The sequence below is a fragment of the Anarhichas minor genome, unplaced genomic scaffold (genome assembly GCF_050575085.1).
Source record: "Anarhichas minor isolate MPS153535 unplaced genomic scaffold, ASM5057508v1 ptg000136l, whole genome shotgun sequence".
NCBI lineage: Eukaryota > Metazoa > Chordata > Actinopteri > Perciformes > Anarhichadidae > Anarhichas > Anarhichas minor.
This window is the reverse complement of record NW_027466582.1, coordinates 1317897-1451864: the sequence shown is the minus strand read 5'-3', so window position 1 is coordinate 1451864 and position 133968 is coordinate 1317897. Positions and strand designations below refer to the sequence as shown.

Sequence of the window (133968 nt, the reverse complement as noted above, 5' to 3'; positions counted from 1 at the left end):
TCACAGGTTACTGAAATACGTATCTGTGAAACTGCTCTCCTTGCTTGCAACGCAATAAATTGACTTTACACACTTTGATCATTCATCAAGAATCTGTTCATTTGATATTGACTAAAAAACCTTTATACTCTTCTCCCGACTAGTCATAGAAATATTCCACAACAACTTGGTGTCAGAAGTGGGATACGCTGACTGTCCGTCAGGCTCCGGGGGACCGTCCGGAGAAAAAGGCCTTTTCCAGGATCCACAACTGATGATCTTGTCTCATACCTCCTTAGACGAGAGAGAGAGAGCCGGCGAAACCAAGGAGTCCTGATTGACGTCACGCGTATCCAACGATAAAGAATTAATTTCTACAAATCGGTGAGAAGTTGAAATTCCAATTACTATTGATATCGTAAAAATAAGATATAACGGACACAGATGAATGATCAAGTAGTCGTCATTATTTGGGGAATACAATTGTTTTTAACATTTGTATATTTGTTTTTTGAATTCTTTATGTAAAATCCATTTAGAATTTCTGGAGCATCATTTTACGTGTTTACGTAGAAGACAGGATTGTGTTATAAGGTGAAGATTTAACTCAGAATAAAAACATTTTGAGATCGTAACACAGATCCTTGACTACACAAATAGGTTTGAAATAAGACCGTTGTTATTAACTTAACGTGAATTTCAAACTGTTTGAAATAAGACCGTTGTTATTAACTTAACGTGAATTTCAAACTGTTTGAAATAAGACCGTTGTTATTAACTTAACGTGAATTTCAAACAAATTCTGTCTGAAATAAGACCGTTGTTATTAACCTACATACGTGAATTCCAAACTACTTGGAATAAGACCGTTGGTAGTAACGTAACGTGAATTTCAAACAAGGTTTTTGCAAAGTTTTACTAAAGAAACTACGCCTTACAGCGACGGCTGTATTGTATTAAGATAAACGTTAACGTGTTCCACGCCTGAAAGATGGGTGGAAAGCAGACTAAACACACAGAGCCTTCGGGTCCGATTGTAGAAATGATGCGACAGAAATATGGAAATGCATGTACGGAATTACTCCCGTACTGGTCAAAAGAGTTTGGGTTTCCAGAGAACGGCTCATTAAGTGCCGCTAAACTTAAAATGTTACAAGGGGATTTAGAAGCAAGGTTGAAAGAAATGAAGAGTGGTAAAAAGGTTAGAGTTAAAGACTTGGAAATGATAGAGAAAAACCAGAACTGTCTGGCTCAATGGCAAACAGAATGTGATTGTAGGGAGAGAAAACAAATGATTAAACAAATGACGTGTTTAAAAGAAGAAAAACTGATTCCAGACACACAGAATAATCCATCCGTGTCCCATTCTCCTATGTATCCGAGTCTTACAGGAGCAGGCGGTCCTCTCCTAAACACATGCTGTCAGGCTTCCCCACAGCGTGTCGTCCAGCAACCTGACAACCCACCACCACCCCCTCCGCCATATACTGGCCCTGGTCCAACGGCTGACAGACCAGAGACTCGCCTCCACGCAGGGCAGAGAAACATGGCTCAACAGAGCAATGCTGACTACAGAGCATCTCCAGCCTCACCAGCCTCACCATCCAACCCCTTCATCACCCATCCTCTGCCCTCCACGCCCCAACCCCAGAATTCATCATGGCTTGACCCATCCTCATGGAGCGGAACAGCAGGCAGATTTGCTAATTTCCTCAGCCCCAACACCTCCATGAACTCCAGTGCTGACGAAGCTGTTTTCACAGCCCCGATGATCCAAGTACCAGGGGTCGATGGTGCTCCAGGTCTCGTGTTCAGAGCCTGGACACAAACTGACATTCTACAAGCTGCATCACACCTGCCTGACATCAACAACGGTACTAAATTCGCAAAAGACTTCCTGATATTCTGTAAAGAATTCATGCCCACGGGTCCAGAAGTCCACCGGTTGCTGGTCAAACATGTTGGCCCAACTGACTTCAGCAAAATCAGAACCATTGTCACAGGACCAGGCGCCAACTCCCGCCAAGCTCACATTGGGTGGGACAATGCTGCAAACGCCGATTACAGAACGTACGTGGAAGCTGTCTGTGCAGCTGTAGTGACAGCTTTTCCATCAAAAGTCAACATGGCACTCATCAACAGCACCAAACAAGGTCAAACTGAAGATGTGACATCATATCACCAAAGACTCATGTCTGCATTCCAAACACACAGCGGTATTGAAGAACCGGCTGATAAAACAGTAATGTCAGTGTGGGAAACACATCTCAAGAATGCTTTTGTCAACGGGCTGCTGCCAGACATCAAAGCCGCAACCGAACGCTCCGTGATTGGCCTGGAGGACGCAAGACTTGATGAAGTGGTAAAACACGCACGACACAACTGCAAAATCCATAATGACACTCAGACCAGGCAAGAGAAACGCAGTAAGCAAACTGGAGAGAAAGCTCAACTTGCAATGCTTCAAGCTGTCCAGCAGATGACCCTAGGTGCTGAGGGAGGCCAACCCCCCTATCAATCACGCAGCAGCAACAGGAGGGGCCAACAGGGGGGGCGTGGAAGAGGAATGCACCGTGGTGCAGGCCGCGGACGTTTCCAAGACGACCGACAAGGAGGAGCCACACAGGAGACTCAACCCAACGTGTGCTTCTGCTGTGGTGAAACAGGACACTGGTTTAGACAGTGCCCTCATCGCTCCGCACACAGCGGATCACGACAGCCACGTGGACGACAAGGAGGAGACGGAGGTGGTGACTTTCATCAACAATTTGGCACTTCTGACTGACGCGATGTGGGGGAGGGAGACGATGCGTTTGGAGAGAGTACGGCTACCTGCCCCATGACTCTGCAACAGGGAAGTGAAAAGCACACACACACAAGCTCAGCTCGCTGCTCAGCTCACACACAGACACACTCAATCCTTTGCAGCAATGAAGACACGCTTTCTCGCACGCACACTGCAGAACAACAGGCTGCTCTCCTCAGTATCATCTCACACTTAGAGCAGCAGCAACTGAATGCATCTACACCACGACCACACACTTATTCAATGTTTTCCTCAGATTCATATAAAGAAATGCCGACTACACAGGTGAATGTAGAAGGGAAAGTTTTAACCTTTTTGGTAGATTCGGGAGCTACTCACTCTGTGATTCAACAGAAACATTTTCCAAATCAGAAAATGAGTGGACGTTTTGTATATTCTCAAGGGGCTTCGGGGTTAACAGTAACTGAAAAATTTACGGTTCCTATGACGAGTGTACACACTGACCAGACTGACCTAGAATCTGACATTAAAGTGAAACATTCGTTTTTGCTTTCTTCTTTTTGTCCTATTAATTTATTGGGCAGAGACTTAATGTGCTCATACGGCATCTGTTTGACGTCATCTCCTGATGGACTGAAAGTGGTTAGGCGTAGAGTCGCACACCAAATGATGCAACTGACTCCCTCTGACCCTCTTTTTGTTTATCAGTGGTGGCTTCCTGTTGATGATGCACGGAAACTTTGTCATGAGGCAGATGCGCGTGTCTCCCCTCATGCTGATCGTATGAACCCTGAACATCTTCATTGCACTTCACATGTCTCTGAGGGTCCAGACGACTCTTATGAGGACAAATTTTTTGAAGGCATTAATGATGCAATTGTTTGTTCTACTCTGTTTTGGTCAACTTACAAATCTGCTGTGTCTGTCTCTCTTTCTCCAACACAGAAAGAATTGTTTCAAGTTGACGACTCATTCCCACATATCTCGCTGTCCAAGGGACGCACTGATCAATGGAGAGATTTGGGACCGTTCGTAGCACAATGCGAGGCGTTAACTGACTGGGAAACAACATGTGATCCCCATGTCCTGCGCTCGACATCCACTGGATTTTTCAGAACTTTTTGTGTGCTCTTAACACCTGCCTGCAGATTTGTTTATGTGTTTTATGAGCACAACAATAAGATCAAGACGTTTCTAACTAATCCTACATCAATTTATCCTGCCCTTGCCTCTGTTCCACAGACACTCTGGGCGGTGCACAAATATGACGTGGGTTTGATCAACAACTGCCAACCGGTCGTCATCACTCCACGCTCTGACTTCCGCCCCCACAAACACCAGTACCCTCTGCGACAAGAGGCCATTGACGGTATTACACCAGTGTTTGACTCACTCCTGAAAGCAGGCGTGATTATTCCCTGTCCAGACTCACCGGTCAGGACACCGATATTTCCTGTTAAAAAGATCAGAGATGCAGGCAAACCTACTGAATGGCGTTTCGTGCAAGATCTTAAAGCAGTAAATGCTGCAGTTCATGCACGTGCACCAAATGTGCCTAATCCTTACACTATTCTAGCTCAGATTCCTCCTGAAGCTAAATGGTTCTCTGTGGTTGACCTGTCAAATGCTTTTTTCAGCGTCCCAGTCGACAAAGACAGCCAATTTTGGTTTGCTTTCAACTTCAATGGTAAGCCATACACCTTCACTCGACTGTGTCAAGGCTACACCGAGTCTCCAACCATCTACAATGATGCACTCAGAGAAAGCTTAGAAAGTCTAACTCTCTCGCCAGGCTCTGCACTTCTGCAGTATGTTGACGATTGCCTTATCGCAGCTCCTACTCAGGCACAGTGTCAGAAAGACACAATTAAATTGCTACAACACCTAGCACAAGAAGGCCACAAGGCCAGCCTATCTAAATTACAGTTTGTAACGCAAAATGTACATTTTTTAGGTCATGACATTTCCGGAGAAGGGAAAACCCTCTCCCCTAAGAGAATCGCTTCAATCGTGTCGATACCAAAACCTAACACTAAAAAACAAATGATGTCGTTTTTAGGTATGTGTTCATACTGTCGGTCGTTCATACCTAACTACTCACAAATGGAGCAGCCATTATCAAGTTTGATTCACGGTAAAAATCTCACCGCACATGACAAAATAATTTGGACAAAGGAAGGTTTCGCTGCCTTCACACAAATGAAATGTGTTTTGCAAACACCTCCAACTCTTGGGTTGCCAGATCCGAACAAACCGTTCACTCAGACTGTAGATGAGAGACAGGGCTGTATGACCTCTGTGTTGCTACAATCACATGGTGATAAACTACGACCTGTTGCGTATTTCTCCGCAAAACTCGATCCTGTCGCTTCAGGCTTGCCACAATGTTTGCGTGCAGTGGCCGCGGCTGAAAAGGAACTTGCTGCCTCACGTGACATAGTGGGGTACGCGCCACTAACTCTGCTCGTTCCTCATTCGGTGTCTTTGATTCTCCTCGAACAGAAATCATCTCACCTCTCTGCAGCGCGATATTTGCGTTATCACACATGTCTCTTAGACATGCCGAACGTAACTGTCAAACGCTGTACTAATCTTAACCCTGCATCATTACTTCCCATTCCTGGTGATGGAGAGGAGCATAACTGCCTGGCTGAGCTCCAAGCTCAGTGCACTCCTCGTCCTGATCTGATGGACACTCCGCTGCCCAACAGCGACATGGTAATGTATGTGGATGGATCTGCCTCTCGCGATCCTCAGACCGGTACTAATCTTGTGGGTTTTGCTGTTGTTTCTGACTCTGATGTGCTGTGTTCAGGTCCTCTACCATGTCACCTCTCTGCCCAGGCAGCTGAGCTCATCGCGCTCACTAAAGCATGCAAACTTGCTGAAGGTAATACAGTCACAGTTCACACTGACTCTCGTTATGCATTCGGCGTCGTACACGATTTTGGAACTCTGTGGAAACATAGGAAGTTCCTTAAATCTGACGGTAAACCTGTCCTGCATCACACTCTCATTGCTGAACTGTTAGAATCGATTCTTCTGCCCACAGCCATCGCAGTATGTAAGTGTGCAGCTCACACTAATCACACTGACGACGTTTCCAGAGGAAATGCTCGTGCTGACGTAGCCGCTAAAGCTGCTGCACGGCTTCCTCTCCCTGCTTCCTCAGCTCTCATGTTTTCATGCGTCTCCATTCCTTCTTCTCTTACAGCGATGCAGTCACTCTCCACTCCGGAAGAGCGTCGGCTGTGGTCAACTTCAGGTTGCACATACACTGATGGACTGTGGTCAGGGCCTGATGCTAAACCATGTCTGCCTAAGCATTATTTCAGCCATTATGCTAAGTTGACACATGGGTTAGACCACGTGTCAAAAGGGGGAATGTTGAGTGCATTAAATGAAACATGGTTCACTAAAGGGTTCACAGCATATGCACAAAAATTTTGTTCTGCATGTGTAACCTGCTCTACTCACAATGTAGGCAGGCCCGTGGCAGTGTCCAGCCAGGCTGCACATCCACCTCCAACACGCCCTTTTGAGCATATCATGATGGATTTTGTTGAACTATCTCCATCTGAAGGTAAGAAACACTGTCTAGTGATGGTAGACATGTGGTCCAAGTGGGTCGAAGTATTTCCATCCAGTAAGCAAACTGCTGCAACGGTAGCAAAGGCTCTGATTTCTGAAATCATTCCCCGTTGGGGCATTCCTACTAAAATATCAAGTGACAATGGTTCTCATTTTGTCAATCAGGCCATTACAGAATTAAGTGCATACTTGGGTATCGACTTAAGAACACACTGTGCTTATCATCCAGCCAGTGGTGGCGCTGTTGAACGAGAAAATGGAACACTTAAGACTAAGTTAGCAAAATGTTGTGCTGACACAGGTCTGCCTTGGACAAAAGCCCTGCCTCTAGTGCTGATGTACATGAGAATGAGAAAACGAACACGAAGCAATCTGAGTCCTTTTGAGATACTGTTTGGTTTTCCTCCTCATGTAGGCACAGAAGCTCCGAAGGCACCACTTCCTTCAACCGCCTTATGCGAACATGAAATGTTAACATATTGTGCACAACTTTCCTCTGCTTTATCTAATATAAGACAACAGGTGACTGCCGCTCTCCCAAGGCCAGCTGAAGGACCTCTCCACAAGCTGAAACCTGGTGATTTCGTGGTGGTGAAAGACTTCAGAAGGAAGCACTGGAACGCACGACGCTGGCAGGGACCATTCCAGATCCTCCTCGTCACTCAGACGGCTGTCAAAGTAGCTGAGAGGGCAACTTGGGTCCACGCGTCCCACTGCAAGAAGGTTCCAGAACCAGGAGACGCACCAACTGAAGCTACAGGTGAGCTCGCACCTACAACAAGTGTCAGCCAACAGGCACCACCGAGGGAGGAAGGACAGACGGAGCCACCAACAGAGGAGATGCAGTGATCACGGACGGAATCACAACGGGCAGTTGACCGACAGACGCTTGCGTGATCTGTGTTAACTGTCTACTTCCCAACGCTGATGCCACGCAAGAAAGACGGCTGGCAGAGCCCGTGTCAACATGTGTTTCATCCTATAAACACAAGAAAAGGAACGCGACCAGGTCCTCTCTAGAGGGACACGAAAATCGTTTGTTTCATTGTAACCATATTCATATGATTGATTGTTTTCTTTTTCAATTTATTCATGTACTACTTACCTGCTCTAACCAAAAGAGTGGCTAGATAACAGTGTCTCTGACAGTTTTGTGGAAACCTCACGGTGTCAACACAAACAGAACTGCTCACACAAACCAGTTGCTCGGGTGAACTCCATACAAACTTGGTTGGCTGTTGTACTTTTGCCATGGAGCGACAGCGCCCATGGAGCCCTCTTAGGAGGGTAGGTGGCACTCGTTTCACATATTGTATTTTTGTAATCATGGGTTTATGTGTACTATTGCCTATCCTCTTATATCACCATAAACATGTTGAAGACCTCCGCAACCGACATAATAACAAAACTACTGACACACTGACTTCCAACTCAACGACTCACGGTGACAGCACACGGACAAACACAACTGTAAAGCGGGTAAAACGGACTTCCATAGTACACCTAGAACATAGTTGGATGAACGTAGGGGTGTCACCAAAGAACCCCTATTCTATGAACATGTGGTGGCGCTATGCAGAGTATGTTGCAAAGGCGACAAATAGGTCAAACTGCTATGTATGTTCCCGAATGCCTGCCTCTTCACAACAACATCGTTAAGAAGGTGTTATGGGGTTTATTCCCCTGGGCAGGAGTGGGCAAAAATACTTTGCGTATTGAAACAGTTGACTACCGTTTTAAAAGCTTTGTGAACATGACTTTAGCTGCAGTAAAAGGTATTCGCGAAGAGCTGACCTCCATGCGTTTGATGATTATGCAGAACCGTATGGTGTTAGACCAACTGACAGCAGCTCAAGGAGGCGTTTGTGCTATCGTAGGTGAAAATTGCTGTACTTTCATTCCAGAAAATGATGTTGATGGTGGAGTTATTCATCAGGCAATATTGAACATGACTAAATTACAGGACGCCATGGCTAAGGATGCCACACCGGAACCTGATTTCCTCTCACGTCTATGGTACACATGGAAGAGCACGATCATCTCCATTAGTTTCATCTTACTGGCTTTCTTGATTTTCGTTTCTTGTTTCATACCAATATCCCGCCGTCTGATTTCGAGTGCGTTGACGAAACAAATGGTTCAATATCAAGTGATCATTGAAGGAGACCAAAAGGAGATTGACCATGACCGATTTCCGACATTTGACTATGCAGACAACGTCGACAACGACACTGACTCTTTAGATGGTTTCGATATTCAGGTCTAAGGACAGTTTTGATTTTTATCTTTTTATTTTTGTGTTTATTGAACTGTATTGCTTGCTTAAAACAACCAGAGACTTGATCTCACAAAAACATATTTTTGCAATATTGATGTGATTATAATGTAATCAAAAGAGTGGAATGTAACGGTAAAATATGTTTTAACATGTTCTCTGCATAGACTCTGTAAGAGGAAAGTGCCCGCTGTGACATAAAACATTCCATATAGGGCAATAGCATAAGACGAGAAACATGCAAGCCATATAGGGCAGCGACAGAGAATGAGGCACCTTCCTGTAATGAAGAGGACATGTACCAGACACTGATGCACACGTATGACTTGTCCCCCCCTTCTTCTCACTGTCTCCTTTGTTTGTAAAGGTATAAATAAGAATGTACGGAGATGATTCTTGGGGGCACTCTCACAGGTTACTGAAATACGTATCTGTGAAACTGCTCTCCTTGCTTGCAACGCAATAAATTGACTTTACACACTTTGATCATTCATCAAGAATCTGTTCATTTGATATTGACTAAAAAACCTTTATACTCTTCTCCCGACTAGTCATAGAAATATTCCACAACAGTATGGGAAATAAACGACGGGCTTAGGCACGCAAGAGTATCGTCTTCCTGACGGAACTTACGTTAGAGCTTCATTTGTTTTATGTTTACGGTTGTTATGTTGTTGCGTTACATTGTTGTATTAAGTTGTTGCACTACGTTGCTAAGTTATGTTGCTACGTGAAGTTTTTGCGTTTCATTGTTGCATTAAGTTGTTAAGTTGGTCCTGATGAATTCATGTGATTTTTGGTTCAGAAATCTTAACATTGAATGAATCCCGTGGTTTGCAGAAACGTACATTGCCAACATTTTTCTGGCGACTAATACATGAAGGAATCTCAAAACACAATGTAGAATCAAACATGTATTTATTTGCAGATTATATAGTTATCAGATAAAGAGAAGACAATTACAGAGTCAATTAGGCTGAAAACCTGTTCAATCACAAACACATCCCAAAATGTTAAGCTGAAAGGTAAATATTATTCAGGAGAATACATTTTATTAATCTTGTTATTTTTAACTGTATTGGAGTTTTTTGTCTTATGATTCGATGTTGATGTGGAAGCTGTTGATCGGTGGAGTCTGACAGAAACAGAAGGAACTCCAAAGTTTCCACCGTCCACCACACCTTCATTTTCTTCCTTATTCACCTGCGACACACAACACAAACACACCCTCAGTACCTGAACGCACCATAAGTTACTGTTTGTGATATACATTTTTAATAAATCCACTTCAGTTCATTGCCAACTCAAAGTGTTGTGATCGGGTGTTCTCTGGTTCCCTGGAGAATAAACAACAGAGGAACAAATCACAAATAAAGTCATAAATTTACGTGTGCAAAAACATGTTAATGCTTCATAATGAAAGTGTGATTGTGTGTGTTCACTCTGCAAAGTTGTATCAAGCTCATCATATCACAAAAAAAGGACATAAATCACCATAAACCGTGTTTCAACACAAGCAACCGCATTGTGTTCGTCTTTCACTGCAGCTGGATTCTCGCGATATCACGACAGAATCACGGGATTACACATCACACGTAAATCCATCTTTCCAGGCCTCAAAGTAATGCGTTTGTGTCCTGCAAGACAGAGCGAGGACCAATCGGCATCCTAGGAGGAGCTACTGGCAGCTAGGGGCGGGGCTTGCTCGACTTTTGTCGGAAAACGCACGAAAAATGAAGAGTAACATTTCCATAAGTGTCATACAAACCTTTGTATGAGGATACGTTCAGAATGAAAGATCAACATAAACACATTAAATATATGAGTTTGCCAACAACACCAAAACAACCAAGAACGCCACCGTAAATACGAATCTACATTTTTAAATCTACAGTATTTGTGAATAAATTACAATCACAGTTTCTGGATTTGTTTTAAGTTGTGAGTAGCTACTTTGTTTCTCACCTTCTGGTTTTGTTGTTGCTGCTTTTGATATTTATCTTGTTGTTGTTGCTTCTTCACCTGGTTTATAAATGAGACAGAATGATGTCGTCTTACAACTTAAAATGCATCGAATAATCAATCGTAGTCGTTACATCAGGGTGAAGTGATGTTAACAGCTCATTATAATCTCACCTGAGGACTGGCTGAAGGAAAACAGCGTCACTTCTCCAGTGAAATCGTACATCACTCGACATTGGAGAAACTCAGACTTCTTTGGAATAAAATGAAGAGTTGAAAAGGAAACAGTGGCCGAGCAGAGAGACTGTGATCTTGTCATGTTTCTGTTAACTAGACCATGAAGCAGCAAATTCACTCTGTGTTCACATGGTCCAAATGTTGACACAGAACATCTTAACGTCACCTCATCATCGTCCTCGTGTTCAGTCACTGGAGAAGATGGAGACATTGTGAGAGAAAGAAGAGTAACTTCATCACTATAATCATGATTATTATAATGTTTCAGTTTATTGTTCTGACAAGACAGTTTGAAAACATCATGATGTAAATACTCACTGGTGACCACATGCAGAAAAACATGAGCTGATCTTCCTGATCTGATCTGTCTGCAGTCATAACGACCAACATCTTGATCTGTGACATTCTTTATAACCAGAGAACATTTCTCTGAAACACTCAGTCTGTCTGATTTAGCTTCGGCTTCTTCAACAATCTGTCCATCTCTAACCAGCAACACTGCTGGTCTGCTTGAATCAGTGAAGATCCACGTAGTAGAGTCACAGCTCTCATGATCATCTATCACACTGTTACAAGGCAAAGTGACTTCATCTCCATCTCTCACAGTGACGGAGGGATAAAGTTGTCCTGTTGCTGCTGCTGAGAAGATGAGAGAGAAATAAAAAGAATAAAGAGAAATAAAAACATGACTTTTAATGTCAGTGTGAAGATAGTTTTAGATTCAACAACAGTTTACAAATGTGCCTCATCGTTGGTTTCTAAGAGTTCATTAAACAAACACACTACTTGTCTGTCTTCTTTAAATGAAGGTTAGGTAATAAAATAACATTAATTATTAAGCACGAGGGAAGAAGAAGAGCTTGGAAGTAAGTGGAGATGTTACGACATACATTTCTTGTGCTAATAGGAACGTTTTTTCTTCGGCCGTGTGTATAATTTAACTTCAGATCGTTGTCAGACTGCATTCGAAACCTGCCACAAAATGTGTCCTCTGTCTCTACACTTCAGATCATCATTCTTCTTTCCTAGCAAAGCACCTCATCCAACGGTTCGAATGCTATTCTGAAAAAAGTTGTATTATTTTTCACGTGTTTTCCTTCAAATTTCCAGCAACACGAGCGATCGCTGCACCTGTGCAAGCCCCTGAAGTGCAGAACCTGTTTAAGCAACAAGACCACTTGAATACGTTGAGGAGAAGACGGTTGTTTTAGCTAAAATCACTATGCGGCGTTACTTCAGCTGAAAGTTGGGCGAAAGTTCTATGCTTTTGGACCCGTCCCCACCTCCTACTTACATGGATTTAGTCGCTCTTTATCATACATCACCTCTCTTGGCTCATGTTTGTGTCGGTTATTTTAGATTTAGAGTGCATTACTTGTAGGAGAACAACCTGCTTCAGATCATGCTTCATGGCCCTGGTGAATACAGAGACGTTTCCTCTTGTCAAGCAAACGGACAAATACTACTTCTTTCAGACGGCATTTTCAACTGCCCACAAAACGTACCCCCCCCCCCCCCCCTCCCCCCCTCTATAACGCACAGTGTCTGTCCTACCACCAAGTGTTTTACTTTGTATATGTTTCGGACAACATTATCTTTACACAACGGATCTTACGTAAAAGTTATTTTGCTGTTTTTTTTAGAAATCATTTGATGTGTTGCTGGACTTTTGTCGGAAAAAGCACGAAAAATGAAGAGTAACATTTTCACAACATGTCATAAGAACCTTTGTATGAGGATACGTTCAGAATGAAAGATCAACATAAACACATTAAATATATGAGTTTGCCAACAACACCAAAACAACCAAGAACGCCACCGTAAATATGAATCTACATTTTTAAATCTACAGTATTTGTGAATAAATTACAATCACAGTTTCTAGATTTGTTTTAAGTTGTGAGTAGCTACTTTGTTTCTCACCTTCTGGTTTTGTTGTTGCTGGTTTTGGTATTGATCTTGTTGTTGTTGCTTCTTCACCTGGTTTATAAATGAAACAGAATGATGTCATCTTACAACTTAAAATGCATCAAATAATCAATCGTAGTCGTTACATCAGGGTGAAGTGATGTTAACAGCTCATTATAATCTCACCTGAGGACTGGCTGAAGGAAAACAGCGTCACTTCTCCAGTGAAATCGTACATCACTCGACATTTGAGAAACTCAGACTTCTTTGGAATAAAATGAAGAGTTGAAAAGGAAACAGTGGCCGAGCAGAGAGACTGTGATCTTGTCATGTTTCTGTTATCTGGACCCTGAAGCAGCAAATTCACTCTGTGTTCACATCGTCCGAATGTCGACAGAGAACATCTTAACGTCACCTCATCATCGTCCTCGTGTTCAGTCACTGGAGAAGATGGAGACATTGTGAGAGAAAGAAGAGTAACTTCATCACTATAATCATGATTATTATAATGTTTCAGTTTATTGTTCTGACAAGACAGTTTGAAAACATCATGATGTAAATACTCACTGGTGACAACATGCAGAAAAACATGAGCTGATCTTCCTGATCTGAACTGTCTGCATTCATAACGAGCAACATCTTGATCTGTGACATTCTTTATAACCAGAGAACATTTCTCTGAAACACTCAGTCTGTCTGATTTAGCTTCGGCTTCTTCAACAATCTGTCCATCTCTAACCAGCAACACTGCTGGTCTGCTTGAATCAGTGAAGATCCACGTAGTAGAGTCACAGCTCTCATGATCATCTATCACACTGTTACAAGGCAAAGTGACTTCATCTCCATCTCTCACAGTGACGGAGGGATAAAGTTGTCCTGTTGCTGCTGCTGAGAAGATGAGAGAGAAATAAAAAGAACAAAGAGAAATAAAAACATGACTTTTAATGTCAGTGTGAAGATAGTTTTGGATTCAACAACAGTTTACAAATGTGCCTCATCGTTGGTTTGTAAGAGTTCATTAAACTCACTATTCACCTCGATGGAAAACAAACACACTACTTGTCTGTCTTCTTTAAATGAAGGTTAGGTTATAAAATAACATAATTGATGTTAATAAATAAGCTTTTTTTAATGTTTCTGTAGTCATATACACATTATATGTATTCTTACCTGTAAACTGAAGCACCAGAATCAGAGATAAAGAGGTTTTAATCCATCTGAATTCAGACATGGTTCCTCTCCGTCTCTTGTCTCTCTGCTTCTTCTACTCGTCTCTCAACTTGTTCCGTCTTAAAGACAAACTTTGAAACCACTTCCTGTAATTAGTAAATTCAGTTCTGCTGGGTCTGCGAGACCTTCGTGGAAAGGTAGCAGACAGGGTGAAAAATGCCTGCTGAGCGTTTAAGCTTGAACAGAGCAGCAAAGTTGGGGGCAGCAAGAACTGGAGAGTTGCACAAGACAGCTTTCACAACTTGTACTTGGAAATCCAGCAACTACCGAGCAGAGCAGGCGAGGTCTGCAAGGCGAGAATCAACAAACAAAAGTTGTGACGAAAGCCCTATAGTAACTTGCTAGTCCTGGGTAACGCCGCAGCTGAGGTTTAGTGGCGGGAGCTTGGCTGCAATGGGGCGAACCTGTCCCTGACCTACTTCCTTGCCAAGATAAGTGATGGTGGTTTTTGCAAATTCACAAAGGTTCAGGGTCAGGGGGGCCTTTGCAAACCGCTGGAAAACAGTCAGGAGAGTGTTGATGTGACTCTCCCAGTCAGGTACAACGTAATCTATGCATGCCTCACAGTTAGCCACACCAGATAACCACATGAGTCTCTGAAAGGTGGCAGGGGCATTACACATGCAAAATGCCATCACAGTGTACTGAAGGAAATTGTCAGGGGTGACAAAGGCAGAGATGACAGATGGTCACAAAACAAGCTGCTCCCACCCTATCAATGCCGGAAGAGGAAAATAGTTGGGCTTAGTTCCATTGTTAACTCTCCGATAGTCTGTGCAGAACCTCGGAGTCAAGTCAACTTATGGAACCAGTGAACAGGGTGAACTCCAAGAGCTGGTGCTGGGAACTGCAAGACCATCGGTTATCAAGTACTCAACCTCTTTTTGCATTAATTCTCGCTTGACAGGGTTCACACACTAAGGGCGCTGCTTAATAAGAGCATTATCACCTACATCAGTGTTGTTGGGACTTCACCATGTGGTTGGAACAAAGGGAGTTGGGCCTGCATGGGCCGATGGTAGTCAACAGCCTGATTTGGGTTAAAGTCACACCAAGCCCTGTGAGGCGTTAAGTCTCACCTACGTGTGATTTTTGATCCAAACTCAACACTGGGGTCTCATTGGATGAGAGCCACAGGCCCCAGCGTGGGGTCACTGAGACTATAAATATCAGCGTCACCTCCAGCTCCGTGCCATCCCGTCCGACTCGAGTTGGTGAAAGGAGGTGCACAAACAACGTTGTTGCTTTTAAAGAACCTAGGTGATAGTCTTAACTTCGCTGGAAGAACAATAGACTGTCTGTATTTTTTTTTGGGATCCTGAAGAAGAGAATGGATGACTTCTATGCCACGTTCTCTCCCCCGTTAACGTCGACATTTTGCCGGTCGTAAGGACGAGAACTCCCTTAACTTCCGAGGAATCCCCCCCCCCCGTTTATCGCCTCACAGCTTGAAGCTCCAGACCCGAGTTTAACCAAGAAACTCGAAGAACCACGTCGACCGCCACAAAGTCGTCTCAGAGTAAGAGGCTTGTGTCTTGTGTATGTTTGCAGACCGCAGAGTTCCGTTATTGCTGTGAAGAAACTGCTGTTGTATTACATACTGTTGTAATAGTGTTGTGTTAGATCAGTCACCGCAAGTGAGGTTGGTTCTGTTACTTTATCAGTTAAAAGACCAGAACTGCGGCTGGCCGAATCTAAGTTCGCCAGTCGGGTGAAACAGTTTCCGTATTTTACTGCATCGGTGAGGATCTGCCTTGCTTTTGAGGGTTCTTTTGTTTTTCTCTTTGTTACTTTGCCTTTTTGTTTGACTAATCCACACACTCACACAAACTTACAGGTTTTGCAGTTTTTTGTAGTCTTGCGTGGCCACGTACCAGACGACATCCGCCATTGTTTGGGTAGTTTCTTGCTTCCCCAAAAGGAAGGTGATTCCCCAGAATGCGACTGTGTAAACAGATTAATGTCCCCACAACGTTAATAAAACACACATACACAAACACACACATCCATGTTCTTCTATCTCTGTGAGGACCCTCATTGCATTCCCTTGCCCCTTAACCTGATCTTAACAAACTTAAGCCTCAGTCTGATCTCAACCTTAAAATTAAGTCTGAACCCTCAAGCAGGCCTTTGAAGAAGTGAGGACTGGCTAAAATGTCCTCACTTTCCAAATATGTCCTCACGCTTATAGTAAAAAACGTTTCACGGTCCTCACTGTGTAGCAAGTACAAGAACACACAAACACACACACACACACACACTCATTCACACAAATACTGGCTCTGCTCTTCTAACTGTCGTCAGATTTTGGCATGTCATTTTTATAGTTCACAATACAAGCAAAGAACAAGGTAGTTCTGTTTTTCAGCGCCCCCTGGCTGCCTGGAGGAATCCACGCAGAAAATAAACGTCCTTCAAACACCATTTACGTCACGGTCACGTCAAATGACGGTGCTGGATGGAGGAATAATAACAGATTTTGCAGCGTTTAACTCAGCATTTTTTAGTCAATGTAGCACACACTGAGGAACCTATTGATTAAATCAAATACATTAACAATCAACACTGATTTTACATCTGCATAAAAGATACAGAATTTCTTCCTTTTTTAAACATCTCATAGTTTTACCTGTTTTCTCACCTGAGGACTGAGGTGGGCTGAAGTCAAACAGTTGCGGTTCTCCAGGCTCATCATCAGTCACTTTACACTTGAGCAACTTATGGTTGTTCAAAGTGTTAACAAAATGAGAAGTCGAAAATGTCACATCAGTGGAGCAATTACACTGTGATGTCTTCATCCCTACGTTGTCTTTGCCAACATCTTGACCCTGATTCAGCCACGTCACTGTGTCTACATCCTTCATATGTCAAATCAGAGCAGTTTAACATCACTTCATCATTGTCCTCGTGTTGAGTCACTGGAGAAAATGGATTATTAAGATTAAGATGGAATATTTTGTGATTTGTACTCTCTGAACTTGTTCCGTCTTAAAGACGAATGTTGAATCTACTTCCTGTAATTAGTAAAGTGTAACTTCCTCATCCCTCTTTTTTTTCTTTCCTCAAAGTTACAGTTGTAACAATTTTAGACCTGTAATTTCCCTTCTGCAGAAAGACAGATGCCACTTCTCCTTTATATTTTTTAGAGCCTCAGCCTTAGAGAGCCTGTCTCAAATTCCTGTTAGAAAGTGTAATTTAACGTTGACTCAACTAACTTAACTTCAAATCAAATATAAAGTTACTGTGTCTGTCAGACAAAAATCCCATTAATGAATCCACAATGTGTCAGTTTCAACCAAATCTATTCTGTTTGTCTTGAACTATAAACATGATGTACTTTCATTTGGTTCGTCGGCTCATTACTTTGGTCCGGACTGAAGTATCTCAACTATCTGATGAAACTTAGTGATCCTCAGCTTTTCATCATGTTAACATTTTTATTTGTCCTATATTTTGGTTATTGACCAAATACCTGCAAACCCAATGATGTCGTCATCGGCCTCAGATGTACTTTGTGTTTAGTTTTGTGCTGGAGGGTCTAAGAGAGATAGATAGATAGATAGATAGATAGATAGATAGATAGATAGATAGATAGGATACTTTATTCATCCCCATGCGGAAATTTGTTAAGTACAATTTTGTAAGTAAAACACGTTGACAGGGAGACAAGTGAGAAGTCACAGAGAAAAGGACAGGCAGTGATTACAGAGGTTGAGAGAGAAAAGAGGGGGACATTTGCTGTTAGTTGACCACTTAAATTAAACACTGTGAGCTTTCATTTGCAGATGTTTTGTGATCTGTTTTAACCTCTTCTGCATTTTCAGAGTGTAGTGTGGAACATTCATTGCAATATGTACCGTGACTCTCACCGTTTGGTGAGATGGAAATCTGACGATTATGACAGTTTCTACAGCTTCAGGCTACGGCAAACGGTGTAGTTTTAGCGTTCGTTTAATGAAAATATTCTTTTCTATCCTGCTGGATACAACTCACCTCACTACACTGTAGCGCAATACAAGGAGAGGAATGTGAACAACTGAACAAAGAAGAACCTCCTTGGCTTTCATTTACATTCTCAGGTCACTTTGGGAGCATTTCTGCACATTTGAGTGCTCAGTGAGAACAGAGCTGTTCAACCAAACAGAGGGAAGGTTCACTACTAGAAGTGGACCAGAGGAGGGAGGTTGTATCCTAGTAGAGGCAGGACATTCAATCACCATTATGAAACTGTTGCTACATGGAGGAAGCACAGAACACAGTGTAGAATAAAACTACCTTTATTTGCAGATTATATTGTGATCAGATATTATAAAGAGAAGAGAGTTACTGACTCCATTAAGACTGAAAACCCATTGAAACACAAACACATCCCAACAAATATGTTAACGTTAAATGAAAGTGGATTAAAATGAGTTCTTCTGTACACAGACACATGAAACTGAGCTCAACCTGCTGTAGCTTCAGAAATAAAACAGTGAATGTTAAGATCAGCTCTGAAATGTTCAGCTGGGAGACAAATAAAGGAAGCTAACAAAAGTTAAATGTTGTTTCCTGTTAAATGAAGTTAAAATCCAGCTGCTGTGTTCTGAACGGGCTGCAGATGAGAAACATTTTTACAGCTGATGCAGGAAAAGACACCGGACTAAAACAAAACAATAAAAGATGTTTCACACCAAGCACGAATTTTCATCTGAAAAATATTAACAGAAATGTACAAAAACAGATGTTTTGGGTTCTTATGAATGCTTCACCACTGTGGAACATATTCTGACGGACCTCGATTTCAGATGATTTCCACTTGTTGAAATATGTTTGACCAATGAAAACCTTTGTTCCTAGAGATGCCATACCACCAGCTCCATGTAGCTTGCTGCCATAATAGGGAATGTTTTATCAACTTGGTTTCTCAACACCCAATATTGTACCAGAAACACAGCGACGACCTCAACAGCCCAATAAAGGACAATATATGGCTCCAGATCAGCAGCAGCTGGGACACGATGAAGACGGTAATGAAGCTGATCTGCACTTGAAACATTATATGTTGGTCACACAACGTGGCTAACCACAACAGCTAGCGTTAGCATCACATTTGGGGTCTGATTAGCTCATGTATTGTGTAGTTATCGTTAACGTTTGTTGTGACAATTTTCTTTTTCTTATTTCCAATCTATAACCACTCATGTGAATCATGACGAGTAGATCAGTGGAGTCTGATGGAGGCAGACGTGTTGGTCAATCTCCATCAGGAGGTCTGATGTTTTCATAGGTCACTGAATCATCTTCTCCATCATAACGCACCTGTGAGGAACAACACAATCAAACCCACACTTTCCAATCCCACTTCTGTGATCTGTAGGCGTCCACTGCTCCACACTTATCACAAGGAAAGAAGAACTAAAGTAAAGACACACAGTTCATTAAAGTACACTTTGGTTTTAGCTCCCGAAAGTTCACAGTTGAGTCAGCAGACCCTGAACGCACCATCAGCTTCTGTCTAATCTGATTTTAATGCTGGACAGTTTGCATTGGAACTAGATTTCATTCTGTACGTTATCAAGAGTAACATGGACGTTAATTCTTGAGATAAAACCAAACTGTCTGCATTGTTTAAAGGTTCTCTATTTAATATTCAGAGCATTAATATAGCAGCAAACAACTATTATCTCTGTAAAGATTTAGAGGAGTGATGTCGACCTGAGCAGAGAATGAAGTCACTCTCCCTCTGTGTGTGTTGTAATCTGAGGGGGACCTCATGTAAACACTGAAAGCTTTGTCAGCATCTTTAGCTCTGTTAGCATTTGTAGGGCTGTTAGCATGTTAGCTGCTAGCCACCGGCTCAGCTGTCTCCCTCATTGAGAGCCATGTGGAGGCAATAGAAATGCTCTCTAGACAGTAAAGAACCTTTAAAGCCACGAGTGTTTCAGTGAGAAAATACTGTATAAAAGAATGTAATGAAGAGTAACAACTGTAAAAACAAAACATTTCATTATTAGGTTGTAAAAAACTCACAGCGATCTGATCCATCTGTGTTTTCTTCTCTGAAGAGACAAAAGAAAGAGTCGACTTTAGTTTCAACAGTAAAAATCCTCTTTTATAATATTTAATATGTGGATGTTCTTCACCTTTAATTCTTGCCCGTATGTTGACGGCCACAACTATTATGATGAGTGCTGCTAATCCAACAGACACAGAGATGAACCTCCACCAGCCTGGAACCAGAATGAAAACATACACAAGTATTTAGTTACAGCTTTTAGACTAAAAATAAACTTTATTCACATTTAATTACATAGCAATTCTGAAATATTCCTTTAAATCAGTATAAAAATGTTCTCTCAAAAACAGATTTATTTCATCAACATTAGAGAAAAGTTAGTTTAAAGCCGTCCATGTCTTTAACTACAGAGAAAAAAACGTTTCTCTTTTTTATGTCAAAAATATAAAACAAACTGAACAGTAACAAATAAATCACTGAAAAAAATTTGTTAAATGCGAGCAGAGACAAAGATGTGGTGTTAGCTGCTTTTGTGTCGTCTTCAGTTTCTGTTATTGTGTCGTCACCTGAACAAATAAAAACAGCTCAACAAACTAACAAAGTGAACATGAGTGACTTTAAAATGTTCTCACCTGTTTTATCACCCGAGGGAGAATTTCTGAAAGAAAACTGCTGCACTTTGTCACGATCGGTCACTTTACACTTAAATGAATTAAACCTCGATGTGTAAATGAAATGAGAAGTCAGAAACGTCAGAGAGGTGGAGCACTCAGCCTGTGATGTCTTAAAGTCTTTGTTGTCTTTATCCACATCTTGACCCTGAAGCAGCCACTTCACTGTGTGTACACATCGTCCAAATGTTGACACAGAGCATCTTAACGTCACCTCATCATTGTCCTCGTCTTCAGTCACTGGAGAAGATGGAGACATTGTGAGAGAAAGAAGAGTAACTTCATCACTATAATCATGATTATTATAATGTTTCAGTTTATTGTTCTGACAAGACAGTTTGAAAACATCATGATGTAAATACTCACTGGTGACAACAGACAGAAAAACATCAGCATCTCGACCTAGAAGTTGTCCTGATCTTAGCTGTCTGCATTCATAACGAGCAACATCTTCCTCTTTGACATTCTTTATAACCAGAGAACATTTCTCTGAAACACTCAGTCTGTCTGATTTAGCTTTGGCTTCTTCAACAATCTGTCCATCTTTAACCAGCTCTACTACTGTTCTGCTGCTTGAATCACTGAAGGTCCACTCAGTAGAGTCACAGCTCTCATGATCATCTATCACACTGTTACAAGGCAAAGTGACTTCATCTCCATCTCTCACAGTGACGAAGAGCAAAAGTTGTCCTGTTGCTGCTGCTGAGAAGATGAGAGAGAAATAAAAAGAACAAAGAGAAATAAAAACATGACTTTTAATGTCAGTGTGAAGATAGTTTTAGATTCAACAACAGTTTACAAATGTGCCTCATCGTTGGTTTCTAAGAGTTCATTAAACTCACTATTCACCTCGATGGAAAACAAACACACTACTTGTCTGTCTTCTTTAAATGAAGGTTAGGTCATAAAATAACATTATTGATGTTAATAAATAAGCTTTTTTAATGTTTCTGTCGTCATATACACATTATATGTATTCTTACCTGTAAACTGAAGCACCAGAATCAGAAATAAAGAGGTTTTAATCCATCTGAATTCAGACATGGTTCTTCTTCTATCTCTGCTGTTCTGATGCTCTAAACTGTCCAAGTCTCTAAACTGGTGCTTCCTACAGAGGAAAGCAGTTTATATTGGCTGTGGTTAAGAGGGAGTCACTTCCTCATAGTCTGCCTCATTTCTTCTAATGTAGGTGGAGCATATAAACTCTTTTGTCTGTGAATTTCTAAACAACAGTGGTGTACATTGAATGCATCTGTAGCTAAATGATCTGCATACACAACACGGATATGAGGATGTTGTAGAGGTGTGAGACCTGTTGGTTTGGTTTAAAGCCTTAAAAGGATGAAATGTTGGCATGTCAGTGGTTAGTGTGAGCCGTCAGTCCCTTATGGTGAAAGTTGCACAGAAAGTTGCAACAATTTTAGACCTGTAATTTCCTTTCTGCAGAAAGACAGATGCAACTTCTCCTTTGTATTTTTTAGAGCTATGTCTCAAATTCCCGTCTTAGAAAGTGAGATTTAACGTTGACTCAACGGACTTAACTTCAAATCAAATATAAAGTTACTGTGTCTGTCAGACAAAAATCCCATTAATGAATCCAAAATGTGTCACTTTCAACCAAATCTATTCTGTTTGTCTTGAACTATAAACTAATATACTTTCAGTTGGTTCATCGGCTCAACACTTTTTTTTCCAGACTGAAGTATCTCAACTATCTGATGAAACTTAGTGATTATCTTTTCCTCCGTCTTTAACCACACCTCTCAGACGCTCGTCATTCACATGAGCGGAGGAAAGAAAATAACTCTGGCTTCATCAGTTAATGCACTTTACAACTTTTAGGACCCGATGATTTAAATAAGGGATATTCAAGTGTTCGTACTGGGAAGCTGGTTGAAAACAAAAAGATCCGCTGATTTACAAACATCTCTTTCCCCAATGTAAGTCTGAGGGAGAAAGGTTTTATTGAGGCCCTCTGACATCACGTGACCGACCCAGAAGCTGTAATCATACGTGTCGGCCACTAGGACAATATGCTTCCTGGTATTGCTGCTTGCAGCATTGTTGGGGGGGTATTGTTGGGAGCGGCTTGTTCGGCCCCCAGAAGTGCTGCTTTCAGCGTCTTTGAGGAATGCTCATCACTCCTGGACTCCAGGGAAGTGAAGAAGATTTTGGTTGTAGTGGTCGTATGTCCAGCATCCAGCAGCAGAAGTGAACTGCAGTCAAAGAGCGGCGGCCTAAGAAAGCCTGCTGTGGACCACATCTGTCTGCAGAGGCCTGAAGCTCCGCCCCTGCTGCTGCACAGAGCGCTGTCGCTTGTTTATTCAATAATGAACGTGTTCAATTCCACACGGCACTCCTCAGCAACACACCCAGCAAGTGTGAAGTAGATCGGATGCTTCTCGAGACATGCAAAGGCCACACACACACACACACACACACACACACACACACACACACACGTATGTGTTATGTCAATTGAGGTATTCACGTCTGCATGTAAACAATGTTATTAGTGGAATATTCATTTTAATCAGCCATGTAAACAGATAAATAGGATTGCTGTCTTTTCGGGAAATTGGCAAAAAGCAGAGTATTTAGTGCTCGTAAACAAAGTCACTGAGGTGTTTGACCTCCTGAAAAGAAGAAGACGACGACTGAGGAAGTCGAGGTGTGAAGATTGTTGCTCAAGATAAATGTTTGCAGCAAAAGCAGCTTGTTCTCTTCAGATGATGTTTATCAGACAACAGTCCCCACAACCACTTCAGTGTTTGTGAAGCACTTTGTAACGGTAGTTTTTAAAGATGCTACATTAATAAAGTTATTCATTCATTCAATTGATTCATGCGATGCACACTGAAGAGCTCGTTGGTCCTTTAACGATGTGTGAGAATAACATGGAGTCATCTAACAGCTACAGTAAAGAGGTCATGAGCATCCAGTGAACCTCTGAACGCAGCCTGAGCTCACATCACTTTAGATGCATTCAAATGTTATTTAGAGTAAAGTCAGAGCCGTGTGCAAACGGAGGTGTTCACCTGAACAGAGGGACTTTTTACTGCGAGAGCTGAGCAGAAGCAAGTCTGTAGTGAGGTCTGTGACATCAGATCCATCAGTGGAGGTGGTTCATTGCATGTTTTCTTGATTTTCTGGTTGTTTTAAATGTGAATATTTGAGTTCATCAGGAATCGAGACAACAGAGAAAAGTGCAACACCTGTTCAATCAGAGAGCTCATCACCTCGTTAGCAGCGACTGCTTGTTGACCCTCTAAGTATCTGGTGACTCACCTGCAGGGAGACGGTCCGATACCTTTTATGATACTTTAACTTACAGTCAGTTGTTAGGGCTGGCTCCACATCGAACATAATAATGGACACAAGGAAAGTTCTACTGCATGTTAGTTTATTAAAATAAACACATGAATCAATGAAAACTAAATACCAAGAACCACAGAGGTGCTGCTGCAGCAGAGTAGAGAGAGAGAGAGAGAGAGAGAGAGAGAGAGAGAGAGAGAGAGAGAGAGAGAGAGACCTCAACAACCTCAACCTAGAGGGCTCAACAGGAAACACCAATTTGAAACAGGATGTAACAAAGTGCAGTATTAAAGATTCTACACATGCATACATGAATACACAGAAAATTAAACATGCACATCAAATATACAAGCACATGGTCTGCAAACACACACATATATGCATGTACATGCACACATGCAGCTACTATCAGAGCCTGTTTAGTCTGCAGGAGTGAGGTGTCACCAACCAGCAGGCCGAGAGGAAGTGATGTAAGACTGATTCTGACATCATCGTCTTTTTATATTCTCTCTTACACGTCAACAGGAGTCACATTACTCAGTTCAGTTCTTCAGAAACTAATCAGATGATGACTTCAGCTGCAAGTTAAAGCTAATTTGGGTGATAATGAATAGTCAGTGTTTTTTTTAGGAAAATGGAACATGGCAACACGGAACATTATGATCAGTGGAGTCTGATGGAGGCAGACGTGTTGGTCAAACTCCATCAGGAGGTCTGATGTTTTCATATGTCACTGAATCATCTTCTCCATCATAACGCACCTGTGAGGAACAACACAACACAATCAAACCCACACTTTCCAATCCCACTTCTGTGATCTGTAGGCGTCCACTGCTCCACACTTATCACAAGGAAAGAAGAACTAAAGTAAAGACACACAGTTCATTAAAGTACACTTTGGTTTTAGCTCCCAAAAGTCTCCCTAACCCCCCACATGTTCAACTATAGTGATAAAATACTGTATAAAAGAATGTAATGAAGAGTAACAACTGTAAAAACAAAACATTTCATTATTAGGTTGTAAAAAACTCACAGCAAGAACAGACAGAAGAACCACAGCATTTTCACCTAGAAGTTGTCCTGATCTGAACTGTCTGCAGTCATAACGAGCACCATCTTCATCTGTGACATTCTTTATAACCAGAGAACATTTCTCTGAAACACTCAGTCTGTCTGATTTAGCTTTGGCTTCTTCAACAATCTGTCCATCTCTAACCAGAACTACTACTGTTGCTCTGATTCTTAAATTAGTGAAGATCCACGCAGTAGAGTCACAGCTCTCATGATCATCTATCACACTGTTACAAGGCAAAGTGACTTCATCTCCATCTCTCACAGTGACGAAGAGCAAAAGTTGTCCTGTTGCTGCTGCTGAGAAGATGAGAGAGAAATAAAAAGAACAAAGAGAAATAAAAACATGACTTTTAATGTCAGTGTGAAGATAGTTTTAGATTCAACAACAGTTTACAAATGTGCCTCATCGTTGGTTTCTAAGAGTTCATTAAACTCACTATTCACCTCGATGGAAAACAAACACACTACTTGTCTGTCTTCTTTAAATGAAGGTTAGGTTATAAAATAACATTAATGATGTTAATAAATAAGCTTTTTAATGTTTCTGTCGTCATATACACATTATATATATTCTTACCTGTAAACTGAAGCATCAGAATCAGAGATAAAGAGGTTTTAATCCGTCTGAATTCAGACATGGTTCCTCTCCGTCTCTTGTCGCTCTGCTTCTTCTACTCGTCTCTCAACTTGTTCCGTCTTAAAGACGAACGTTGAATCTACTTCCTCTAATTATTAAAGTGTCACTTCCTCCTCCCTCTGTTCTCTCATACGTCACTTGTTGCTTTTTTAATCACTTTTCTCTCATTCAGTTCTGTTTAACTCAACTCTTATAACTCAAAGTTACACGTTTCTGCATCAATGATCCAATCTGATGCAGCATTAAACAAACAGTATTAAGACTCGCTGAGTTGGTCGCTGAGTTGCAACAAGGATCAGGATGAACTCTTCATCATCCGGAGCTCAGCTCAGTTTGGTCCAGCTAAAGGTGGAGCACAGACCCCTCTTCAGTAAATCTGAACCGCATGAAATTCACCGCTTAAAAGAAGCTCGACAATGAGATGCTACTGATGAGATGATCCGTCAGTATTAAGGAGTACTTTTACTGATAGTACTTCTAGTACTTTATATTGAATGTATGACTTTTACTTGTAATGGAGTATTTTTACATGAAGGTGTTGACATTAAAGTTTGGCTGGGATAAAGGGAAGAATAAGAGGCTTTTAGTACAGAGAGGTCACACAAGGTCGTCATTTTGGAACCAGCTGTTGCAGCTCTTACATTGTACTTTTATATACGATATAACTATATATTTCACTTTTTTTATCACTCATATTATTCAATACATCCAAATACAGCCGTTTGGCATCATTTTGAGAGCCAGGGTCCTCTCGGAGCCTGTTTCTGGCTCTCATCCATGAGATTTTCTCGTCTGAATTCCAGTTGCTGTGTGTGTATGGAGGTCTAGCTCAGCCTATCAGCGGTCGATTTCAGTCAATGAGCCCGCCTTCGACGCGTCAGAGTCTCAGGAATGCGGTCGTCGAAGCCGGGTGTTGATTGACAGAACTTTCAGCGAGTAAAAATGCAAAAAGTGACGCGCATCCCCGAACGTAAAATTCCATTCGCCAAAAGTCTGACCATCCACCCCCGGGTCCAGATTGACCCCCCTTTTACAGGAAACAGATGAGAAACAGACAGGATGTACTTGCCAACAATGTTTCTAGCTTTGAACCGGATAATTATCGCCGTTCTTTTCGTGATTCTTCATAAAGGTGAGCAGATGGCTATGATTTTTTCCGGTGAAGTGATCTGTTGTGCTGCCGTTGTTGGCTCACAGCTTTGTACTGGTTTCACGGAGAGAAAAAACGAAGGTATTTATGGGTTCTGCGTCGAATTCTCATCCTCGGCGATGTATGGATTAGCCGTTTAGCCATTAGCTTGTTGTTGGAATATCGAAGCGCAGTAAATAAAACGCAGATTCGTGGCCAGAAATACGTGGTATTATGGTACATTTTCTAGTTGCTTATATTAGTAGTGTATAGTTGTGTTTGGAGTGTGTAAAAAGTGACTTATATGATAGTGTTGCCCATATGTTGCTGTTTAATCTGGTATATAAAATGTACACATGCACAATATTCGCTATCAATATGAGCATTTTTTGGACGATATTTGCTACCCCCCCCCCCCCTAAGCCCGAGAGCCCCCAAATTTGGGGGCGTCGTGTGCAAGAGGAAGACAAACTACAGTGTGTGTGTTCATGGTGATGAAGGAACATGTCCCCCAGTGCAACAGTGTGGCTCATTGACAGCAACGCAGAGGAATAAGATGCATCCGGCTTTGGATACAGTTTGTCTGGGTGTGAAAAAGCACAATCTTTTATGCAGATATGAGACAGAAGCAGTTTGGGTTAGACCTCCTACACCCCAGACATCCAGTCACTGTGGACGTCTGGGCCCAAACTAAATAGAGACACAATCTGGATGTGTTTATTTTAAGATTAGTGCATTCCCAGGCCCCAGATGGCTCAAGCCCAAGGGCACTATGTGGAAAGAGAATCGGCACTGTTTCCATCTTTGCTGAATCTGTTTATGTGTGTTGATCTCGTTTAAAAATACAGCGTGCAGTCGTCGGACCAGGAGACGTAAAAGAAAGGCAAGTCTTACTGGCACAAATCCACTGCTCAACACCCGCATCTCAGTGTCTTGTTTGTACCGTCCATCTTATTTTTTTTGCGGGTGAACTTGGAGGGAATAGACCCTTTTACGGTGTGTAAACAATGATGCCGTATGTTTGGCAACGGAACGAAGGCGGGGTGTAGTAGCTTGTCAAGATTTAACCACCAAAGATGGCGAAAGCGACCTCAACAATTGACTTTCCAGATCTGTGTGACTTTCCAGAATATTTAGTTGCCAGATTTAAAACCTAGCGAGAAATTACAAGCATACAAGTCAGTGATAGAACTCTGTTATTTGTATTTATGTACAGAATGTCCAACATCATGACAGATGCACTCAGAGGTTTGACGGACGCATTCGGTTGAAAGTCACCAGTTAACACGGTCTCTTGTTGAACTGAAGCGCCTGTAGCTCTGAATTATGTTCAGCTGAAGCAGAATTCAGTCCGCTGTTGGAATATCGATTCTGACAACCGAACATATTCGCTTACGCATGCACACAGGAGTATTCGTTGAACGTAAATGTTCATTAGCCATGTAAACAGATTATAGTAGGAGGAGAGATGAATGACGAAAATGCAAAATACTCTCCTGCGAATATTATATGTCATGGGCTTTTATTGTGAAAGGTAAAAATGGAAGGAGTGGATCTGGTCTTCGTGGCGTTTGCTACAGTTGAAAGAAATGTTGCTGCTTTTTCAAAAACTACAGTTTGAAAAATCACATTGACGTGCAAACAAATGAAGGCCTTGTTAGTAAAAAACAATGTTTAGTTGAGTTGAATATTTAGGGGGAAATATAGTGATATGTAGCATTTCTTTGCTCATTTGGTCCAAAAACTGGAGGAATAATGAGACAAAATTGCAATTTCTGTTTCTTTTTTGCCCTCAGAAAGAAAAGAAAAAACAATATTTCAATTGTAATGTATTGTTTTTTCTTAACTCCACACAAAAGGCCTTCTTGTATCTCGGTTCCAAGAATGTGCAGAGCAGCTCTCCTGGGAGCTGCGGAGCATCACTTAACATTCCCTGTGGAGAGCTGTGCTGTCCGGCAGCGTAACCTAACAACCACAGGGAGGACACAAACAGAGCTGATGACGCTGATGAATGCACGGGAGCAAACATTGCTACGATTTATTAATCACATTTACAGAAATAGAGACACCTGCGACGGACGACGCACATCTGCAGAGAAATCTTCACTCAAGTGGGCCGTCTGACATCCAGGAAGTCCATATTAGGATAAATGACCTCATGAAAGTAAATTCTTGGATGTGTTGTTGGTCGATTTCATTCTAATCTATATGCACCAGATTTTTCCTTTTCATTTCATTTTTTTGGGACAGTTAAAAGGAAAGTGAGTATTTGACTTACATTCATTATGAGGTCTCAAACACCAGAATGTAATTCTGTAAAATGCCTTTATTCTCATACACATTTCATATTAATAAATGATTATGCAATTAACATGTAAGCAGTATTTTAATGTCTATTTTACTTCCATAACATGTCTTATTTCAGACTAGTAGAAAGAAAACATCCAGAATACACATCTAGGTTTTAATTTGACTACTTTGTCGACTTACATATTTAAATTTAAGATTATGGAAAACTAATTGTCTTCTTGTAAGTAAGTAACTGGGAAAGTTTCAAGGTGATATATATTAATACTTTTTTTTTACCCGATATTTAACATTATGTTTTGCATTTTTATTTTGTAACAATTTAATCAAATGCTCACATATTTTACATGAAAACAACTCATTACAGCTGTCAGATAAATAAAGGGGATTATATAACAAGTTAGCAGTTCATGTGAGTGAAGTAAAGATTATTTTCAAGTTAAATACAAGTACCTTTATTTATTATAGTACGAGTAAATCCTCTGATAGGACACAAGAAGTACAATGATCTCATTATGAACCAAGTATACTGGAAGTGTTACAGGAAAATAAAGTTAATATTGATATGAACAGGTACATGTTTTCCTTTTATATTTAATATCTACTTTTTTACATTTTTATTTATTATATAATCTACCTCAAGAGACGGCCCCTGATTTCTGTCTCTAAAGACAACGTAGAAGTACATAACATGCACAAAAGGGAACACGTGATGGAGGAAACAACCACTAAACATCTGTTTGGAACTCTAAAGTTTAAATTGAATGCAAAATTCTTCACACAGCACAAGCTGTTCGTGTTTTAATTTGTGTTTCTGAGTGTTGAATGGAAAGAATGTATTGTTTGCATGCTAAAGGCAATAAAGCAAAGTTTATAATTTATATTCATGGCTAATGAATCCATAATTATATTAATAATAACTGGTTTTGCCAGAAAATCTTCAACATAGAGCAACGCCAAAATAAACACTGTTTAATTAATAATAAACATATTTTATATCTACTGTATGAGAAAGGCATGATGTCATCCTGGGGGCGGGGTTTATGCAAATGAGGCCGACGAGCCAAAGGGAGGATGTGAGCGTCGGTACTCTGCCATCACCACCACCACCATCCTCTGAGGAGACAGACAGAGAGACAGACAGACACGGAGACCGACAGGGCGCCGGTGCACCGACAGAAAACGACTCGTTCTCTTTGTTCACACGGAACATGGCGTCAAAATGTCCAAAATGCGACAAGACGGTGTATTTCGGTGAGTGCATGTTTTCTGTGTCACTGCTCGACGTCGAGGTTCCGATGAGAGGCGAAGGCTCTGCGTGCTGCTGGGATGTTACCTTCCTCTGTTCTTTAAATCTGCGTATGTATTTAACGCACAACATTTGATTTTAGGGAGATTTATTATAAACACGCAGCTACAGAGCTCACAGATGATCCGAGGCGACCTGCACCCTCTGACAAAAATATATATTTTATTGTATTATTTTATTAATATAACATAATCACATCTAAGAATTTTTTAAGAAGCATCCATGAATATTGAATAAAATAAATATCCCCTGTGACTTAATGCATATCTTATAAATCAACATGTAAAAGCAGATGTGCAGACTTTTCCATTACAGGTGGGGCTTTGTGGTATGAGCACATGAATATGGTGAAAACACACCGATGGTGCATACTGAGGCATTCAAAGTGACCGGGTGAAAAGTTAAATTCGATTTCTAATGTATTTCAGATCTCAGTGTCTCAAATGTAAATGTAATTATCGTGTGGCAGTGGTGCAATTTGGATAAAAGCTCCTACGTGTATTTACTATGTAGACTGTTTAGACATCATGTCATAGCAAATAGATTGTTCATGAGCATGCAGGATTTTGAGAACAGGATTAATAACTATTTCAAAGATGTACTTGTCTTGCTACTGAGCGACACTGCTAATTTAACTTTTATGCTGCCATCTTGGCCAGGACCGCGTTCACAACCTCAATCGGACTATCCAGGATAGATGAAGGTTTATTAAAAAATAAAATAAAATATAGAACATTTTTAAAGGAACAAAATCCAGCCTCCGCTGCTGTATCCAGTTCTTTACATACAACCATGCTGAAACTAAGAGAACGTTGAGTTATTTTACCTTTTTACGAAACTTCTAGAACTTCCTCTCGCCAGTTACATAAAAAGCTTAGTTATTTTACGTAATAAATGCATTTATTTGAACCCAAACCTTTTTCTAAACCCAACTAAGTGTATTTGTTGGGTAAGTAAACCTAAAAACTAAACATAACATATGTTGGAAGTTTAACTGTACGCAGACTGTTTGAAGCTTTAGGCCACCGACCAAACGTCGGTATTTGACGAGTTGGGAGTGAGAACGTGTCGGCTGCGTTCACGGAGCCCTCTGAAAACTACGGGAGTTACGGTACAGATGATAACGTTATTATCATCAACGCGTTCAGCAGCATAAAGAGCGCTGCAGGGACGACGCCTTCCTGTAAACCAAACAGGAAGCTAGCGTCGCTCTGGTTCCCCTCGACAAAAAGCCAAAAATATTTTTCTTTTGGGTCATTGCAGAAAATAAGCTCTGTGGCAAAAACTTGTTTATTAAACTTAAAGGTTTTGTTCAGCGAGATAATCGTCACAAAATAAACTTGTATGCTTCTTGAAGCACGAACGCCATCAGCAGAAGTAAAACGCTAACGTTAGGCTACAAACGTTGGCTCGTATCGTAGACGGTAAAATATCTTAAGCTTGTGTTAACGACAGATCTCATTCCAGAAACACTTTGACTTTGTGACGAGGAAGCAGAAAGTGTAAAATGCTGACTCATTTCTTGGTTTTAGGATTCCTGCAGGAACTCTATAGTAAAACCATCCCGGCACGCCTTCACCCTACGATACAAGTACATTTACTCAAGTGCGCTTACGTATAATGTTGAGGTAATTGTACTGATTTACATGTTATATTTCCTATTCCACTTCATTTTTGGGCTGCTGTACTTTTTACTCCACGTCTGTTTCATAGTTACTATTTATTTGTTATTATTAATGAATCAACGTATCACTTATGATGTGTTATTATAAGTTAAGCTTCCCAGCAGCATATCAAGTCTTTAAAAAAAAGAGTATTTTTACTCTGTGGTATTGCTGCTTTCACTCCACTAACAGCGATACGAGGATGGATTCCCACCAGGGACCAAACATCCTGATCCAGTAGCCCTCGTATTGTAATTATCTGAAGTCTGCGCTGCCTCAAGCTGCCTCGGGGTTTATTTAGCTTTTTACCAGTTTTGATGTGAAACTACTTTGTCAGTTCCTCTCAGCTGGTGAGTCCCAGACTCAAACTGGTAGCCGCTCTGCTGTGACACAGTGCAGACTGGGCTATAATTGGTTCACTATCTTTAGATACGAGCCATTAACCGTCCTGTTTGTTTATGGCCGTCAGATCTGAACTGTGTTATCTGACAGCTTGTGACATATTACCATCTTTACATGTAAGTCCAGCCTTTAAGTCACCTTTTTGTTCCCCAGACAGTAATATCCTCTCACTCAGGAGGGAGTTTAGAGCCCATATATCAGGGTTCAGCTGCTGATCATGTTGAAGCTACACACACCACATGGCGTTGTAAATAATTTATCGATCGCTCATGCGTCGCATGGATCGATTTTCTCGTTGTTCTTTCCTCTTCGTGTCCCTGGAGAAGGAAGAACCACGCCCTGCAGCTCCAACCAGACATGCTGTTCTCTCTCCTACTCGCAGTACATTGCAGAAATATGTTTCCTCCGGCAGTGAGAGTTGTTGTTGTGTTGCTGCACATGGAATATATTGCGGTGGAGATGCATTTTATACATTTTTAAGCTCAGACATTTGGTCTATTTTGGGATTTTGAGCTTCAAAGTTGTCATTATCAATCATGTTTTTGTGTGACGTATAATTTGTATTAATTTATGAAACAAATTTATTTAGAAAATGGGAAAAACAAAAGAGAAATTACAAGAAAACAAACACAAACCTGCACAGAAAAGCGAAACAGGGCCGGAAAAGGAAAAAATTAGATCAATTAAAACTCAATTTACATTACAGTCATTTAGAGTCTATCACATTTCTACACCGTAGGCACAGCTACGGGAGCAATTTTTGGGGTTAAGTGTCTTGCTCAAGGACACATCGACATGCGACTAGCAGAGCCGGGGATTGAACCGCCGCCCCTCTGATTGAAAGACGGCCCTGCTATCCACTTAACCGCAGTCGCCTACAATTAAGCAACTTTAATCTTAATAATACGAGATTGAAGTGTTTCTGTTGCCTCGCAACGGCTACGCACACACACACACACACACACACACACACACACACACACACACACACACACACACACACACACACACACACACACACACACACGTCCTCCACCATCAATGCAAAGTGCTCGCTGTGTGTCAATGTGACTTACTGTCACATATCAGTGACAGGCTGTAAGTGAGTCTGAACAGGAAGTGTGTCGCTCTATCAGGACCTCAGGGTCTCTGCTGGGGTATTCTGGGAGTCTCTCTCTCTCTCTCTCGCTCTCTCTCTCTCTCTCTCTCTCTCTCTACCTCCATCCGTCCATCCTGCTGTCCTTTCTAAAAGACCAAACGTATTAGCATCAAACTCATGCATTCAAAGTCTTACCTAAGTAAGTAGCATCAAAGCATTAAGTACCAACGATAGAAGTACTCTTCATGCAGAACTGGTTTGTACTAATCAGTATTTTGCCTTGAAAGACATTGAGGTTTTTATTTTACTACTTTGTCTATTTGTGTTTGTAGATTTCTACTAAATTCACCAAAAGTAAGTAAGTATGAAGTGGTGAAGTTTCATGGTGATATGAGGTCATGTTGTGACCCTGTTCACCTGTAGAGTCTGTAATGTAACTAAACGTCTCTTTAAGCTTGAAAATAGGTTTGGGAAGGGAAGGAAGTGTCTGTGATAGTTCAGTTTATCGTTATAACAAATGTTAGAGTCAGGAATGAAGGAATGTACAGTAGCTGTACAGAACGTCTGAGTTACTGTGACCCAGACAACAAGATGTGAATCTCTCGGTGTCGCTCTCTAAACGCAGAGGAGAGAATGTGCTCTAGGTTGACGTGAACTCAAGAGCCTGTCAAGTGTCTTTATCACTTCAACTGTAGTCTCATGGAACAAACCGCTCGGCTATAATTCACATTATATTTTTATCTCTGCATTCGTAAACTGTGGAGATCATGTGTTCGTTCTTGTGAGTGTGTCTGTCTGTCCACGTCTGATCTCTCATACGACTGGACCCATCATCCTAATATTTGTTTGTGCTCATTCATAACTGTATGCTCAAGGACCTTTCATGGTTGCTTTTAAAAACAACAACTTTTTAATAGACATGCATTTAAAAAATGTTTTCAAGCCAGACATTTGATCTATTTTTGGGATTTTGAGATTCAAAGCTGTCAGAATCAATCAAGATGTTTTGTGATCATTTTTTACAACAAATTGATATAAAAAGGGGGAAAAGTAAAGAACTAAATAACAAGAAACTAAAGGTCTTCTCTGTTTGGGAGGAGAGAGGGAGACACTTCTCTAGTTACTGTATCCAGACTGTTGTACTGTACACATGTCATTCACATGTCATTCACATGTCATTCACATGTCATACACGTGATTCTGAATATCAGTGCATGTCCGTTCCTCTGGAGATGTTACTGTTAGTTTCTGTCTGCTGTTTCTGAATTGAAAGCGTATTTGTGTGTGAAGAAAAACCTGAATCTCATCACAAATAACAGGAAAGACCTTTTTCCCTTCTCTGTCTGATATTCTTTAGCAGTGACGTTCACAATCTTAACTCTGATTTGATTGTGTTTTCTGGAACATTTCTGTTTATGCCTCTCTGACCCTCAGGATGTGACCTGGATGATTGGATCTTCATTTTTTTTGTCTTTGGTGAATTCATTCTCTCTTCTGTCTTATTATCATCTGGTTTCCCAGGACTGAGTAGTCTGGTCCATTCATCTTAGCTGGATCTTTATTCTGGTTCTGAAGGACTCCATGTCCCATGAACACCATACACATGACCCTGTAACTCAGTAGTTTTACCACACAGGTTGATATAAAGCCCTCGTTTGTGTCTCTTCTTCTTCTTCTGCAGCGGAGAAGGTGTCGTCTTTAGGGAAAGACTGGCACAAGTTCTGTCTGAAATGTGAGCGCTGCAACAAGACGTTGAATCCCGGAGGCCACGCTGAGGTAAGAGGAAATGAACAGAAGGCAATGGAATGAGTTCTATTCCCACTTTTATGTGTTATCATTAATATTTAGTGGCACAAGATTGCCATTTTTTAAAGGCTAACTTTGACCTCATAGAGAAATTAAACATTTTTCTTGATCCTGTCTGTTTTGCGCCGATCCAAGTCTCGCTCAAGCAGAAGTCTCCTTCTGAAATCTGGCAAGAGGTGACGGTGGAAACACGAGTGAGAGTTTATAAAGAGGAGCGTGTTTTAATTGACTTTAGAATTTAACCTTCAGCGTTTGACTGATCAGGACAGACAGAGAGGTGTAGAAGCAGTGATTCATACAACTGTCTGCATGAGTGTTGTGATTATTCATCTTAATAGTAAAACTGTTTGCAGTCACAGGCTGCAGCGGTTTCAGACACACTTGTTATGAATGTACACTAAAACCACAGCAGATGGAGAACTGAGTCGGGCCTTTGAATGAAGAGACGATAACATCAGCAGGAGGTTTGAGGTTTCCTTGTGGTCAAACTTGAACAGTTACTCTAGTAACTTTCTAACCACCCGGGAAGTCTGCAGAGAAGTCGGTATATGACTGTACGAGTCTGACAACAACGACACCGCCTACTTCCTGCTGAGGTTGTTCTCTGTGGTCAAAAGTAAAAGTGTCTGCCACACCGAGCCGAACAGCTTCTTCCTCTTTGGAGCATTTCTTTCTTTGGTGCAGTTTGTCCACATAAAAAGCATTGTCATTTTAAATCAGCTCTGATTCTGACTGTTCAGTAATACCTTCAGTCCATTTGTGGTCCGAGGTGTTACGCTCACTTCAGCACCGACACAAGCGCTGAGCTTAAGCCTGTTATTTACAACTATGATAGTTTCTGTGGCTTTCTTGGTCTTAAAATAAGCTTTTAATGAGGAAGTACTGTTTATAAGAAGTAGTCACCGCTGTCACGCTTTGGTTTGTGAATTGACGTTTTGAAGTTTTTTTAATACAACCGAACTCTGAATAAGACATTTTCTGGTGACCAGAAAACCCTGTGAAAGGGTTAAAGTTGTAAGAGCAAAACACAGACAACTCCCAGACCGGACAACGCTGCTGTAGCGACCTGTCAATCACCGTGTAGCCCCGCCCTAAAGCATACTCTGCTATTTGACTCTAAATGGACCATAATGTACTAAATGAACATCATGCTGTATTGAAGAAGACTTGAAACTAGAGATTGAGACCATAAACTCATGTTTACAATGTTTACTGAGGTAATAAATCAAGAGAGAAGTAGAGTCATTTTCTCATAGACTTCTATACAACCAGAGGAGTCGCCCCCTGGTGGTCACTAGAGAGAATGCAGCTTTAACACATGAAGCATCGGTTTCACTTTTCAGACCCCGGGGTAGGAACCTACGGCGCTGTAGCCTTAAAGCGGGCGGCCGGTTCTTGTGTTTACTATGGAATAGAATCCTGCAGGTGCCACTGCAGACACGTTCAGATAAAGCCAGCAATAACAGGAACACATGTTATGTCTGAAAAGAGTGAAACACGGAGAGACAAGCTGAGGAAAAGACACAGTAGTCTCTATTTACTTTAAACAACACGTAGTTATCAAAAGGATCATGGCGTGTCACCTCCCAGGGAACAGGCTTTCACAGAGAATAAAGAAATGAAATGAGAGTAAACAGACCGCGGATCGGACTGATGCTCATATTTAGTTCTGTCGTGCGTTATGAATTCCTGTGAACAGAGAAAATAACAGAGCAGACATGTCTTGTAAACGTCTGGGAATAAGTCCTGGTTCATTTATTATCTGGCATTACGTGAATCCAAACAGACTAAATACAAAAAAAAGTTGACAAGCTAAACTTTTCCCCTCCAGTTCAGAACGGTGAGAAACCGGAGGCGGACGCGTCTCCTTACTTTCTCTCCTCTTGTGTTTTGCAGCACGACGGGACGCCGTACTGCCACAAGCCCTGCTACGCCGCCCTCTTCGGACCAAAAGGTGCTTCTTCTTCTTCTTCTTCTTCTTCTTTTCAGTTAAAAAAAGACAACATTTGCAGCAACTCTGTGTTGGTCATTTTCATGTTTGTGAACGCAACGTTTTTCGCCTGCGCCGCAGGCGTGAACATCGGCGGAGCCGGTTCCTACGTGTACGAGGCCCCCGTCAACGAAGCCCCTGCTGCCATTTCTATGGAAACAGATGGCAAGCCACAGGAGCAGAAAAAAGCCCCCCCACGGGGGCCGGTGAAGGGTGAGAAACATGTGCAGCAGAAATAGAAACACTGCCAATGTTTGGGAGAGAGTGCTAGAGAAGGCTCTCTGGAGGGATTAAGATGTTTGGTTCAAGTCTCTTTAGTTTATGGGGGGGGGGGCAGATTTTAGAGAATAAAAAAACTAAATATACCAACTGTGAGTAAAAACTGCATAGTGCTGATGTAGCTACAGATGTTTCAGTCAAATAAATAATACATTACATTATTCAATGTGTCTTTATCAGCTGCAAGCTTCTCCTCGTTCTCCGGAGGACCCAACATCTGCCCCAGATGCAACAAGACCGTGTATTTCGGTAAGCAGATTGGTGTCTTTGTATCTCACGGTGCTGGAATGTGTCTAACTGACTAAAGCAACCGGTTTCTATGGTGACAATCTCCATGGTGTGTGTGTGTGTGTGTGTGTGTGTGTGTGCAGCTGAGAAGGTGTCGTCTCTGGGGAAGAACTGGCACCGGCCCTGTCTGCGCTGTGAGAGATGCAGTAAGACTCTGGCTGCCGGCAGCCACGCAGAGGTGAGAGACACAAGGGCGACATCACAACGCCGGATGTTTCCTTAATATTTATGATGTTTTTAGTATAGAGTGAGGGATTTAAGAGGGTTCTCCTTTTTGTTTCCCGTTGCAGCACGATGGACAGCCCTACTGCCACAAGCCGTGCTACGCTGTGCTGTTTGGGCCCAAAGGTATGAAGTCAGGAACACTTTGAGAGCGCTGCAGGGCAGCAGCTGGGTGGGCGGGAGCTGAGAGAGACCGTCCAAAAAACCTCCATGTCCCCAAACAACAGTCTGCAGAACGCCATTTTAGATCTACAAGTATTCATCACAGGCAGAGGCAGTCGAGCCAAATAAATCAGCTAAATATCTTGTAAACGAGCTTAGTAACGTCAATTCAAACCAGATCTATTTTTAGTTTGGAGGGCATGATTTAGATTCATATTTATTCTCATCATAATCTTCCTCAGATCTTCCTCCTTGCCAGTGTTTTGGTATATTTTGTAATAATAAAAATAAATAGGTTTATCGAAATCTTAAGTGAAGAGGTCAAAATGAAACACCAGAGTGTGGTTCACATCTTGTACTAACTTGCCTTCATCATTTCAAGTGTTGATTGTAAAAAGAAATGTTATTTTTTGGGGCCTTAGAAGTGTCAGAATGAAGCTCAGTAACATGAAGAGAGGAGGAAACTATGATAATGACATTAGTGCTCCACTTTAGTTGATACCATAGTTGAATCTGCCTCGGTGACCCTGGTTAACTTTTTGTTTCCATTAAGACTTTTAATTTGCCGCTTTTCACTCCATAAAACCGTGGCTCAAGGATTAATATATACGGATTGCGTAATCTGTGCACTCTCTTTAATATCTTTTTTGGCCCGGGACACACGCTGTCAGGCTCTGTCTCTCTCAGCGGCCAAACACGGCCAAGGACAACGTCTGAACATCAGCGTTTATTTGTTTCCATATCTTCAGACATCACTCGTGGGCTTTAGTTGGCTTCGGCGTGCACACACACACACACACACACACACACACACACACACACACAGACCTTTTAGTTGAGGCTCACCATCTTCACACAGCCTGAAATCTTATTTATTATGTTCACATGTCACTGAACCGTTTGTTATTAAGTATAAATGATGACAACATGTGAAAAGACTGAAGTGTATCGTGCTGAATTGTGGTGTTGGACTGTTCAAAAGGTTTCTCCCTCTCTGTGTTCCTGTCATCCAGGGTGCACACGGAGCTCCGTTTATACTCGCCGTAGATAAGTCCTGCCACACCTCTGAATTATTGTAACTTGGCGCCCGCTGCTGCCAACAAATAGCTCACTAATAAAAGCACCATTTACATGTTTGAGGACTTTAGGCCAATTCAGTTTTTAAATGCTTGAGAAACCGGAGGTCTCGTTAACATTCTGTAAAAGTAGCGTGCAGCAGTGAGAGTGTTCTGTAAATGTGCATAATCAACCCTCAGAACAGAGAATACTGATTATTGTTTTCACAAACTTTAAACCTGATTTTACATACTTAGCGATTATGTTTTAAAGGCAGATGCTATCATTCAAATTTGGCTAAAAAGTTAACTACACATATTTATGTGGTTTGACAAACTCAGAATGCACATTTATTTTTGCGTTACATCACACAGCAGCAGTATCTTGTCTTGTGATTATTAGTATTTATTAACAGCAAAAACTCTCCTGAAATCAAAGACAGTCGATATTTGGGTGAGCTGACCCTTTAGAGGTAATGTCTGTGCTCTGGCCCTCTCTCAGGCGTGAACACCGGAGGTGTGGGCAGCTACATCTACGACGAGCCTGCTGAAGCGGAGGCCCAGCCCTGAGCCCCGACGCCGCCTCCAACACCTCCAGGACCCTCCGCGTCTCCGTGTCTCTTTGCCTTCTGCAGTCATGGTGACACGTGATATGTACCGCGATCACAGGGATGGATATTTAGATGTTCTGTTGTATTTGTATATTGTTTATATATCAATTTTTTGTACTGATACAAACCTTTGACACGTCCTCCCATGTGAGTTTCAAATCTGCCTTTAAGTTTCTTGGTTCTCTTTGCCAAACGATTATGGATAAAAGCACCAGTGTCTCTCACGATTAATATAGTTTATCAGACTTTTGTGCACAAGATGTACTGTGCGAAATGTACCGGCCCACCAATGTACTGTCAGTGTTTGTCGGAACGGGTTCTTCCTGCTTCTAAACGAGGGATGAGGTGTAGACGTAGCCGTACGCACAGAGACGTGCTTTTTCCTGAATGTTATGAAGGTGAGTTTCATCAGTGCATCACATTTTCTACAGTAAAACTATGTGATACCAAACCTGTGTTCAGTGTCTTTGTTCATTTTATTACAAATAAGCAACAATACCCACAAGTTATAATGAGGCAATGCTAGGTTAAGTAAAATAGAAGATTTCATATACAAGGAAAATTATTGATTCAGCTGTGGATTCTTTAACTTAATTATTAACCAATTAAAATAGTCTAAATTGCGAATTTACCAGAGACTGAAAGTCTTCAAATTACTTGTTTTGTTCAACCAACAATCCAAGACGCAAAACTATTCAATTTACAACAATTTTAACAAAAAAAAGCAGCAATTCTCTTCAAGGAAGAAGCTGGAACCAACACACGTTTGGTGTTTTTGCTTGATAAATTAAAAGGTAAGACGTCACTGACAGGATGAAGTCAGAAACGCCCCTTACCGGAAACAGATCCCCGGAAGTGGAGATTCGTTGACGTAACCAGAATGCTATCGGAAGTAGGGAGTTTGTCTTCAAAATAAAGGTATAGAAAGTGACAATTTACTGTGTGAAAATACTGCAGTAACCAGTGATGGAAAGTATAGCAGTTAATCACAAATTCAAAGTACTTGTACTTTATGCGTCCACTACACATTTATACTTCGTGTTTTTTAATCCGCTGCATTAATCTGACAACTTTGCAAATTCACATTTACATAAAAAATATTCAATAAGCAAATTAAACATGACACATTGTCACAGATCCAAATACTTCCCAGTACAACAGCATTGAGATGTTGCTTGTGCACCTATTAATATTAAATTATCTATTTTATACTATATTATGAAATAACACTGACAAACCATTGCCACTGAGGGCGGATATTCTGTGTGAGTTTTAGCAACCTGAAAGAAGTTTCCACAATTCAAAACTTAAAAATTAAGTATTTTATTTGCTGGTTACAATATTTATTCTCCAATATTACAGTTAATATATATACATTTGACTATGTAAAACAAAAAAAAAAACTGTATTCCCTGGTATACTGGTCATACTTTTTATACTTTTACTTGCGGCAAGGTATTTTTTACATTTTGGTACTTTTACATAAGTTATTGCTCTAAATACTCTTGAGAGCAAACATACTGAAAAGGGTCCACGGGGATTTCTGCTGGAGGGTCTCACTAACACTGAACATTGTTATTGTTTTATATATATATATACATACACTACTAATAAAGTATTATCTTATTTTATCTTAAATATCTCTATTTGGCAATTGAACGTTTTATTTTGAAAACACATCCCCGGAAGTTGTATGTTATGATCAGGCTAGCTTGACATCTGTGCTAACAAGCTACTTCCGCTTAAAAACTCACTGGCACCGACGCCATCTCGGGATTAAAGAACGTCCGTCGTTTTTAGCATGAAAAAAATATTTGAAATAATTTAATATTCCATAAATTGACCATCAGGAACTTCTGAGACGACAATATAACATCATTATTCTTTAAGTAAGAAAGTGTTTAAATCCGCCCGCGAAGAAGAAGCAGCGTAGCTAAGCTAATAAAGCTAACCAATAGCTTTCACAGCGTGTTTATGTTTGTAGTGTTTTATGTTTTCGCCAGCGCGAAGAAATGTTGGCCGGATCTCCGGCTCACGGCGATGAAGCCAACGTTGAAAACAACAACCCGATATCGATGATCTCTCGCAGCGGCGATGGGGTGAACGCGTGCAACAAGACGAAGAAGAAGAGAGGAGGCCGGAAGCTGCACATCCGGCTATCCGACCACAACAACAACAACAACACTCTGGCAGCTCTGTCTGCTAACAAACCCGCAGCTCAGTCCGGTACCGAGCTCAGCCTCCATGATCTCAAACACGGAGCTAAAAAAGAGGTAACGTTCACTTCCTCGTGTGTTGTTGTTGTTGTCTTTACTGCAGTTCGGGGTTTTATTTTTTTGCCAACCAGTTAGTCTTGAATATATGAATAACATTGAATATGTGAGTTTGGAACTATTTAAAAAACAAGACATTAGAAGACCTGAACTTGGTCTCTGTCATATTGAACCTCCACTACTTCTTTAACTATTTCCCGAAGTGTTGTAGACCAAATGATTACTCTACTGTCCTACAAATAATCCTGTGTTGAAGCCAGTTGTAATCCTATTTACATTCCTAGATTCATCTTTCTTTTTACAAGTTGTGTGCTTATTAAGCTGCATAAAAAGATGGAGAACTCCACCAAAAAATCCAAATGTTGATGTCCTGTAATACAGTGGATTTAATCGTGATAGGCTCCCTTATAGCAGAGGCAGTTGGACATGACGCAGTTACTAATCCTTGTGCAAGAATCGAAAGTGTGATGAACAAGCTGTCTTCCGCTTTCTGCTGGCAGCTGCACGGGTATTGAAGCCCCGGGCTGCAGCCTGCAGGCAGCAGGGTCCAGCCTGCAGGCATGTCTGTCAAATTCAAAAGGGAGAGGAAAGTCATGTGAACAGTGCCAAGTTCATAACACTCAAAAATATGTTCTATGATGTAGAAATCAATTTTTTTGTCTTTGTTTTTTTACTCAAAAGTGTTAATTTAACAGTTGTGTTCTGACTTTCCCGCTATGATAAATGTTCGGTACTTATTGAGTAATAAATAAGAGTTTTTCTTAATATAATCCCGTATGTTGAAAGCGAGAATACAGGAGGTTAAAGTGGAGGACATGTGGTTTGATAGTGTGTGGTTAAGGTCTGAGGTTGAAGCTTCCAGACAGCGAGCGTCCTCTGTCCTCCTTTCACTTATAATCCTAAAAACAAGCTGCTATACTATATAGCTCCTACACACAGTTTAGGTATTTACAAAATGTTTTCTGATCCATTCTCCTTCACCGCTGTTTGTCGTGGATGTCATGAAGTCCTTTTTGTCTAGAAGTGTTTTTAAAGAACAGAAAGTCTTCCTGACACTAAGTGGATCAATTTACAAATAGACTTCAACAGTAACGATGGGGTTAATCGACTAAAGATATTCTTAGTCTGTTTACAGTCAACTAACTCAGTTTCTCCACAAAGAATCACAAAAAAATACCACCTTAAATATTGTGTTTACCAGAGATGTGCTCATAGGTTCACGAATAATCGACTAAAGAAATATTCACCCTCACTTTAAATTCATTTATTGTGAACGACACAAATGTAAAGATCATGATTACGGTATTTCTGTTATTGTTGGTGTTTTCTTTCTGTTTGTTTTCATGTTTTTGATGCAAAGTTCTTAACTTAAGGTCGACCAACAAGTGATGATTAATGAGTTTGTTTCGGTTTCCTAGCTGCTGAAATCCAAAGGCGGCAGATCGGAGCGAGGAGCCGCGCAGCCGGGCGGCCAACCTGCTCGCAACGTTCCCCGACACGACCCAATCACCCAGAACATGATCACACGGAGCCACAAGCCCAAGCAGGGCCAAAGCCCCGGAGCGGCTCTCTCCACGAAGAAGAAAGACAAGCCCCTCCCCCTCCACCGTGAGCAGAAAACACCTCTCCGCGCCTCCGACAACGCGAAGACCGTGGACGCACCGCCTGTTGAAGCTGCGCCCGAACACCTCAAAGATGGCGAGAAGGTCTACGCCGGAGCCAAGTTCAGCGAGCCGCCGTCACCGAGCGTCTTACCTAAACCGCCGAGCCACTGGGTCGGCGAAGACGAGCCTCAACAGAGCGACCAGAGCCGAGAGCAGATGACCGTTCATCTAAAGTCGCTGCTGAAGGTTCAACAGGAGTCATGACCGCATCTCACACCGGACTCACGCTGAATGACAACAATTGGAAAATAGGCGTTACGGTAAAGTTTGGCCTTTAACACACTGCAATACAATGTCGGGAGTTTTTATTAACTGTAGTACAATTAACCGTAAATCAACATGCTGCCTGCGCTTCAGGACGTTCGGGGACACATCGTGTTGACCGACACGCTGCGTGCGTCACTTCTGTTCAACACTTCTCCTTCTCTGTCGGCAGAGCAAAGAAAATATGCTTTTTGTAACGAGGATGACGTCGTCTCCGGAGAACCGCGTTCACGCGGGACGAAAGTGACGACGCCACTTTCTTTGTGAACACTTTTGAAAAGGCCGCCGTGTGTGTGTGTGTGTGTGTGTGTGTGTGTGTGTGTGTGTGTGTGTGTGTGTGTGTGTGTGTGTGTGTGTGTGTGTGTGTGTGTGTGTGTGTGTGTGTGTGTGGTTTTTTTTAAAGAGCTCATGTTAATGTACAAAATATATTGTAAACATATATTTGTGTATATTTCTCCTTGTTGTTTTAACAGAGATTCTAGTTTTGTTACTGAGGTTTTTCCACAAAAAAAAAAAAAAAAAAAAAATGAGCCCAGCCAACTGAGGCGCTTGTTATCGCTCTTTTAGCGCGACGCTCAGTGGACGTGAGAAAGACTTTTCTAACTGATTTGCACTGAAACGCAGGAAGGGCAGGAAACGTGGTTATGATGCTCCGAAGCTTGATCAGCCACCAGCCGGCTCTGACCACAGGAGAGGACGTCCGCGGCCCGGCTGGTTACCCCTCAAAGGGGCTCAGATAGCGGACGATTCAAAGCGCCAGATGTTTACCATCTGGCGCAGAAGTTCTTTCCCTTCCCCGTGAAGCCAAGAGTCCAATCAGGGACTGTGAGGCTGCTGAAGACGACAATGAGAAGCGTCTCACAACCAGCATCCGGACAGAGTGCTATTTTAGTTCTTTATTGCACTGACGTAGAGTACGTCCACATGAAGCCGGCTGAGTTTAAAATATATTTTTCTGAGCCGGTGTCTTCTGGCTTCTGTTGCTTCCAGCTTTCTCCGTGATCAGTACTTTTAAATGTCCCAATAGACGATCCCCAAAACGACGAGAATAAGTGGAATGCCTGAAGAATTCTCTGCAACTATTTTGACAGAAATAGTTTGAGTCAATTGCTGCTTCCAGACAGAACAAGACATTTCCGTGTGTCACTGAAGGCTTTTTAAACAATATGACATAATGAGAAATCAATAATATAATCATAGCCTTAGTCATAATCATAAAAATACGGACTTTGACTTTGAAACATATTCAGTAAGGGAGGACAACTAAATGGTGAGTTTCAGCTGTTAAAAGAGAATAAATGTGATCGCAGCGAGCAGGAGAGGACGTTTGTGTTTGACTCACGTTCTACCAGACGTTCAGTCGTTTCCTGAATGAAAAGAAGAAGAAGAAGAGATTCAGCTGTTTTCATATTGTAAACTGCTTTAACAGCTTGTACGGCTTCATGTGGACGTAGTCTCACTTTTGTCTTGTGTCTTTTAAAGGGGGCTTTGTTTTCACACACTTCATTACGCATACCTCTTCTTTACCGTTTCATTTCTTTAAGATACTTCAAAGCACAAATATTGTTTACCAAGAGTGCAGTACGCGGTGAATTTGGCACCGTTGATCTTGTGATTGTGTACCGGGTTTTTATTTTTGTAATGGTTTCTGTGGAAGCAGACACCTGCTGGATCTCGGTTCTTGACCTCTGTGACGTCACGTTAATGGAAAATTGTATTACTGAAGCAAAAACTACCCGTTTTATTACAGTGTTTTCAAATTCTTTCATTGCAGTTATAAGAATGTGGTTAACAACACGCCTCCATGCCACAATCTGGGTGGGTGAAAAAAGTGTTTTATGAAGAATTTTTCATATCTAAATTAAAAATGATATTAAAATATTGGTTACCCCTGTTAAATGTTGCTTTTGTGTTTATTACTAGCAAGGAAACGTGTCACTTTTTTGTCTTTTTAATGACAGAAAACAAGATATTATCAAACGCTTCATCCAGAGGTACATTATTCAAGTTAATGGTGAGAAAAATATAGAAAATTCACCAAATAAACCCAACGTTCCTGACACTACATTTCCATTTCGCTGTATGTAGTTTGGAAAGATATTGAATGCGTTAGGCGTTCATCTGATACTTCAGCCACTGCTATGGAAGCTAATGATGATCAGAATGATTTGAATCTTATGAGAATATTTGTGAAATTTAAACAGCACTTCATATTGAATTGCCACTGAATTTATAGCTCTGAAATATTTACTTTAAAAATGATCTGAATTATTATTCAGTAGTTTATCTTTCAATTGTCAATTTCAAGTGCCTGGATTTGAAAAAGCACCCAGATTCTTTGACTCGACTTGAATTTTTAGATAATTAATAATAATGAACTTGAAAGTTTGAACATAGTTTTTGACATTAAACGTTGAATGTCGATGTTTTTGCATTCGGTCATAGCCAGTGTAGTACATTGAGCAACCACTGTTGCGAGTTATGTGGTATAATAACGCTATTGAGAGTTACGTGGTACAGTAACGAGTATAACAAGCAAGAAAGTCAAGGGTCAAACAAGCACAGGACTTTCACCCCGGAGGCCACTGTCCATGTCCTGTGTGAAACCACAAGTGTTGACTTTACGTTTGTAACGTTTTATTATGCTTGTTTATAAAGTGTGCAAAGGACGGTCGTTATTCATTCACTCTGCGGTAAGTTGTTACGTGTATCTTTGCATATCTCCAACGTGAGGCGGTACATATACGCATACTGTTGATCTGAGCTAGGCCTAAACGCTAACATCAGCATGCTAACATGAGCCCCCTCCTGTTTACTTACTTAACTTAAGAAAGCTATATTCCCGTGCTAAGTTATTGTTAACTTTTACAGAGAAGCAATACAAAGCATCCTGACTGCAAACATTACAAACTGACATGGGATGTGCACGGCTCAGGACAGAAGGGCTCTACAGTAGGTGATTAAAACCGCCCAGAACAATATTGGTCTACTGAGCATCAGTGATATTGGTGACAAGAGGTGCCTGCGCAGAGCCAAAGGATAAAGACAAAACCCACCCAGCCACAGCTTCTTCACCCTGCTGCCGTCTGTCACAGACGACAAAGAGCAGAAGAAAGAAAGAAGACAAAAACAAACTGTAGAAGACTGAAAAATCTGGCAAGAGATACAGAAGTATTAACTTGCGAAATATGACTACACAACTGCTTTTTGTTGTGCAACCCTGTGTTGTACAAAGACAATAAGTGAAACCTTGATAGTGAAACCTTGATAGTGCCAAAATGCTAAAGTTAAGCAAATAGTTACCATGTTCACCATCTTAGTTGTGTGTGTTAGCATGCTCACACTTGCTAATTAGCACTAAACACAAAGTACATCTGATTTGGTTTTGCAGGTATTTGGTCAATAACCAAAATATCGGAAAAATATAAATGTTGACACGATGGTGGTCGACAGAGGAAAAGCTAATCACTAAGTTCCATCAGATAGTTGAGATACTTCAGTCCGGACCAAAGTAATGAGCCGACGAACCAACTGAAAGTACATCATGTTTATAGTTCAAGACAAACAGAATAGATTTGGTTGAAACTGACACATTGTGGATTCATTAATGGGATTTTTGTCTGACAGACACAGTAACTTTATATTTGATTTGAAGTGCAGTTAGTTGAGTCAACGTTAAATTACACTTTCTAAGACGGGAATTTGAGACATAGCTCTAAAAAATATAAACGAGAAGTGTCATCTGTCTTTCTGCAGAAGGGAAATTACAGGTCTAAAATTGTTGCAACTGTACCTTTGAGGAAAGAAAAAAAGGGATGAGGAAGTTACATTTTACTAATTACAGGAAGTAGATTCAACATTTGTCTTTAAGATGGAACAAGTTCAGAGAGTACAATTCACAAAATATTCCATCTTAATCTTAATAATCCATTTTCTCCAGTGACTCATCACGAGGACAATGATAAAGTGACGTTCAACTGCTCTGATTTGACATATGAAGGATGTAGACACAGTGACGTGGCTGAATCAGGGTCAAGATGTGGGCAAAGACAACGTAGGGATGAAGACATCACAGTGTAATTGCTCCACTGATGTGACATTTTCGACTTCTTATTTTGTTAACACTTTGAACAACCATAAGTTGCTCAAGTGTAAAGTGACTGATAATGACCCTGGAGAACCGCAACTGTTTTACTTCAGCCCACCTCAGTCATCAGGTGAGAAAACAGGTAAAACTATGATGAGAAGTTTAAAAAAGGAAGAAATTCTGCACCATTTATGCAGATGTAAAATCAGCGTTGATGGTTAATGTATTTGATTTAATCAATAGGTTCCTCAGTGTGTGCTACATTGACTAAAAAATGCTGAGTTAAACGCTGCAAAATCTGTTATTATTCCTCCATCCAGCACCGTCATTTGACGTGACCGTGACGTAAATGGTGTTTGGAAGGACGTTTATTTTCTGCGTGGATTCCTCCAGGCAGCCAGGGGGCGCTGAAAAACAGAACTACCTTGTTCTCTTTGCTTGTATTGCGAACTATGAAAATGACATGCCAAAATCTGACTACAGTGTGAAGAGCAGAGCCAGTATTTGTGTGAGGTGAGTGCGTGTGTGTGCTTTCTTGTACTTGCTACACAGTGAGGACCGTGAAACGTTTTTACTATCAGCGTGAGGACATGTTTGGAAAGTGAGGACATGTTGGCCAGTCCTCACTTCTTCAAAGGCCTGCTTGAGGGTTCAGACTTAATTTTAATGTTGAGGTCAGACTGAGGCTTAAGTTTGTTAAGATCATGTTAAGGGGCAAGGGAATGCAATGAGGGTCCTCACAGAGATAGAAGTACATGGATGTGTGTGTGTGTGTGCGTTTTGTTAACGTTGTGGGGACCTTAATCTGTTTACACAGTCACATTGTGGGGAATCACCTTCCTTTTGGGGAGAGAATGTAAGTCCCCATAACATTAATCATCACAATAACATCCAGGTATTTAATGACAGTCAATGTAATGTCCTCTAAAGTGATAGAAACATGACTATGTATGTGTATATATGGAACATAAACACTGAATGGACAGCCACATGAAAGGTGCCGAATGCCCTTCACAACCACTTCATCCTGATGTATGTAAATACACATGAGATCATTTATTTTTTATTATTCGTCAGCTGAAGATACAACAACAGGATCAATGTCAACAGCAGCAACACCGACAAAAACACATGATGGTGAGAAACAAAGTTGCTACTGACAACAACAGAAAACAAACAAATCGAATAGCTTTGCGTGGAACTTACACACAAATACTGTAGATTTGGTTACAATAAAAATGTTCTTTTCATCCTACAGCAGAATATGTAGCCCCTCAGCTTCTTAGCATGATACTGTATGAAATACTCTATGAAAACATCAGGGCCCCGTTCCTCATACGTGGTTCAACTAAGTCGATCAAATGTCCTATTAGCCAGCCTAAATTAACCCGATGATTGATGTCAGGCTATCTCGGTTTCTCCAAGGCTGATCCGCACTCAAACACTCTCGTTAATTCGAACCAGACTATCAGGATCAGGATAATTGCGCGTGCCCGTCCTACTTCAAAAGGGGGAAGCGTCGATCACCGAAACCATGATTTTCTAACAGTACAATGGCAAATAAACTCAAAGAAAGAGCCTCTTTTTTCTCCGCTGACGAGCGGGAGATGATCATGAACGCATATGAGGAATTCAAGACCATAATCACGGCAAAATCTAACACCGCCACCGCTGCGAGGCCTAGACAAGAACCACGGCAAAATATCGCAGACAAGTTAAATGCGTAAGTGTTGGGAAAATGTATCGGCTCATTTTAATGCCTCATCACCCCAATCAATCAGATTATATTAATCTTAATCATTTTCTACAACAATGATATGCTGGTGTACTAATAACACTGTCATATAATTATGAGTGCTTTAACCCTCATGTATGCAACGCAGCCATCAAGAGGACATGGGAGCAAGTAAACACTAACACACACACATTATTCAGAATGGTGAGTCAATATGTGCCATCGTAATGTAATGAACACATCCATAAGTTTATTAAGCGCCAAATAAACTTTACGAACAGCACGGCATGCAGCGGCTTTCCCGATGTTCTCCGCATCGCCGGCACTGTACAAAAATGTACCACTCGCAAAACAGCTCAAGGCTGCATCCAGTGTGTGAGACAGTCAATGCTCGGCTGGCGTGTGGTGTTCAATGTATGGCTCCAGAAGGTCTTGTAAATAAATGATTCCTTGTGGGCAGAATGGATAGCGCTCGTATAGGAAGTCATCATGATGTGATAACGGATCTTGGCGATGTGGAAGAACTCTCTCCCTATAAAACACTAATCTAACTAATATCGCTCCTTCATCAATGGGATCTCTGAGGAAGGGAGCTGTACATTAATGCAATAGAGGCTTCTTAGTTTGCTCAGCTGGTTTTAATGGATCACCGCGTGTCTCACTTTACATGCATTTCCGGAACTCCCGTATAACCCCCAGTATATGCGCAAGCGCATTAGACTACCGTATATGACAGGAGCTGCCATTTTTTCCGGGGGAGTGGCAGCTTATCCAGCTACCTTCAGTTAGCGCTGGAGCAGGTTCAAGCTTATGGATGTGTTGCCATGGTGATTTTGCCAAACTTGCTTCGTGGAACCGAAAAGCCTCACTTATGTAATCTTATCCTGAAAATTATCCGGCTAACTCAGTTAGCCACGTACGAGGAACAGGGCCCACACCTCCTGATGGAGTTTGACCAACACGTCTGCCTCCATCAGACTCACTGATCATAATGTTCCGTGGTCATTCATTCATGTGTTTATTTTAATAAACTAACGTGCAGTAGAACTTTCCTTGTGTCCATTATTATGTTCGGTGTGGAGCCAGCCCTAATGTATTGTATTGTATTGTAAAACGTATCGGACCGTCTCCCTGCAGGTGAGTCACCAGATACTTAGAGGGTCAACAAGCAGTCATTGCTAACGAGGTGATGAGCTCTCTGATTGAACAGCGCTCTGTGCAGCAGCAGGGGCGGAGCTTCAGGCCTCTGCGGACAGATGTGGTCCACAGCAGGCTTTCTTAGGCCGCCGCTCTTTGACTGCAGTTCACTTCTGCTGCTGGATGCTGGACATACGACCACTACAACCAAAATCTTCTTCACTTCCCTGGAGTCCAGGAGTGATGAGCATTCCTCAAAGACGCTGAAAGCAGCACTTCTGGGGGCCGAACAAGCCGCTCCCAACAATACCCCCCCAACAATGCTGCAAGCAGCAATACCAGGAAGCATATTGTCCTAGTGGCCGACACGTGTGATTACAGCTTCTGGGTCGGTCACGTGATGTCAGAGGGCCCCAAATAAAACCTTTCTCCCTCAGACTTACATTGGGGAAAGAGATGTTTGTAAATCAGCGGATCTTTTTGTTTTCAACCAGCTTCCCAGTACGAACACTTGAATATCCCTTATTTAAATCATCAGGTCCTAAAAGTTGTAAAGTGCATTAACTGCCGAAGCCAGAGTTATTTTCTTTCCTCCATGTGAATGACGAGCGGCTGAGAGGTGTGGTTAAAGGAGATGCTAGAGCGCTTGCTATTGGCTCCATGGATGCAGATGATGCCGGCAATCTTCATCACTTGGCAGTCGAGCCATTTTGTCTCCATGAGCCACTGAGCAACTTTCAATGCAACGAGTGGTCCGAACACACACTGTTAACGTTTGATATGCAGTCATTTTAACATCAAGATCATATTTTTCCTTTTTATTTTAATAGAGATTCTAGTTTTGTTACTGAGGTTTTTCCATTAAAAAAAAAGAACCAAAAAAAAATGAGCCCAGCCAACTGAGGCGCTTGTTACCGCTCTTTTAGCGCGACGCGCAGTGGACGTGAGAAAGACTTTTCTAACTGATTTGCACTGAAACGCAGGAAGGGCAGGAAACGTGGTTATGATGCTCTGAAGCTTGATCAGCCACCAGCCGGCTCTGACCACAGGAGAGGACGTCCGCGGCCCGGCTGGTTACCCCTCAAAGGGGCTCAGATAGCGGACGATTCAAAGCTATCACATATTTGATTTGAAGTTAAGTCCGTTGAGTCAACGTTAAATCTCACTTTCTAAGACGGGAATTTGAGACATAGCTCTAAAAAATACAAACGAGAAGTGGCATCTGTCTTTCTGCAGAAGGGAAATTACAGATCTAAAATTGCTGCAACTTTCTGTGCAACTTTCACCATAAGGGACTGACGGCTCACACTAACCTGACATGCCAACATTTCATCCTTTTAAGGCTTTAAACCAAACCAACAGGTCTCACACCTCTACAACATCCTCATATCCGTGTTGTGTATGCACATCATTTAGCTACAGATGCATTCAATGTACGCCACTGTTGTTTAGAAATTCACAGACAAAAGAGTTTATATGCTCCACCTACATTAGAAGAAATGAGGCAGACTATGAGGAAGTGACTCCCTCTTAACCACAGCCAATATAAACTGCTTTCCTCTGTAGGAAGCACCAGTTTAGAGACTTGGACAGTTTAGAGCATCAGAACAGCAGAGATAGAAGAAGAACCATGTCTGAATTCAGATGGATTAAAACCTCTTTATTTCTGATTCTGGTGCTTCAGTTTACAGGTAAGAATACATATAATGTGTACATAATGTAATGTAACATATAATGTGTATATGAAGACATTAAAGACATGGACGGGTATAAACTGCCTTTTCTCTAATGTTGATGAATGAAATCTGTTTTTGAGAGAACATTCTTATACTGATTTAAAGGAACATTTCAGAATTTCTATATAATTAAATGTGAATAAAGTCCATTTTAATTCTAAAACATTAAAAAAAGCTAATTAATTTATATAATTAGTCTTGTTTTATAACCTAAAATGAATTTAAAGAAGACAGACCAGTAGCATGTTTTGTTAGTTCTCTCCGCAAGACGACAAGCAAATAACTTTTAAAATACTTGTTTTCTCAACGGAGCTTGGATCGATCGGTGCTAGGCTAAGCTAACATTGTAGCAGCTCCATCAACACTCATCATGACGTCATCTCGGTGTAAATATGGCAGCGTCTATTCACTGTTTGTACCATCTGGTTTACATACACACATTTATACACATAGTTTGGTCCGGTCTCTATTGATATGAGGTATCATAGAGCTCTGGGTGAACACAGACGATACAGTATCTGTTTCCTGATTCAACAACGTCATGACGTCACTAATGACAGGAGGTGTATCTCAACGCTGATAGGCTATCGCGTCGCAGCGTCACACAATTTTTTTGCCCTCGCGTCACTCCAGTCTCATCGTGTCTGTGCATTGGCTTTGTATGTAATCTACTCGCGCGAATGATTCGCGCCGCGTTTGGTGTGAACGCTGCATCAGAAACCAACGATGAGGCACATTTGTAAACTGTTGTTGAATCTAAAACGATCTTCACACTGACATTAAAAGTCATGTTTTTATTTCTCTTTGTTCTTTTTATTTCTCTCTCATCTTCTCAGCAGCAGCAACAGGACAACTTTATCTCTTCATCACTGTGAGAGATGGAGATGAAGTCACTTTGCCTTGTAACAGTGTGATAGATGATCATGAGAACTGTGACTCTAATGAGTGGCTCTTCACTAATTCAAGAAGAAGACCAGCAGTGTTGCTGGTTAGAGATGGACAGATTGTTAAAGATAAATCAGACAGACTGAGTGTTTCAAAGAAATGTTCTCTGGTTATAAAGAATGTCACAGATGAAGATGTTGCTCGTTATGAATGCAGACAGTTAAGATCAGGACAACTTCTAGGTGCAGATGCTGAGGTTCGTCTGTCTGTTGTCACCAGTGAGTATTTACATCATGATGTTTTCAAACTGTCTTGTCAGAACAATATACTGAAACATTATAATAATCATGATTATAGTGATGAAGTTACTCTTCTTTCTCTCACAACGTCTCCATCTTCTCCAGTGACTGAACACGAGGTCAATGATGAGGTGACGTTAAGATGCTCTGTGTCAACATTTTTAGGACGATGTGTACACAGAGTGAAGTGGCTGCTTCAGGGTCAAGATGTTGAAGAAGACAACAAAGACTTTAAGACATCACAGGCTGAGTGCTCCACCTCTCTGACGTTTCTGACTTCTCATTTAATTTACACATCGAGGTTTAATTCATTTAAGTGTGAAGTGACCGATTACGACAAAGTGCAGCAGTTTTCTTTCAGAAATTCTCTCTCAGGTGAGAAAACAGGTGAGAACATTTTGAAGTCACTCATGTTCACTTTGTTTCACGTATTGTAAGTTCTTTAGTTTGTTGAGTTGTTTTTATTTGTTCAGGTGACGACAAAATAACAGAAATAACAGACACAGAAACTGAAGACGACACAACAGCAGGTAACACCACGTCGTTGTCTCTCTTCGCATTTAACAAATTCATTACATTCTTTTTCAGTGATTTATTTGTTACTGTTCAGTTTGTTTTATATTTTTGACATAAAAAAGAGAAACGTTTTTTTCTCTGTAGTTAAAGACATGGACGGCTTTAAACTAACTTTTCTCTAATGTTGATGAAATAAATCTGTTTTTGAGAGAACATTTTTATATTGATTTAAAGGAACATTTCAGAATTGTTATGTAATTAAATGTGAATAAAGTTTATTTTAAGTCTAAAAGCTGTAACTAAATACTTGTGTATGTTTTCATTCTGGTTCCAGGCTGGTGGAGGTTCATCTCTGTGTCTGTTGGATTAGCAGCACTCATCATAATAGTTGTGGCCGTCAACATACGGGCAAGAATTAAAGGTGAAGAACATCCACATATTAAATATTATAAAAGAGGATTTTTACTGTTGAAACTAAAGTCGACTCTTTCTTTTGTCTCTTCAGAGAAGAAAACACAGATGGATCAGATCGCTGTGAGTTTTTTACAACCTAATAATGAAATGTTTTGTTTTTACAGTTGTTACTCTTCATTACATTCTTTTATACAGTATTTTATCACTATAGTTGAACATGTGGGGGGTTAGGGAGACTTTTGGGAGCTAAAACCAAAGTGTACTTTAATGAACTGTGTGTCTTTACTTTAGTTCTTCTTTCCTTGTGATAAGTGTGGAGCAGTGGACGCCTACAGATCACAGAAGTGGGATTGGAAAGTGTGGGTTTGATTGTGTTGTGTTGTTCCTCACAGGTGCGTTATGATGGAGAAGATGATTCAGTGACCTATGAAAACATCAGACCTCCTGATGGAGATTGACCAACACGTCTGCCTCCATCAGACTCCACTGATCTACTCGTCATGATTCACATGAGTGGTTATAGATTGGAAATAAGAAAAAGAAAATTGTCACAACAAACGTTAACGATAACTACACAATACATGAGCTAATCAGACCCCAAATGTGATGCTAACACTAGCTGTTGTGGTTAGCCACGTTGTGTGACCAACATATAATGTTTCAAGTGCAGATCAGCTTCATTACCGTCTTCATCGTGTCCCAGCTGCTGCTGATCTGGAGCCATATATTGTCCTTTATTGGGCTGTTGAGGTCGTCGCTGTGTTTCTGGTACAATATTGGGTGTTGAGAAACCAAGTTGATAAAACATTCCCTATTATGGCAGCAAGCTACATGGAGCTGGTGGTATGGCATCTCTAGGAACAAAGGTTTTCATTGGTCAAACATATTTCAACAGGTGGAAATCATCTGAAATCGAGGTCCGTCAGAATATGTTCCACAGCGGTGAAGCATTCATAAGAACCCAAAACATCTGTTTTTGTACATTTCTGTTAATATTTTTCAGATGAAAATTCGTGCTTGGTGTGAAACGTCTTTTATTGTTTTGTTTTAGTCCGGTGTCTTTTCCTGCATCAGCTGTAAAAATGTTTCTCATCTGCAGCCCGTTCAGAACACAGCAGCTGGATTTTAACTTCATTTAACAGGAAACAACATTTAACTTTTGTTAGCTTCCTTTATTTGTCTCCCAGCTGAACATTTCAGAGCTGATCTTAACATTCACTGTTTTATTTCTGAAGCTACAGCAGCTTGAGCTCAGTTTCATGTGTCTGTGTACAGAAGAACTCATTTTAATCCACTTTCATTTAACGTTAACATATTTGTTGGGATGTGTTTGTGTTTCGATGGGTTTTCAGTCTTAATGGAGTCAGTAACTCTCTTCTCTTTATAATATCTGATCACAATATAATCTGCAAATAAAGGTAGTTTTATTCTACACTGTGTTCTGTGCTTCCTCCATGTAGCAACAGTTTCATAATGGTGATTGAATGTCCTGCCTCTACTAGTATACAAGCTCCCTCCTCTGGCCCACTTCTAGTAGTGAACCTTCCCTCTGTTTGGTTGAACGGCTCTGTTCTCACTGAGCACTCAAATGTGTCTGAATACAGATAGAGATGCTCCCAAAGTGACCTGAGAATGTACAGAAATATGATATTAACACCCTTTTACAAAGAATCCAACACCTTCATGTAAAAATACACCATTACAATAATTAGGGGAAGGGAAGACCATCACAGGGGTAAGACACAGAAAAAGGCAGGAAATAAAGTGCAAGAGAAATGGAACATCTCAATAAAACAATAAATATCTAAATCAAAACATGAATCGTGACAGAACCCCCCTCTCAAGGGATGGATTCTAGACGTTCCAACAGATACAAAAGTTCAATAGGGTGGGTTGAGGGGGTCCGGAGGAGGGGTGTCTGGAAGGGCTCCGGGGAACGGGTAGGGGGACGGCCGGACGGGCAGAAGGGCTCCGGGGGCGGCCGGACGGCAGGAGTTTCTCAGGATACGGGATCTCAGGGGAGCCAGACTGGGGGCACGGAATCTCAGACTGGGGCCGCTCAAACGAGCTGGACTGGAGAGACTGGGGCTCGGACTGGGGCTCTGACGAGCTGTACTGGGGAGGCTGGGGCTCGGACTGGGGATCAGGGGAACAGGATTGGGGCTCGGACTGGGGCTCAGGGGAGCCGGACTGGGAAGACTGGGGCTCCGACTGGGGTTCGCAACAGGACTGGGGAGACTCTTGGAGATGGGGCTCCGGGGAACAGCAATCGGATGGTGGCCCAGCAGGGTCAGGAACTGGTGATCGCTGGCATTCGGCAGCGGAGTCAGGAACCGGGGCTGAAGTCGGCCGGACCGGCGACAGGACCCGGGGGAATTGAGTCGGACGAAGGATGCAGCCGCTAGATTGAGACACAGCTAGTGTGAACTTCACATCTGCTCATGTCGGCCATAAGTAGGTAAAACCAGCAACAAGTGACGTATGAGAGAACAGAGGGAGGAGGAAGTGACACTTTACTAACTAGAGGAAGTAGATTCAACGTTCGTCTTTAAAACAGAACAAGTTGAGAGACGAGTAGAAGAAGCAGAGAGACGAGAGACGGAGAGGAACCATGTCTGAATTCAGATGGATTAAAACCTCTTTATCTCTGATTCTGGTGCTTCAGTTTACAGGTAAGAATATATATAATGTGTATATGACGACAGAAACATTAAAAAAGCTTATTTATTAACATTAATGTTATTTTATAACCTAACCTTCATTTAAAGAAGACAGACAAGTAGTGTGTTTGTTTTCCATCGAGGTGAATAGTGAGTTTAATGAACTCTTAGAAACCAACGATGAGGCACATTTGTAAACTGTTGTTGAATCTAAAACTATCTTCACACTGACATTAAAAGTCATGTTTTTATTTCTCTTTGTTCTTTTTATTTCTCTCTCATCTTCTCAGCAGCAGCAACAGGACAACGTTTGCTCTTCGTCAATGTCAGAGATGGAGATGAAGTCACTTTGCCTTGTAACAGTGTGATAGATGATCATGAGAGCTGTGACTCTACTGAGTGGATCTTCACTAATTTAAGAATCAGATCAACAGCAGTAGATCTGGTTAGAGATGGACAGATTGTTGAAGAAGCCAAAGCTAAATCAGACAGACTGAGTGTTTCAGAGAAATGTTCTCTGGTTATAAAGAATGTCACAGATGAAGATGTTGCTCGTTATGACTGCAGACAGATCAGATCAGGACAACTTCTAGGTCCAGATGCTGAGGTTCGTCTGTCTGTTGTCACCAGTGAGTATTTACATCATGATGTTTTCAAACTGTCTTGTCAGAACAATATACTGAAACATTATAATAATCATGATTATAGTGATGAAGTTACTCTTCTTTCTCTCACAACGTCTCCATCTTCTCCAGTGACTGAACACGAGGACAATGATGAGGTGACGTTAAGATGCTCTGTGTCAATATTTTTAGGACCATGTAGACACAGAGTGAAGTGGCTGCTTCAGGGTCAAGATGTGGAAGAAGACAACAAAGACTTTAAGACATCACAGGCTGAGTGCTCCACCTCTCTGACGTTTCTGACTTCTCATTTCATTTACACATCGAGGTTTAATTCATTTAAGTGTAAAGTGACCGATCGTGACAAAGTGCAGCAGTTTTCTTTCAGAAATTCTCTCTCAGGTGAGAAAACAGGTGAGAACATTTTAAAGTCACTCATGATCACTTTGTTAGTTTGTTGAGTTGTTTTTATTTGTTCAGGTGACGACACAATAACAGAAACTGAAGACGACACAAAAGCAGGTAACACCACGTCTTTGTCTCTGCTCGCATTTAACAAATTCATTACATTCTTTTTCAGTGATTTATTTGTTACTGTTCAGTTTGTTTTATATTTTTGACATAAAAAAGAGAAACGTTTTTTTCTCTGTAGTTAAAGACATGGACGGCTTTAAACTAACTTTTCTCTCATGTTGATGAAATAAATCTGTTTTTGAGAGAACATTTTTATACTGATTTAAAGGAACATTTCAGAATTGTTATTTAATTAAATGTGAATAAAGTTTATTTTTAGTCTAAAAGCTGTAACTAAATACTTGTGTATGTTTTCATTCTGGTTCCAGGCTGGTGGAGGTTCATCTCTGTGTCTGTTGGATTAGCAGCACTCATCATAATAGTTGTGGCCGTCAACATAAGGGCAAGAATTAAAGGTGAAGAACATCCACATATTAAATATTATAAAAGAGGATTTTTACTGTTGAAACTAAAGTCGACTCTTTCTTTTGTCTCTTCAGAGAAGAAAACACAGATGGATCAGATCGCTGTGAGTTTTTTACAACCTAATAATGAAATGTTTTGTTTTTACAGTTGTTACTCTTCATTACATTCTTTTATACAGTATTTTATCACTATAGTTGAACATGTGGGGGGTTAGGGAGACTTTCGGGAGCTAAAACCAAAGTGTACTTTAATGAACTGTGTGTCTTTACTTTAGTTCTTCTTTCCTTGTGATAAGTGTGGAGCAGTGGACGCCTACAGATCACAGAAGTGGGATTGGAAAGTGTGGGTTTGATTGTGTTGTGTTGTTCCTCACAGGTGTGTTATGATGGAGAAGATGATTCAGTGACCTATGAAAACATCAGACCTCCTGATGGAGTTTGACCAACACGTCTGCCTCCATCAGACTCCACTGATCATAATGTTTCGTGTTGCCATGTTCCATTTTCCTCAGAAAAAACACTGACTATTCATTATCACCCAAATTAGTTTAATTTGCAACTGAAGTCATTATCTGATTAGTTTCTGAAGAACTGAACTGAGTAATGTGACTCCTGTTGAATGCATATATGTGTGTTTGCAGACCATGTGCTTGTATATTTTATGTGCATGTTTGACTATTTGTGTATTCATGTATGCATGTGTAGAATCTTTAACACTGCACTTTGTTACATCCTGTTTTATTTTGGTGTTTCCTGTTGAGCTCTCTAGGTTGAGGTTGTTGAGCTCTCTCTCTCTCTCTCTCTCTCTCTCTCTCTCTCTCTACTCTGCTGCAGCAGCACCTCTGTGGTTCTTGGTATTTGGTTTTCATTGATTCATGTGTTTATTTTAATAAACTAACATGCAGTAGAACTTTCCTTGTGTCCATTATTATGTTCGGTGTGGAGCCAGCCCTAACAACTGACTGTAAGTTAAAGTATCGTAAAAGGTATCGGACCGTCTCCCTGCAGGTGAGTCACCAGATACTTAGAGGGTCAACAAGCAGTCGCTGCTAACGAGGTGATGAGCTCTCTGATTGAACAGGTGTTGCACTTTTCTCTGTTGTCTCGATTCCTGATGAACTCAAAGATTCACATTTAAAACAACCAGAAAATCAAGAAAACATGCAATGAACCACCTCCACTGATGGATCTGATGTCACAGACCTCACTACAGACTTGCTTCTGCTCAGCTCTCGCAGTAAAAAGTCCCTCTGTTCAGGTGAACACCTCCGTTTGCACACGGCTCTGACTTTACTCTAAATAACATTTGAATGCATCTAAAGTGATGTGAGCTCAGGCTGCGTTCAGAGGTTCACTGGATGCTCATGACCTCTTTACTGTAGCTGTTAGATGACTCCATGTTATTCTCACATCGTTAAAGGACCAACGAGCTCTTCAGTGTGCATCGCATGAATCAATTGAATGAATTAATAACTTTATTAATGTAGCATCTTTAAAAACTACCGTTACAAAGTGCTTCACAAACACTGAAGTGGTGATGTCTCACACACACACACACACACACACACACACACACACACACACACACACACGGACAAAACGTCAGCTTTTTTACTACAAACCGTTGGAACAACATGAACTGACCTGCTGCTACAAGCATTCAGGGTTGTGGGGACTGTTGTCTGATAAACATCATCTGAAGAGAACAAGCTGCTTTTGCTGCAAACATTTATCTTGAGCAACAATCTTCACACCTCGACTTCCTCAGTCGTCGTCTTCTTCTTTTCAGGAGGTCAAACACCTCAGTGACTTTGTTTACGAGCACTAAATACTCTGCTTTTTGCCAATTTCCCGAAAAGACAGCAATCCTATTTATCTGTTTACATGGCTGATTAAAATGAATATTCCACTAATAACATTGTTTACATGCAGACGTGCATACCTCGATTGACATAACGGGTGGTGGACTTGTTGGACCATGCAAACGCAACCTCCCTTTTTCATTCCTTCAACCTCCTCCTTAAAAAGGCTGTCGTTGTGATATTTGTGCATTAAGCATGTGCATCAGAAAATGCTCCATTCCCTTATTCTGAATATCCACAAGGAATATGCTGTGTACACGACCCATATCAAATGATTAATAATGTCATATTCTGAATAATCGTGGAATATTAGTGTGCATGTATAAGCAGTCACAAATGCATCATGGGAGTGCAGACAGTGTGAACTGGAGGCTGGATTACAGCTTCTATGTCGGTCACGTGATGTCAGAGGGCCCCAAATTAAACCTTTCTCCCTCAGACTTACATTGGGGAAAGAGATGTTTGTAAATCAGCGGATCTTTTTGTTTTAAACCAGCTTCCCAGTACGAACACTTGAATATCCCTTATTTAAATCATCAGGTCCTAAAAGTTGTAAAGTGCATTAACTGATGAAGCCAGAGTTATTTTCTTTCCTCCATGTGAATGACGAGCGGCTGAGAGGTGTGGTTAAAGGAGATGCTAGAGCGCTTGCTATTGGCTCCATGGATGCAGATGATGCCGCAATCTTCATCACTTGGCAGTCGAGCCATTTTGTCTCCATGAGCCACTGAGCAACTTTCAATGCAACGAGTGGTCCGAACACGCACTGTTAATGTTTGATATGCAGTCATATTAAACATTAATATCTGTGTTCAGTTACATTTCTATTGTCTGGTCTGGATGTTATTAGAGCAAACCCCCAAAGGGTTAAATTGTCACTGGTGTTAATTCCAGATACTTGATGTCAGTGTGAACTTCCCATCTGCTCATGTCGGCCATAAGTGAATAAAAAAAGCAACAAGTGAAGTATGAGAGAACAGAGGGAGGAGTAAGTGACACTTTACTAACTAGAGGAAGTAGATTCAACGTTCGTCTTTAAAACAGAACAAGTTGAGAGACGAGTAGAAGAAGCAGAGAGACAAGAGACGGAGAGGAACCATGTCTGAATTCAGATGGATTAAAACTTCTTTATCTCTGATTCTGGTGCTTCAGTTTACAGGTAAGAATATATATAATGTGTATATGACGACAGAAACATTAAAAACCTTATTTATTAACATCAATAATGTTATTTTATAACCTAACCTTCATTTAAAGAAGACAGACAAGTAGTGTGTTTGTTTTCCATCGAGGTGAATAGTGAGTTTAATGAACTCTTAGAAACCAACGATGAGGCACATTTGTAAACTGTTGTTGAATCTAAAACTATCTTCACACTGACATTAAAAGTCATGTTTTTATTTCTCTTTGTTCTTTTTATTTCTCTCTCATCTTCTCAGCAGCAGCAACACGACAACTTTTGCTCTTCGTCAATGTCAGAGATGGAGATGAAGTCACTTTGCCTTGTAACAGTGTGATAGATGGTCATGAGAGCTGTGACTCTACTACGTGGATCTTCACTAATTTAAGAATCAGCTCAACAGTAGTAGAGCTGGTTAGAGATGGACAGATTGTTAAAGATAAATCAGACAGACTGAGTGTTTCAGAGAAATGTTCTCTGGTTATAAAGAATGTCACAGATGAAGATGGTGCTCGTTATGACTGCAGACAGTTCAGATCAGGACAACTTCTAGGTGAAAATGCTGTGGTTCATCTGTCTGTTGTTACCAGTGAGTATTTACATTATGATGTTTTCAAACTGTCTTGTCAGAACAATATACTGAAACATTATAATAATCATGATTATAGTGATGAAGTTACTCTTCTTTCTCTCACAATGTCTCCATCTTCTCCAGTGACTGAACACGAGGAAGATAATAAGGTGACGTTAAGATGCTCTGTGTCAACATATGAATATGAACACAGAGTGAAGTGGCTGCTTCAGGGTCAAGATGTTGATGAAGACCACAGAGACTTTAAGACATCACAGTCTTACTGCTCCGCCTCTCTGACGTTTCCGACTTCTCATTTCATTTACACATTGAGGTTTAATTCATTTAAGTGTAAAGTGACCAGAGGTGACAAAGTGCAGCAGTTTTCTTTCAGAAATTCGCCCTCAGGTGAGAAAACAGGTGAGAACATTTTAAAGAAACTGACATATGCTTTTCTTCACGTATTGTAAGTTCTTTAGTTTGTTGAGTTGTGTTAATGTGTTCAGGTGACGACACAATAACAGCAACAACTGAGTCAACACCAACTGAAGACGTCACTAAAGCAGCTAACACCACGACACCTTCTGCAATCAGTAGTAGTAAGTAGTGACTCAGCATTTTATGTCTTTATGCATTTTTTTGGAACTTTCAACCACATCTCTACAGATGTGTTTTTGTTGGATCCAGTTTTTGCACCAAGGTTTTTTGCTTTCAACAGAACAGAAGGATGCAGACAAAATGCCTAAAACATTTGTATTATCTTTGCAGTTTGGTGGTACGTCATTGTGGCTGTGGTTTTAGTAGCACTCTTAATAATAACTGTGGCTCTCATCAAATGGAAGAGAGCTAAAGGTGAGAGAATGGATGAAACTTTAACACATTTTGAGAATACTGTATTTTCGTTGTATAACTTTGCAACAAACTTTTTTGTCTTTTCAGGGAACACAACACGGACGGACTGCAACGTTGTGAGTTTAAAAAACTATTCTTCACCATACATTTAGATCAATAGCTGAGAACAGATAAACAGTATGGCCTGTGGTGTATTAAAACAAGTGGTTGCAGCAACAGGAAGTGATTGTGAGGAAAAGCAAAAAAAAGTGGGCCAAAGCTAATTTATGCTTTTCTTATTCAGCCATAAACAGCATGAATCTCAGCCTCTAAAACAACAACAGCACAGGTCTTGTTTGTCTTTGAACCCTGGCAACATATGAATTAACTGAAGTGTAAAATGCTTTCTGTCCAGGGCCTGACCTCACACCCTGCTCCAGAGACCAGCCAGGACACGGTGAGATCACATGCTACAACACTACACAGAGCATAAGGAAAGCACATCGCTATCCCCAGATGAGCGACAGCTTTGTTCGGTTCATTTTCTGTAAGCAGTGTAGCATTAAAGCATGGTGGAATTAACAAGCTAGCTAGCTAACTAGCAGACAGCTGGCTAGTTCGCTAGTTAGCTAAAGCTGTTGTTCCTAAACCTAACTAAATGGTGTTGTTGCCTCACTCACAACGCTTCTGACAAAGCACCAGCGTGTGACGAAATGGGAACGTGTTGGAAATGTATGTTTTTCCTCTGAAATATAACTGATTCTGACACTCTGTAGAGTCTTGGGAGTGGGAGAATGTGCATTAAAGATAAAAAAGGGAAGTTAGATGATGCAACTGGATGTCACCAGAAGAGAGCGCGGGGTAAAACAGGAAGTTACAAATCCAACCACCCCCCAAAATAACTTATTTTTACTGTCATAATGTGTTTATGTTAATGAGCAGCCATGACGGTGTCCTCTCTGTGCAGGCTGATCCTGAAGAAGGTGTTTCCTACGCCTCCGTCAGCTACATCAAGAAGACCAACAGTAAAGCCCAGGTGAGCTCTCTGATTGGTGATGATACACACGTTGTGTTGCACTATGCTACATCGTGCGCTGTGATGTTTTGTGTGTTCCAATATGCTGTGAAGTGTAATAATGATGATTCTTTATTATGTGGTGTTTCACTCTGTGATATCATTGATGCTGCTTTGCATGTCGTAGTACGTCATTCTGGTGGGTTCCGCCACCAGAATGTTGTGTTATTTACGTTGTACTGTTTCCTGTCAGGGTCGGAGTAAACATGATGATGATGATGATGATGATGCGGTGACATACGCGACCGTGAAAGCTTCCTCCGCTGATCCCAGCATCCTCTACGCTGCCATCACCTAACTAAACAAACCAAACCAAAGTCTACTTTTCTGTTGATGGTTTTTGGATGGATTAATGTAAATATCTTCCTTTTCAGAAGGAGGTGAAGTCTCACTGGTGTCTCAATGTAAAAAGGGGAAGTAGTATCTCAACATGTATATGGGTGCTTAAAATATAAATGAGCATAATATATTACACATTTTGCTTGATGAACTTGCTCTCTTGCACTTCGTTGTGCTCAGAGATGGAAGTGCTAATCTTAGATTATTGTAAGTACATTGCTTTTTTTGTTTCAATAACATGTATTGCCTGTAATTTATTCATGAGCAATTTTTTTCAAACTTGAGCAATTCTGCTGATTTTCTCATTGTGTTTTTCTTTATTTTCCAAGTTGCTTCTTTTATTGTTAGATATGCAATGATTTGAACATTTCTGTCTCCTTTTATCAGAGTATTCAAAGCAAACTTATTAAACAGCTGAATGACTGAACACTGTGTAAATCCAGGATCTTTGAATCACTATAATGGAGTCGGTAAGAGGGAAGTGGTGCACATAAGAGTAAGAATATAAAAAAGGAAGAAAGTCATGATGAGGAAATGACACTGCTGATGACAGGAAGTAGATCATGCATGTCTCTTTAAGAAGCAACACATTTAGAAGAAAGAAATAGAGATGCACGATGCTTAAAGTCAGATGTAGTAAAATGTCTTCATGGATTATCTTCCTCATTGATTTTAATTGCGTCCAGGAATAATTGGGCTTCGGCACAGGGATCTAATGAGCTGAGTTACTCCACGGTCATTTTAATTCATTATGTCGCTGTACTGACAAGTGTTTTGTGAATTGCCATAACAGTTCACACTGCAGAGTCAAATGCATTCTACTCAGAGTTGATGTGTGTATCAGTCATGTTATATTTGGCGGTGGTGGAAGAAGTATTCAGGTCCTTCGTCACAAAACACAGGAAGTGTACTCCACTGGGTCAAGTCACTAAATGTTGGTGAAGCTGTTGAAACTAAAAAACAAGGTGATCTTAAAGGACAGGGTCGAGTTAAAAAAAACACACACACAAAAAAACAATGACTGCTAATGAATACCATGAACTTACATTAACAGTGAACAGTCACTGTTTTTTTAAAATTCGTATTCAGAAGCAAAACCACAATCTAAAAATACTCCATTACAAGTATGTGTTCAGTAACAGGAATTAGTATATAGGCAAAACGTCAGAGCTATATCCATTATTATATATTATAATATTTTTACTGACGCATTAACATGTAAGCAGCATTTTTTAGTTTGTCATTAATGTTACGTATATTTCTTATCTTGTTAATTTTGTGTTCTCTATAATATTGTGACATTTTAATAGGTGGAGGCTTCAAATAAGCCCAGTGGGATTTTGTGCATCTTCCTGCACTGTGATATTATTTATCTCTGTTATGTTTGTGTATTTTTTAAATTGTGCAAAATAAACTAAAACTACAACTAAAGTAAACACGTGGAAATAAATATTATAATTTTAAAGTTGGAGGGAAATACGCAAACAGTGGCAACAGTATTGGCACGATAAAGGGGATATTCTAGTTTTTAGAAGCAACCGGATTATTTGTAAGAAAATGTGATAACAGCTGCAATTAAATCCAGCAGTGGGCAGTAAAGCCACTGCAAGGATGCAAACTGCTGGGGAAAAAACACCAAAGAATAATAAGTAATGCAGGGACCTTTATTTTGAAAACGGTTTGACGAACCGGAAGTTAACCTCCGTTGACCCAGAATTAGTTTCCGTTTATGTGATGTTGGAAGAATTGTGTATTTGGTGCTGAATTTTCGTATACAGTGGGAAAACAATCACTTTTTTAATGTATTATTTTTAAAATCATCTTTATTTAAATAACGGAGTTACTGAGAGCTGCTCGGTAAGTTTAAAACGACGAATGAACAATGAAAACGAACCGTTGGTGCGCTGCTAGCTAGCTAGCTAGCTTTAGCTAACGTTTGTTTCGGTGTCAAATGTCGGCTGTAAACAAGAAAGCTCAACATATTAAGCTTGTTATCGCTATCACAGCATGTTGAACGTGCTCACTGCGTTGTTTTAGCTGAAATGTGAGCAACGTACACGGACAAATACTGGGTTTTTGTAACCCAATGTTAGTTTACTACGTTTGTTTACTGTTGTCAGATTCCAAGGCATTCTAGTTAGCATTAAGCTAGCTGTGATTTAAAACTTGTTTAAAAAGTACAATATGTACCTCTGAGATGTAGTACAGTAAAACGTACAATATGTACCTCTGAAATGTAGTACAGTAAAACGTACAATATTTACCTCTGAGATGTAGTACAGTAAAAAGTACAATGTTTACCCCTGAGATGTAGTACAATAAAAGTACAATGTTTACCTCTGAGATGTAGTACAGTAAAAAGTACAATGTTTACCTCTGAGATGTAGTACAGTAAAAGTACAATGTTTACCTCTGAGATGTAGTAAAAAGTACAATATTAATTAAGCTGATTGGCTCCGTGCTGTGCCTTGACTTTGACACGTTTCCTCGGGTGTTAGATGTGACTCAAGTAGCCGTGGACCATGAGTAACAGCCACCCACTGCGCCCACTGGCCTCCGTGTCGGAGATCGACCACATCCACCTGTTGTCCGAGCAGCTGGGCGCCCTGGTGCTCGGAGAGGAGTACAGCGATGTCACCTTTGTGGTGGAGGGGAAGCGGTTCCCGGCGCACCGTGTCATCCTGGCAGCTCGCTGTCACTATTTCAGGTATGAGTTAATGACTCAAACCCCCATGGTTCACTTGTGTAGTCTTTATGTGTGTGCACAAGGAGTATTTAATACTAGATATACATATGACACTACATATACAACCTTGATGCCTTGCCAGTTTTTGTTATTCTTTATGTTTGTCAGAGTGCATTGCCATGTTTGTGAGACTGCTGGCAGCCGGTTGAGACGGTCCAAAGCTTGCAGAGTAAGAAAAAGCATGGCCACTGGAATAACATTAACTGTTACCTTCTTGCTTCTTCTGGCTCCTTCAGGGCCCTGCTGTACGGTGGGATGAAAGAGTCCCAGCCCCAGGCCGAGGTGCGTTTAGAGGAGACGCGGGCTGAAGCCTTCTCGATGCTGCTAAACTACCTGTACACGGGTCGGGCCAGCCTCAGCTCCGCCCGGGAAGAGGTGCTGCTGGACTTCCTGGGCCTGGCTCACCGCTACGGCCTCCAGCCGCTGGAGGACTCCACCTCCGAGTTCCTCCGCACCGTCCTGCACACCAACAACGTCTGCCTGGTTTTTGACGTGGCCAGTCTGTACTCTCTGAGCGCGCTCAGTGCAGCCTGCTGCGCCTACATAGACAGACACGGACCCGAAGTGTTGAATTCTGACGGCTTCCTCATGCTCTCTAAGGTAAGAGGTTGCTGGATTACAGAATGGTGTATGAAGAGTTGTAATGAGTATTGCGTCTGGTTCATTCTTACGTTAAGGAAGCCTTCTTTTCTCTATATGTTGTGAAATATGGTTTGAAATATATATCTCATGTATGCCGTTGTTGTAACATAAATCTGAGATACCTCTAGTGGCAGGTAAGTGATTTCTACCATACAGTGCAACAGAGATCAGCCTTTATTGCAGGTGTGTGTGACACCACAGACGCTTCAGACAAAGCAAATGAGACTTAAAGCTGCGGCTGGTAATCTTGAGAAACTAGCAAGAGAAAGGTAGATTTAAAAAAGTGTCCAACCGAGTAACCCACCTCAGTGTTGCCAACTCATACAGTCAGAGTAGTCAGAGAGTGCCAAGTCAACATCGCTGACATCTCTTCAACTACACTACCCCAAAATTATCATTATGAACAGAAACAACATACACAGCTGTTTTTACTACTCGCAGCCGGAAGGCTCCGGTGACGCGCCATGGGTTCACATGCAGAGTGTGCACAGGAAGGCAGGTAGACTTATTACAGTCCTGCCATTACAGCCACAGATACCAGATTAATTTCTCTTCTTTTATTAGAGCATTTGATTTATTGATGGCTGTTGGAACATTTCAATAAATCTAACGTGTGACTTCAGCTCAGCTCATGACGCATAAACATGACGTGTCCAGACAAAGATATTCTTCCTCTCATGTTTGCAGCTCTGACTCGATCTTGTTCCATGAACCAGTGTGGATGCATCTCACTCTTATTTTAGTAATCAAGTAATCCACTCTTGTCTCAATGTATTTATTTTTTATAATTAATCTATTATCCATTCGTTTTTTAATAACTAATGACCAATAAAATATAATTTTCAGAGCCTAAAAAAAGTACTTGCTTGTTTGGTCAACAGTAAAAAAAAACATAATATTTATATCTACATGGATTTGAAATGCAGGAAAACAAGCAAATACTAAGACGCTGTAATCACTACATGTTTGGTATTTTTGACTAAAGTTAAAGTTAAAGTACCTGTTTGCAGACTGCTCTGCTGACCGTGATGAGGCGCGACTCGTTTGCTGCCAGCGAGAAGGAGATCTTCCAGGCGCTGAGTCGCTGGTGCCGGCAGCACGAGGAGGGGGCCGACACCCAGGAAGTGATGTCGGCAGTGCGGCTGCCGCTCATGACTCTGACGGAGATGCTGAATGTGGTGCGGCCGTCCGGCCTGCTGAGCCCAGACGACCTGCTGGACGCCATCAAGACCCGCTCCGAGAGCCGCAACATGGACCTCAACTACCGGGGCATGCTGAGTCAGTGCTCCTCCCGTTACTGTTATCACATCAAACATTTTGTATAGTTTATGCCTGTGTTTTTCATGTATTACCTGTGTATTTCATGTATTCATTTGCACATTTCTTCTGCTCTGGTTTCAGTCCCGGAGGAGAACATTGCCACCATGAAGTACGGAGCTCAGGTGATGAAAGGGGAGCTGAAGTCGGCGCTGCTGGACGGAGACACCCAGAACTACGACCTGGACCACGGCTTCTCCAGGCACCCCATCGAGGACGACGGGCGGGCCGGGATCCAGGTCAAACTGGGCCAGTCGTCCATCATCAACCACGTCCGCCTGCTGCTGTGGGACAGAGACAGTCGGTAAGACAGGCTGGCCTCCCCCAAACCAAAGAGAAGATACGGACTAACGTAGCAGGGCTTGGATTTAATCTGTAGACGTACAGTATGCAAAATACCGTGATGTATAAAAATGACATATTGATGCCATGTTAAAAATACACATATGATGTGAACAGCACCTTTTAAATCATGTTGTATATAAACAGTTTGGGTTACAGACTCTCTCCACCTCCCTACACTCGTATTTTCAGTGCAATTAGTTTACTAAAAAAGAGACAAAAGATTTAAAAGTTAAAGATGATCATTTTTGTTTTCTAACTTTCTATAGATATCGGGATAATATGTTTAACATGAATTATTTTGGCCACGATAATCATGTAGTGAGAATGTATGATTGTACGTAATGTTTGCTTTTGAGTTTGTGTGATTTCAAACGACCTCCTTGATTATTTCAGGTCCTACTCGTACCACATCGAGGTGTCTATGGATGAGCTGGACTGGGTGCGTGTTGTGGACCACACAAAGTACCTCTGCCGCTCCTGGCAGGATCTGTACTTCACACCACGAGTTTGCAGGTAAGCTGAACGAATCCATTTGACTCCAGAATCAGTTATCATCCGTTGGCTCGAGCTGTTGTGGAAAATGTACTTTGTAGCATTCCGTGCACGTTCACCGTGCCCTTTTCCAAGAAACTCATAAATAAGAAACGCATGCACTCACAGCTAGTTCAACCTCTTCTGGTGTTCTGCCATCGAGCCCTTTCCAAACACAAAGGGCTCGTCTGTGCCATCACTTGTCTTAACCTGGTGTTCGTAGCAATTACAGTCTGTGTTTTATGGGGTTTTTCCGGAGTTGATTTGGTTTATGTTATTGTGTTTACCTGGCAGAGGACAGAGAAGCATATTTTCACCTTGTTGCACAAATACAGGTGAAGTTGGAGACTCTCCAGATTGGAGATAATGTGTTTAAGGCGTGCATGGTTTGAGATAACGGTGTGTAAACATCCAAACAGACGTCACAACATATGACTCAAGCTTTCCATAAAGGTTTGTCTCAAACAATAGTGTTGCGATACATCCCTCCTTCACGATGTCGCCCTTTGTGTCTCAGGTACGTTCGCATTGTGGGAACACACAACACGGTGAACAAGGTGTTCCACCTCGTGGCTTTTGAATGCATGTTCACCAACCGCTCGTTTACCCTGGAGAACGGCCTTTTGGGTAAGTCGCAGACACAGAAACACACCTATTGTCTTTCTACATGTGTAATCTGCAGTGTTTCTAAGAAGTGAACTTCACTTCAAAGGCTTCAGACATTCAGCTTTCATCCTAGCTTTCCTCTGTTTGCTTGTAATGTCTGGTTTAGGAGTTATGTTGAAGTTATTCAGGTTAAAAGCAGTGAGCTAGACCCGTTTCATACAAAGAAAGTGCCGATCGCAGCAGAACAAGTGTGTGACCGTGCGCCCGATGTCTGCAGTGCCCGGTGAGAACGTGGCGACCATCGCGTTGTGCGCCAGTGTCATTGAAGGCGTGAGCCGTTGCAGAAATGCCTTGCTCAACGGCGACACGCGCAACTACGACTGGGACTCCGGCTACACCTGCCACCAGCTGGGCTCCGGAGCCATCGTCATCCAGCTGGCTCAGCCCTACTCCATCGGATCCCTGAGGTAGATCTGACCACGTCATAATACGAGTAAAGACAAGCATCTCAATGATTTCATTTCTCCAGCGGGAGTTAAACATGCTGACGACGCTAACAGAGCAATGATGACATGTGCTCTCCATTTATATTTTAATTCTTCTTTTCTAAGCCACATGGACATTGAAGTTCCTTGAATTGTATCTTCGCTGTTTGTCACTTATTAATACAATTATGAGACCTAAAATGATGACCATTTTATAATTGTGTCATATTGTGGTGCTTTGGGTTTGATGACTGCTATTTAACGTAGTAGTAGACGTAGTAATAGTAATAGTCGTAGTAGTAGTAGTAGTAGTCGTAGTAGTAATAGTAATAGTCGTAGTCGTAGTAGTAGTAGTAGTAGTAGTCGTAGTAGTCGTAGTCATAGTCGTAGTCCTTATCAATTAAGCTACCCTCAAGAATTTAAGATATTTCAAAAAGAAAAGAAAAATATATTCATTCACACGTAACCCCCTAATACTTTGTAAACAATTATTTTTAAAACCAAAAAGTGAGTCACACATTCTCACTTTAACATCTGTCTGTTGTGCACTGTGACGTATTTCACGGTGAAACAGCGTTTGTGAGCGTGTGCATATTTACACGAGGGATTTGCAAAACTCCGTCAGCGGTTTCGCTTCATCCGGCGGACGTTAAAGACGACAAAGTTTCCCCTGAATGAATTCAACCTCAGCCACATTGCTTTGGTCGTCAAACATTTTAAACCGTTTTACTGAAGAAAAAGAAAGAGGAGATAAATCAACAACACATGGAAACAGGATTAAAACTGGGGAAATGTATTTTTGATTCATTTGATTTATTTATTTTGCACAATTCAAACAATAAAATTAAAAATAATCAAACATAACAGAGATAAATGAATATCACAGTGCAGGAAGAGACAGAAAGCCAACTGGGCTTATTTGAAGCCTCCACCTATATAATATTACAAAGATTAAATTAAAAATGCATAAGACATTACATTACAACAAAAGAAAGAAAGAAAGAAAGAAAGAAAGAAAGAAAAATAATGTAATTGTGTCGAGTGTGTGTGAGCATGTGAGAGTAAGCATGGGCTTGTTTGTTCAGGGATGTTGGTATATACACCTGCAGTAACTCATAAGCAATGGTAATGCTTCATTTTGAAGATCGTTATGTCCAAAACGGGTAAATGCTTCCTTCCCGTCCTCTTCCTGTTCAGGCTGCTGCTGTGGGACTGTGACGAGCGCTCCTACAGTTATTACATCGAGGTCTCCAGCAACCAGCAGCAGTGGACGAAGGTGGTGGACCGCACCAGGCAGGCATGTCGGTGAGGCTCCCGCTTCCTCCACAGCTCCGTTACTCTTTCCTTCAATAACTTCACACTCTGATCTAGAAATTAAGCAAAGTTATGAAAGTGTGTGTTATTGACTGATAACGTATAAAGGGACTTTGAGCCACATAGAGATGTTGACGTTGCCCTTGTAGGTAGACCAGATTTGAAGCTTTCAGGACCAGAACATCCTCAGTTTAATATCAAACATTTAACAAACGTTTGCATGTTGTGGAGACACCTCAGGTGAACAGACTAACAGACATAACCACAGACCTTCCTCAGGTGATTACTGACATTAAGGCAGTTGTTTTTTGTAGAACAAGTTTTTTTCTGAAAGGACATGTTTAAATATGCAAATGAGGCATTATCTAATGCTAACTTCTGGTGAATTTAGAAGAAATCTACAGACGTAAACAGACAAAGTAGGAAAACAAACACCTAGATGTGTATTTAGGATGTTTTCTTCTTCTGAAAGAAGACGTGATGGAAGCGAGATTGCCCAAGATCTTAAAATCAACCAATTCATGATAAACTATCTCAGCAACAATCAGGACCGTGTCAGGAACATGTTATCATAACAGACGTTAATGTTGTAAACTGAGAAACGATCCTAATGTCTCGTGTTTCTGTTCTGATGTTTTCTTCCAGATCGTGGCAGACATTGAAGTTTGATAAGCAGCCGGCTTCCTTCATCCGTATCGTTGGGACTCACAACACGGCTAATGAGGTGAAAGCACAGGAAACACAAAATCATACATTTGAACTAAATCTGTGTCAGGCAAAGGTCCCCGGGTACCTAAACTGATTTCATACGCGTCTGGATTAATATGATATTAATAGTATCTCAGGTCTCGCTGGCTGGTAGTTAAAAGAGATCATCTTTCACCAACGAGCAGACTCGAGCATCGATCTTCTCCCGTCAGCGTTTGACTCTGATCTCTCCTCAGGTGTTCCACTGTGTTCACTTCGAGTGTCCGGCCCAGGTGGACACGGAGGTGAACGAAGGCAGCCCGGGCCCCGACCCCCCCGACTCCGGGTCCTCCTCCCCGCAGCCGCGACCCCAGCTGCCCTCACGCACACACAGCCTGCTGCCCCCCCAGCCCTCCCAGCCCTCTCCCCCGTCTTCATCGTCCTCCCAGTCCCATCAGTAGGAGGTGTCTAGAGGAGCGGGACGCCTCAGAATGCCATTTTGCACAGCCTTCATCCTCCAGACCGCGCCGCTAGCGGCGATCGTGTCGTCGTCACAGCCCGCGTGGTCCCTCCGTCACGAGTGCAACATTAGAGACCGGTGTGTCTGTAGCAGCAGCGTCCTCCAGTCCTGAAGCAGAGGGTTTGGTGTTGCTTCATCAACGGCTCACACAGTTTTGTGAAGGTACTTTTCAGCTACTGAGACTCAAGTTTTTCTTTTTTTTCCTTTTTGAAATCATGGAAGTGGAATCTTTACTTTTCCAAAGACGAGGCGCACACTGAAGCGTGGTTCTACTGTACCACCAAAGAGCAGTAACGCCTGTGTGTGTGTGGGGGAGGGGGGGCTTATTTGAATTTACCCGTTCATATTTCCTAAAGAGACGGATTTTACTCCTGAAACGAGCTATTTTTTTAAAGAAAGCGTCTGAGAACGACTACTCACTTTTCATACCATCGCGCTAATAACCGAGTAGCAGGCGGAGTATTTTTCAAAGTTTGGAATTCAACTCTTCAGAGGTTTGCCAAAGCTGTGGAGCCGATGCATTCTGAAATGCATTCTGGGGCATCTGTATGCAATTTGCACTTAATCCAGTTATGCATTTGCATATGAAGTAATATCGCTGTCGAGTATTTGTTGACGGGCTTTCGCACCCGAAACCAAAATCTGGTGTGACTTTTTTTTAATGGTTAAAGTTCATACCTAAAGAAAACTAATCTAGAGTTAAGTGTTAATTTAGCATTTTAAGAGCTTGGATAGTTTAGCACAAATGACTTTGGGGAAATCAATTGGGTTGTGAGAATTATTTTTGGGCTCGGACCAAATGATGTATGCACTAGGGCTGAAAGGAAGAGCGTTAATACACAGGAGCAGCTGCTGTCGGCACTTTATTTTACTCGAGTACACGCAAATACAGGTTACAGCTAAAGTACAGTACTGGAGTGCTGGATTATGTAACTTTCTGTTTTATATGTCAAATTAATTTAAACGCTTCCTTGCTCTTGGATCCATCTGCTTTTGTTTTTGTGTGTGTTTTCTTTGGAGGTTTATTTTGAAATGAATCCATCAGTGCTGCAGCTTCCTGTTTGTTTCAGTTGTGTCCTGATGTTGCACTTTTGTCTTTTGAAAAACTCCTTTTAAAGCAAACAAACAGAGCTTTTGTCTGATGTTGAATAAGCTGTAATAGTGAACCACCCTGGTGACCCACTGTTGTTTCTATAACTCATGTTAGAAGAGCTGCCATCGTTGGATGAAGTCTTCCGTAATAAGCAACCAGATAACTGAAACAGGGCTTTGTTCAGGTTACATTGTAATGTCGAAAAACACACTCCCGGACCCCATCTCACTTTTAAGTATGTGTATAGTTTTATATATTTTTTATATATATATATATATATATATATATATATATATATATATATATATATATATATATATATATATATATATTCACTGCCTCTTGTTCAAAACATGCCTGTCAAAAATGTGAATATGGAAACTGACGATAGCGTTGATTGCTGTGAGGGTTCACCCCCGTCTGCCCGGCTGGATCGCTGCCGTGAGGAGAACACAGCGGAGGTGTTTGGTACGAGCAATACGGTGATCTCCGTCGTCTGCTGCAGACCGGCGGTGGTGACCGACCCGTCGACATGCATTCATCACGCTCGTGGCACTGATGCCCCCCCTGGCAGCTCTTTAGAACATGTTGACGTGTAAATGCTGCCTACGGAGCTGTTTTACTGTCATGAAACATTTAAAAGAAATTTCTAATTTTGAAGTTCAAATTGTATTTTTTTTTTTGTCTTGCTTCTGTCTCTTTAAATTATTACCCTTCTCTTGTCCCGGACTTTAAGAACAACAACCGAGGTTTTAAACCAGGACAGGATTTTAACTGTTGAACTGAAGAACAGTATATGTACATAGTCGCACTTTAAATTAGGTTTTTATGCACCTTATAATCACCGATCATAAGCAGTATTATTACCCAACATTTTCAGGATGAGGCGTTTGTGGTCATTTGAATAATTGCTTATTTGTTTGTTAATATCCTCAACTTAAATCAGTCGGCTAAAAGCCTTAAGACTCCGTCCTGGGATAAGATCCAGTTTTATTATTTAATTTGATATTCCTTAATTAATTGGTACTTATGTTTACATCCACATTTGTAGTGACAAACTGCTCTTCTGAGATTTTTTTTTTACCGTCTTTCAGCTCATTGTTTGTGGTTTCCAGCTGCACCAGGCAGATGTTTTCAAAGAATAAAAGCATTGTATGCTACCTCTCCAGCTCCAATAAGCAGACTGAGAAGATAGCCACTCTTGGTGAGCAGCATTTGACATTTAAAAAGCCAGATATGTCCCTCGGGAGGTTGGTGGAGAACAAATTTTAGCTTAAAATAGAGTGAATATTGCTCTTAAGTTCATTACGTCACCCAAAAACATGGCTGCAAATCAAATGTCTCTGCTTTGTGTGTAAATAGACAACTCTTTCCTAATACCTTCACTGTGTCAGCTTTATGAGGTGATATGTCATCATGGCTGTGTTTACAGCTTGTTATGCTGCTCAGAGGAGTACATTTATTATTTGATGATACTAGTTTGATAGAATCCCATTTCAAGTTTATTTCATTTTAATTTCAAATGTGTGAGTTATGTCTTAAAAACTGGATTCCAGTGATAAAAGCTAGCTTAACTCTTACACATTCCGTGTTTCTACTCGTTTTAACTGAACACAGCGACACAGAGTGCTTACTTTGTAACTATTGTCGGCTTTTAGTCGCGTAACACAGCATTTAAATGTCACTTTTGTGGCCCTGTCTTTGCCTTCATTTTCGTTGGGCAATATTGACATTTCTGGTTTTGATGGACGCGTTTCCGGCCCACCGTACTTCGCACCAGCGACGTGTGAATAGGGGTGTTCACTAACAGCAAAGAGGGGGGGGGGCCTTACTTAATGTATTTATTTTTTATTTTCACGTACCTCCCGCGTACTTAACACCGTCGTAAGTACATTTTATCCACATCGGTGGACAGCTAGTTGGTTTTTTAAAGCTTTTTCGTGTCGCGACACCAGGACGCCACCCCTCCTCCACCTCTTTTTGTTCGTCGGTCGTAACGTCCGAGCGTCCAGCTGATCGCTTCGAGTTGCCGTTCAATGATTCCCGTTCAAACTGAGACGTTTTGTTCCACTTAACGGATGGTTTTTTTTTTTACCTTTTTTTTTTCACCGACTTGTGGACTTTAAAAGAAAAGAAGGGGACATTCATCATTTTATTTTTCCGTTTAACTTGAGCGTTGGATCTGTTTTTTTTCGACAAGGCCCCGGACTCATCCCCGGCCTCGCGTTGTTTTTTTTGTGTTGGAAGTCATGGGAGACACCAGTGAACGAAGCAAACCTCCGAGTCTACCTCCACGGTGTCCCTGTGGATTTTGGGGGTAAGAGTTAAAAACCCGATATATAAACTAGATTAAAACCCAGAAAAGGTAAATCCGGATGAAATATATATCCAACTAGTCCAAACCCATTGTTGTTGTTCTGTAGAGGGCCGAGGGTGGGGGGTTGGGAGAAGTTATCTAATAAATAAACCTCAATAGCGTAAGAAAATTAGCTACATTTCCACCATTTCCACGTGTGTAAAAACCCACTTTTATCGAGCCAAACCCGGGCTAATATTCTTTAAATCGCGCTACATTGTGTATTAAAGGTGTATTTTTGACGTCCCCGAGATAGAACATGATTTATTGCTAGCAGGTTCCTTCTTTTAAGCCCCCTCACACCGCCGTTATCTTCAGTCACCTCACAGAAAAGCAACATTAAAACGACTAACACTTCAGTTCAGTCCTCAGACCCCGAGCAGTGCTTATCCAGCAGTTCTTATGGAGTTATTTCACACCCTTTTAACAGCCAGTGTGTTGCATACCGGATGTGATTCACTGATGTCTCCTGTGTTACCTCATAGGAGACATGACTGCACACTAAACCTTCTTATTCCATCAAACAGCTGCTTCTCTCTGTAGGGCTGCTGGTATGTTATTAAAGCAGCTGAAAACAAAGACTGCAATATATATATTGTAGTGATATAATATTACTAACCACCATAGAACACCATAAAGCTGACTCTAGACACAGTATACACCCCTGTACTCTAATATTAGTGATGTTTTTAGGGTGTCAAATACAACCAGGAAGACAGTACCCCCCCCCCCCCCCCCTCTGTTTTGGGGGTATTATCTTTACAGAACATTGTCATATGATTGTCATTTGGGAACTGTCTCCCTCCCTCCATCCCCCAATTGCCTTCATTTTGTGGTGCCCAGTAAGCAAACTGGAACCAGTAGTGTGTGTGTGTGTGTGTGTGTGTGTGTGTGTGTGTGTGTGACGGCTCTCAGCAACACTCTCCCGTCCCACACAGCCTCTTCACACATGTCACTGAAGCTCGAGGCCTCTCAGGGAGATACTCCAGTAAGGTCACATTTAACATTTGGAAGGATTAAATGATCTTTATAGCTCATTTATTCATTCTAAATGCAGGATTGTGCTTAATTCAGAGCACTAACCCTTCTTCTTTATATTCACTCTTGTTGCACTTGTTGCGTGACAAAGTTTCCACAAAGATTGAAATTATTGTCAGTTAAAAAAAAGCAAATTAATATTAAGATCAGGTGTACACAGACATGCTCAAAGAGCACTCGGGTGTGATTGACTGGTTCTTCCTCTGTGGATGAAGATGTGTTATCCGACTGGAACGTTTACCTGAGAAGCATCAAAAATCAGTTTGAGATTAGTTCCGGTAGGTTAGCCGTAGAGCCCCTTTAATATTGATCTTTTGAGAATTAAAAAAATGAAATGATCTGCCTGTATTTCTGTATTGCTGCTCCTATATTCCCCGGTCGTCTCGTGCCGTCACAGACGTATCTGGTGTTGCCGAATGTGTGAAATATTGAAAACTCTTGCAGCCTCGGTTCAAGGTTAAAGACCTGTTTTCTGTGCTATCTGTGTTTGTCTCTCCCCCCCACCCCCCCCACCCCCACGAGCGCACACACACACACACACTCCGCATGCTGCTATCTGATGAACAAGTTGTGTTTAAAGCACCTCAGCATGTTTGACTTCTGTCGGCAGCGTGACCGAATACTCCCGTCAGGTCTTCTAGTCGACGATTCTCAGTGTTCAGCTCTTACTTTGTTGTCGTCTACAGAAGTTATTTACGTAAAGTCACACAAATCTTTTGGTTTATTAGGCAATAAATTATTGTTTTTATTTACATTTTTGCTTTGATTTTAGAAAGAATCTTGCCGTTGGTAGTTCTTTATATATTGTAAATTGCTCTGAAAAAAAATCACTTTTCTCGGCTCGAGGAAATATTTACTTTGGTCAAAAATTGCTCAATAGAAAGAGTCAACTTTTTTTTTTGTAAATTTGTGCAATTTGCTCAGGGAAATGGCGATTAGTTGCGTCTCCATTTGGACTAGTAACTGTAGAAGGCACGGCTGGAGGACAAACCAGGATCCGCTGTGTGTCAAAAACTTTTGACATTTCCAACATGGCCGATGGGGCGCTAGCTAGCCGTGCTAATGGAGCTAAGCACCGGCCTGCTGCTGCATCAACTGTCAACCCCCCCCCGTCCCCCGTCACTGGATTCTTCATCCCGGTGACAAACCAGCCAGCGGCAGTTCTTCCCTCTATTCCATCAAACGAGGAACCAATTCAGCTGCTAAAAAACACCGATATCAAGCCCCGCCTACGAGTCATGTGGGGACACAAGCCGGCGTTTTTCATGGTCCCCTGCGTGTCATGAATTTTAAATGATGACGTGTGTTTTTATTACCACTTTGTCATGTAGGATTTAGCATTTAGGAGACTGTGCGGTTGTGAAAATATGCCTCAAAGTTGTGGGAAGTTCATGGACATTAATGGTCATGAACCCTGATTATAATAGTAATAAAGCTGCTATAACAAACCTGCACCGTCGAGCCATTTGTTCAGAGACGAGACATCTTCGGCGCCAAGCTGAACACCTTTTTACAAATGCTTTCTTAATTATGAGCACGATACTTCAACAAGGAGATGGGTAGAAACCGGCATGTCAGGATTTAACACCAGAGTTTCCGGTTCATTATGTCCACGTGTGCCGTGTCATACGTCAAAGAGTCTCTCGTGTTCAGGGTTAGTTGGTCATGTGTTGAGTTTGTCGAGGCTGGGGGGTGGACGAAATGGTAGGAGCACCTTTTTGAAGTCCCTCCAGTATGACAGTGACAGATTTGGGGGAGGGGTGGGGGGGTCTCATCAATTGCTGCTTTTCCAAACTTCATGGGAATCCACTCTACAGATGACGAGACGTCTCGGTGACACACGGGTGAACAAAGCTCACCTCCAGACGGGTCTGCACAGGCTCGCCCTGCTGCATCAGTCACACAGCTCACAGCTCCTGTTCACTACGGTGATCTGAACAAGTCCCAGCTGACAGAAAATGGCCGCATTGTGGCGGCGTGAACGCTCTAAAGAGAGCCCCAGAGAAGGTGAAGGGAAAGACGCCGGCACACCTGTCGGAGACGGTACCGCCGAGAAGACACCGGGGAACAAAACCATGAAAGTTCAAATGTTTAAAACCACAAGAAGGTCGCCAAGTTTATCCAACTGCCGTCACGCCGATGCTCTGTGTGTCTACAATGCTTTCCCCCTGTGTCCGTGTGGTTCTCTGCCACGGTACCAAAAATAAAAGTTTAAAAAAAATACTCTGTTTTTGTTGATAAAGTAGGCTGGCTCACTGTGCAGCCATGACTGAATCAGGTGACTGACAGAGGCCTTTGCAGGACCTAACTCTGTAAGTGAAACATCCATTACACATCCAACCCCCCCCCACTGTGCCTCCAGGCAGCCGCTAGCATGCAGCGTAGCCGAGCCTTTAGAGGCCCCGGGGCCTCTTTAGGACGCGTGGTCGGGCTCCGGCTCTCGGTGGTCAGATGTGACCCGGCTAGCGTCGCACTAAGCCGTACTTCCTGTCATCTCTAGCTGGCCTTTGTCACCCTCGGCCTCCACCATGTCAGCCTCAGCTGTACTTTGAGTGAGCGGTTAGCGCTTCCAGGCTGATTGAGTTCAGGGCTTATCACCTGCAGGCGTGTGTGTGTGTGTGCGTGTGCGTGTGTGTGGGTGTGTGTGTGTGTGCGTGTGCGTGTGTGTGGGTGTGTGTGCGTGTGCGTGTGTGTGGGTGTGGGCGACATCACAACTGCAGGGTGACCCGTGTGAGAGTATAGACAAAGGTGTGTGTGTGTGTGTGTGTGTGTGTGTGTGTGTGTGTGTGTGTGTGTGTGTGTGTGTGTGTGTGTGTGTGTGTGTGTGTGTGTGTGTGTGTGTGTGTGTGTGTGTGTGTGTGTGTGTGTGTGCAGAAGTCCTACGCTGGTGTGTGACGGGACACGGCCTGGTCTCTTCTGCTTTGCATGGAACTAGCAGTGCAGAAAATGAATCCGTAACAACAGTATAGTAAAAATAATCCGATTTATTACAACCGTGTGCTTCTTCTTAAGTGGATTTTTACAGCCAGCCATTTGCTTCCTGGTCCTCTTGAGACTTCCTGTCGTCCCGCCTGGGATCTATTGACAAAGGCCTCGAATGACAAACCAAAACAAGAGAAGAAGGTCGCTGAGATGAAACGTTAGAAGCGATTATGAAAGATGTTATGGTTGACGCTCGGGATGTGATGTATTACTATCATGTGAGATGTTGGAGGAAGCGACCGGTGTTTGTTACGAGGCCGTGCCGTGTTTCATTCGTTCTTCCACGTTTAACGTCGAGCCGCACTGAAACTGGCACAGGTGGAGAACAAAAGTCTCAACGGATGATTTATCATCGTGAATCATTTGTGTCCAGCATCTCTCTTCGTCTGCCACGCCCTGGTAGCGTCTTTAGGTCTGTGTCATAAATAACCATGTGTGGAAACGGCCGTTAACGTGTGGCGCAAAGCCGGAGTCTGAGGAGGTCCTTGACGTTCTTTCTCTCTCCTCTCTCTGCAGGTCCAGTGAGACCATGAACCTCTGCTCCAAATGTTTTGCTGGTAAGTGTTTCTCTGTATTTCTTAAATGACTAAAGGAATGCTCTGATTGGAGAGATGGCGGGTGACCGTTTGGTACATATATTTGAGGTAGAGCAGTATTTAAGGCCTGTAAGCCAGTAAAACAAAGAAAGAGACGGCTGCCATTATGTCAGCATGTTTGTGCATCACTTCAATGGTTCAAAGGACCTGATTCATGCAGGCTTAGGAGAATAATACGTTCAGACCAGAGGAGGACACTGAATTCAACGCTGCTCTCAGGTCGTGGTTACTCCTTTCTTTTCAAAGCGACTCTACTGTCACGTCCGTACGCTCCGAGGTCGGATCTTGCCCTCATTGCGATCCCAATCGGCCGAAACCGCATGCTGAGGTGGCCTCAAGTCTCCATCTAAACCAGAGCTGCAGCACAGCTGAGCCCTGTTAAGTTACGGCTGATGAAAACCCAATATTGCCGGGTGTAACACGGCCTCACGTGGATGTATAACATCACATAACATAACATATTACACACACACATATATAGATATATCTATCTATATATATATATATATATATATATCTATCTATATATCTATCTATCTATCTATCTATCTATCTATCTATCTATCTATCTATCTATCTATCTATCTATCTATCTATCTATCTATCTATCTATCTATCTATCTATCTATCTATCTATCTATCTATCTATCTATCTATCTATCTATCTATCTATCTATCTATCTATCTATCTATCTATCTATCTATATATATATATATATATATATATATATATATATATATATATATATATATATATATATATATATATATATATATATATATATATATATATATATATATATATATATATATATATATATATATATATATATAGATAGATATCCCCGCTTACTATGCCAAGAAATCATTCTGGGAAATAAGAGTCTCACCCCATTGCGATGTTCAAGGCTTACGTAAAGCGAGACAGCGAGGCCGGCAGACAGAAAGGACCTCAAGGGCTCCGAGTCTGGAGCATCACAGACGGCAGCGGCGCTCAGAATAGACTCAATACTCAGAGGCTGAGCAGAAGTGGGTTAGTCCACATGTGGAGGAGAAACCCAAATGTAGGCTGACCTCCTCCCTCACCCTCCCCTGGAGGGGGAGACGTAGACTACATCCCCCACGGATGGATACCGTCTGAGATTATCATTCTGTTGGGGAGGACGGACGTGCGGCTCCAAGGTGACCGCGTCTTTCTCCAAACACTCCTTCAGTTTGATCAAGCGCTGCGTTTTAACGCCTGTCTCTTAAAGGACCGGTGTGCAGGATTTACTAGCAGACATGAGATATAATATTCATAACTATGTTTCCATTATCACCTGAAACAAAGAATCGTTGTTCCTACGTTAGCTTAGCATGAGCGCGTTGCATCCACACAGCAGAGTGGGTCCTCTTCACCGAGTCCGCCATGTTTCTACAGAAGCCCAGGACGGACAAACCAAACACAGAGAGCTCGTGCGTGTGACGTAGGAAGTCTGACTGGCTGGTTGAGTCGCGTGTTTTCTTAGTTCACAGTTAGTGTGTTGGTGGGTTCTCCACATCCCCACTGAAGCAGCTCAATGATCTTAATGGACTGGATCCTCTAACTCCTAATCCAGGTTTCAAGCCTCTGAAAGTGGAAATAAATGTTAATAGTAGAGCGTAAAATCAACACTAAGAAACACTAAGAAGTACATCTTTATTAAGTAAAAATGTCCACAGTGTTGGTCCTCCTGGTAGCTACAGTGCTGTGTTTTCTGCAGCCTCGCTACACATAACTTGTTGTTACAGACTGTTTCTGTACCACACACAGATTTGACCACTTAGACTCACTTTCTGTGCCGTCTCTCTTCCTCTTCCTCCCTCTGCCCCCCCCTCTGTCCTATTTTTACATTTCTCCCCGCTCGCTTACTCGCTGTCCTTGACCACAGACATCCAGAAGAAGCAGCCGGGGGAGGACTGCACCTCCACGCCGATCCAAAGCACCGGGAGTAGCCAGTCGGCGGTCTTCAGTAGCGAGACGAGCAGCAGCAGCCAATCCCCGTTGTCGTCGCCGCCCTCTTGCTCCGAGCCGCCGCCCACCGAAGAGCCGTCGCCCACGTTCAGCAGCACGAGGGAAGGTGAGACGGGACAACACGCGCTGCATTCTTCTTCTTCTTCTTCTTCTTCTGTTTTCATGATGTCCACATGAAAGAAAACAAAAACCCTCATGACACCTTCAAAGACTGTTGTAAACATGTTTATTCTGTCGTTTATTTGGGCTTTCAAAGGGATTTAGTTGCTTTGTAAAGTAACCCTTTAAATTTCACTCACAGACACAAATAAAAAAACAAGGTTCCTGATTTATGTGACGTTTCAGTCACCGGTCTTCACTAACAAGCTAAGGGAAGTAGGGAGCATGGGAGCATTTTATTAATCAGTAACACGGATTCATGGGAAGACGGCGCTTCACATCCCGTCTCACGTGTCTCTTTGTTCTGCAGGAACGTCGTCCACAGAAACAGCCCAAGGAACACTCTGCACACCCACAAAACGTCCCCGAGAATCAGCAGGTACGGTCGGCCTCCTGCTCCTCCCGCCAGTGGCTCTGCGTGACCCCTCCCCCCCAACCCCCCACCCCATCCTAACCCATGCCGTTTTTTTTTTTTACTTTCAGCGTCGGGCTCGGAGAGCGAGGAGACGCCGGAGAAACGGCCGAGGACGGACGAGAAGGAGGATGACGGCGAGGAGGCCCGCGGGACGCCCAAGCAGAAGAACCGCCGGCGCTGCTACCGCTGCCAAACCAAACTAGAGCTGGTGCAGCAGGAACTGGGCTCCTGTCGCTGTGGTATGTAGATATGTTTCACATGTTTGGTGTCGAAATAAGCTGTCAAGCACTGATGTGTGTATTTTGTGAAACGCAGACATTGACGCATATGGCAAACCAAATTGCTCCTCCCCTCACCCCTCTCTTTTCTCCCCCCCCTCCCCCCCAGGCTACGTGTTCTGCATGCTGCACCGTCTCCCCGAGCAGCACGACTGCCTGTTCGACCATCTGGGCCGCGGGCGCGAGGAGGCCGTCCTCAAGATGGTGAAGCTGGACCGCAAGGTGGGCCGCTCGTGCCAACGCATCGGGGAGGAGTGCTCCTGATTGGCCGCACCGCCACCGGCCATCCAGTTAAGAGATGAGGCGCTTACAAAGAGGAGGAGGAGGAATGACAAATGGGGTGATGGGAGGGTGGGAGGAAGAGAGGGAGGGAGGAGGAGGAGGAGGAGGAGGAGGAGGAGGGAGCGAGCGCGGTGGTAACATCCTGCATCTGACGCCGGCGATTCTGGATCTGAGCTCTGACGCCGGCCTGTTGATGTCCTGACTTCCTGTGTCGGAGCGTTCCGCTCGGGGGCCCCGCTGGCTGTTGTGCAGGGGCCACGTTCAGTATCGCATGTTCACACACACAGCCTTAACCCAACCCCCCCCCCCCCATCCCCCCATCAAGGGCGCCGCAGAGACTCATCCAGTCAGTCGTACATTATGCACGTTTCCTCCTCTTTGCTCGCGCTCCCTTTTTTTCTTTCTTCATTCATGGAAAGTGAACAGAAGCGTTTGGCTGAACTGATCCGTTTGGATTCTCACTCGACAGCGTAATCTTTTTTTTGTCCCTCTCTTGGTCGCGGCTCTATCCCTCGACCGCTCCGTCATCATACCGGGGTTGGAGTATCAAACCTGTAACCCCGCCTTCCTCTTCCTCTTCCTCTTCTTCTTCTTCTATTGTATTCTTTTCTCTTCCACCTACATTTAGGTCCACGTGCAGCATCACTGGCCGTGTTTCGCCCCGTGCATGGTACCAGCATCGGTGTGTTTGAGTGCGGTGAGGCTGCTGTGATTCTGGTGATCAGCTCTGTTTTTACTGCTGGACCACGGCGTCGTGGAGGACAATACAGCCAATCCCTGCCTCTGCTCACACGGACTGTTGACATAAACATCCAATGAAAACCACACTTGATGGACAAGAAACCCCCTCGGATGAATCCTCTGTGTAGCAGACCCCCCCCCCCCCCCCCTCCCCCCTTTTCCACTTACAGAGTAGTGCCGTTGTTTTACGTGAAGAGGAACGCGTCCTTCGCCCCAAAACGCCATTCAGTCATTTAAAGAAGCAAAGTTCACCCCCGAGTGTCTCTGGCTGTGAACGAGCAGTCAGGAGTGTTAACCTTAAAGTACACTCTCCTTTAAATTGTTCTATAATTTATTTCTTATTCTGTGTTTTGTGGGAGGGACTAGGTGTCACTTCATTTTCATTCATTGGGGGAAACATAGTTCTTGAAATGTTATAATTTCCTTTTCACATTGATTGCGTCATTTCTGCGAGTGAGCGTTCACTGAATTGATCCGACTCTTCTCCAGCGATGACGCCTCGGGTTCTTAAATCGAGTGGGTTCCTTTTCTAATTTATTCTTTGCCCCCCCCCCCCCCCCCCCCCCCCGCTCTTCATCAGCCCACGCAGGACTTTGTGCTGTGCATATTGTTCACTCCTCTTCCTTCCTCTCCTAAAGGTGTGTTCTACCAAAATCAAATATAATTTAATCACACATTGTAGACGCATTCAAAGTACAAGTTGTGATTTCTTTAATACAGGTACTGACTCTCTATTAATAATGAACTTTGCAGCATCACAGCAAAATGCAATTTGATGAATTGTATATTTTTTGGTTTTTCAATTTGGAGAAACACGAAGCGGAAGATTTTCTTGAACGTCGGGAAAATCCGTCGGCGTCCTTTAATTTAATTTAATTTGCAAATGAACTTTGGGTGGAGGTGAGCAGACCACTGAACTATGCTAATCCTCACGCACCAGTTACTGTTCCTCCTCCCTGCACCCCCCTGCTCTTATCCAATGAGAACACAGACGAGCAGAAAGGGAGCTCTGGTTCTGATTTTCATATTTTGGAAAACTTTGTTCCTTTTGTTGTTTTTTTTGAGTGCTAATGACAAATGGAAGAAATGGAATATCTTTCTGTACCTTTGTAGAGAAAAGAAATTATTTAACCTTATATCAGTTTGAGTTACTTACACCTTAGCATAGAGTGGCATATTTAGTTAAATGTATAATAAAAAAAAGCAAGAACATAATTCTGTCCTATTTTCTCCTTTTTAATTTCATCGTCTTCCGTTTTCTGCCGAGGAAAATAAAGTGTGTGTGTGTGTGTGTGTGTGTGTGTGTGTGTGTGTGTGTGTGTGTGTGTGTGTGTGTGTGTGTGTGTGTGTGTGTGTGTGTGTGTGTGTGTGTGTGTGTGTGTGTTCTCATGATTTGTTTGAAACGAGGACAATAAACTAAGAACAAAACGACAGAATATCCATCAGCGTTCATTATTATGAGCTTAAAGGTCCAGCGGAGTTAAAACGCATCTAGGTCACGACTCACCATCTTAAACTGCCATCATTTGAGTTTTTCTCACGTTTTGTGAGTTGATCGATACGAGCTATATTAACATGTGATCTTTTATATAATGTCTAATGCGTCTACCCGCCCGGTGATTCAGTATCACTTCACTGGTTAAGAAAGTAGCAGTAGCCTGTAATACTGTCGATTAGTCGTAATGATCATTGAAGGATAACTCTGAATGAGAGGTCACAGTTCAGAGCGTCTCCCATAATGATTGATAATAATAATAAATTAAGCTCTAATTTCTAATTTAAGCCTTTTGTGGTGACGGAGTTCAGTTGGTTTCCACCAAAATAGGTTAAAAATAAGTTATTCAAATATAGAACCAAGAAAGGGGATGAACGGATATTAATGTGCAGAGTCATGACAGTCAGCTTCACCACAGTGCTGTCAAACTCAGGATGGATCTCATTGGTTGAGATAGCTGAAGGGGGCGGGGCCAAACACACCTGCATCTTATTTAGCTGAATGAGTCAGATTGAGGCGCGGTTAGTTTAGCTAACTGATGAACTCTTTTAAAGGGTTAGGGTTAGCTAAAGCTAGGTGTATCTCAGCATAGCTAGTGTTAGCTGTTCATCTGATTCAACCCACCATGACGGGATTTATACTTTATAAAACATAAAAAGACTGAAAGACAAGCTATGAAAGCAGCACAATATTTTTAAAAGAGTATTTGATTAAAATAAGATAAAAGATGAAACAAGCTGAACCACAGTTGTTGGTCACAGATTGAAGCCTTCAGTCCTGCGTCTCTGTGCTCAGAGCTCTGCAGATCAAACCACAGAGAGAGAAGCTGTGAGAGAGGTGCAGGAAGCTCCACTCACAAAGCATTCTGACCTCTTTACTTCTTTTTCACACGTTGCTGTGTATCAATACTCGATACCTCACAATGAAACAGGATTTCATAATGCTTTGCAAATGTATTGAGGTGAGACACAACAAGCAAACACAATGTTTTACACGCAGACTAGAAAGAAACATCTAAAACACACATTCAGGTGTTTATTTTACTACTTTGTCTGTTCACGTCTGTAGTTTTCTTCGAAATTCACCAAAAGTTACCATTACATAATGCCTAATTTGCATATTTAAACATAACATTTCAGAAAACTTGTAATACAATAAATACTCCTCTTAATGAGTGATGAAGTGGTGACGTTTCATGGTGATATCTTTGAGTTGATGTTTTGACCCTGTTCACCTGTAGAGTCTCTAAATGTCTGTATTTTAACTAAACATCTCTTTAAAGGACGTTTCCTCTAAATGAAGAAGTAGAAAAGTACTACCATCAAAATATACTTCCAATACCAAAAGTAAAAGTACTCTTTGTTCAGGATGGCAAATTAAGAATACTGATGCATGAATATGTCGGCGTCACTATTGTTGTAGCTGGTGATACTTTATATACTGGTAGCTTGATCTGTAATAAAACATCATAATGTATTATATAGTTATTAAATATCCATTTATATTTGGTATTAATCTGTAAAAAGAGACAGAGTTTGAACACTAGATGGCGCACTAAGACAGTTTCTCCTCTGATTCGTAGAGAAGGATCTTTTTATATTTTTGCTCCACATGTTTAACTTATAATACTAAATGGAACCGTGTGATGATTTATTGAGGTAAAACTTCCCATAACTGGTTTTCTTCTCGTCAACTTGTCTCTTCATGTGGCTGCAACCGGAGAATAAAGCGCTCCTCTTCTTTCCATCCCTCTCGTCTTCTTTCACTTCCTCTCTCCATCTTTTCTTTCCTCATCCTCCTCTCTTCATCTCTCTTTCTCATATCCCTCTTCTCTCAGTCTACACATTAAACAACGCCGGGGTTAATACTGGGAGTAATGGGTCAATTTTACCCAGAATACAATAACCACCAAGACAAGGGGTTGTTTTGACCGAAATAATCCAATACAAGGCGTGTATGAAAGGTATTACGTCTGTATCATATTGATCCACACTGGAGTCTTTTCCATCTGTGTTTATGATTATTAGACTTTATTTAAACACCAAAAAGAAGTTTAGTTAATACGCATTTCATTTATTGTGGACAGAATGCCTAAATATTATAAATTATACACTTGTTTGCTTAGAAAAGTGACCGACATTATTAATGCATGGTCAGATTTGTTGCAGATTAATTTTCCGTTTCCTCTGTTTGTCTCTCCTCTGACTATTCTATTCTGTTCTATTCTGTTCTCTTATCCTTCTCTTCTATATTCTTTCATTCTATTCCCTTCCCTTCCATTCTCTTCTCTTCTTTTTTATTCTATTCTATCTTTCATTCTTTTCTATTATCTTCTATTATTTTCTATATTATTCTCTTATTTTCTATACTATTCTATTCTCTTTCATTCTCTTCTCTTTCATCCGGTTCTATTCTCTTCTCTTATCTTTCATTCTCTTCTATATTCTTCTATTCTATTCTCTTCTCTTCTTTTCTATATTATTCTCTTCTTTTCTATATATTCTCTTCTCTTTCATCCGGTTCTATTCTATTGTGTTCTACTTTAGTGGAGTAGTTGTGTGTGTCGGCAGGTGGAGCTCCATGCTCTCCCATTCAAACCTCCATGAGGGTCCACGAGTCCCTCCACGAGCGAAACACGCTGTGTGAAACAGACACACGCACGCACGCGCACACGGCTGTCAGGCGTGTCAGAGAAGCGCTCGAGCCTCTGTGAGTTGAGAGAGAGAGAGAGAGAGAGAGAGAGCGCGCGCTCTGTAGTCAGTGTTCCACCGTCAGCGGGACCGGGCAGACTTGTGTTGAGTCCGGTTCAGTCCGCTTGTTTTGTTGTTTGTTTTTCTCGCTTCTATAAAAATGGGATTCTGACAGCAGCCGGGCAGCGGGCGCCGCCGGCTCCTCCTGGCCGGAAAATGAAGCGTCTCTGTCGGAGGCTGGCGGTGGCCGTGGCGGTGCTGGTGTGGCTGGGGGCGCTGGTTTACCTGCTGGTGCTGAGCCGGAGGAGGCTGCCGGAGCTCGGTACCGGTGCAGGGGGAGGAGGAGGAGGAGGCGGAGAGACAGCGTTCAACCAGGTGAAGTAGAGACACAACCTCTATACTGTGTGTGTGTGTGTGTGTGTGTGTGTGTGTGTGTGTGTGTGTGTATGTGTGTGTGTGGACTTGAGTTAACATCATTCTCGCTGCAGGCTATATCTCCTTTAATAAAGCCATAATATGATGAGTTTATAGTGGATGTTTTTGTCTTTTACATCCGTATGAAGACTGAGATATCTCTGTAGTTTGATCCCAAACCTCAAGGATAGTTTGTGATTCAATGCTGGGAAGAAAAAGTAAAACACATTGCCAGTAAAATGTACTTAATGGAAGGAAATGATAGAGAGTTAATGTGTTTTAATTGTTGTAGCAACTAATTGTCACTAAAGCGTGAAATTGCAGGGATTTCTATTTTATGAGACTTTTTATTCATGTTTTGAAGACGACTTCTTAAACTGCAAGTAATGTAGGAGAGTTAAATTCACCAAAAGGGCCAAACCCTCAGAACTTAAGGCGGGTAAATGTACTGTATCCTCCCTCTCATGTGGCATTACAGGATATTCATATAATCCTGTCTGTCTGTAGTGGCTCTGCTTGACTTCTTATTCCCTAAGATAATACTATACGTGCTGCTCCTATAATAAACTCACATCCTCTATAGGGGCTGCTATCATCGCATGAAATCATGAACAGCTACTGTGGCTCCTTTTTTATGATAATTAGGCTCATTTTCGACCCGGCCTGGTGTCCGCGCCCAGTTGTGCACTGCAGGATGTCTGTTATGCAAAAGACCTGCAGCATGTTAACTGTGGCTGGTGGGATGAATTGTATTGATCGGGCCACTCTTACCTTGTTTTTATTGAACTACAAACACACACACACACACACACACACACACACACACACACAAACTAGATTTGTGAGAAAACACTTTTCTGCAGGAATATAAGACACACAAATATCATAAAGTAGTATTAATATCACATAACTTGCATTACAGACACTATTGTATACATTTAGTAGGATTACATGATGTCAGACTTTGCATCACACATTATTAGCCCATCTGAAAATGTAATTAATGGAGTGATGAAGGGGAGGTTTGAGCATATGAGCGTGTTTTTATATACGTGTGTATGTATGTACTGTGTGTGTGTATATACTGTATATATAATGAAACTTACTTGCACCACAGTTACGAACAATCATTAATTTATTTTATTTATAAGCACAATCAACCCAGCTCAGTGTACTTTAATAATGGCATGAATTGATTTTTCGAGGAATCGATGCAAAGATTTTTTTAATGGAAAAACCATTTGTATCTGTGTGTGTGTGTGTGTGTGTGTGTGTGTGTGCGTGCAATGCATTTGTGAGGGCTGCTGCATATTCAGCTCCTGCACCGCGCGGCGAGACTCAGCAGTCTGTGTCAAAGTGACAAGTGAGTCTGTAGCGACAGCGGAGCTGCAGAAGAGCTGCATGTAAAGTCTGATGGCTCGTGTCCCTGTTAGCCTCCTGACATCCTGTTTGTTGGATTATTTGTTCTGTTGGACGGCGGCATGCTGTGACGTGATGCAGGTGGTCCGTGAACTGAAGCGTATACTCACTCTGGTGTCAGTTTGGATGTGAGCGTCAGTAGAAATGGCTGAAAATGTGAAATGCAAATGCGAGCTGGATGAAAGCTTTCAGGAAGGTCTGAGCAAACGGCGTAAATACACATCGCTGTGAGGTCAAAAGCACGTGTGTGTGTGTGTTCGGCAACACACTGAGTTCACGTGTGACCTGTTACCTTTCAGTTGCTTTAGAGCTACAGGTGGTTCTCTTTTATTTTGTTAAAGAAGACAGACAGACAAAGGCCTGCAGAGGCAGCAGGTAAAGGACCAGTGTGAAGGATTTAGGCGGCTTTATGGTCAGAAATGGAATATATCATTCATAACCATGTTTTTATTAGTGTACAATCACCTGAAACTAAGAATCGTTGTGTTTTTTTCTCGAGCTTAGAATGAGCCGTTTATATCTCTATAGGGAGCGCGTCCTCTTCTCAGAGTCCTCCATGTTTCTACAGCAGCCCCAGTGGTCCGGTTATCCCCTTATTCACATCACTATGAGCTGTGAGATGTGTAGTGAGGGCAAGACTTTCTGGGGACGTGTCGGTCGGATCAGACTGAAACATCTCAACTACCGCCGGATGGATCGCCATGAATTTTGGTGTGACTATTCAAGTTCCCAGTTTTTTCATTTCACCTATGAATTGTCTCACGTACTAATTGGATCAGCACAGATGTTTGTACAGACATTCCTGGTTCCCAGATAATGAATCTTAACTAATTATCTTTAAAACACATTTCTGCACAGCGGTGGGCTCTTGTGAGGAGGTCAGGTGTTGTTCAGGAGCATCAACCTCTGCTTTAGTGGACCCGTGAGGGAGGGCACATCTGGAATGATGGAGGTGGAGCGGGATGGGCAGGATTAAAATGATTAGAAGAAGAAAACCCCCCAGAAATAAAGTGGGTTAGATAACAGAATGATTGAAACTCTGGAGAAACTCTGCATAATTCAACATTTGTTAAAAAAATAGAGAAGCCAGTTAGTAAAAGTATGATAATCATATGTCAACAAAGCTCTTAAGACGTGAACGATTCTTAAAGAAGAAGCCACAGTCTGAGTAGGAGGTGCTTTTCAAGCGGTGGACAATTCAGGCGTTGAAGCTTAATCTGCTGTTGCTCTCATTGTACGTTGACCACATAAATGCCTCAAATGGGAAATTTGAAAATGTAATTAAAGTACTTCAGTAGAAGGGGGGGGGGGGGTGGGTAGGAACAGCTGCATCCACTTAGCATCAGCAGGAGAAGAAGATCTTGTGTGGACTTGTTCTGTGAGATATTGAGAGGGAGTGTATGTGTGTGTGTGTGTGTGTGTGTGTGTGTGTGTGTGTGTGTGTGTATCATCTGCAAGTCAGGACACACGCTGTAACACACCTCGGCTAATACCTGCGCCAGATACGGATTTGCCAATTTAATTCTTCAGTGTTTCACACCCAGCGTACAACTGTAGGATCAGTCAGCAGGTACAGGCCGCCTCGTATCACCGCCGTCACGCTCACAGTCTGTTCCTATCATTGAAACAGAAACCTAGGTTAAGGGCCCCTTCTGGTGCAGCGGCACATTATTCAAACATGAGTTAAAACGGGATCAGGGACATGATACAGTGCTCATTAGAGAAACCAAAACAGAAAGTTCCTCTTTATAAAACACGGAAAGTGTGTGTGTGTGTGTGTGTGTGTGTGTGTGTGTGTGTGTTGAGCCTAACTGAACAACGGCAGCGTGCTCAATACTTTAAATGGAGAATAAATGACGTATATAACCGTCTCAGTGTAACAACCTGCTGTTCTCTGCACTGCTAGTCGTTACCTTAAGGCCGTAACACGCTTTCTGTGTCCACGTAAAGTTCCTCAGTCGTCGTCTGTGAGCAGCCGTGCAGGTACGAGCCCACAAATATGCGTGGACACATGTAGTAGAAGCAGAGGCATGTCTGCTATCCGAGTCGGCGTCTGTTCTGTCGAGTACATCCTGCTCGCCAACCTGTCCCCCTGCCGCCCGCCCCCCCCCCCCCCCCCCCCCTTTAAAGTAAAAAAGTGCAATAAAACTGATGTAATCGACCGCAGCTCAAGCTCTACCATTAACACAGGGCTTGTTTGCTGTTCACAAGCAGTCTCCAGTGTTGTGTTTGACCGACTGTCGAGTAGCAGCCTGATAGGTCCTGGCTCATACATCTCCTGTTGACCAGATACTACGAACTACTGAGCCTCAGGAGTGTAAAGATCTATGTGTCTATACTGCATCATGCTTCTCTGGCTATTCTGACCCACAATCCTCTGCGCAGCATAAGTGACATCGACTGAGACGTCTGGCTTCAATTATATATGAGCAAGAGGGTCAAAGTTCAAGGCGCAATTCTATGACAAAGTAGTATTTCTCAATTGAATGCATACACACATTTTAACAAGTCAATACTTCATGCGTTAAAGCTGCATTATCTCTAGTGTCCACCAGGGGGCGACTCCTCTGGTTCTATAGAAGTCTATGAGAACATGACTCTACTTCTCTCTTGATTTATTACCTCAGTAAACATTGTAAACATGAGTTTATGGTCTCAATCTCTAGTTTCAAGTCTTCTTCAATACAGCATGATGTTCATTTAGTACATTATGGTCCATTTAGAGTCAAACAGACCATAAAGCAGGGGATGCTTTAGGGCGGGGCTACTGTGATTGACAGGTCTCTACCAGAGATGTATACGGCGTCTCTATGTCACTCCTCCTCAGTCCAGATATGCTCACTTCCTGTTCTCTGGTTGAAAAAAGCCAAGATGGCGACGGCCAAATCACCGAACTCAAGTCTTCACGACGACTACGTTCCCTTCTTACACACAGTCTGTGGTTTCTACCTTTGCAGGTGCAGCATGGTAGTAATGTTACTACAGTGTGGGGCACGTTCAGTTCAGCGCTTTACTGTGTGTGTGTGTGTGTGTGTGTGTGTGTGCGTGTGTGTGTGTGTGTTTGAGCTTGAAATGCGCATAACTTTCTAAGCGCAGCTGCAGTATGATAAGTAGAGATATACAATAATGTTTTCCCAGTTGGGAAGTCTACATCATATGCTGGTAATCTATTGTGTGAATGAATGCTGCACACAAGTTTCTGTTTGTTTTTGTGTTTGACCTTTCAGCAATGCAAACTCCACACCTCCATGAAGTCTGTTTTTTAACCACAGACTTCTTGAAGGGCAGGAACTACGACCCAAAAGGTTCAGGCAGCCAAAATGCAGAACTCCGGTTCCTGGAGAACTTGTCACTTTGTGCGTCTTTTTTATCCTTTTGGTTTGTAGAAACTCTTAATCCTAATTATACGGTAGCACAATACAATCGGGGAAAAGCACGGTTTTCATCCAGACACCAGCATATGTTCCTGTGATTATGCATACTTGCATGTAATCAGATGTTGTGTACATGGGCTCTTACCCTCGTTATTGGCCTAATTACAGTATAATCACATTATTAGTGTGCATGTGAATGAAGCCCCGTGGTTGAGTCACACAGCTTGCAGGTGAGAATGTGCAGGTTTGTAAATGTGAAACCTCCGGTGGATAAAAAACAAACAGCAGGTGTTTGTTTTGTTTTCTGCAGATATATATATATATATATATATATATAAAATCCCTTTCAGCTCTGAATGCAGCGTATTTGTGTCCTAAGCCAGGACTGAGGATGTGTTAGTTTTGTCAGCAGTACTTGTGGCACTGTGCGCTATTCAAATGCTAATGCACACTTCCCATTTCCCACAGGGTTAGCCTGCGCTCCTGTTTACCTACCAGCACGACTACTTCCTGTAAGGAACGCCACTCCTGTTCACACACACACACACACACACACACACACACACAGAAACGCTTATATGCAGGATCACACCCTCATCTGCATGTGCACACAAGAAAAATGGTGTGTCTTGCACAGAGGGGAGAACACACACACACACACACACACACACACACACGAGAGAGCCTTTGAAGCAGTGTGGTGCTGCCTCCTCAGGCAGGTTGGCAGGGGATCTTTTATGGTGTTTCTGCCTTCAGAAGTCCAAACATGAGAGTAAACAATCTGTTGGTTCGTTGAATACTGAAGGACACTCTGCCTCTCTGTGCCCCCCCCCCCCCTCCCTATGTAACGGATGGATGTGAACCTGTGGTGGACGGGTGCTGTGTGAGGAACCAGACCGAAACGACACAATTCAAAATTCAGCCTTTTAAGCGATAAGAAGGATCCGTGTGTGTGAGCAGCTTGTTAGCGCTGCTGCTTCATTAACACTGTTGGACTGCGATCGCACCCAGACTGGTGGTTTGTTGTCTGTGTAGCACTTTCTATGACACCATGTCCATAATGCATTATAAACATACTTGTAATGCGTTGTAATCTACTTATAGCACTGTGAAAAAACAGTTATAAGCACAATAATCAAAACACATTATAAAGCAAGTTATAATGGGAATTATTACATTAGTTCAACATAAATGTCCGTCATCCAGCTGTGTAAAATTGAAGTACGTAATTCCTGTTATGAGCAGTTAAACTAGTTTTACATTTAGTGTGTTTTTCTTGCAATGCTTTTATATTCTTTTTACTTGACTTAAAGCAAAAAATGACCACTTTTAGTGACTTACACCCACAGACTGTGCTGTGCTGTAAAACCTGGACGTCGTCTCGTGACGTGGACGTCGTCCCCGTGGACGTCGTCCCCGTGGACGTCCCCCGTAGGTTTCTGAAGAGCCGCTGTGAAGCTCGAAGCGGGCGGCTCTGACCCGAGTGTTTCTCAACGTCAAGGAAGGATCCTTCAACGGGCCGAAGGTTCCAATTCTACCGAGGACCGAGTCCTTCTTTCAGGGGATCCCGGAGGATTCGTGTGCACGATGCATTTCCTTTCCCCGGAACCAGAAATAGGCTCGTTAACCTTCAGTTATTTCACCTCAGCAAAAGTCTGACAAAAAATCTGTTTCTGAGCAAATTTGAGGCGAAATGACCAATCGAGTTCCTGAATCTTCACTCGTGTTAGATTCTCAAGACCTTATTCAGAAACGTGTGAGGCCGTACGACGGCAGGAGAGAGCCGGCATGTTGTCACGTCTACCTCTCTGAAGTAAGGCGCTTTATTTCGACCAAGCCAGAGGTGGTGAGTGTTGGAAGTGGAAAGACCGGAGTAACCGAGACGGTTCTGATGAGTTTTACTTTGTTTCTGTGGAGTTTGACTGAAGTTACACTCGCTGTTTGGTTTGAGGAGAGCAGCAGATCAGACTCTGTGAAGTACGACTTTATTTTGACCAAACCACAGTTAAGTGTTCATATTTGTTAGTCACCGGTTTGTAACGTCCTGAAGACGTTGATGTCTCACTCTGTCCAGTCTCTCTCTTCCATATTTCCTTCCCTGTACGATTATCAGCCCGTTTCAGTGTTTTTTACGAACTCATTGCAACTTTCTTTGCAGCAGAATCTCTCTTTCCATTGCTGTCTCAGTTTCTCTCTCTCTTTCCTGTTCTCGAGGAAACAAGATCGATGCACCAATCTGTGTGCTCGCCTCGTGTATCACAACGTCCAATCGCACGCACACAATGCCCCGACGCCACACGTTTACACACGCACGCGTGCACACCGCGGTCGGAATTATTAATTTCCCCGTCATATGCAATGCAGTCATTGTTCCTTTCTCCTTCCCTCTCCCTATCGGGAGGTATTCACATGGACACGAGGAGAGGGAAATGAGTTTTTCAGCGCGGCTATAACCGGCTCCCGGGGAGGGAATAATACTAATACTGGTTTATACGAGTCTCTCTGCACAGCGGGGCCACAGGTCGGCTAACTAGACCGGCCTCTGGCTCCGAGGGCCTCATTTGTGGAACATGTTGGGGAAATGAACCCGTCTGCGGTTCAACAGCTACAGTGGCTGATACATCTCAGAAGTCACCTGCCAGTTTGGCTCCTTTGGCAGCCGGAGAAACGTAAAATAAAAAGAATCACTCGCCAGATTCAATAATTAAACGGCTGCATTTTACAAGATGTTAAGTGTTATGGGTTTATGTTTTTGTGATTTGTGTTGGACAGGAGAGCTGAAATGGCACCAGTCCAGCCTTTCAAAACCATATAAAAAGAGAAATTATGAATGAATGACAAATGTCACAGAAGAGGTAATGTTATTAATACAATGTTAAACTGAACACATTAACAAATCCTTCATTTTAATCTCCCATTCACCCATTTTTTATTGTCTTTACCTTCTCCAGAACATAACTGTGGCCGTATAGTCTTCAGAGATGAGACAGATCTACGTCCTCTGTTAATTACCACTGGTGACTGTATCCGTATAATCCCATTTCTCTGTCATCATATTGGTAAATAACTTCTTAAACTACATGTCCTTAGTGTCCTAAATGAACAGAGAACCTCATTGAGGAGTCTTGTTGCCTAAACCCGAGTTGTTTCATGTGAAGACGGAAGTTTATTTTGAAAATACTGTCCTCATGTAACGAGATGAAATTGACGCGTATTGCTGGACCTTTTGTATGAAAATAGTTACTAAAGTAACTTTTAGTAAGACATCATATGAACAGTTTTACGAGGATAAGTTGGAGTGAAAGAAGCCCACAACATGTTTGAAATCACAGGAGATTTAACTACCATGCTGGTGAGTTTAGTACTGAATCTATTTGATGGTAACGGAGGGAAACGGCTCAGCTTTTAGAGATTGCTGGCCGGTCTATAAACCAGCCGACTCTGTTGCATTTAGCCAGACATCTCAGTGTTGTGATCACTTTCATTCCTGGCGTTACAACATTATTGCGTCGGGTGTGAGCTCATCTCTAATGACCACAAACATTCTCCCTCCTCCATCTAATCTGTAGCGTTTCATTGACTCACTGTCATTCAGCGTCTGGAGAATATTCCTCCTGCCTCTTGGTTTTCTCCTCTGTTTAAGAAACCTCCTTGCTCCTGGGGGTCAAAGGTCATGAGACAGCAGGTGATGTTGGCTCACTGAGGAGACGACGGATAAGTGAAGAGCTTTAGCGGCTGCTTGTTTTGCTCCTCCGTCGCGCTGATGTTATACACAGACGGGCAATTTGCAATCACTGTGCCGTTCCAGCGTTTAGAAGCACGTTTCTCACAAAAGCACACGAAAGTGTTTTGCTTCTTCTTTCCTTTCCTCATCTCTCCGTCCTTTATAAATGATTCAGAGGATTCAGAAAAGAAACGGCAAGAATCAGCATAAATGGGATTTTTTTTTAAAGTTAAGGATGCGGCATAATCAAGCATCTTTGACTGCAAACTTATCCACACACACACACACACACACACACACACACACAGAAGCATGGAAAGACTGAAAGCAGTTGATAATTAGCAGTGTCAATAAATCCCAACTACAGATGTGTTTAAATCACATTCATATGTATATCATTTATGCTCTATTGGTATCGGTGTCGTGTGAGTGTCAGTTTGCGTGCTAGTGTGTGTCCCCGCTTGTGCTACACACATAAACATGTTGTGTCTGTGTAACTGACAAGCATTCACTGGGAATGAACCGTCAGTGAAAAGACGTGCTCTGTTACGCTACACAACACACGCCTTCACAAGCCATTATCCCCGCAGTTTAAGAAACCAGTTCTCTGTCAGATTTCCACAGTGGACAGTTTTTTAGTTCCAGAAACCTGGTTTCCTTAATTGGGTTTAGGGATGAAAAGAAACCAGGTTACCGCGGCTGCTGAAGGAACCAGATTTCGGGGTAATGAAGACGCCAACGAGAGCGCGTGTGCTTGATGATTATTTCAGACGGGGAAGTCGACGCTGTGGCAGCAGCTCAGATGCATGAAAGGAAAGAGCATCACCTGTAGCGGTGCGTCCTGGTATCAAAGCATCTACTTGAACCAAGACATGAAGTAAAACTGAAATAAAAAGTATGAATTGACTACAAAAGTGCAGGTGTGTCTGCAACGACCACTGCTGTCCTGTTTGATTAAATGAACACAAACCACCGCTAACCCTCGTCTAGTCTGCTAAAAAAATCAGATGCATTTTTCACTTGCATAGACCCACTCACTGCACCGGCTCTGTGCAGCTAAACGGAGGTTCACTTCATGTTGACTGTTTAACGCTTCCTCTGAACAGAAACTGTCAGTCCTGCTGTGTATTTAGACCCGTTAACTCTTTGCTCTGTTAGCTGTAATCGCCCCGTTAGCTGCTAGCTTTGTTAGCTGTAATCGCCCCGTTAGCTGCTAGCTTTGTTAGCTGTAATCGCCCCGTTAGCTGCTAGCTTTGTTAGCTGTAATCGCCCCATTAGCTGCTAGCTTTGTCAGCTGTAATCGCCCCATTAGCTGCTAGCTTTGTGAGCTGTAATCGCCCCATTAGCTGCTAGCTTTGTTAGCTGTAATCGCCCCATTAGCTGCTAGCTTTGTCAGCTGTAATCGCCCCATTAGCTGCTAGCTTTGTGAGCTGTAATCGCCCCATTAGCTGCTAGCTTTGTTAGACCTCTGCAACCATGAGAGGTCCTTGAGCATACAAATATTTGGCTTATGGGTCCAGCAGTATGTGAGACAGAGATGCACGCACACATGCACTCACGCAACCAAATACATAATCTCCTGGCAGAGATGATAAACTGCTTGGTAACAATCAGACATTCAATCAGAAACATTGGCTCTTAAAACAACCTGCGAACGTCCAGCGACCTCTTGTTCTTCTCTCTATTTATTTGTATTTGGTATTTTGGTGTTCAGTATTTTTGGGAAGAACTTGGAAAAATCTCCCTTTGACAGCCATATAGAGCTTCTTTAATGGTGGTGGGATTTGTAGTTGTATATATAGCCAAACGTTTGAAGTTTTTAACAGCATTCTGATGCATATTAAACTTCAAATTCCCAGTCCTGAGGATCTTAATGCACACCTGTAAGCCGTGGTGTAAATAACACTATTACATTTACAACATGCCTGTGTTGGTTGAAATAATCTTAGGAGTTTGGATATTGGCCACGACTTTCATGTAAACACCCTCTCTGATATCCTGATTTTCTGCAGCCGGTTACTTTTGTGAATATCAACATAGTCAGAGAGAGTGTGTGTGTGTGTGTGTGTGTGTGTGTGTGTGTGTGTGTGTGTGTGTGTGTGTGTGTGTGTGTGTGAGAGAGAGAGAGAGTGAGAGAGAGCTGGTGTAAAAATTGTAATTCTCACCTTGATGCATGTAGGATTAAGCCATCAATCTAGTTTATAGAGAGTGGAGGGTAAAGTGAGGATAAAGAGACTGAGGGAGAAAGATAACAGAGGGGGATCGAGGGGGGGAGGGAGGGGGTGGGGGGGGGGGGGGGGGGGAGAGCACAAAGGAAAGAACAAGATGGAAAAAACGTAGTGAGAGCAAACAGCAGTGACAGAAAGGGAGGACAGAAAAGTGAATACGAGATGAGAAAAGTGATGCAAGATAATGACCAGAGAGAGAAAGAAGAAGGAAAAACAATCATAAAAGATGTAGAAATATTGGAAAACAAAGAAATACAGAGTGGGGAGGAGGAAAAGGGAGAAAGAGGGAGAAATAGCCGACACACACACACACACACCAACAGTGAGACGACAGGGAGCAAATGAACTGGTTTAAAGCAGACAGAGAACAAGCTGTTTTCGCTGTCGCCAGTCATTTGTGCTCCGTGTGTCATTTCTCCGCTCAGCGCCGGTTACAGCCAGCTTCTCCCGTCACCGCCTCGCTGTTGGCACAAGCTCGTATCAATACTGCTGCCGTTCTGCACGCGTGGTGGGTTCAAGGTAATCGAGGGGAAACGCACAAGAAGCCACTTAGCGGGACGAACTCTTCACGAGGCTCTTAACTCATTAAGTTGCAGACTTTTTTCGGCGAGTTTTATCAATTGTCGTCCCACTTTGACCTGCAGTGGACGTCCTGGATGTACCGGGTCGAATAGGTCGAAGTGGCAGCCATGATGAGAGCTGGGCGAACTCTCTAGAAGCTAAGGAAAGGTGCTTCAATGCTTCCTTTATTCAAGTGAACAGATACTTCAGGAGTCCATGCCAACATTCTAACCAACAGCGTCTCTGAAACGATATCACATTTCCATGATGATGCTCCATTGTGAACGACAAAGCTGATTGAAGTTGAAACAGTCAGGAGCTAGTTAACGTTAGCTGTCCTGCTGTATCGACCCGCTGTTATCGTTAACGGAGGTCGCATTGAGTTACATTACGATGCGTTTAAGTTCTATTCAGTAAAAATGGCCAAAGGTACATTATGTGTGACCATAAACTCATGTTTACAATGTTTACTGAGGTAATAAATCAAGAGAGAAGTAGAGTCATTTTCTCACAGACTTCTATACAACCAGAGGAGTCGCCCCCTGGTGGACACTAGAGATAATGCAGCTTTAAGACGCTTCAGCATCGGCTTCACTTTTCAGAACCTCAGGTTGCCGCCTGGGAGAAACTTGAGGCCGATCGTCAGGAATTTACAATAAATTAGCAAAAACCAGAATGCAAACGGTAATAAAGGAATGTACGTTGAAGTACATCGGACTTTTCAGGTATTGAATTGCGTATCGAGAATCGTGGATATCACTGGTATTTGTGTGGACTACTACATTTCTGTTATCGTGACATCCCTACACCGGACCTTACTTTATGAAAGGGGAGGAGATGTTGCCGACCATCAATTCCTTGTGACAGCAACAAATAAAGCAACGCACATTCGGTCGTCAATAACATCCGCCGTCGACGTTTAATTCTACACCATGGCTAAAATGAAAACATCGTTCCTAGGACGTTGGATCCTAATTTGGACACAGAGCCCATTTGTAACATGTTTATCATGTATAATAACTAGGGATGCCTCCCCAAACGGAGTATTGATGCGGTCCGGAGATAGCGGTTCTGCTATCGGTACTTTCTTAGTTCTGGAGTGAGACGTCCTCGTCTCAGACGTCCTCTCTCTGTGTCTTTGTCTCCGGCTCAGTACAGCGTGAGACTCACATCATGATCAGAGAGAAGACAACATTGGAGAACTCTGGTCGTCTCAAACACAATAAAACCCTCAGAAGTAAACATTCCACGCAGCATCTGAACGTTTCCCTTTGAAAGCTGTTTATAATGTATAATACGGCCTCATGAGTACTGTGTGTGGCTGTGCAGTCCTGCCTAGCCTCCATCTGAACGTGTTTGTCCTCATAGTTCTACTACTTCATCAGGTGAAATGGAGGTTTTTGCCTCTTTTAAAGTCTCACGTCTTGTCTGTGAAGGTTCATGTCATTCATCTACAAGAAGGAAGGAGACTGAATGAATAATGTGCTGCTCTGAAAGTTTACTCTTCACAAGTCCAGCGCATTTTTCTCTTTGCCTCGATCACGTCTTTGTGATTTAGGTCTGACTCAAGTCTCCAGCTCTGCCTTTGTAATCTCAGAGCTGAAGCTGCACCGTTTTATAAAACTGGGGTTGGTTCATTTAGTCAGGAAACAGAGTGCGTTGTCTCTGTGTGTGTGTGTGTGTGTGTGTGTGTGTGTGTGTGTGTGTGTGTGTGCTGTTGATGCGCTCGTCATTGCTGCTGCTGCTGTTGTTGTTGTTGTTGTTGGGCTAATAGCAGACACATCCTCTCCATTAGCAGTTAATCTCTTTGCCAAGAGAGAGTGAAGAAAGCAATATTACGAGGAGGATTTAAACGAGCGCTCCCCCTATCTTCTTCTTCTTCTTCTTCTTCTTCTTCTTCTTCTTCTTCCTCTTCCACCACCTCCTCCTCCTCCTCCTCCTCCTCCTCCTGCTCTCCTCTGAAAACTCAAATCTTTCATTCTTCCTCAGCAACAAAGACACACACATTATTGTGTATTCCCTGACTGGCCGTGCTGCTCGAGGCCAATAAAGAAAAGGGATTAGATTGAAAGCTCTAAACACTGCTCACACCTCTAACACACACACACACACACACACACACACACACACACACACACAGATTCATTATTAAATGTCTGACTGCAGCTGTGTGTGTGTGTGTGTGTGTGTGTTGTTGTGATTACGTCCTTGGGTGTGTGAAAGAGTGAGTGTGTTTTCACAGAGAGGGCATACTGTCGTTATGACTTTTTATTACTTCTGTTCGTGGTTGATAGCAACACTGTGTGTGTGTGTGTGTGTGTGTGTGTGTGTGTGTGTATGTGAGAGAGAGAGAGGGTGGGTGGGTATGTGTTGTATTTGTATTTTTATATCTTATAAAATTCTCTATATATACCGTTTATATGTATCCCTTAAAATCATAATTTGTATTATTATTTTTCAAGTTAAGGTTTAGCTTGCTTACCCTACCTTTTTCATTTATATATAGTATATATCGGGGTTTTTTTCGTCCATGGATGTAACAAACGTAAATGAACGTGTGTTTCTGGACTTGCGTAGACAGAATGAGGATAGTAAACAAACCTTTGTGCGTTGGTTTAATGCAATGCTGCAATGCTACACAGCTCTGTTGTCTCTAGCAGATCTTTGCTTATGATCTGTACTGTATGTTTGTGTTGTTTCTATTTCACACTTGGCGATGTAAACATATGTTTCCAATGCCAATAAAGTCCCATTGAATAGAGAGAGAGAGAGCGAGAGAGAGAGAGAGAGAGAGGAGGAGACAGACGGAGAGAAAAAGAAGAGAAGAATGAGCACATTTTGTATTTTGTCGCTTCTCTTAAGTTTGTTTTTATTCATGGGTTTTCCAAAGGGTGAATTATTGCTCTGCTTCCAGACTGCTTGCTCTGCAGTGTTTGCTAAGCATCCCCCCCCCCCCCCCCCCCCCCCCCCACCACCACAACACAACACACACACACACACATGCAGTCCTATAGGCATTTATATTCACCAGTGAAGGTAGGTTTTGTGGGAGAAGGTGAGGAATTTTGAGCAGCAGTGATTGGATAAACAGCTTCCCAGTCTGCAGTCCACCGGGACACATGTATGGATTAGAGAGAGAGAGAGGGAGAGGGAGAGAGGGAGAGATGGAGAGAGAGAGGGAGAGAGAGAGAGAGAGAGCAGTGATATTCTACGGCAACAACAGCACCTGCATTGTTGATGTGATTTTATTTGGTGGAGGAGCAAAGGAACATCCTGGTTTTCACAAGTGTGCGTGACAGTTTTCAGAACCTTTTTGTGTATTTAGTTCTAGATTCCAGCACTGGACTCGTGCCCGGTCTCCTTCGCCGAGCGGACCGTGTTGCAGAGCTCCAAAGACGCCGGTGGAAGCATGAATAACTACACTGATTTGTTTCGGTTTCTGCTGTGATTGAGTAGTTGCATCACGGCAACACAACACAGAAGAGAAAAAGACGAAACAGCAGCACAGAGTCAAAGCTGCACGTTATGTTGGCGTTTAGAAGGCGGAGTCACGCTTTGACTTTGCAGTTTGTTTCAGAGGCAAATGTCGCACACACTGAAGGATCATCTGTTATCATCCAGCCTCTTTTCCTAATCTTAACCAACAGGCACTAGATGTGTCGTTATTTGAGTTATTCCACGACACCATGCGGCCATTCTACCATCAACCATCCTTGATCTCCTGTCGTGGATTGTGAATGCCTCCAGAAGTCCTGCTCAGTGCACAGGCTGTTTGTTGTTGTGGCCCTTATTCAGCATCCGCTCACGCTGGAGTGAAGGATGTCATCATGAGACAAACTGTGGGCTCAAACATTGGTCGATATTCGACATCGGTGGTGAAGATTTTTGCCCGTATATGTTCCCCCAAATATTATGTAGCACAAAATAATGATACATCGTAAAATAGATGCAGAAGTAGAATGTGTTGTAGACGACTGATTAGGGCTGTCCTCGACCAAAGAAACTCTTTCTCGCCAGTCGATTTAGAACATGAGTAGAAACTCTGATACCTTGCAGACTCGGTGGCCTCGGGACTCGTCGCACCGTTAACGGCCACTAAAAACAGCGTCTCTGGCAGAACTTCATGTGTGTATCTCTTGCATCAGTTTTCATTCTGAGGCGTCTCATGTATGTGAAGGGTAAAATGAGCATCTGTACAAGGTAACGTTTAAATTACATCCCATCTGTCGCCTCATACATATGCATAATCACACACACACACACACACACACACACACACACACACACACACACACACACACACACACACAGAAGAACGGCCTCGGTGGTTTTCCTCTACAGTTCGTAGCTCAGTTGAACAACGACAGAAAGCCTTGCAGAGCTGTGGAGAAAGATACTCGTAAACACCTACGAGCATTTTCTCTCTCTCTCTCTGTCTCTGTCTCTCTGTTTCCCTCTCTATCTCTCTCTCTCTCTCTCTCTCTCTCTCGCTCTCTCTCTCTCTCCCTCTGTGTGCTTCATGGTGGAGGCTTTTATCCCCGGCACTTTGCTCCACCATGAATATGCGATGTGATCCATTCTTGTCTCTCAGGGGTCAGGGGTCAGCTACAGAGCAGCCACTGAGCTGGTGCACATACAGTGCCTTGCTAAACAGCACGAAGAGCCGGAGGAAGGCTCCGGCTTTGTCGTTTGTATTTTGTATTTCAGGGACGATTTTAATCTAAAGGTTTAAATGAAAATAAATGTCTGTTTTTGAGTGTGTATGCCACATTTACTGAATATAAAACATTTATTATGTTATTTATTATGTTATCAATCTAGATTGTTTTGTGCTCAAAGCACAATGTCTCAATCCAGATTTCTTTAGTCGCTTTATATGCTTTTTTAAAAATCGGAATGATTTATTACCAAGAAACCTATGAGCACATCTCTGGTACACTCAGGATTTAAAGTGGTGCTTTTGTGTGATTCTTTGTGGTTTAAATCAACTAATCGATTAGTCGACGGAATCGTATGAATGTTAGTCGACTGAGAATTTCTTTGGTCGAGGACATCCCTCAAGTTAATCCACAGACCTGCAAATGTCCAGCAGCAGGTGTATATCTCAGCTTGTTACATGCATCAACAGTATTTTCAAAATAAACTTCCGTCTTCACAGGAAGGCATCACAACTACTTTGTTAGGTTTTGGAAAATATTGTGAAATATTAGTTTTAGTGTTTTCTGCTTTCAACCCCTGACCTCATCTTATAGATATAGAGATATAAAATACACACACACACACACACACACACACACACACACACACACACACACACACACACACACACACACACACACACACACACTTACATACCACCCAACAGCTGTCAGACCAATTCCACTCGTGTCCCTGTGCTCCCATGATTCATTGCACCGCTGGTACATTTCAGGTTCAGTGGAGAGTTCTGTGCCTGTGCTATGAGATATGAAATGTGTGTGTGTGTGTATGTGTGTTTGTGTTTGTGTGCTTTTTGAGGCTGCTTATTTGTGTTTGCACCTGTTCAGTTTGACTGTCAGGAACTGAACTCAACAGGAGCTAAAAGTTCCTTCAGCACATTTGTGTGTTTCATTTACACACCATCTGATGAACTGTGAAGATGAGGCGAATCAGACCAGATTAAAAAGCAGCGGCATTGTTTGTCATTTTTTGCCTTCGACGAGACGATAACAAAGAGGCGTCTTGTCAATCGTTGTAATTTCCAGTTCTGTGCCTGCGATGTTTGAGTGGAGGCTGAATAGGACACGTGCTGAGGTGGAAAGATTATCATTGAAATGGGGCTGGCTCTAAATATTTTGATATTTTTGCTTGAAAACTCACTCAAATTATAAATCAATCATGAAAATAGTTGGATTGAATTTCTATTCAGAAACTTATTCTATTTAACACTTCAGCTCTGCATTGAAAATGTGAAAAGGGAAAAACAAACAGTATGAGGTTGTTTTCAGTGCAACCATCTTTCATTTGCATTCAAGAGATGGAACAAACCAATAACACTTTTTACATTAGTTATGTTTTTACGTTGTCTCATTACATTGTCACATTGTTTTGTTGTCACATTGTTACGTTGTTGCGTTGTCATGTTACGTTGTCACGTTGTTACGTTGTCACGTTGCGTTGTCATGTTACGTTGTCACGTTACGTTGTCACATTGTTACGTTGTCACATTGTTACGTTGTCACATAGTTACGTTGTCACGTTGTTACGTTATCACGTTACGTTGTTACATTGCTATGTTTTCACATTGTCATATTGTTACGTTGTTACGTTATCAAGTTACGTTGTTACATTGTTACGTTTTCATATTGTCACATTGTTACGTTGTCATGTTGTTGCGTTATCACGTTACGTTGTTACATTGTTACGTTTTCACATTGTCACATTGTTACGTTGTCACGTTACGTTGTCACATTTTTTTCCTCACAAACCATGATCTTAGTAGTTTTGTTGCCTAAACCTGACCAAATATTTCGCAACGTGGCATTGTGAGTTTCTGCAAGCGTGACACAAGACTGTTATGAAACTTATTTAAGCAACTTATTTTTCCTTCAGAAACAACTGCATTCCCTGTATCTCGTGGATTGTAGAAACGTACAATGCCAATATTTGTGCCATCGGTTAGTCTTACCTCAGGAACAGTAGGAACTTTTTAGGGCCCAAAACCCCCAAAACTTCCCTCCTGCGGGGTCAAAATACAGATAAAGTTCCTGCAGAGCTTCTTAAAAAGGTTCCTGAAAAACGTTGAAAAAGACCCATCGTGTAGCAGCGTACAAATGGGGGTTGTGTGTTTGTGTGCGTGTCATAGACAGAGATGTATGAGCTGGAACAGAAAACAATGTAGAAACCAAACAAGCACCACTGCTGCAGGGAGAGATCTATACACACCCTTAATTGATCACTGAGCAGTGTGTGTGTGTGTGTGTGTGTGTGTGTGTGTGTGTGCATTCTCTCTTGTGCTTCTATATGAGACAGAGTTGAGGGGAGAAGAGAAGGAGGAAGAGGAGAAGGTGTTTGTCTTGGTGTGTGTGTGTGTGTGTGTGTGTGTGTGTGTGTGTAGTATTGACGTAGCAGCGCTCTCTTCAGACCTGAGCTCAATAAGCCCAGACTTCAAACAAACAGCAACCACTTCACACAGGAGGAGAGGACACGAGGAAGGAGACACGAGGAGGTACAAATAAATGAGGGGATAGCAGAGGAGGGAGGAGAAGTGATGTGGGTAGAAAGAGGGCAAGAAATGAGAGGACAGGTGAGGATGGAGGGAAGATGAGAGCAATATTTACTCCGTGTTCCTGATAAGACAGAACAAAGTATTTTTTCACTGTGTTCAGTCTCTCATACTAACAAGTAACCACAGAGAAAATAGCTCGGATCAAAGCGGTTTTACATCGTCGCATAGTTCAGCCATCTTGTTGGGGTCTGTAGGTGTCGGGGTCGGACCACCGACTGTAAATGTAGAAAGACGACACGTCTCCGCTTCCTCCCAACGCCACAGAAGTGGAGCCAAAATATTACAGACTTTTTTGTTTTGCTTTTGACTTCATTTGGAGCCAGAGAGTGAGCAGTAGTGTTTCAGTATCAATGTCCCGCCCATACAGCCACCCGAGCCAATCTCGAGCCGAGCACGGCAGCAATCACAGCTGTCAATCATGACGTCGTCCCGTTTTTACAGCATCAAATAACCAATTAAAACCAGAAAAATGGCAGAAAAATTAACACTTGAACATATATCAGCATGAAACATGAGTAAAAATCAACACGTGTTGCAGGCTATCGTAGGAAAACGAATGAAAAGCAGCTCCCCAACAACGTATCCTCATATAACAGTTTGTATAATATCTAATATCTCATACGACACGTTGTCCTAACCTGACCCACCAGATGTTTTGTCACACAGAACTGAGAAGCCGTCACAAAGTAGTTTTGTTGCAGTTTTCTTTGGTTTCAATTCACAATATTAATCTGAAATCCAGGAGAAAACGCAGTTGGGTTGAAACATGTGCATAGGGATCATGTTTTCAGCGGTTGCAAGGGTTCTGTTGTTGTCTTAACACACTTTATGTGCAAATGCTTAACCAGAGCTCGCTAACAACAACTGTCTGCCAGGCATTATGTAAAGCAACTAAAGACAAACAAATCTGGTTCAGTTCTTTAAAAGGCATCACGAGGCATAGAGGCTGCGTACGAGGACACGTCTACCCCTGGACTCACTGTCTCTCTCCTAGTATGCTAGTATATAGCATTTTCACTAATTAATTATCACTACAAAAGTAGATCAAACTGAAAATAGAAAAGCCATCAGTTGAAGTGAGCTATGAATCGTGTCTGTGACAGAACGTCTGGGTGCAGATTAAAGCAGAATGTGAGGTGCTGAGCGTCTCCACTGCTTTGGTTTCTCTCCAACGAGCCGGACTTTAAAGGGCGACGCCTCTGATGTCCATCTGAAGATGTAAAGTCTCCATCTGACAAAACTGTTTTTCAGTTCCACGGAATAACAAGACGCTGAGTCGTGACCTGAAGATCACAAACGTTTGATAACTCGTCGTGGCACAAAAACTAATTGGCAAGCTTGAGATGAGAGGATTAGAAAGGAGTCGATGTAATCAGGTCCGTCCTGCTCCGAGTCATTTTAAAGATTTCTCGAACATGGATGTTTTAAGCAGCCTGTGACCTGCAACAAATCCCACCTTTTTATTTGGTTGTTTTCCTCGTCTGACTCACAGCTGCTTGCTTCTTGTCTGTTTTTGTCGGATGTTTTGAATTAGTGGATTTCACTCTCAGTCTGCGCAGCATGATGCTTAATCTGAAAATGCATATTCATGTTTGTCTTATTGCTGCAGAGGATTTTATTTTTTGCCTCTTTTGCATGACCAGCGCTCAGCAAAAGAAATCCTCTTTTTTTTTTGCATGCTTTTTATTCAATCTTTTATTTACTTAATTGTATTTAAGCATTATTCAGCTAGAAGACTCTCATGATATATAAATCTGTTTTTTAGACCAAAATGGCAGCAACACGATGTTACAGAACCGACATTCACTGACGGAAGAAGAAGAAGTAAGAAAAGCACATAAGAAGGGAAAGAATTCTCATCTCCATTCTTCCATAATCCCACCTGTGTAACCTGAGCCAGATCACTGTGAAACTGGAGGAGGTGAAGGATTACCTGCGTAATAATACCGCAGATAACGGACGACTCTTTGGCTTTAATCTGTCTTTTGAAAAAAGCAAATAAGAAACGGAGAAATAATTGAGATATCAAAATTGTTTTGCCGCTTTGTTACAGTTGTTACAGAGGTGATGCATCACACTGTAATAGAGGGCTTGACGTGTGTGTGTGTGTGTGTGTGTGTGTGTGTGTGTGTGTGTGTGTGTGAGAGAGAGAGAGAGAGAGAGAGGTCATTTCTCATATGGTGCACACACACACACACACATGCTCCATACATGATTTATGCCTTGGATATAATGGGTAATTCATCATCTGACTGGGGCACATATTAAGGTTAGGAGACACTGAGGGAGAGGGAGCTTAGCACCGTGTGCTTTATCAGAAATAACAGGAGCAGTAAATTGAAAACTTGATTTGTAATGTCTGTTTTTCTAAAAACGACACACCGTTCTCTTACTGTATCTTCCAGGTTTTTTTGTCCCTGTCACACACAAACACACACACACACACACACACACACACACACACGCACACACAACATAAATCATGACCGCAGGACAACATCCCCAAAAAAACCTTGGAAATGTAATAACAGCACCAAATACGGACACACGTGCACGCTCGTCTGCAATAACACCCACATTTGAGACGAGCGCGTTGACGATTAGTCACAGACTTGAGCTTTTGTGCCCTTGAGCAAGACACCAAACCCCAATTGACCCTGATGGTTAGGCTTGTTGATAGCTTGCCGTCATCAGTGTGTGTGTGTGTGTGTGTGTGTGTGAGAGAGGCAAATTGTATAGCACTTTTGGCGCTTTCAGACCAAACAGTTCTGGGGAGCTCTCTCGTGATCTACATACCTCCGAGGGCTTTTTTTCTGTTTTTCATTCACACCCCCAAAGAAGTGACGCGAGTCGGCCAGCGCCGCTCACACATCTCCAGCGCTACGTTGGCTACATGCTCTTTGCTTTTCTTAGTAATATAAGAATAAATAAACTATGTTGCATGCAGCAATCATATAAACACACGCAAAATAGCATCAACGGAAGTACCTTCTGGGTGTTCTTTGTGCTACTGGGTTAGCGTTGGGGCAACCCCGAGTTTTAAAAGGTGAATCTAAAGTGGAAGTGTGTTAAAGCTGCCACGTCATGCCATGTCATTCTCTCGCTTTAGGGCGGGGCTACTGTGATTGATAGGTCGCTAACAGCCTTATAAGGCGTCTCTACGTTACTCCTCCACAGTCGAAATACGGTCAATTTCCTTCACAGGTTGCAAAAAAAACAAGATGGTGACGGCAAAAAACTGAGATGGCAGTGGGTAAAATGACAAACTCGAGGCTTCAAAACTACTACGTCCACTTCTTACATACTATGGTTTGGTTTCAACACACCTTTAGGTAAAGGAAGTTTATTTTTGACAACAAATCGAAAGAATGAATATTTAATTTTGATGATAAGTGTGGTGGTATTGATGGAATCATATCCTCTGAGGTGTCTGTTTCATGATTGTAGTCGCCTCCACTTCGTCCAGAACATTCACCTTGTTGCTTGCTGGTACTACTACTACTAATACCACTAGTAACCCAATCTCCAGCTTGATTTATGCACGCTGCATTAGCGAGTGCAAGTCCATGTCGGCTTACCTCGTAGAAAAAAACCTGCAAGGACAGTCGACCATCCAAGCGTTTCCCCGTCACGACGCTGCATGTGTGCGACTGTCCTTGTGGAAAGTATCAGCCGAGGCTCAACCGGTCGGCTGTGTTGCCTCGGAGAGGAACGTGTTTGCAACCTTCCTGTTACAAGACCTGTTGGTTTTAATACGTCCTGTCCTTCATGCTCCTCTCTCTCTCTCTCTCTCTCTCTCTCTCTCTCTCTCTCTCTCTCTCTCTCTCTCTCTCTCTCTCTCTCTCTCTCTCTTTACCTCGGCTGTCTGTCTCCAATGCGAGCTGTCAAAAAGTACGACGCAATGTCTGTGACACCCGGCTGTGTGTGTGTGTGTGTGTGTGTGTGTGTGTGTGTGTGTGTGTCTGAAGGCCTCAGCTTTCTCATTATGATTCTAAATGTATCGGTCTGTCTCGTCTGGATGAATTAATAGCTTCCTTGGTAGCTTGGCGCGCACACACACACACACACACACACACACACACACACACACACACACACACTCTCTCTGTCCGGCGCTTCGTGCCTCAGGTTGGTTAATTGAATGCCTGTGTTCATGTAGGAGGCCGTGAGAGGCATTGAGAGGATGCCACGCTGCATTAGGAGGACAAGCTGTGTGTGTGTGTGTGTGTGTGTGAGTGTGAGTGTGTGTGTGTGTGTGTGTCTTGTAAATAAGGACGGCGTCCCGAGGACCTTGAACGCAGCCTCTCCTGAGCTCCCAGCGAAGACGAGACGCAAACAAATCTCACAGGGAGGCGAGAAGGCCACAGGTGTGTGTGTGTGTGTGTGTGTGTGTGTGTGTGTGTGTGCGTGTGTGTTAGTGTGTGGGTGTGTGTGTTAGTGTGTGTGTGTGTGTGTGTGTGTGTGCGTGTGTGTTAGTGTGTGTGTGTGTGTGTGTGTGTTATTGTGTGTGTGTGTGTGCGTGTGTGTTATTGTGTGTGTGTGTGTGTGTGTGTGTTAGTGTGTGGGTGTGTGTGTTAGTGTGTGTGTGTGTGTGTGTGCGTGTGTGTGTGTGGGTGTGTGTGTTATTGTGTGTGTGTGTGTGTGTGTGTGTGTTATTGTGTGTGTGTGTGTGTGCGTGTGTGTTATTGTGTGTGTGTGTGTGTGTGTGTGTTAGTGTGTGGGTGTGTGTGTTAGTGTGTGTGTGTGTGTGTGTGCGTGTGTGTGTGTGGGTGTGTGTGTTATTGTGTGTGTGTGTGTGTGTGTGTGTGTTATTGTGTGTGTGTGTGTGTGCGTGTGTGTTATTGTGTGTGTGTGTGTGTGTGTGTGTTAGTGTGTGGGTGTGTGTGTTAGTGTGTGTGTGTGTGTGTGTGTGTGTGCGTGTGTGTTATTGTGTGTGTGTGTGTGTGTGTGTGTGTTAGTGTGTGGGTGTGTGTCAGACATGCTTTATCGCACCCCGCCGCTGTCGTCTAGCTTCTTCTCTCATCCCGTCTCCTCTTTCCTCTGCACTCCTCTTTCTATGTTCACTCCTCCTCCTCCTCTTTATCTTACCTTGTCCTCTCCTCACCTTTCCTCCTGCTCTCTCATCTCTTTGCTTTTCTTACCTGTTATGTCCTCTTTCTTAGTGTCTTCTGTCTTCCCTTTTGTTGTTTCCTCCTCTCATTTCCTTCCTTCATCATCTTTTCCGATCCTTACCGTCCTCCCTGTAACCCTGACTGCTGTCATTACGGCTCTCACATCCTTTCTTTCTCTTTCTGTCTTTTCTCTTCTTTCTCACGTTTATCATTTTCCTCTCTTTCCTCCCATTCCTCTGTTATCTCCCCTCATTTTCTATTCTCATCCTCTTTTTTTCTCTCTGCTTCCACCCCGTCATTCCCTTGCTTTTCATCTTCTCATCTCTTTACTTTCGTCTCTCCAATCTTTTTCTGTTTCTGCCTTTTCTCTCATTTCTTTCCCTCTTCATTTCTTCTTACGTCTCCCTCTGTCTTTTTCTCTCACTCCAATCCTTTCTCTCTCTTACTCCTCTCCTCTCTTTCCTCTATATCCTCATCTTTCATTCTGGGTCTCTTTATTTCCTCCCTCTGGTGAGGCATTTTCATACCTCTTCTACTTTCTCTTCCTCTCTAATCCTTCTCCTCTCTTCATCTCTTTCCACTCTGTTTCATCCTCTGTCCTTATTTCCCTTCATTTCCTCTTTCTCTCTCCATCCTTTCTTCTTTTTTGCCCCTTTTTTCCTTTCTCTCCTCTCTGCTTCCATGTTTCCTTCTTCCTCACACTTTCCCTCCCTCTTCTGTTGTCCTCTTTTCCTCTGTGTCCTTCAACTTCCCCTCCATTTTCATACCTCTTCTACTTTCTCTTCCTCTCTTCTTTCATCCCTCCGTCTCCCTCGCTTTGTCTTCTCATCTTTTTTACTTATTTCCTATCTTCATTCCACAGTGTTATTCTATGTTCTTTCTCTCTCTGTCTCTCCAATCCTTCTCCTCTCTTAATATCTTTCCACTCATTCCTCTGTTTCTTTATTTCTCTTTTTATTTCCTCCCTCGCTCCTCCTCTTCTTCCTCTTTCCCTCCTGCCATATTTCTTACTTCCACTCTTTCTCTCTCTCTCTCTCACTTCTTTTATCCTCTTTTCCTCCGCTCTCTCCTCCCCTCTCTCCTCCCTCTTGTTCTTCATGCTTGGTTGTTACAGCCACCAGGGGAAGAACTAAACACAGACTAACACACACACACACACACACACACACACACACACACACACACACACACACACACACACACACACATAAAGAGTCTGACTCCCAGCCCTCTAATGGCCCCATTTAGACAATGTGTCGCATCAGCAAGTCGTATGGCTGAATAATGAGCAGAGAAGAAGAAGAAGGAGGAGGAGGAGGAGGAGGACAAGAGAAGCTGAAGATGAGGAGGAGTGTCAGTCGTTTTTTCCGCATCCCTCCATCCTGACTGCTGCTCCACCGTAAATGTTGTTCTCTTACACACACCATCAGCGCTGTCGCCCTGTGTGTGTGTGTGTGTGTGTGTGTGTGTGTGTGTGTGTGTGTGTGGTCGTTGGGGAGAAATATGGCCTCCGGGGTTTCTGCTGAAGCTCCTGTGTTATGTTTATGATGGGGCAAAAGAGAGAGAGAGAGAGAATGATAATGTACATCCATTATGTATCTCGCCCTCAAAGACACTTCCTCTCTCTCTCTGTGTTATGCATCGCACAAACAAATGCAGAAACACACACTCACTCTCCATCAACAGAAACACACACTCACTCACACACTCCTCAGCCTCTCAAAAAGATACCTGCACTCATGAATGACACACACACACACACACACACACACACTCCTTCCTGCATGCACAGGCATCTGTACTGTCTCATGAATGATATCCTCTCTCTTTTAAACTACACTAACAGCAGAGCTCCGACGGACAGAAAGTGCAGCTGTAGCTGTTTTATTATATATATATATTTTTAAGTCGTTGCCACCTTGTGTTTTCCTCCACCAGCTGTTCGGAGCGGAACAGGATTTACGTGCAACATTAACATTTTACATCTAATTTTATAACGTTTGGGTGTTTCTGGGGGGGGGGGGGGGGGGGTTCTGCAGAGTTGGTAGTTTCTTCTCTGCAACACGGGGATCGTTCTGGTTCTTCTGCAGAATAACATGAAGCAGAACTGTTTTTTCTTTTCTACTGAGAACTTGCCCTCTGATTAGCATAATAAAGGGCCAAACAGCTGCTCTTGCATGCTGTAGCTCATTACCTAGTAATTGCATATGTTGTACATTATTGCAGCCTATTTTCCAAAGCATTCTGTACGTTTTAAGGGGGATTTCCTTCCCTCCTGGCGCTCGTATTGATTTCCATTTATTCGCAGTAGCAAGGAAATCAACCTGCAGAGATCTCAAACAAGTCTCATCACAGTGAACATTTATTATCTTTATTTTGTTGTCAAAGTTATGTTGTATGTATGTGTTCAAGGACACCCTGACATCTGAGAGTGAGCGACTAAAAAACACACACACTCACACACACACACACACACTCACACACACACACACACACTCACACACACACACACACACACACACACACACACACACACACACTCACACACACACACTCACACACACACACACACACTCACACACGCACACACACACACACACACGCACACGCACACACACACACACACACACACACACACACACACACGCACACACACACACACACACACACACACACACTCACTCACTCACTCGGCGTCTCTGTGCTTTGATAATCACAGGTTACAATACCAGACTCTGAATGTGAGATTTATGACTAAATCTCACATTCAGTTGTCGTCCAGTTTGATGACTGATGCAAAGAAAATGTCAGTCAACAAAAGCACCAAACATTCTCTCTGCTGAGGGCTTAACGCAGCTTCACTCTTGTGAATGACACCAACGGCCGGGATCTCTGATTCACTGATAATCACTGTAGTGATGTAAGTATAGCTACGATTGCTGGATGAGACCAGTCGGTATAACTTTGTGACGTAGTGTACGATATGAGAGCGACTGTGTACACTGGATGTGTCCAACAAACCAGGACACCAGTGTCCCGAAGTGTTTTATTAAGTTGCGTTAGTGACGTTTGTGTCCGTATGTATTATACTTGGTTGAAGTCATTATTTGAAGCCTAACCGGGATGTTTTACTTAAACCTAATTCGGTGGTTTTGTTGCCTAAACATAACCGCAACTGTTTTACTAAAACAATGTGGCGTTAAATGACACATGAAATGCGTATTATTGACATTTGTGCTATTTATACACCTTCCTGTGAGATCTGGTTTGACAAAAAAGATGAGAAAATATTGTTTTATTGTGCAGATAAGTGGTACCCAGCAGCTGCAAAGAATGCATGGATGCATCTGTGCCCTTCGATCAAAACACGAGCGCACCATTTCATTTCCAACGTTTTGTCTGTTTAATGTTATTGCTTTCTATTCTTTATATTCCTTTTGGGTATTGTATTTCCATTTTAATTTGATTGCAGTCTTGAAATGTTTTGTTCAACCATGTGAAGCACTTTGTTTTGAAAAGTGCTATAAATAAAGTGTATTACTGTCAGAGGATGAGGTGCAGTAGCCTGGATGTGCAGATTTGCAACTGCTGGTTGGACAAACAAGCAAACAATTCTTTTTTTAAAATCTTTTCCCAGACTAAAAATTGTCATTAATTGTCGTACTAATTGTCTGACTTTCTTTGTGTTTGACTGACAGATGTCGGATGCAGAGTGGGAGGACATGTTGGAGGGTTTTGACGAGCGGGGTTACCTGAGCGCTCGGCGCTGGAAGCCCGGCGACGATCCGTACACCCTGTACGCCTTCAACCAGAGGGAGAGCGAACGCATCCCCAGCAACCGGGCCCTGAGAGACACGCGACACTACAGGTACACACACACACGCACACACGCACACGCACACACACACACACACACAAGGACACAAATGTGTCAGAAAACACGAATCCTGTGTGGCGCCATTTGTCCGTACAACCCGAGAAACACAGCAGTGTGCCGCGTTCGGGGGGCGATTATGGCTAAGTGGATAGCAGGGCCGTCTTTCAATCAGAGGGTCGGCGGTTCGAACTCCGGCTCCGCTAGTCGCATGTCGATGTGTCCTTGAGCAAGACACTTAACCCCAAAATTGCTCCCGTAGTTGTGCCTACGGTGTAGAAATGTGATAGACTCTGAATTGTAAGTCGCTTTGGATAAAAGCGTCTGCTAAATGACTGTAATGTAATGTGATGCGTTCAACCCGAGCTCTGGAGGAATACGGTTATCACACACACACTCTCTACGATGTGATGAATCAGTCGAGGGTGTACAGCATGGAAATAAAGCTTATCTGTACACATACAAACCCGAACCAATCCTGCAGGCACAAACAAACACATCAGAACACACACATGACACTGCAGTGCTACAGGTATGAACACACACACACACACACACACACACACACACAGACGGTCAATCTATTCATCTCCCGTCTGGGCTGAAACACATTTAGATTAACACGTTTTCAAAGAGAGGAAAAAAATCAATTACAATCCGTCTGTCCGCTAAGAAATTAAATTAAACAGTAAAATAGAAATCCGCCGTCCTCTGTTGGAAAGACGCTCGGCGGGAAGATAAGCAGCACGTCGCTTTGACAGCAGCCGCCTCCTAACACGTTTCAGCAGATAAAGAAACAACTTCCAGGCACTTGTGGAGAAGTCTTCCAGTGTAGCCGGGATCTCACACACAAACACACAAACACACAAACACACTCGCTTCCTCCTGAACTACTGTTTCCCTCATGCTCTCAGCAATCAAGGCACTTCAGTACTTTAATCTTTCATATTCATATCGTATTGATGGTACAGTTATGTCTCTCACTGGATCACATCAGAGTATTACTGTCTAGTTGCGATTAATGATTTAATAGATTTATGCTTACAAAGTGATTCTTTTTTAGTCTCTTATCTGCTCTTAACTTTATTTAGTTCATGTCTAAACTGATTAAAATATATATATATATATATATATATATATATATATATATATATATTTTCAGCCCTGACGTATTTTAAATCTTTAAACTTTCGGCTGCTGAGTGGAATTATAAATTGTGTCAACTGAGATATTGGACGGAGATTTCTCTCCGTCCAGGTTTGATTGACTTTAGTGAAGTTTTTTTTTATTATCTTTATTGTCAACAAAACCAATCGACCACCAAGTATTGTGTGTGTATTAAAGCCTGATACGTCTTCTTGCTCTGAGCCATAGAGCTCCATTAAAACACATGAATGAGCTTCACTGTAGTTCCTTCATCACCATGAACACACACACGCACACACACACACACACACACACACAACACACACACACTGCAGTTTATTCTGACCCAGTCCCACACACACCGTCCTGCTGCCACAAATACTCACTAGAACGCCAAATGTGGATTCATCCGCCGGTGAAAATAGTCCCCAACAAAAGCACTACTTCCTCTTGTTTTGTTTGATTTAAAATCTACATTGACCAGCTGTTAAAGGAAGTCAGAAGGTACTGAGACTAAAATCCTTTTTAAATGAGTGCGTAAATGTGAGTTTCTATTGACTCAATCCCACAAACAGCATCCTGCTGCCCCAAATACTCACTAGAGCACCAAATGTGGATTAAACCTCTGCTGAAAATAGTCCCCAACAAATGCACGACCTCCTCCTGTTTGTGTAACCTTTACTGAAAGCAGCTGTTTCCGGTTTTAGTTGAGTTGTTGTTTTTAGAGCTTTTAAATAAATTGATGTTCAGGAGGAAGCGAGTGGGCAGACGGGGCGGGACAGTCATCATCCTCATCCCTTAAGGAGGTTTATTTACTACGTTTCTATTCAATTATTTTACTCTGTTGTCCAATATATCCATATTTTGGTTTAGAGATGCCATTGGCACTGATTGGTTTCATCTGTAGTGATCTAAAAGCGTTTTTTATGGAGCTGCAAAAGTACAGAAAAAGGTTGATTAATACAAAAGAAGAAGAAATCCAGCTGTGACAGCGCGGCCTTCAGCCGATGTTGGCGGTGTTATTAGAGGTGAGCAGGCAGCTCGTGGGGACCCAGCTCCCCTAACAGGAAGCTGCATGTGGGCATTGATTGGGGCGGCTGTTTGTTCTGGCAGCTACACTGAACATGACTAAGCCCTGGATGGCGGCGGCGGTGGATGGTGGTAGTGGTGAGCACAGCAGGGTACGGCTCCACGACTCACGTAGGAAGCTAAAATCTGTTATCATAATTGGCACGTACATCGCTGTGTGTGTGTGTGTGTGTGTGTGTGTGTGTGTGAGATGTTTTCAAGATGTGTCCCGCAGATTATAGGATGTATGATGTCTGTCTCAATCTGCTCCTGACAGCGTGTTTGTCAAACTGTGTGTGTGTGTGTTTCTACACCACACATGTGTACGCTGACTAAATGCGTCGTGTCGACCGTCTGCATCATCTGCTGTGTTTCCGGAGGAGGGAAATTCGCTGTCGAGCTGACATAAGGCGGCTGAAAAGTGTGTGTGTGTGTGTGTGTGTGTGACAGAGAAAGTGAGAAGTGTGTGTAGGAGGCGGGAAACCAGGGATACGCTTACACATTAATCTGCTAGCAGGGAGGTAGGGGGCTGATGGTGCTCATTTATCTTGTATAGGACAGCGATGAAGGGCGTGTGTGTGTGTGTGTGTGTGGGGACAGGTGGGGGTTTGCTGTTATGTGATTATCCGTTAACTCAGTTACCGTGTAGCTGTACATCCACATGGCTGGGGAAATGATAGCAACTCATACTCTGGTAGGATGGGGGGGGGGGGGGGGGGACTGGAGCCACTGAGGTTTTTATTGTTTGTATTCTTAGAAACACCTTCTCTTCCACGGCAGACTCTCTGAGGCGCTTCCTACACTTTGGCTCTGCTCCCAAACAGGAAACGTTTGGTGGAAGATTGAAAGGTGGTGTGACCGAGAAAGAGCGCAAAAAAAGAAAAGTGTGGGAAAGCAAACGTTGAAGGACTGAGATTTAGAAATGAACACGAAGGAGTTGTGGTCGAGCGTTTGTCTTTATCTCGGATCAGCCAACACATTGTTCAATAGATCATTTATTTAAATGCTGGACCAAACGTTTAACTCATGAAATATTACACACACTTGCAAATTAATGCTCCCTAATTCGTAGATATCCCACAAACTTATTTTCGTATGTTATCCACGTAATCCTAAACCTCACCACGTAGTTTCCTCTGAAGACGGACGTTTATGTTGAAAAGACTGTCTGCATGGAACGAGTGGATGTTGACACGTGTTGCTGGACTTTAGGAAAACGCACGAAAAATTCATTCTATACAGCAATTAAAGATATCACGGTTCGATACGCAGCTCCGCACATGACACGGCACTTTATGAAACACGAGATGTGACTGTGGACATTGTGCAGCTGAACATCGCAGCTTTAAGTAAATCGAAACATTTGATTGAAGATGTTTATCGCCCCTCCGGTTAAGCGCAACGGTGTGAAATGCTTTTCCTTAAAGGAAAGATAATAACTATAAAATATAATACAATAAATGTATAAATACAAGTAAATGAGAAGCAATACGAATATGTTTTAGTGACGGCTCAGACACACGACCCTCTGCTTTCCCTCTCATTCATGGAGTCACATCAGTAACGTAAACACACGTTGTTTTATTCTTTAAAGATGTTCAACACATCATTTAACTTCACAAAAGCAGGAAAATGAAGCTTCATGACCCTCTCCTGCCTCATTATTATCCTTTTAGGAAGATGATTTATTATAATTCTTTGACCGAATGATCTCCAGTGCTGCTCCTAAGATGTACATGTTTACACACATATACATATATTACAGATATGTAGCCTTTTATCACCCAGCTGTAAAGTGTTGCTTCTGAGGAAAAGGTGTGAAAAGGATCAACTGAGGTGCTCGGAGAACGTTTATCTCTCCACAGTCAAGTGTTTGCTCTTAATCTGAATCAGAATATTATCTCGTTAATGCTTTTTAATTCTCTAGTTTAGTTCGATACAAATCTGCAAAACAAACAAACAAACAAATGTTTCCAGTTTGTTTTGAACAAACACATTAGAACCTTTTAGCTCCAATCAGCAGCGACGGATCGGAGAAACTCAAACCTCGACGAAAGACACTAACTATAAAAGGGTTTTCAGGCCATTGCCATCTTTGATCAGCTTATATCTTGAGTAATTAATATCTACATGTCATGTGTCTGTTGTACAAGCTTTGGAGTACAATGTTCCAGCTCAAAGACGTTGGATACTTCAACTCCAAAGACTTCACAAATGTCCCTTTTGGTTTTTGTTCAGGTTCATCTGGTTCTTAGACTCAAACATCTTCTCTTGCTTCACCGTTGTCTATAAAACAAACGCACCTGCAGCGTTGTCTCGTGTCTGTTCTGACTGTATCAGAAATATTTAAATATCACTAATGCAACAAATAAAATCATTCATTTTAGGGTGCTCCTTTTACTGCTTGCTGTCCATATGATGCCGCTGATGGCAACCAAAGGCCAAAAATTAGTTGCCAAATTTCTCAAAAACTTGGCGACCGTCACTGTCGAGCCCTGAAAAACCAAATGTGAAGATGCAGACGGCAGAGAAGCTGGTAGATCAGCGCTCCACAGGAAAGCTCCTGCAGAGAAAGCACAGCAGGTCTACAGAGGAGTCTGATATTTGTCCCAGCGGCACAGCGCTAACCTAAAGATTAGAGACGCAGGCGTTTGACCTGAAGATGCACCGTTGGTCCCCGTAAAGCCTGCAGGATGCAACACATCAGGACAGATCATGGACGCACTGTGATGCAGGTGCAATCTCTACTTCCTCTGGATTGTGGAGCTTTTTAATCATGTAAATCCTACTTCAAGTTAAATGGGAACCCACTGACTCACTCAATGTGTTTACAATAAGTGTCATGAGCTACGCTATCTTCTGTTTGTGGTGTTGGTGTCAAATAATAGTTTATTTGTTCAATAGAAAAGAGGATTGTGCTCCAGCAGCCAACAACCCAAAGTGTTTCTGCAGAAACCTTTTTGTGCAGTCGTGTGTTCTTCTGATTCTGACATTAATCTTCAAAGCGTCTGTTCACTGAGGCGATCAGCTGTGCTGCTCCGATGTGTTTGTTACAGAGTCACCACATTCTGGGTGGGAAGGGGCACCAGCGAGGTGTGGAGAGAGCTGTTCTTTGGGCAGATGGTTCAGGTCGTTGTTGTTGTGTATGGGAAGAGGGCTCTGTCCCCGATCTCAAGTTTGAAGGAGGAGGAGGAGAGAGGAGGAGAGGAAGGAGACGCAATAGATGGCTTAGGGGAAAGATGGGGAGATAAGGGGAAGAGGAGGAGGAAGAAAAAGTCAAGTAGAGATTAGGGAGAGGAGAGAAGGGGAGGAGGAGGAGGAGAGGAGATGGGGGAGATGCGACAAGCTGCTGAGAGGAGAGATAATTGCCACATGCAGAGCTTGATAGTGTGTGTGTGTGTGTGTGTGTGTATAAACCACTCCACTCCAGCGCTCTGCTATTATCTGTGTGAACAGGGGAACCTCCCTCCGTCTGCTGTCCGACAGACAGGCAGTCTATAAGCCCAACAGCCGCTCCACCGCGGGGATCGGATCCAAGCGTGAAGACAATGAGCTGATACAGTACGGAGTCCTGCAGCACTGCAATGGGTTGATATGGCAACCAGGAGGGAAGACGGAGAGGAAACGTGTTACGATATCTGATCAAATCTGATGCTAAAGGATCGCTCCACAACACCTGTTTGGCTCAATACTCACTGTTTGTAGATTGCAGTTTACACAGATTATCAGGAAAACACCAGTGTGCACGAGAGTGTTTCACCACCAGAGTGTCGTACTAGTTTGTGGAGCAGCGATCGGGATCAGGGAGCGAGTGACGCGTGTTGTTGTTCCTGCGTAGCGTAAATGAGCTGATGAATGATGTGATGAAGTCATATCTGATCTGTGCATAGACTCACGTACTCGCAGGGGGGGGGGGGGGCATGGCATGTCAGCCCACTGAGTTGGTTACTGATTATTTCATTGCATTGTGATCCAGTGATCCTTGAACGCTCATCACCAACTAGATCATGCTGTCGGTCGATGACCTCGTCCGTGTGTTTGTGTGTGTGTGTGTGTGTGTGTGTGTGTGTGTGGCGCATCAGCGTCTTTCACACTAAGTCAACCACTTAGTCATGTTTCCATGAATCACAACATGCAGCTCAACATTCATCCCTGTATGAGCTCTGTGCCTCCTACGCTGAGACGCTCGTCATCCTTCTCACATCACGAACCCTGAAGATAAAACACAACAACCTCTGAACTCTGACACCGGGTGAGTTTTATTTCCCCTCGTTATGCTCGTTTATTCCATTACCTGCTCCAGTGATGAATGATCACAGAGTCTGGTTTTAAAAGCAGATGGAGGAAACACAACACACCCCGAGGCTTACGGTTCTGCAAAGAAAGTATTTGAGAAAACTCATTTGCCCTCCAAAAACTTCCTCCAAGTAAACACTCATTTGGTGAAATGCACTTTATTCTATGTCTTTGTGTTTAGATTAGAGATTAGAGGTGGAATTTGGTTAAAAAATGGTCTTTTAGACGCCTGGATTACATGTAAATCTACTTGTTTAAACCAGTCTGGCTGATACTTCACTGATAAAAACAGGTCTGATTGTTTCCTTGTTTGGAGAAACAAACTGCCAAACACAAAAAACATGAACATGATGTGAGACTGAATGACGAAGTGATAAAAAGACAATAGTTTTGTATGATTTATGATTTAGTATGAGTAGAAATTCCCTCTCGAGACAATGACATGAGATCCATTAATGTGAATGCTCAGAAAGCTTATTTTGACTCAAACAGAGTCACATCTTACCATTGTAGTGATCATAAGGGACTCTACCTTTGGGCCTGTTCTTACTGGTCCAAGTTGTTTCTGTGACTCTTGTCACTGTTTACACTGAATTAAAAAAACAAACCGGCACACACCCGGGCAGAAAGCTCTCTGTGACGCGAGGAAATCCCCTTGGTGTATTGTGGGTAATCTGCTGATGTGGAACCTGAGCTCTGAAGCACCCCGGTGCTCTACAACAGCACGGAGTGACAGTGACGCTAAGCGGCTTTACGGTAGCTAGCGCCTCGGCTAACCGTCCCGCTCTGCCTCTGAGACAACTGCATGTGGAAACAATGGCGGCGTTACAACTGTATCTGCTCTGATACCTGATTACATTTGTTTGGCTCTTATTTCGCCTCAATGCTTTTGAGCATTTTTTTTTTTTATGAAGTGGTTTTCTCCTAATTCCTACTCCTCTTTTTGTATTATGCGCTTTGTTGATAAGTGCAGAGAATTACAGGAAATGACATCGTGAGAATGAAACACACAGGCGGTCCTTGAAATAGACGGAGACGGTGGATCCGAGTGAAGCTCTGACGTCTCATTGATTTCACCTCTTAAATCCACTCCAGTCGTGCGGGCGAGATGCAGAGGAAGGGGAGGAGGCAGATTAAAGGAAGAGTTTTTAATCCCTCGTATATTTCAGGCATGGATAGTGAAACTTAAAGAAACAGTCCAGCCTGAATCACTTTAACACACACAGCTGATGGTGTTGTGTTTTGCTCTGCTGGGTCCATTGTGGTGTCTTATTCCTCTCGGTAGAAGTAGACAAAGCAGTGAGTTCAAGTACAACATCTCATCACACAACAACACAGAGGATAGATACTGATGATAGTGTTGATTGTATTTGGTATGTAGAGCAGTGGTTTCCAAATGTTTTACTATTGTATTTGTATTTGTTTGTCTCTTTCTTCCTTCATGTTCTTTTGAATGTAAAGCACATAGAGTTTCTCTATGAGTTGCTCTATAAATAAAGATTGTGTAGGGGTCTGGACCCTCCCAATGAATTGCAATTGTTACGTTGTTGTGTTACATTGTTGTGTTACATTGTTGTGTTACGCTGTTGTGTTACGCTGTTGTGTTACATTGTTGTGTTACGTTGTTGTGTTACGCTGTTGTGTTAAGTTGTTGTGTTACCCTGTTGTGTTACGCTGTTGTGTTACACGTTGTTGTGTTACGCTGTTGTGTTACGTTGTTGTGTTACCCTGTTGTGGTACGCTGTTGTGTTACGTTGTTGTGTTACCCTGTTGTGTTACGTTGTTGTGTTACCCTGTTGTGTTACGTTGTTGTGTTACGCTGTTGTGTTACGTTGTTGTGTTACCCTGTTGTGGTACGCTGTTGTGTTACGTTGTTGTGTTACGCTGTTGTGTTACGCTGTTGTGTTACGTTGTTGTGTTACGCTGTTGTGTTACGTTGTTGTGTTATGTTGTTATGTTACATTGTTGCATTAGGTTACTTTGTTAGGTTATGTTGTTAGGTTACACTGTTCCATTGTTTAGTTACCTTGTATCGTTACCTTGTTGCATTAAGTTGTTACATTACATTGCTACATTATTTTAACACAAACCATGATGTTTTTTTCTAAACATACATATTAGTTTGTTGCCTAACCCTAACCTATCCCAGTGTCAACTATTCAACCAAACATTCCCCAAATTGATGAATGAAAAGACAATATTCATTGTCAATTAATTTACCTGTTATTTTCTTGATTCATCAATTAGTCCTTTGGTCTGTAAAATGTTTCCAAAGCTCAATATGAGGTCCTTTAAAAGATCAGATAATCAGTTTACTGTCACAGAGAATACAGAAAACATTCACATTAAAGAAGCTGGAATCAGAGAATATTTACTTTTATTTCTTCTTAATCGGTTATCAAAATAATTGGTTATTAATTTGACAGTCAATCTATTAGTCAATGAATCTTTGCAGCTCTTAGACCTTTGATTCCCTGTATGTCTACCGTATTTAGATGCAGATTGAGGAAACATTTGAAAGAAGATTGTTCTGCCGTGATGGAGGTATAACATAAGAATAAAACATCCCCTCATTAAGAACAGTGGGCCGAGCCTTTCGTCAGTCTGCAGGACCTGTGAATGTCACAGTCAATGAAAGCCCTCGCTGTTTTCCAACATGGCTTCCTCATGGCCCAAAGACCAATGTCACACAGCAGTATTAAAAACACATGAATTCAATTACATGCTGTGAAATATGATAATTACTATCACACTGCACTTATTTCACACTTTAATGTGAAATTGATGTACCGACTACCGTGACATGGCTCCAAATAGGGCTGTGTAATGGTAGTGTACATACGAGTGTGTGTGCGTGTGTGTGTGAGTGTGTCACACAGGTTGTGGCAGCCATCGATTGGCCCAGTCACATATTGATCTGTCTTCATTGATTGGATGGTGTAAGTGCCTGTCAACCATCCTGTCACAAGAAAGATCGCTGTAACTTCCACTTCTGCTCCGTGTGTGTGTGTGTGTGTGTGTGTGTGTGTGTGTGTGTTAGTCATATATTGAGCGCCACTGATCCTCTTCGTGTCCAGACAGTCTCACCCCTCCTCCCCTCTCCATCCCCTCTCTTGTTTTCCTTCCCTTTGCTCTCCTTCCTTTCTTCCTCATCTTGTTCTTCCTCTTCCTCCTCCATCTTCTGTCCTTCAGGCCATATTTAAATTGATCTGGAGCCAGGGAACGGTCAATACTGCCTGATCCCTGCAGGTGTGTGTGTGTGTGTGTGTGTGTGTGTGTGTGTGTGTGTGTGTGTTAGCATCTGTAAAAATATGAAAGTAACTAAGGGAGTGTTCAGTGCTTCAGTTCAAGTATAAGACAATGAGAGTTTGTTAAGTACGAGATGTCTTGTCTGGTTCAAACTACCCGCATTGTTCTGCAGAAGAAGCCCATGTCTTTATTTATTTTAGCAAGGAGGAAACCGGCATTTTGGAGCCTCCAGACTTTTAATGATTAATTGAATTTGATATAACGTCCGTAAAGTTCATGGTTGATGTACATACCAAATCTAAAATCACCAAATATGGTCTGGTGCCCCAAAATCTATTCTTGTGTATATTCTCAAAACGTGTTCCAGCGCTCTCCATACAGCTCTTTGTTACTGTTTGACGTTTATTAGTATTATTGTTATTATTACAAGTGCTGCATATATTATCTCAGTGTGTCCATCAAGTGTCTTCAGATGAAAGAGACACGTTGTGCTCGTCTGGATTTGTGCAGTGCAGGGTTTCTGTTGATCATCCTGCAAACAGCTGGATGCACCTTCATGCTGAAGCCCCCCAACATCGTCTTCACACACACACACACACATACACACACACACACACACACACACACACACACACACACACAGCATCCAAAACCTGCACACAAATGCACACCAGTCTCCCCTGCTGAGCTTGATAATTACAAGTAAAACACTGCAGTAAACACCCACCTACGCACACACGCACGCACGCACACACACACACACACACACACACAGGAGTTTTACTGCAGTTGGAGCTGCTGGGCTTCTGTTCTCTGAGCAGCGTTCACTTCTAACTTTCAGATGACGAAGCTCAGACAAAAAAACTGCAAAAGCTGATGGACGGATTAAACGGATGTATAAGAACCTGCAACACTGGTATGAAGTGATTAATGAGTTAGAGATTGAATAAGTAAAGAGTTAAATGAGCTGATTAACGAGATCAGACGAATAATTAACCGATGAGCCACGCCAGCGCGGAGCTAAACAAAGAGGAAAATGAACGTACGAAACAACAAGCTAATCAGATTCTCAAAGAGAAGAAGTCAACATCGCAGACTGCCAGCACCTTTCAACTCACAGGAAATGAAAACGCTTATCGTCGTTTCATCTTTGTTTTTATCAGATGACCTACAAAGCTGTGGAACAAAGGGACACGGCTGTCAGCGAGCACAATACCAAACCGATGCTCTGTGTCTGTGCATTAATAGATCGAATACATAATAGGAGAGATGTCCTCATGATGGTCCAGCATATAGAGGATCGTCCAGCCGACCACGTGGCAGCTGCACTCTAACAATATCTAGAAATTACGCGAGTATTGCGGGATAACGTTTCACATGAAAATCCATCTTTATATATGAGCACATTTTTTGCATCCAACATCGGGGGTGTCAGGTCAAATATGTCAAAAAACATGAGGAACCCAAACAAAATTCAGATTTTAAATCATATAATCAACCCTTTTGGATTTGGCCCCCAAGCCGCCACTTCAAACCAGCTTTGCACACACACACACACACACACACACACACACAAACTCATATACATAATGCACACAAAACCACACATATAGACACACACACAAACACATAAACCTGCACATGTAATGTGCATGTGCTTACAAACAGATACAAGTACATGAGGACCGGCACAAACGAATAGAAACATTTGAGTGCTTTAATAAAACCAACACTCACACACACACACACACACACACACACACACACACACACACACACACACACAGAAGGAGAAAGTGCAGAGAGTGTTTTCCTTGTTTGAAGTGATCAATGGTGACAGCTGAGAAACACGGAGAATGCAGATGGATCATGGCGCCGGCTAACGTCGGAAGTCGACCGTTCAGCAGCTCAAATCGAGCGTGGTGAAATATATAGATGTTCTCGCCGAGTGAAACATCGCATCGCATTACATTTAGCTGACTGGCTTTTAAGTGGCTCGCCCGGGCATGAAGACTTTGTCAAACCCAAGTTAACACCCACGCAAGGATGTCGAAAACAAACGCACCTGAGCTTCCAGTAGATTTGTAACTTTGTTTCTTTTTAAGTTAAGGTGTTGAGCCGGTGCATCATTATAAGCAACTGAAGAAGAAGAGTTCAGAGGTTAAAGGAAGAAGAGAATGTGTCTGAGTCGCTTGAATACAAAAACCTTTTAAGATCACAGTGAGAGATGAGTAGAGGGCTACAGAGAAGACTTCTTATCAATGCTGATGGCATGAGGGTATTCCTCCGAGCTGCTGTCTCCACATTGTGGATGTAGTACATGTAGGAGCCACTCAGTGATCACTTTGTATTAATGGCTTTGTACCGGGGTTTAAGATGAGAAAAATGTGAGGGCTGGAATGAATCGGGGGCCAAGTGGAGCAGCAGACTGATACTTGAGGCACCGAGCAGTTACTCCAATCAGAGGGGCTTTCAGAGGACAAGTGGCGTCCACTCAGACGCTGTTCAGTTTCAGTTAGAGGCTGGCAGGTCGGGGCTGTTTGGCAGGCGGAGAGGAGAGCTGGCTCAGACTGTCCCTGTCTGTCCCTGTCTGTCTGACCGCCTCCAGTTTGACCCATTTCAACCCACTGAGATCATGATGCAGCGTTTAACCCACGGACTGTACATAAGAAGTGGAAGTCGTCGTTGTGACGTCACCCGTTGGTTTGTGGACTGACGTGTTGAAGCCTCCAGTTTGGCGATTTCACTATTTGGACGCTGGAGGAGTGACGTAGAGACGCCGTATACGTCTCTGGTAGCGACCTGTCAATCAAAGCATCCCCTGCTTTATGGTCTGTGTGACTCTAAATGGACCATCATTTACTAAATGAACATCATGCTGTATTGAAGAAGACTTGAAACTAGAGATTGAGACCATAAACTCATGTTTACAATGTTTACTGAGGTAATAAATCAAGAGAGAAGTAGAGTCATTTTCTCATAGACTTCTATACAACCAGAGGAGTCGCCCCCTGCTGGTCAGTAGAGAGAATGCAACGTTAAGACATATAAGACAACGCATTAGCTTCGCTCCTCAGAACCAGAGGTTGCCGCCTGGTTTAATCACAGAGTCGACCAATCAGCATGCAGTGCTTTTAACTCAATGGAACTTCAGTTCACCTCGATGTTTAAGGCGCATCAGCCTCGGCAAACTAGATCACTTGTTTGAGATAAAATGTATAGAGAAGCAGCTCTCCAGCTGCAGCAGCCTGTTGACTCTTTTTCTTCTGGTTCTACCTCCTAACGCTCACATTGCACGGCAGCTGGATTCTCACGTTGTCACGAGATCTAGTGGAAATCCAGCACAGTGATTGGGACCCCTCAGCTTCCTGTGAGGAGCTACAGGTCTGGTTTAGGTGTGCGTTCAGAACCTCAATGGTATTCAACCTCCTGAAGAGGTTAGCGTTGATGCTGCAATAGCATCAGTTCTATCAGAACTGGAGAGTATACCTTCATTTATAAAAGAACAAAGGAAGATACTGAAGGCTTTTCTCCATTTCCGCTCTTCTCCCGAATGGACTCCGCCAAGAGTTTGATTGACAGATGCCTCATCCAATCACCTGCAAAGTATTTTTAGCCCTCTTCCAAACATTTTCCAATGACTGCTTCTCAAAAACAAAGTGATAATCATAATTCCCATGTTCCTGCAGTTAACATCATCATAACATCATGTCATTTTGAATTGATTTTTTTTTTTTTTTATCCAAATCATCTAAACTAAATTACAAATTTGTAAATGTAACGGACTTAATGCTCCCCTCAGGGAGCTAAAGGAGAGGTTGACCGTTCGTATTTCTCATTAAAATGGCCGAAGTTACTTTAGCGGTAATGTTTTTAATGAAACACTAATCCCATCCAGACAGAAGTGCAGCATCATTTAATCCCATTTGGTTCGACGCGGCGATTAACACAATCACTGAACTCCGTCTGGATTACAAGACCCAGAGACATTCAGAGGCTGGAGGGAACTGTTTAGATTAGATTCAATTAGATGAGATTAATGTTGATTTGATATCGCTGCAGTGCTCTCAGTGGGAAAATTAGGTTAGCTGCAAAAAGTCAGTATAGTATAAAACAGTAACAGAAAATAATATCTTTCCTTAAAACCTTATCTCAACGAAAATATAATCTCCATTGTTGACGCACTTTTTAAACAAAGGTGACGTCAGATTATGGATCACTCTGACCCCAGAATAATGAAAAGATTAGGTTTCATTATCACTGATCAGCATGCAGACTGGACACATCTCATAACACTGACCGTAGGTGATAATAACATTCCCCCCACATTACATTCCTCTATAAATTCATGGGTTGTAATTTTCTGAATTAGACCGAACGGGAACTGAGTGCCTGAGAGAGATAGAGAGAGAGAGAGAGAGAGGGAGAGGGAGAGAGAGAGAGAGAGAGAGAGAGAGAGAGAGTAATAAAAGTTTAATGGAGGGAGGAGAGACAGAGAGAAAGACGGACAGAAAGAAAAAGAATGCTAGAGAAAGAGAGATGGATCAGCCGATCTCCCAACATGACAGCCTCATCAGACAACTGTGTGTGTGTGTGTGTGTGTGTGTGTGTGTGTGTGTGTGTGTGAGAGAGAGAGAGAGATACAAAACAGAGAGAGAGGAAATTGTTCTGTCAGGATCTCCGGGTGTTGTATCATTATCCTGCTGCTGTCTGTTGTCTTCCTCCTCTCTTTCTTTCTTTCTCCCCCTCTTTCTCTCTCCGGTCTCATCTGCTCTGCTGTCCACTGGTCTAATGGAACAGTCCATGCAAATATCTGGGGTTAATAGAGCGAGGGACAGGAGAGAGGAGGGAGGAGGGGAGAGATAACATCAGCCGTCCAGCGTCTCCCCTCTCCTCCCCTCCGTCGGCAGGCGTGTTTCACTGCTGCTGCTCTAACGTCAGGTTGGATTTATGCTAAATATAAGCTGTAGCCTACAGGGGAAATAAGAGAACAACTAGATCCTCCTCATCCTCCCTAGAGGTTATTACAAATATATGATTTATTTGTTGTCACAGATCGAGAGGGAAAAATATCCCTTACTGATTGCCGTACAATTTTGACATTCATGATCCTTAACGGATAAATTCCAAGGACTTAGGCCTCCTGGCTTTTCCTCTTGTGCTGCCGTGAGTTTAACATTTTGTTTTTTTTATTGAAATATCTCAACAACTATTGGATTGGATTGCCACGCTCTCTAGAGGATGCATTGACAAAACTTCCCTTGACCTTTTTAAAACTAATGATATTCCCATCTGCCACAGCTTTACTTTGTGTTAAGTGCTAATTAGCAAACATTTAAGTGCTCTAAATCTAAAACGGTGCGTTCAGGCTGCAGCAACAAGATTTACTCGTGTTCACGGAGGCCACGGCTGAATTATCTCGCTTTTTTTTTTGGACATAGACAAAAGTTAACAGGTGAAAAAAGGCTTTGCAATGATAACGATAGTTCCTTCAAACGTCCTTTTATTTCTCCTGTGAAAACAGATGAAAGAGGTTTGGCAGGTGATCACGTTTTCTTGCGCACCACTACCCCGTGGTCTAAATATTACTAAAAGCATTTACGTTTTCTTCCAGGTGAGTTACAGTAACTTCTGCATGCGCTCTAAACACATGCTACATATGTTGTGTTTCAGCAGCTGGATGAAAACATGAACGCTTTTAGTCATTTAGAACACGAGGTAGCGGTGCACTTCAGCCTCTTGTGGCCAAAATGAGTATTACAACAACAACACTAACAATCCTCTGACAAACCTTTTCCCGCTGTTGTACAGATGGAAAAATAATAGTTTTCGTTTAGCTAATTAATAAAAATGTTCGATATCATTTTGAT

The 133968-nt window shown here is 42.3% G+C and overlaps 7 protein-coding genes and 2 long non-coding RNA genes across 13 annotated transcripts in view; 8 read left to right on the top strand and 1 right to left on the bottom strand.

Moving 5' to 3' along the window:
* Positions 1-18210: 18210 nt before the first annotated feature.
* LOC142942341 (uncharacterized) lies at positions 18211-20164 on the bottom strand. The gene is made up of 3 exons (XR_012951593.1): positions 20075-20164; positions 19962-19990; positions 18211-19250 (listed from the first exon to the last, which is right to left on the bottom strand). It is a non-coding gene; the product is annotated as an uncharacterized LOC142942341 (long non-coding RNA).
* Positions 20165-30291: 10127 nt separating this feature from the next.
* Positions 30292-39926, top strand: LOC142942124 (cysteine-rich protein 2-like). Its single transcript, XM_076084322.1, has 8 exons — positions 30292-30334; positions 35236-35330; positions 37257-37314; positions 37432-37563; positions 37810-37878; positions 38001-38095; positions 38208-38265; positions 39859-39926. Exons 1-8 carry the CDS (start codon positions 30292-30294, stop codon positions 39924-39926), a joined length of 618 nt encoding a protein of 205 aa, XP_075940437.1.
* A 1766-nt stretch (positions 39927-41692) lies between these two features.
* On the top strand, positions 41693-46067 carry pnrc1 (proline-rich nuclear receptor coactivator 1). Its single transcript, XM_076083618.1, has 2 exons — positions 41693-42240; positions 43659-46067. The coding sequence occupies exons 1-2, from the start codon at positions 41980-41982 to the stop codon at positions 44106-44108; spliced, it is 711 nt and encodes a 236-aa protein (XP_075939733.1). The 5' UTR covers positions 41693-41979; the 3' UTR covers positions 44109-46067.
* Positions 46068-52676: 6609 nt separating this feature from the next.
* On the top strand, positions 52677-56409 carry LOC142942043 (uncharacterized). 4 transcript variants are annotated; one of them, XM_076084207.1, is made up of 7 exons: positions 52681-52818; positions 53700-54026; positions 54153-54434; positions 54521-54577; positions 54898-54984; positions 55069-55097; positions 55370-56409. In XM_076084207.1, the coding sequence occupies exons 1-7, from the start codon at positions 52758-52760 to the stop codon at positions 55433-55435; spliced, it is 909 nt and encodes a 302-aa protein (XP_075940322.1). In that variant the 5' UTR covers positions 52681-52757; the 3' UTR covers positions 55436-56409. The 4 variants fall into 4 exon arrangements, with proteins under 4 accessions (XP_075940320.1, XP_075940321.1, XP_075940319.1 ...); XM_076084205.1 differs by having other exon boundaries at positions 52677-52818; positions 53703-54434; XM_076084206.1 differs by having other exon boundaries at positions 52677-52818; positions 53700-54422.
* A 2703-nt stretch (positions 56410-59112) lies between these two features.
* LOC142941659 (uncharacterized) lies at positions 59113-60036 on the top strand. Its single transcript, XR_012951515.1, has 3 exons — positions 59113-59189; positions 59274-59302; positions 59575-60036. It is a non-coding gene; the product is annotated as an uncharacterized LOC142941659 (long non-coding RNA).
* A 2074-nt stretch (positions 60037-62110) lies between these two features.
* Positions 62111-65483, top strand: LOC142941599 (uncharacterized). Its single transcript, XM_076083574.1, has 9 exons — positions 62111-62219; positions 62500-62829; positions 62956-63231; positions 63318-63410; positions 63580-63663; positions 63751-63779; positions 64058-64099; positions 64610-64678; positions 64911-65483. Exons 1-9 carry the CDS (start codon positions 62159-62161, stop codon positions 65013-65015), a joined length of 1089 nt encoding a protein of 362 aa, XP_075939689.1. The 5' UTR covers positions 62111-62158; the 3' UTR covers positions 65016-65483.
* A 165-nt stretch (positions 65484-65648) lies between these two features.
* On the top strand, positions 65649-75231 carry btbd9 (BTB (POZ) domain containing 9). The gene is made up of 11 exons (XM_076083573.1): positions 65649-66913; positions 67555-67763; positions 68039-68402; positions 69455-69722; positions 69846-70065; positions 70500-70619; positions 71155-71264; positions 71521-71710; positions 72926-73033; positions 73688-73766; positions 73987-75231. Exons 2-11 carry the CDS (start codon positions 67579-67581, stop codon positions 74188-74190), a joined length of 1848 nt encoding a protein of 615 aa, XP_075939688.1. The 5' UTR covers positions 65649-66913; positions 67555-67578; the 3' UTR covers positions 74191-75231.
* A 1920-nt stretch (positions 75232-77151) lies between these two features.
* On the top strand, positions 77152-87397 carry zfand3 (zinc finger, AN1-type domain 3). 2 transcript variants are annotated; one of them, XM_076083576.1, is made up of 7 exons: positions 77610-77659; positions 80980-81048; positions 82235-82275; positions 84225-84413; positions 84777-84845; positions 84950-85120; positions 85269-87397. In XM_076083576.1, the coding sequence occupies exons 3-7, from the start codon at positions 82248-82250 to the stop codon at positions 85421-85423; spliced, it is 612 nt and encodes a 203-aa protein (XP_075939691.1). In that variant the 5' UTR covers positions 77610-77659; positions 80980-81048; positions 82235-82247; the 3' UTR covers positions 85424-87397. The 2 variants fall into 2 exon arrangements, with proteins under 2 accessions (XP_075939690.1, XP_075939691.1); XM_076083575.1 differs by lacking the exon at positions 80980-81048 and having other exon boundaries at positions 77152-77659.
* A 30766-nt stretch (positions 87398-118163) lies between these two features.
* The window catches only part of galnt14 (UDP-N-acetyl-alpha-D-galactosamine:polypeptide N-acetylgalactosaminyltransferase 14 (GalNAc-T14)), a 102568-nt gene continuing 86763 nt past the window's right edge, over positions 118164-133968 (top strand). Inside the window, exon 1 of the mRNA XM_076084156.1 lies at positions 118164-118333. Within this exon, the coding sequence (XP_075940271.1) occupies positions 118164-118333 (170 nt within the window). The remainder of the gene's footprint in view (positions 118334-133968) is intronic.

Bases quoted from the DNA above. Each gene is read 5' to 3' on its own strand.
- zfand3 (XM_076083575.1), top strand. From the start codon at position 77,592: ATGGGAGACACCAGTGAACGAAGCAAACCTCCGAGTCTACCTCCACGG. The intron at 84,414-84,776 runs GTGAGACGGGAC...TTTGTTCTGCAG, and splicing joins GTTCAGCAGCACGAGGGAAG to GAACGTCGTCCACAGAAACA. The intron at 84,846-84,949 runs GTACGGTCGGCC...TTTTACTTTCAG, and splicing joins ACGTCCCCGAGAATCAGCAG to CGTCGGGCTCGGAGAGCGAG.
- pnrc1 (XM_076083618.1), top strand. From the start codon at position 41,980: ATGTTGGCCGGATCTCCGGCTCACGGCGATGAAGCCAACGTTGAAAAC. The intron at 42,241-43,658 runs GTAACGTTCACT...TCGGTTTCCTAG, and splicing joins AACACGGAGCTAAAAAAGAG to CTGCTGAAATCCAAAGGCGG.
- LOC142942043 (XM_076084204.1), top strand. From the start codon at position 52,758: ATGTCTGAATTCAGATGGATTAAAACCTCTTTATTTCTGATTCTGGTG. The intron at 52,819-53,699 runs GTAAGAATACAT...TCATCTTCTCAG, and splicing joins TCTGGTGCTTCAGTTTACAG to CAGCAGCAACAGGACAACTT. The intron at 54,578-54,897 runs GTAACACCACGT...TTCTGGTTCCAG, and splicing joins TGAAGACGACACAACAGCAG to GCTGGTGGAGGTTCATCTCT.
- LOC142941599 (XM_076083574.1), top strand. From the start codon at position 62,159: ATGTCTGAATTCAGATGGATTAAAACTTCTTTATCTCTGATTCTGGTG. The intron at 62,220-62,499 runs GTAAGAATATAT...TCATCTTCTCAG, and splicing joins TCTGGTGCTTCAGTTTACAG to CAGCAGCAACACGACAACTT. The intron at 63,411-63,579 runs GTAAGTAGTGAC...TTATCTTTGCAG, and splicing joins ACCTTCTGCAATCAGTAGTA to TTTGGTGGTACGTCATTGTG.
- LOC142942124 (XM_076084322.1), top strand. From the start codon at position 30,292: ATGGCGTCAAAATGTCCAAAATGCGACAAGACGGTGTATTTCG. The intron at 37,879-38,000 runs GTAAGCAGATTG...GTGTGTGTGCAG, and splicing joins CAACAAGACCGTGTATTTCG to CTGAGAAGGTGTCGTCTCTG. The intron at 38,266-39,858 runs GTATGAAGTCAG...GCCCTCTCTCAG, and splicing joins TGTGCTGTTTGGGCCCAAAG to GCGTGAACACCGGAGGTGTG.
- btbd9 (XM_076083573.1), top strand. From the start codon at position 67,579: ATGAGTAACAGCCACCCACTGCGCCCACTGGCCTCCGTGTCGGAGATC. The intron at 69,723-69,845 runs GTCAGTGCTCCT...CTCTGGTTTCAG, and splicing joins CAACTACCGGGGCATGCTGA to TCCCGGAGGAGAACATTGCC. The intron at 71,711-72,925 runs GTAGATCTGACC...CTTCCTGTTCAG, and splicing joins TACTCCATCGGATCCCTGAG to GCTGCTGCTGTGGGACTGTG.